Source organism: Equus caballus, unplaced genomic scaffold (genome assembly GCF_041296265.1).
Source record: "Equus caballus isolate H_3958 breed thoroughbred unplaced genomic scaffold, TB-T2T haplotype2-0000440, whole genome shotgun sequence".
Classification (NCBI taxonomy): domain Eukaryota; kingdom Metazoa; phylum Chordata; class Mammalia; order Perissodactyla; family Equidae; genus Equus; species Equus caballus.
The window spans coordinates 4,572,251-4,708,516 of NW_027222395.1; positions in this window are offsets into that span (position 1 = coordinate 4,572,251).

A 136,266-nucleotide genomic window follows, 5' to 3' on the forward strand; every position below is an offset into this window, starting at 1 on the left:
CCCAAGTGGTTCAGGCACAGCCGGCAGGTGATTTTACATGTCCGGCAATGGTTCCGGCGAGTCGAGCCGGTGGTTCCGGCATGTCCGGCAGGTGAATTCGGCATGTCCAGCAGGTGGTTCCAGCATGCCCGGCAGGTGATTCTGGAGTGTCCGGCATGTGGTTCTGGCACCTCTGAGAGGTGGTTCCGGCATGCCCGGCAGGTGATACCGGAGTCTTCGGCATTTGGTTCTGGCACCTCTGAGAGGTGGTTCCGGAATGCCTGGCCTGTGATTCCGGAGTGTCTGCCGAGTGGTTCTGGCGTAGCCGGCAGTTGATTTTGGCGTGTCCACTATGTGGTTCTGGGGAGTGGATCAGCTGGTTCCGGCTTACTCGGCAGGTGGTACCGGCGTGTCCAGAACATGGTTCTGGCAAGTCTGAGAGCTGGTTCTGGCATGTCCGGCAGATGATTCCGGAGTGTCCACCAAGTGGTTCTGGTATACCTGGCAGGTGATTTTGGCGTGTCAGGAAGGTGGTTCCGGCTAGTTGAGCAGGTGGATCAGGCGTGCTCGCCAGGGGGTTCAGGCAGGTCTGGCAGGTGGTTTCGGTCTGTTCGGGGTGTGTTTCCGGCATCTCAGGCACATGGTTCTGGCACGTCTGAGAGGTGGTTCCGGCCGGCCCGACAGGTGTTTCCGGAGTGTCCGCCAAGTGGTTCTGGCGAAGCCGGCAGGTGATTTTGCATGTCCGGCAATGGTTCCGGCGAGTCGAGCCGGTGGTTCCGGCATGTCCGGCAGGGGGTTCCGGCATGCCCGGCAGGTGATACAGGAGTCCGGCCTTTGGTTCTGGCACCTCTGAGAGGTGGTTCCGGCATGCCCGGCAGGTGGTTCCGGAGTGTCTGCCGAGTGGTTCTGGAGCCAGCCCGTCAGGTGATTCCGAAGAGTTCACCAAATGGTTGCGGCGTAGCTGGCAGTTGCTTTTGGCGTGTCAGGAAGGTGGTTCCGGCTAGTTGAGCAGGTGGATCAGGCGTGCTCGCCAGGGGGTTCAGGCGGGTCTGGCAGGTGGTTTCGGTCTGTTCGGGGAGTGGTTCCGGCATCTCAGGCACATGGTTCTGGCACGTCTGAGAGGTTGCTCCGGCCGGCCCGAGAGGTGTTTCCGGAGTGTCCGCCAAGTGGTTCTGGCGTAGGTGAAAGGCGACGTTGGCGTGACCGGTAGGTGGTTCCAGCCAGCCCTGCAGGTGATGCCGGAGTGTCTGCCGTGTGGTTCTGGCGTAGCCGGCAGGTGATTTTGGCGTGTCCAGCAGGTGGTTCCGGCGAGATCGGCAGGTGGTACCAGCATGTCCGGAACATGGTTCTGGCACGGCTGAGAGATGGTTCCGTCATGCCCGGCAGGTGAATCCGGAGTGTCCGGCATGTGGTTCTGGCACCTCTGAGATGTGGTTCCCACATGCCCGGCAGGTGATTCCGGAGTGGTCGGCATGTGGTTCTGGCACCTCTGAGAGGTGGTTCCGGCATGCCCGGCAGGTGGTTCCGGAGTGTCTGCCTAGTGGTTCTGGCGTAGTCGGCAGGTGATTCTGGCGTGTCCAGCAGGTGGTTCTGGGGAGTGGATCAGGTGGTTCCGGCATACTCGGCAGGTGGTACCGGCGTGTCCGGAACAGGGTTCTGGCAAGTCTGAGAGGCGGTTCCGGCATGCCCGACAGGTGATTCCGGAGTGTTCGCCAAGTGGTTCTGGCGTAGCCGGCAGGTCATTTTGCATGTCCGGCGGTGGTTCCGCGAGTCGAGCCGGTGGTTCCGGTGTGTCCGGCAGGTGGTTCTGGCGTGACCGGCACGAGGTTCTGGCACGTCTGAGAGTTGGTTCTGGCATGCCCGACAGGTTTTGGCGAGTCAAGCAGGTCGTTCTGGCGTGCTCGGCAGGTGCTTGCGGTTTCATTGGCATGTGGTTCCGGCATGTCTGAGAGGTGGTTCCGCCATGCCCGGCAGGTGATTCCGGAGTGTTCGCCAAGTGGTTCTGGCGTAGCCGGCAGGTGATTTTGCATGTCCGGCAATGGTTCCGGCGAGTCGAGCCGGTGGTTCCGGCATGTCCGGCAGGTGATTCCGGCATGTCCAGCAGGTGGTTCTGAGAAGTGGATCAGGTGGTTCCGGCAGGCACGGCAGGTGATTCCGGAGTGTCCGGCATGTGATTCTGTCACCTCTGAGAGGTTGTTCTGGCATTCCCGGCAGGTGATACCACAGTGTCCGTCATTTGGTTCTGGCACCTCTGACAGGTGGTTCCAGGATGCCTGGCATGTGATTCCGGAGTGTCTGCCGAGTGGTTCTGGCGTGTCCAGCAGGTGTTTCCGGACTTTCCGGCAGGTGGTTCTGGCGTGACCGGCACGGGGTTCTGGCACGTCTGAGAGTTGGTTCCGGCGTGCCCGACAGGTGATTCCGGAGTGTCCGCCACGTGGTTCTGGCGTAGCCGGCAGGTGATTTTGCATGTCCGGCAATGGTTCCGGCGAGTCGAGCCGGTGGTTCCGGCATGTCCGGCAGGTGGTTCCGGCATGACCGGCAGGTGATACCGGAGTGTTCGCCAAGTGGTTCTGGCGTATCCGGCAGGTGATTTTGCATGTCCGGCAATGGATCCGGCGAGTCGAGCCGGTGGTTCCGGAATGTCCGGCAGGTGGTTCCGGCATGTCCGGCAAGTGGTTCCGGCATGCACGGCAGGTGATACCGGAGTCTCCGGCATTTGGTTCTGGCACCTCTGAGAGGTGGTTCCGGAATGCCTGTCATGTGATTCCGGAGTGTCTGCCGAGTGGTTCTGGCGTAGCCGGCAGTTGATTTTGGCGTGTCCACTAGGTGGTTCTGGGGAGTGGATCAGCTGGTTCTGGCATACTCGGCAGGTGGTACCGGCGTGTCCAGAACTTGGTTCTGGCAAGTCTGAGAGGTGGTTCCGGCACGCCCGACAGGTGATTCCGGAGCATCCGCCAAGTGTTTCTGGCGTACCCGGCGGGTGATTTTCGCCTGTCCGACAGGTGTATCTTGCGAGTCGAGCAGGTGGCTGAGGCATTCTCAGCTGGTGCTTCCGGCATCTCTGGCACGTGGTTCTGGTGTGTCTGAGAGCTGGTTCTGGCATGTCCGGCAGATGATTCCGGAGTGTCCACCAAGTGGTTCTGGTATACCTGGAAGGTGATTTTGGCGTGTCAGGAAGGTGGTTCCGGCTAGTTGAGCAGGTGGATCAGGCGTGCTCGACAGGGGGTTCAGCCGGGTCTGGCAGGTGGTTTCGGTCTGTTCGGTGTGTGGTTCCGGCATCTCAGGCACATGGTTCTGGCACGTCTGAGAGGTGGTTCTGGCCGGCCCGACAGGTGTTTCCGGAGTGTCCTCCAAGTGGTTCTGGCGTAGGTGAAAGGTGATGTTGGCGTGACCGACAGGTGGTTCCAGCCAGACCGGCAGGTGATTCCGGAGTGTCTGCCGAGTGGTTCTGGCGTAGCCGGCAGGTGATTTTGGCGTGTCCAGCGGGTGGTTTTGGCGAGTCAAGCAGGTGGTTCTGTCGTGCTCGGCAGGTGCTTCCGGTGTCATTGGCATGCGGTTCCGGCATGTCTGAGAGGTGGTTCCGCCATGCCCGGCAGTTGATTCCGGAGTGTTCGCCAAGTGGTTCAGGCGTAGCCGACAGGTTCTTTTGCCTGTCCGGCACTGGTTCCGGCGAGTCGAGCCGGTGGTTCTGGCATGTCCAGCAGGTGGTTCCGGTATGCCCGGCAGGTGATTCCGGATTGTCCGGCATGTGGTTTTGGCACCTCTGAGAGGTGGTTCCGGCATGCCCGGCAGGTGATTCCGGAGTGTCCGTCATGTGGTTCTGGCACCTCTGAGAGGTGGTTCCGGCAAGCCCGGCAGTTGGTTACGGAGTGTCTGCCGAGTGGTTCTGGAGTAGCCGGCAGGTGATTCTGGCGTATCCAGCAGGTGGTTCTGTGGAGTGGATCAGGTGGTTCCGGCATACTCGGCACGTGGTACCGGCGTGTCCGGAACATGGTTCTGGCAAGTCTGAGAGGTGGTACCGGCATGCCCGACAGGTGATTCCGGAGTGTTCGCCAAGTGGTTCTGGCGAAGCCGGCAGGTCATTTTGCATGTCCGGCGGTGGTTCCGGCGAGTCGAGCCGGTGGTTGCGGCGTATCCAGCAGGTGTTTCCGGTCTGTCCGGCAGGTGATTCTGGCGTGACCGGCACGAGGTTCTGGCACGTCGGAGAGCTGGTTCCGGCATGCCCGACAGGTGATTCCTGAGTGTCCGACACGTGGTTCTGGCGTACCCGGCAGGTGATTTTGGCGTGTCTGGCAGGTGTTTCTGGCAAGTCGAGCATTTGGCTCAGGCATGCTCAGCAGGTGCTTCCGGCGTGTCTGGCACGTGGTTCTGGTGTGTCTGAGAGCTGGTTCTGGCATGTCCGGCAGATGATTCCGGAGTGTCCACCAAGTGGTTGTGGCATACCCGGCAGGTGATTTTAGCGTGTCATGTAGCTGGATCCGGCGAGTCGAGTAGGTGGTTCCGGCGTGCTCGGCAGGTGGTTCAGGCGGGTCTGGCAGGTGGTTTCGGTCTGTTCGGGGTGTGGTTCCGGCATCTCAGGCACATGGTTCTGGCACGTCTGATAGGTGGTTCCGGCTGGCCCGACAGGTGTTTCCATGGTGTCCGACAAGTGGTTCTGGCATAGCTGGCAGGTGATGTTGACGTGACCCGCAGGTGGTTCCAGCCAGCCAAGCAGGTGATTCCAAAGAGTTCACCAAATGTTTGTGGCGTAGCCGGCAGGTGATTTTGGCGTGTCCAGCATGTGGTTTTGGCGAGTCGAGCAGATGGTTCTGGCGTGCTTGGCAGGTGCTTCCGGTGTCATTGGCATGTGGTAACGGCATGTCTGAGAGGTGGTTCCGGCATGCCCGGCAGGTGGTTCCGGAGTGTCTGTCGAGTGGTTCTGGCGTAGTCGGCAGCTGATTCTGGCGTGTCCAGCAGGTGGTTCTGGGGAGTGGATCAGGTGGTTCCGGCATACTCGGCACGTGGTACCGGCGTGTCCGGAACATGGTTCTGGCAAGTCTGAGAGGCGGTTCCGGCATGCCCGACAGGTGATTCCGGAGTGCTCGCCAATGGTTGTGGCGTAGCCGGCAGGTCATTTTGCATATCCGGCGGTGGTTCCGGCGAGTCGAGCTGGTGGTTCCGGCGTGTCCGGCAGGTGCTTCTGGCATGACCGGCACGTCTGAGAGTTGGTTCCGGCATGCCCGACAGGTGATTCCGGAGTGTCCGCCACGTGGTTCTGGCGTACCCGGCAGGTGATTTTGGCGTGTCTGGCAGGTTTTTCTTGCAAGTCGAGCATTTGGCTCAGGCATGCTCACTAGGTGCTTCCGGCGTGTCTGGCACGTGGTTCTGGTGTGTCTGAGAGCTGGTTCTGGCATGTCCGGCAGATGATTCCGGAGTGTCCACCAAGTGGTTGTGGCATACCCGGCAGGTGATTTTAGCGTGTCAGGTAGGTGGTTCCAGCGAGTCGAGTAGGTGGTTCCGGCGTGCTCGGCAGGTGGTTCAGGCGGGTCTGGCAGGTGTTTTCGGTCTGTTCGGGGAGTGGTTCCGGCATCTCAGGCACATGGTTCTGGCACGTCTGATAAGTGGTTCTGGCCGGCCCGACAGGTGTTTCCATGGTGTCCGCCAAGTGGTTCTGGCATAGCTGGCAGGTGATGTTGGCGTGACCGGCAGGTGGTTCCAGCCAGCCTGGCATGTGATTCCGAAGAGTTCACCAAATGGTTGTGGCCTAGCCGGCAGGTGATTTTGGCGTGTCCAGCAGGTGGTTTTGGCGAGTCAAGCAGGTTGTTCTGGCGTGCTCGGCGGGTGCTTCAGGTGTCATTAGCATGTGGTTCCGGCATGTCTGAGAGGTGGTTCCGCCATGCCCGGCAGGTGATTCCGGAGTGTTCGCCAAGTGGTTCTGGCGTAGCCGGCAGGTGATTTTGCATGTCCGGCAATGGTTCCGGCGAGTCGAGCCGGTGGTTCCGGCATGTCCGGCAGGTGGTTCCGGCATGACCGGCAGGTGATACCGGAGTGTTCGCCAAGTGGTTCTGGCGTATCCGGCAGGTGATTTTGCATGTCCGGCAATGGATCCGGCGAGTCGAGCCGGTGGTTCCGGAATGTCCGGCAGGTGGTTCCGGCATGTCCGGCAAGTGGTTCCGGCATGCACGGCAGGTGATACCGGAGTCTCCGGCATTTGGTTCTGGCACCTCTGAGAGGTGGTTCCGGAATGCCTGTCATGTGATTCCGGAGTGTCTGCCGAGTGGTTCTGGCGTAGCCGGCAGTTGATTTTGGCGTGTCCACTAGGTGGTTCTGGGGAGTGGATCAGCTGGTTCTGGCATACTCGGCAGGTGGTACCGGCGTGTCCAGAACTTGGTTCTGGCAAGTCTGAGAGGTGGTTCCGGCACGCCCGACAGGTGATTCCGGAGCATCCGCCAAGTGTTTCTGGCGTACCCGGCGGGTGATTTTCGCCTGTCCGACAGGTGTATCTTGCGAGTCGAGCAGGTGGCTGAGGCATTCTCAGCTGGTGCTTCCGGCATCTCTGGCACGTGGTTCTGGTGTGTCTGAGAGCTGGTTCTGGCATGTCCGGCAGATGATTCCGGAGTGTCCACCAAGTGGTTCTGGTATACCTGGAAGGTGATTTTGGCGTGTCAGGAAGGTGGTTCCGGCTAGTTGAGCAGGTGGATCAGGCGTGCTCGACAGGGGGTTCAGCCGGGTCTGGCAGGTGGTTTCGGTCTGTTCGGTGTGTGGTTCCGGCATCTCAGGCACATGGTTCTGGCACGTCTGAGAGGTGGTTCTGGCCGGCCCGACAGGTGTTTCCGGAGTGTCCTCCAAGTGGTTCTGGCGTAGGTGAAAGGTGATGTTGGCGTGACCGACAGGTGGTTCCAGCCAGACCGGCAGGTGATTCCGGAGTGTCTGCCGAGTGGTTCTGGCGTAGCCGGCAGGTGATTTTGGCGTGTCCAGCGGGTGGTTTTGGCGAGTCAAGCAGGTGGTTCTGTCGTGCTCGGCAGGTGCTTCCGGTGTCATTGGCATGCGGTTCCGGCATGTCTGAGAGGTGGTTCCGCCATGCCCGGCAGTTGATTCCGGAGTGTTCGCCAAGTGGTTCAGGCGTAGCCGACAGGTTCTTTTGCCTGTCCGGCACTGGTTCCGGCGAGTCGAGCCGGTGGTTCTGGCATGTCCAGCAGGTGGTTCCGGTATGCCCGGCAGGTGATTCCGGATTGTCCGGCATGTGGTTTTGGCACCTCTGAGAGGTGGTTCCGGCATGCCCGGCAGGTGATTCCGGAGTGTCCGTCATGTGGTTCTGGCACCTCTGAGAGGTGGTTCCGGCAAGCCCGGCAGTTGGTTACGGAGTGTCTGCCGAGTGGTTCTGGAGTAGCCGGCAGGTGATTCTGGCGTATCCAGCAGGTGGTTCTGTGGAGTGGATCAGGTGGTTCCGGCATACTCGGCACGTGGTACCGGCGTGTCCGGAACATGGTTCTGGCAAGTCTGAGAGGTGGTACCGGCATGCCCGACAGGTGATTCCGGAGTGTTCGCCAAGTGGTTCTGGCGTAGCCGGCAGGTCATTTTGCATGTCCGGCGGTGGTTCCGGCGAGTCGAGCCGGTGGTTGCGGCGTATCCAGCAGGTGTTTCCGGTCTGTCCGGCAGGTGATTCTGGCGTGACCGGCACGAGGTTCTGGCACGTCGGAGAGCTGGTTCCGGCATGCCCGACAGGTGATTCCTGAGTGTCCGACACGTGGTTCTGGCGTACCCGGCAGGTGATTTTGGCGTGTCTGGCAGGTGTTTCTGGCAAGTCGAGCATTTGGCTCAGGCATGCTCAGCAGGTGCTTCCGGCGTGTCTGGCACGTGGTTCTGGTGTGTCTGAGAGCTGGTTCTGGCATGTCCGGCAGATGATTCCGGAGTGTCCACCAAGTGGTTGTGGCATACCCGGCAGGTGATTTTAGCGTGTCATGTAGCTGGATCCGGCGAGTCGAGTAGGTGGTTCCGGCGTGCTCGGCAGGTGGTTCAGGCGGGTCTGGCAGGTGGTTTCGGTCTGTTCGGGGAGTGGTTCCGGCATCTCAGGCACATGGTTCTGGCACGTCTGATAGGTGGTTCCGGCCGGCCCGACAGGTGTTTCCATGGTGTCCGACAAGTGGTTCTGGCATAGCTGGCAGGTGATGTTGACGTGACCCGCAGGTGGTTCCAGCCAGCCAAGCAGGTGATTCCAAAGAGTTCACCAAATGTTTGTGGCGTAGCCGTCAGGTGATTTTGGCGTGTCCAGCAGGTGGTTTTGGCGAGTCGAGCAGATGGTTCTGGCGTGCTCGGCAGGTGCTTCCGGTGTCATTGGCATGTGGTAACGGCATGTCTGAGAGGTGGTTCCGGCATGCCCGGCAGGTGGTTCCGGAGTGTCTGCCGAGTGGTTCTGGCGTAGTCGGCAGCTGATTCTGGCGTGTCCAGCAGGTGGTTCTGGGGAGTGGATCAGGTGGTTCCGGCATACACGGCAGGTGGTACCGGCGTGTCCAGAACATGGTTCTGGCAAGTCTGAGAGGCGGTTCCGGCATGCCCGACAGGTGATTCCGGAGTGTTCGCCAATGGTTCTGGCGTAGCCGGCAGGTCATTTTGCATATCCGGCGGTGGTTCCGGCGAGTCGAGCTGGTGGTTCCGGCGTGTCCGGCAGGTGCTTCTGGCATGACCGGCACGTCTGAGAGTTGGTTCCGGCATGCCCGACAGGTGATTCCGGAGTGTCCGCCACGTGGTTCTGGCGTACCCGGCAGGTGATTTTGGCGTGTCTGGCAGGTTTTTCTTGCAAGTCGAGCATGTGGCTCAGGCATGCTCACTAGGTGCTTCCGGCGTGTCTGGCACGTGGTTCTGGTGTGTCTGAGAGCTGGTTCTGGCATGTCCGGCAGATGATTCCGGAGTGTCCACCAAGTGGTTGTGGCATACCCGGCAGGTGATTTTAGCGTGTCAGGTAGGTGGTTCCGGCGAGTCGAGTAGGTGGTTCCGGCGTGCTCGGCAGGTGGTTCAGGCGGGTCTGGCAGGTGGTTTCGGTCTGTTCGGGGAGTGGTTCCGGCATCTCAGGCACATGGTTCTGGCACGTCTGATAAGTGGTTCTGGCCGGCCCGACAGGTGTTTCCATGGTGTCCGCCAAGTGGTTCTGGCATAGCTGGCAGGTGATGTTGGCGTGACCGGCAGGTGGTTCCAGCCAGCCTGGCATGTGATTCCGAAGAGTTCACCAAATGGTTGTGGCCTAGCCGGCAGGTGATTTTGGCGTGTCCAGCAGGTGGTTTTGGCGAGTCAAGCAGGTTGTTCTGGCGTGCTCGGCGGGTGCTTCAGGTGTCATTAGCATGTGGTTCCGGCATGTCTGAGAGGTGGTTCCGCCAAGCCCGGCAGATGATTCCGGAGTGTTCGCCAAGTGGTTCTGGCATAGCCGGCAGGTGATTTTGCATGTCCGGCAATGGTTCCGGCGAGTCGAGCTGCTGGTTACGGCATGTCCGGCAGGTGGTTCCGGCATGCCCGGCAGGTGATTCCGGAGTGTCCGGCATGTGATTCTGGCACCTCTGAGAGGTGGTTCCGGCATGCCCGGCAGGTGGTTCCGGCGTGTCTGCCGAGTCGTTCTGGCGTAGTCGGCAGGTGATTGTGGTGTGTCCAGCAGGTGGTTCTGAGGAGTGGATCAGGTGGTTCCGGCATACTCTGCAGGTGGTACCGGCGTGTCCGGAACATGGTTCTGGCAAGTCTGAGAGGTGGTTCCGGCATGCCCGACAGGTGATTCCGGAGTGTTCGCCAAGTGGTTCTGGCGTAGCCGGCAGGTCATTTTGAATGTCCGGCGGTGGTTCCGGCGAGTCGAGCCGGTGGTTCTGGCGTGTCCGGCAGGTGATTCTGGCGTGACTGGCACGAGGTTCTGGCACGTCTGAGAGTTGGTTCCGGCATGCCTGACAGGTGATTCCGGAGTGTCCGCCACGTGGTTCTGGTGTACCCGGCAGGTGATTTTGGCGTGTCTGGCAGGTGTTTCTTGCAAGTCGAGCATTTGGCTCAGGCATGCTCAGCAGGTGCTTCCGGCGTGTCTGGCACATGGTTCTGGTGTGTCTGAGAGCTGGTTCTGGCATGTCCGGCAGATGATTCCGGAGTGTCCACCAAGTGGTTGTGGCATACCGGGCAGGTGATTTTAGCGTGTCAGGTAGGTGGTTCCAGCGAGTCGAGTAGGTGTTTCCGGCGTGCTCGGCAGGTGGTTCAGGCGGGTCTGGCAGGTGGTTTCGGTCTGTTCGGGGTGTGGTTCCGGCGTCTCAGGCACATGGTTCTGGCACGTCTGATAGGTGGTTCAGGCCGGCCCGACAGGTGTTTCCATGGTGTCCGCCAAGTGGTTCTGGCATAGCTGGCAGGTGATGTTTGTGTGACCGGCACGTGATTCCAGAAAGCCAGGCAGGTGATTCCGAAGAGTTCACCAAATGGTTGTGGCCTAGCCGGCAGGTGATTTCGGCGTGTCCTGCAGGTGGTTTTGGCGAGTCAAGCAGGTCGTTCTGGCGTGCTCGGCAGGTGCTTGCGGTTTCATTGGCATGTGGTTCCGGCATGTCTGAGAGGTGGTTCCGCCATGCCCGGCAGGTGATTCCGGAGTGTTCGCCAAGTGGTTCTGGCGTAGCCGGCAGGTGATTTTGCATGTCCGGCAATGGTTCCGGCGAGTCGAGCCGGTGGTTCCGGCATGTCCGGCAGTTGATTCCGGCATGTCCAGCAGGTGGTTCTGAGAAGTGGATCAGGTGGTTCCGGCAGGCACGGCAGGTGATTCCGGAGTGTCCGGCATGTGATTCTGTCACCTCTGAGAGGTTGTTCTGGCATGCCCGGCAGGTGATACCACAGTGTCCGGCATTTGGTTCTGGCACCTCTGACAGGTGGTTCCAGGATGCCTGGCATGTGATTCCGGAGTGTCTGCCGAGTGGTTCTGGCGTGTCCAGCAGGTGTTTCCGGTCTTTCCGGCAGGTGGTTCTGGCGTGTCCGGCACGAGGTTCTGGCACGTCTGAGAGTTGGTTCCGGCATGCCCGACAGGTGATTCCGGAGTGTCCGCCACGTGGTTCCGGCGTACCCGGCAGGTGATTTTGGCGTGTCTGGCAGGTGTTTCTTGCAAGTCGAGCATGTGGCTCAGGCATGAATAGCAGGTGCTTCCGGCCTGTCCGGCACGTGGTTCTGGTGTGTCTGAGAGCTGGTTCTGGCATGTCCGGCAGATTATTCCGGAGTGTCCACCAAGTGGTTGTGGAATACCCGGCAGGTGATTTTAGCGTGTCAGGTAGGTGGTTCCGGCGAGTCGAGTTGGTGGTTCCGGCGTGCTCGGCAGGTGGTTCAGGCGGGTCTGGCAGGTGGTTTCGGTCTGTTCGGTGTGTGGTTCCGGCATCTAAGGCACATGGTTCCGGCACGTCTGATAGGTGGTTCCGGCCGGCCCGACAGGTGTTTCCATGGTGTCCGCCAAGTGGTTCTGGCATAGCAGGCAGGTGACGTTGGCGTGACCGGCAGGTGGTTCCAGCCAGCCCGGCAGGTGATTCCGAAGTTTTCACCAAATTGGTGTGGCGTAGCCGGAATCTGATTTTTGCATGTCCAGCAGGTGGTTTTGGCGAGTCGAGCAGGTGGTTCTGGCGTGCTCGGCAGGTGCTTCCGGTGTCATTGGCATGTGGTTCCGGCATGTCTGAGAGGTGGTTCCGCCATGCCCGGCAGGTGATTCCGGAGTGTTTGCCAAGTGGTTCTGGCGTAGCCGGCAGGTGATTTTGCATGTCCGGCAATGGTTCCGGGGAGTCGAGCCGGTGGTTCCGGCATGTCCGGCAGGTGGTTCCGGCATGCCCGGCAGGTGATTCCGCAGTCTCCGTCATTTGGTCCTGGCACCTCTGAGAGGTGGTTCAGGCATGCCCGACAGGTGATTCCGGAGTGTTCGCCAAGTGGTTCTGGCGTAGCCGGCAGGTCATTTTGCATGTCCAGCGGTGGTTCCGGCGGGTCGAGCCGGTGGTTCCGGCGTAGCCGGCAGTTGCTCTTGGCGTGTCCACTAGGTGGTTCTGGGGAGTGGATCAGCTGGTTCCGGCATACTCGGCAGGTGGTACCGGCGTGTCCAGAACATGGTTCTGGCAAGTCTGAGAGGTGGTTCCGGCACGCCCGACCGTGATTCCGGAGCGTCCGACAAGTGTTTCTGGCGTACCCGGCAGGTGATTTTGGCATGTCCGACAGGCGTTTCTTGCGAGTCGAGCAGGTGGCTCAGGCATGCTCAGCTGGTGCTTCCGGCGTCTCTGGCACGTGGTTCTGGTGTGTCTGAGAGCTGGTTCTGGCATGTCCGGCAGATGATTCCGGAGTGTCCACCAAGTGGTTCTGGTATACCTGGCAGGTGATTTTGGCGTGTCAGGAAGGTGGTTCCGGCTAGTTGAGCAGGTGGATCAGGCGTGCTCGCCAGGGGGTTCATGCGGGTCTGGCAGGTGGTTTCGGTCTGTTCGGGGAGTGGTTCCGGCATCTCAGGCACATGGTTCTGGCATGTCTGAGAGGTGGTTCCGGCCGGCCGGAGAGGTGTTTCCGGAGTGTCCGCCAAGTGGTTCTGGCGTAGGTGAAAGGCGACGTTGGCGTGACAGGTAGGTGGTTCCAGCCAGCCCGAAGGTGATTCCAGAGTGTCTGCGGTGTGGTTCTGGCGTAGCTGGCAGGTGATTTTGGCGTGTCCAGCAGGTGGTTCCGGCGAGATCGGCAGGTGGTACCAGCGTGTCCGGAACATGGTTCTGGCACGGCTGAGAGATGGTTCCGTCATGCCCGGCAGGTGAATCCGGAGTGTCCGGCTTGTGGTTCTGGCACCTCTGAGATGTGGTTCCCCCATGCCCGGCAGGTGATTCCGGAGTGTTCGGCATGTGGTTCTGGCACCTCTGAGAGGTGGTTCCAGCATGCCCGGCTGGTGGTTCCGGAGTGTCTGCCTAGTGGTTCTGGCGTAGTCGGCAGGTGATTCTGGCGTGTCCAGCAGGTGGTTCTGGGGAGTGGATCAGGTGGTTCCGGCATTCTCGGCAGGTGGTACCGGCGTGTCCGGAACATGGTTCTGGCAAGTCTGAGATGCGGTTCCGGCATGCCCGACAGGTGATTCCGGAGTGTTCGCCAAGTGGTTCTGGCGTAGCCGGCAGGTCATTTTGCATGTCCGGCGGTGGTTCCGCGAGTCGAGCCGGTGGTTCCTGTGTGTCCGGCAGGTGGTTCTGCCGTGACCGGCACGAGATTCTGGCACGTCTTAGAGTTGGTTCCGGCGTGCCCGACAGGTGATTCCGGAGTGTCCGCCACGTGGTTCTGGCATACCCGGCAGGTGATTTTGGCATGTCTGGCAGGTGTTTCTTGCACGTCGAGCATTTGGCTCAGGCATGCTCAGCAGGTGCTTCCGGCGTGTCTGGCAGGTGGTTCTGGTGTGTCTGAGAGCTGGTTCTGGCATGTCTGGCAGATGATTCCCGAGTGTCCACCAAGTGGTTGTGGCATACCCGGCTGGTGATTTTAGCGTGTCAGGTAGGTGGTTCCAGCGAGTCGAGTAGGTGGTTCCGGCGTGCTCGGCAGGTGGTTCAGGCGGGTCTGGCAGGTGGTTTCGGTCTGTTCGGGGAGTGGTTCCGGCATCTCAGGCACATGGTTCTGGCACGTCTGATAGGTGGTTCCGGCCGGCCCGACAGGTGTTTCCATGGTGTCCGCCAAGTGGTTCTGGCATAGCTGGCAGGTGATGTTGGCGTGACCGGCAGGTGGTTCCAGACAGCCCGGCAGGTGATTCCGAAGTGTTCACCAAATGCTTGTGGAGTAGCCGGAATCTGATTTTGGCATGTCCAGCAGGTGGTTTTGGCGAGTCGAGCAGGTGGTTCTGGCGTGCTCGGCAGGTGCTTCCGGTGTCATCGGCATGTGGTTCCGGCATGTCTGAGAGGTGGTTCCGCCATGCCCGGCAGGTGATTCCAGAGTGTTCGCCAAGTGGTTCTGACGTAGCCGGCAGGTGATTTTGCATGTCCGGCAATGGTTCTGGCGAGTCGAGCCGGTGGTTCCGGCATGTCCGGCAGGTGGTTCCGGCATGACCGGCAGGTGATACCGGAGTGTTCGCCAAGTGGTTCTGGCGTAGCCGGCAGGTCATTTTGCATGTCCGGCGGTGGTTCCGGCGAGTCGAGCCGGTGGTTGCGGCGTATCCAGCAGGTGTTTCCGGTCTGTCCGGCAGGTGATTCTATCGTGACCGGCACGAGGTTCTGGCACGTCGGAGATCTGGTTCCAGCATGCCCGACAGGTGATTCCAGAGTGTCCGCCACGTGGTTCTGGCGTACCCGGCAGGTGATTTTGGTGTGTCTGGCTGGTGTTTCTGGCAAGTCGAGCATGTGGCTCAGGCATGCTCAGCAGGTGCTTCCGGCGTGTCTGGCACGTGGTTCTGGTGTGTCTGAGAGCTGGTTCTGGCATGTCCGGCAGATGATTCCGGAGTGTCCACCAAGTGGTTGTGGCATACCCGGCAGGTGATTTTAGCGTGTCATGTAGCTGGATCCGGCGAGTCGAGTAGGTGGTTCCGGCGTGCTCGGTAGGTGGTTCAGGCGGGTCTGGCAGGTGGTTTCGGTCTGTTCGGGGTGTGTTTCTGGCATCTCAGGCACATGGTTCTGGCACGTCTGATAGGTGGTTCCGGCCGGCCCGACAGGTGTTTCCATGGTGTCTGCCAAGTGGTTCTGGCATAGCTGGCAGGTGATGTTGGCGTGACCCGCAGGTGGTTCCAGACAGCCCGGCAGGTGATACCGAAGAGTTCACCAAATGTTTGTGGCGTAGCCGGCAGGCGATTTTGGCGTGTCCAGCAGGTGGTTTTGGCGAGTCGAGCAGGTGGATCTGGCGGGCTCGGCAGGTGCTTCCGGTGTCATTGGCATGTGGTTCTGGCATGTCTGAGAGGTGGTTCCGCCATGCCCGGCAGGTGAATCCGGAGTGTTCGCCAAGTGGTTCTGGCGTAGCCGGCAGGTGATTTTGCATGTCCGGCAATGGTTCCGGCGAGTCGAGCCGGTGGTTCTGGAATGTCCGGCAGGTGGTTCCGGCATGTCCAGCACGTGGTTCCAGCATGCCGGGCAGGTGATTCCAGAGTGTCCGGCATGTGGTTCTGGCACCTCTGAGAGGTGGTTCCGGCATGCCCGGCAGGTGATACCGGAGTGTCCGGCAATTGGTTCAGGCACCTCTGAGAGGTGGTTCCGGAATGCCTGGCCTGTGATTCCGGAGTGTCTGCCGAGTGGTTCTGGCGTAGCCGGCAGTTGATTTTGGCGTGTCCACTAGGTGGTTCTGGGGAGTGGATCAGCTGGTTCCGGCATACTCGGCAGGTGGTACCGGCGTGTCCAGAACATGGTTCTGGCAAGTCTGACAGGTGGTTCCGGCACGCCCGACAGGTGATTCCGGAGCGTCCGCCAAGTGTTTCTGGCGTAACCGGGGGGTGATTTACGCCTGTCCGACAGGTGTATCTTGCGAGTTGAGCAGGTGGCTCAGGCATGCTCAGCTGGTTCTTCCGGCATCTCTGGCACGTGGTTCTGGTGTGTCTGAGAGCTGGTTCTGGCATCTCCGGAAGATGATTCCGGAGTGTTCCCCAAGTGGTTCTGGCATAGCCGGCAGGTGATTTTGCATGTCCGGCAATGGTTCCGGCGAGTCGAGCCGCTGGTTCCGGCATGTCCGGCAGGTGGTTCCGGCATGCCCGGCAGGTGATTCCGGAGTGTCCGGCATGTGGTTCTGGCACCTCTGAGAGGTGGTTCCGGCATGCCCGGCAGGTGGTTCCGGCGTGTCTGCCGAGTGGTTCTGGCGTAGTCGGCAGGTGATTGTGGCGTGTCCAGCAGGTGGTTCTGAGGAGTGGATCAGGTGGTTCCGGAATACTCTGCAGGTGGTACCAGAGTGTCCGGAACATGGTTCTGGCAAGTCTGAGAGGTGGTTCCGGCATGCCCGACAGGTGATTCCGGAGTGTCCGCCACGTGGTTCTGGCGTACCCGGCAGGTGATTTTGGCGTGTCTGGCAGGTGTTTCTTGCAAGTCGAGCATGTGGCTCAGGCATGCTCAGCAGGTGCTTCCAGCGTGTCTGGCACATGGTTCTGGTGTGTCTGAGAGCTGGTTCTGGCATGTCCGGCAGATGATTCCGGAGTGTCCACCAAGTGGTTGTGGCATACCCGGCAGGTGATTTTAGCGTGTCAGGTAGGTGTTTCCAGCGAGTCGAGTAGGTGGTTCCGGCGTGATCGGCAGGTGGTTCAGGCGGGTCTGGCAGGTGGTTTCGGTCTTTTCGGGGTGTGGTTCCGGCGTCTCAGGCACATGGTTCTGGCACGTCTGATAGGTGGTTCCGGCCGGTCCGACAGGTGTTTCCATGGTGTCCGCCAAGTGGTTCTGGCATAGCTGGCAGGTGATGTTTGTGTGACCGGCACGTGGTTCCAGAAAGCCCGGCAGGTGATTCCGAAGAGTTCACCAAATTGTTGTGGCCTAGCCGGCAGGTGATTTCGGCGTGTCCTGCAGGTGGTTTTGGCGAGTCAAGCAGGTCGTTCTGGCGTGCTCGGCAGGTGCTTGCGGTTTCATTGGCATGTGGTTCCGGCATGTCTGAGAGGTGGTTCCGTCATGCCCGGCAGGTGAATCCGGAGTGTCCGGCATGTGGTTCTGGCACCTCTGAGATGTGGTTCCCATATGCCCGGCAGGTGATTCCGCAGTGTTCGGCATGTGGTTCTGGCACCTCTGAGAGGTGGTTCCGGCATGCCCGGCAGGTGGTTCCGGAGTGTCTGCCTAGTGGTTCTGGCGTAGTCGGCAGGTGATTCTGGCGTGTCCAGCAGGTGGTTCTGGGGAGTGGATCAGGTGGTTCCGGCATTCTCGGCAGGTGGTACCGGCGTGTCCGGAACATGGTTCTGGCAAGTCTGAGAGGCGGTTCCGGCATGCCCGACAGGTGATTCCGGAGTGTTCGCCAAGTTGTTCTGGCGTAGCCGGCAGGTCATTTTGCATGTCCGGTGGTGGTTCCGCGAGTCGAGCCGGTGGTTCCGGTGTGTCCGGCAGGTGGTTCTGGCGTGACCGGCACGAGGTTCTGGCACGTCTGAGAGTTGGTTCCGGCATGCCCGACATGTTTTGGCGAGTCAAGCAGGTCGTTCTGGCGTGCTCGGCAGGTGCTTGCGGTTTCATTGGCATGTGGTTCCGGCATGTCTGAGAGGTGGTTCCGCCATGCCCGGCAGGTGATTCCGGAGTGTTCGCCAAGTGGTTCTGGCGTAGCCGGCAGGTGATTTTGCATGTCCGGCAATGGTTCCGGCGAGTCGAGCCGGTGGTTCCGGCATGTCCGGCAGGTGATTCCGGCATGTCCAGCAGGTGGTTCTGAGAAGTGGATCAGGTGGTTCCGGCAGGCACGGCAGGTGATTACGGAGTGTCTGGCATGTGTGTCTGTCACCTCTGAGAGTTTGTTCTGGCATGCCCGGCAGGTGATACCAGAGTGTCCGGCATTTGGTTCTGGCACCTCTGACAGGTGGTTCCGGGATGCCTGGCATGTGATTCTGGAGTGTCTGCCGAGTGGTTCTGGCGTGTCCAGCAGGTGTTTCCGGTCTTTCCGGCAGGTGGTTCTGCCGTGTCCGGCACGAGGTTCTGGCACGTCTCAGAGTTGGTTCCGGCATGCCCGACAGGTGATTCCGGAGTGTCAGCCACGTGGTTCTGGCGTAGGCGGCAGGTGATTTTGCATGTCCGGCAATGGTTCCGGCGAGTCGAGCCGCTGGTTCCGGCATGTCCGGCAGGTGGTTCCGGCATGCCCGGCAGGTGATTCCGGAGTGTCCGGCATGTGGTTCTGGCACCTCTGAGAGGTGGTTCCGGCATGCCCGGCAGGTGGTTCCGGCGTGTCTGCCGAGTGGTTCTGGCGTAGTCGGCTGGTGATTGTGGCGTGTCCAGCAGGTGGTTCTGAGGAGTGGATCAGGTGGTTCCGGCATACTCTGCAGGTGGTACCGGCGTGTCCGGAACATGGTTCTCGCAAGTCTGAGAGGCGGTTCCGGCATGCCCGACAGGTGATTCCGGAGTGTTCGCCAAGTGGTTCTGGCGTAGCCGGCAGGTCATTTTGCATGTCCGGCGGTGGTTCCGCGAGTCGAGCCGGTGGTTCCGGTGTGTCCGGCAGGTGGTTCTGGCGTGACTGGCACGAGGTTCTGGCACGTCTGAGAGTTGGTTCCGGCATGCCCAACAGGTGATTCCGGAGTGTCCGCCACGTGGTTCTGGCGTACCCGGCAGGTGATTTTGGCGTTTCTGGCAGGTGTTTCTTGCAAGTCGAGCATTTGGCTCAGGCATGCTCAGCAGGTGCTTCCGGCGTGTCTGGCAGGTGGTTCTGGTGTGTCTGAGAGCTGGTTCTGGCATGTCTGGCAGATGATTCCGGAGTGTCCACCAAGTGGTTGTGGCATACCCGGCAGGTGATTTTAGCGTGTCAGGTAGGTGGTTCCAGCGAGTCGAGTAGGTGGTTCCGGCGTGCTCGGCAGGTGGTTCAGGCGGGTCTGGCAGGTGGTTTCGGTCTGTTCGGGGAGTGGTTCCGGCATCTCAGGCACATGGTTCTGGCACGTCTGATAAGTGGTTCTGGCCGGCCCGACAGGTGTTTCCATGGTGTCCGCCAAGTGGTTCTGGCATAGCTGGCAGGTGATGTTGGCGTGACCGGCAGGTGGTTCCAGCCAGCCTGGCATGTGATTCCGAAGAGTTCACCAAATGGTTGTGGCCTAGCCGGCAGGTGTTTTTGGCGTGTCCAGCAGGTGGTTTTGGCGAGTCAAGCAGGTTGTTCTGGCGTGCTCGGCGGGTGCTTCAGGTGTCATTAGCATGTGGTTCCGGCATGTCTGAGAGGTGGTTCCGCCATGCCCGGCAGATGATTCCGGAGCGTCCGCCAAGTGTTTCTGGCGTACCCGGCGGGTGATTTTCGCCTGTCCGACAGGTGTATCTTGCGAGTCGAGCAGGTGGCTGAGGCATGCTCAGCTGGTGCTTCCGGCATCTCTGGCACGTGGTTCTGGTGTGTCTGAGAGCTGGTTCTGGCATGTCCGGCAGATGATTCCGGAGTGTCCACCAAGTGGTTCTGGTATACCTGGAAGGTGATTTTGGCGTGTCAGGAAGGTGGTTCCGGCTAGTTGAGCAGGTGGATCAGGCGTGCTCGACAGGGGGTTCAGCCGGGTCTGGCAGGTGGTTTCGGTCTGTTCGGGGAGTGGTTCCGGCATCTCAGGCACATGGTTCTGGCACGTCTGAGAGGTGGTTCTGGCCGGCCCGACAGGTGTTTCCGGAGTGTCCTCCAAGTGGTTCTGGCGTAGGTGAAAGGTGATGTTGGCGTGACCGACAGGTGGTTCCAGCCAGACCGGCAGGTGATTCCGGAGTGTCTGCCGAGTGGTTCTGGCGTAGCCGGCAGGTGATTTTGGCGTGTCCAGCGGGTGGTTTTGGCGAGTCAAGCAGGTGGTTCTGTCGTGCTCGGCAGGTGCTTCCGGTGTCATTGGCATGCGGTTCCGGCATGTCTGAGAGGTGGTTCCGCCATGCCCGGCAGTTGATTCCGGAGTGTTCGCCAAGTGGTTCAGGCGTAGCCGACAGGTTCTTTTGCCTGTCCGGCACTGGTTCCGGCGAGTCGAGCCGGTGGTTCTGGCATGTCCAGCAGGTGGTTCCGGTATGCCCGGCAGGTGATTCCGGATTGTCCGGCATGTGGTTTTGGCACCTCTGAGAGGTGGTTCCGGCATGCCCGGCAGGTGATTCCGGAGTGTCCGTCATGTGGTTCTGGCACCTCTGAGAGGTGGTTCCGGCAAGCCCGGCAGTTGGTTACGGAGTGTCTGCCGAGTGGTTCTGGAGTAGCCGGCAGGTGATTCTGGCGTATCCAGCAGGTGGTTCTGTGGAGTGGATCAGGTGGTTCCGGCATACTCGGCACGTGGTACCGGCGTGTCCGGAACATGGTTCTGGCAAGTCTGAGAGGTGGTACCGGCATGCCCGACAGGTGATTCCGGAGTGTTCGCCAAGTGGTTCTGGCGTAGCCGGCAGGTCATTTTGCATGTCCGGCGGTGGTTCCGGCGAGTCGAGCCGGTGGTTGCGGCGTATCCAGCAGGTGTTTCCGGTCTGTCCGGCAGGTGATTCTGGCGTGACCGGCACGAGGTTCTGGCACGTCGGAGAGCTGGTTCCGGCATGCCCGACAGGTGATTCCTGAGTGTCCGACACGTGGTTCTGGCGTACCCGGCAGGTGATTTTGGCGTGTCTGGCAGGTGTTTCTGGCAAGTCGAGCATTTGGCTCAGGCATGCTCAGCAGGTGCTTCCGGCGTGTCTGGCACGTGGTTCTGGTGTGTCTGAGAGCTGGTTCTGGCATGTCCGGCAGATGATTCCGGAGTGTCCACCAAGTGGTTGTGGCATACCCGGCAGGTGATTTTAGCGTGTCATGTAGCTGGATCCGGCGAGTCGAGTAGGTGGTTCCGGCGTGCTCGGCAGGTGGTTCAGGCGGGTCTGGCAGGTGGTTTCGGTCTGTTCGGGGAGTGGTTCCGGCATCTCAGGCACATGGTTCTGGCACGTCTGATAGGTGGTTCCGGCCGGCCCGACAGGTGTTTCCATGGTGTCCGACAAGTGGTTCTGGCATAGCTGGCAGGTGATGTTGACGTGACCCGCAGGTGGTTCCAGCCAGCCAAGCAGGTGATTCCAAAGAGTTCACCAAATGTTTGTGGCGTAGCCGTCAGGTGATTTTGGCGTGTCCAGCAGGTGGTTTTGGCGAGTCGAGCAGATGGTTCTGGCGTGCTCGGCAGGTGCTTCCGGTGTCATTGGCATGTGGTAACGGCATGTCTGAGAGGTGGTTCCGGCATGCCCGGCAGGTGGTTCCGGAGTGTCTGCCGAGTGGTTCTGGCGTAGTCGGCAGCTGATTCTGGCGTGTCCAGCAGGTGGTTCTGGGGAGTGGATCAGGTGGTTCCGGCATACTCGGCAGGTGGTACCGGCGTGTCCGGAACATGGTTCTGGCAAGTCTGAGAGGCGGTTCCGGCATGCCCGACAGGTGATTCCGGAGTGTTCGCCAATGGTTCTGGCGTAGCCGGCAGGTCATTTTGCATATCCGGCGGTGGTTCCGGCGAGTCGAGCTGGTGGTTCCGGCGTGTCCGGCAGGTGCTTCTGGCATGACCGGCACGTCTGAGAGTTGGTTCCGGCATGCCCGACAGGTGATTCCGGAGTGTCCGCCACGTGGTTCTGGCGTACCCGGCAGGTGATTTTGGCGTGTCTGGCAGGTTTTTCTTGCAAGTCGAGCATTTGGCTCAGGCATGCTCACTAGGTGCTTCCGGCGTGTCTGGCACGTGGTTCTGGTGTGTCTGAGAGCTGGTTCTGGCATGTCCAGCAGATGATTCCGGAGTGTCCACCAAGTGGTTGTGGCATACCCGGCAGGTGATTTTAGCGTGTCAGGTAGGTGGTTCCAGCGAGTCGAGTAGGTGGTTCCGGCGTGCTCGGCAGGTGGTTCAGGCGGGTCTGGCAGGTGGTTTCGGTCTGTTCGGGGAGTGGTTCCGGCATCTCAGGCACATGGTTCTGGCACGTCTGATAAGTGGTTCTGGCCGGCCCGACAGGTGTTTCCATGGTGTCCGCCAAGTGGTTCTGGCATAGCTGGCAGGTGATGTTGGCGTGACCGGCAGGTGGTTCCAGCCAGCCTGGCATGTGATTCCGAAGAGTTCACCAAATGGTTGTGGCCTAGCCGGCAGGTGATTTTGGCGTGTCCAGCAGGTGGTTTTGGCGAGTCAAGCAGGTTGTTCTGGCGTGCTCGGCGGGTGCTTCAGGTGTCATTAGCATGTGGTTCCGGCATGTCTGAGAGGTGGTTCCGCCATGCCCGGCAGATGATTCCGGAGTGTTCGCCAAGTGGTTCTGGCGTAGCCGGCAGGTGATTTTGCATGTCCGGCAATGGTTCCGGCGAGTCGAGCCGGTGGTTCCGGCATGTCCGGCAGGTGGTTCCGGCATGACCGGCAGGTGATACCGGAGTGTTCGCCAAGTGGTTCTGGCGTATCCGGCAGGTGATTTTGCATGTCCGGCAATGGATCCGGCGAGTCGAGCCGGTGGTTCCGGAATGTCCGGCAGGTGGTTCCGGCATGTCCGGCAAGTGGTTCCGGCATGCACGGCAGGTGATACCGGAGTCTCCGGCATTTGGTTCTGGCACCTCTTAGAGGTGGTTCCGGAATGCCTGTCATGTGATTCCGGAGTGTCTGCCGAGTGGTTCTGGCGTAGCCGGCAGTTGATTTTGGCGTGTCCACTAGGTGGTTCTGGGGAGTGGATCAGCTGGTTCTGGCATACTCGGCAGGTGGTACCGGCGTGTCCAGAACTTGGTTCTGGCAAGTCTGAGAGGTGGCTCCGGCACGCCCGACAGGTGATTCCGGAGCGTCCGCCAAGTGTTTCTGGCGTACCCGGCGGGTGATTTTCGCCTGTCCGACAGGTGTATCTTGCGAGTCGAGCAGGTGGCTGAGGCATGCTCAGCTGGTGCTTCCGGCATCTCTGGCACGTGGTTCTGGTGTGTCTGAGAGCTGGTTCTGGCATGTCCGGCAGATGATTCCGGAGTGTCCACCAAGTGGTTCTGGTATACCTGGAAGGTGATTTTGGCGTGTCAGGAAGGTGGTTCCGGCTAGTTGAGCAGGTGGATCAGGCGTGCTCGACAGGGGGTTCAGCCGGGTCTGGCAGGTGGTTTCGGTCTGTTCGGGGAGTGGTTCCGGCATCTCAGGCACATGGTTCTGGCACGTCTGAGAGGTGGTTCTGGCCGGCCCGACAGGTGTTTCCGGAGTGTCCTCCAAGTGGTTCTGGCGTAGGTGAAAGGTGATGTTGGCGTGACCGACAGGTGGTTCCAGCCAGACCGGCAGGTGATTCCGGAGTGTCTGCCGAGTGGTTCTGGCGTAGCCGGCAGGTGATTTTGGCGTGTCCAGCGGGTGGTTTTGGCGAGTCAAGCAGGTGGTTCTGTCGTGCTCGGCAGGTGCTTCCGGTGTCATTGGCATGTGGTTCCGGCATGTCTGAGAGGTGGTTCCGCCATGCCCGGCAGTTGATTCCGGAGTGTTCGCCAAGTGGTTCAGGCGTAGCCGACAGGTTCTTTTGCCTGTCCGGCACTGGTTCCGGCGAGTCGAGCCGGTGGTTCTGGCATGTCCAGCAGGTGGTTCCGGTATGCCCGGCAGGTGATTCCGGATTGTCCGGCATGTGGTTTTGGCACCTCTGAGAGGTGGTTCCGGCATGCCCGGCAGGTGATTCCGGAGTGTCCGTCATGTGGTTCTGGCACCTCTGAGAGGTGGTTCCGGCAAGCCCGGCAGTTGGTTACGGAGTGTCTGCCGAGTGGTTCTGGAGTAGCCGGCAGGTGATTCTGGCGTATCCAGCAGGTGGTTCTGTGGAGTGGATCAGGTGGTTCCGGCATACTCGGCACGTGGTACCGGCGTGTCCGGAACATGGTTCTGGCAAGTCTGAGAGGTGGTACCGGCATGCCCGACAGGTGATTCCGGAGTGTTCGCCAAGTGGTTCTGGCGTAGCCGGCAGGTCATTTTGCATGTCCGGCGGTGGTTCCGGCGAGTCGAGCCGGTGGTTGCGGCGTATCCAGCAGGTGTTTCCGGTCTGTCCGGCAGGTGATTCTGGCGTGACCGGCACGAGGTTCTGGCACGTCGGAGAGCTGGTTCCGGCATGCCCGACAGGTGATTCCTGAGTGTCCGACACGTGGTTCTGGCGTACCCGGCAGGTGATTTTGGCGTGTCTGGCAGGTGTTTCTGGCAAGTCGAGCATTTGGCTCAGGCATGCTCAGCAGGTGCTTCCGGCGTGTCTGGCACGTGGTTCTGGTGTGTCTGAGAGCTGGTTCTGGCATGTCCGGCAGATGATTCCGGAGTGTCCACCAAGTGGTTGTGGCATACCCGGCAGGTGATTTTAGCGTGTCATGTAGCTGGATCCGGCGAGTCGAGTAGGTGGTTCCGGCGTGCTCGGCAGGTGGTTCAGGCGGGTCTGGCAGGTGGTTTCGGTCTGTTCGGGGTGTGGTTCCGGCATCTCAGGCACATGGTTCTGGCACGTCTGATAGGTGGTTCCGGCCGGCCCGACAGGTGTTTCCATGGTGTCCGACAAGTGGTTCTGGCATAGCTGGCAGGTGATGTTGACGTGACCCGCAGGTGGTTCCAGCCAGCCAAGCAGGTGATTCCAAAGAGTTCACCAAATGTTTGTGGCGTAGCCGTCAGGTGATTTTGGCGTGTCCAGCAGGTGGTTTTGGCGAGTCGAGCAGATGGTTCTGGCGTGCTCGGCAGGTGCTTCCGGTGTCATTGGCATGTGGTAACGGCATGTCTGAGAGGTGGTTCCGGCATGCCCGGCAGGTGGTTCCGGAGTGTCTGCCGAGTGGTTCTGGCGTAGTCGGCAGCTGATTCTGGCGTGTCCAGCAGGTGGTTCTGGGGAGTGGATCAGGTGGTTCCGGCATACTCGGCAGGTGGTACCGGCGTGTCCGGAACATGGTTCTGGCAAGTCTGAGAGGCGGTTCCGGCATGCCCGACAGGTGATTCCGGAGTGTTCGCCAATGGTTCTGGCGTAGCCGGCAGGTCATTTTGCATATCCGGCGGTGGTTCCGGCGAGTCGAGCTGGTGGTTCCGGCGTGTCCGGCAGGTGCTTCTGGCATGACCGGCACGTCTGAGAGTTGGTTCCGGCATGCCCGACAGGTGATTCCGGAGTGTCCGCCACGTGGTTCTGGCGTACCCGGCAGGTGATTTTGGCGTGTCTGGCAGGTTTTTCTTGCAAGTCGAGCATTTGGCTCAGGCATGCTCACTAGGTGCTTCCGGCGTGTCTGGCACGTGGTTCTGGTGTGTCTGAGAGCTGGTTCTGGCATGTCCAGCAGATGATTCCGGAGTGTCCACCAAGTGGTTGTGGCATACCCGGCAGGTGATTTTAGCGTGTCAGGTAGGTGGTTCCAGCGAGTCGAGTAGGTGGTTCCGGCGTGCTCGGCAGGTGGTTCAGGCGGGTCTGGCAGGTGGTTTCGGTCTGTTCGGGGAGTGGTTCCGGCATCTCAGGCACATGGTTCTGGCACGTCTGATAAGTGGTTCTGGCCGGCCCGACAGGTGTTTCCATGGTGTCCGCCAAGTGGTTCTGGCATAGCTGGCAGGTGATGTTGGCGTGACCGGCAGGTGGTTCCAGCCAGCCTGGCATGTGATTCCGAAGAGTTCACCAAATGGTTGTGGCCTAGCCGGCAGGTGATTTTGGCGTGTCCAGCAGGTGGTTTTGGCGAGTCAAGCAGGTTGTTCTGGCGTGCTCGGCGGGTGCTTCAGGTGTCATTAGCATGTGGTTCCGGCATGTCTGAGAGGTGGTTCCGCCATGCCCGGCAGATGATTCCGGAGTGTTCGCCAAGTGGTTCTGGCGTAGCCGGCAGGTGATTTTGCATGTCCGGCAATGGTTCCGGCGAGTCGAGCCGGTGGTTCCGGCATGTCCGGCAGGTGGTTCCGGCATGACCGGCAGGTGATACCGGAGTGTTCGCCAAGTGGTTCTGGCGTATCCGGCAGGTGATTTTGCATGTCCGGCAATGGATCCGGCGAGTCGAGCCGGTGGTTCCGGAATGTCCGGCAGGTGGTTCCGGCATGTCCGGCAAGTGGTTCCGGCATGCACGGCAGGTGATACCGGAGTCTCCGGCATTTGGTTCTGGCACCTCTTAGAGGTGGTTCCGGAATGCCTGTCATGTGATTCCGGAGTGTCTGCCGAGTGGTTCTGGCGTAGCCGGCAGTTGATTTTGGCGTGTCCACTAGGTGGTTCTGGGGAGTGGATCAGCTGGTTCTGGCATACTCGGCAGGTGGTACCGGCGTGTCCAGAACTTGGTTCTGGCAAGTCTGAGAGGTGGTTCTGGCACGCCCGACAGGTGATTCTGGAGCGTCCGCCAAGTGTTTCTGGCGTACCCGGCGGGTGATTTTCGCCTGTCCGACAGGTGTATCTTGCGAGTCGAGCAGGTGGCTGAGGCATGCTCAGCTGGTGCTTCCGGCATCTCTGGCACGTGGTTCTGGTGTGTCTGAGAGCTGGTTCTGGCATGTCCGGCAGATGATTCCGGAGTGTCCACCAAGTGGTTCTGGTATACCTGGAAGGTGATTTTGGCGTGTCAGGAAGGTGGTTCCGGCTAGTTGAGCAGGTGGATCAGGCGTGCTCGACAGGGGGTTCAGCCGGGTCTGGCAGGTGGTTTCGGTCTGTTCGGGGAGTGGTTCCGGCATCTCAGGCACATGGTTCTGGCACGTCTGAGAGGTGGTTCTGGCCGGCCCGACAGGTGTTTCCGGAGTGTCCTCCAAGTGGTTCTGGCGTAGGTGAAAGGTGATGTTGGCGTGACCGACAGGTGGTTCCAGCCAGACCGGCAGGTGATTCCGGAGTGTCTGCCGAGTGGTTCTGGCGTAGCCGGCAGGTGATTTTGGCGTGTCCAGCGGGTGGTTTTGGCGAGTCAAGCAGGTGGTTCTGTCGTGCTCGGCAGGTGCTTCCGGTGTCATTGGCATGCGGTTCCGGCATGTCTGAGAGGTGGTTCCGCCATGCCCGGCAGTTGATTCCGGAGTGTTCGCCAAGTGGTTCAGGCGTAGCCGACAGGTTCTTTTGCCTGTCCGGCACTGGTTCCTGCGAGTCGAGCCGGTGGTTCTGGCATGTCCAGCAGGTGGTTCCGGTATGCCCGGCAGGTGATTCCGGATTGTCCGGCATGTGGTTTTGGCACCTCTGAGAGGTGGTTCCGGCATGCCCGGCAGGTGATTCCGGAGTGTCCGTCATGTGGTTCTGGCACCTCTGAGAGGTGGTTCCGGCAAGCCCGGCAGTTGGTTACGGAGTGTCTGCCGAGTGGTTCTGGAGTAGCCGGCAGGTGATTCTGGCGTATCCAGCAGGTGGTTCTGTGGAGTGGATCAGGTGGTTCCGGCATACTCGGCACGTGGTACCGGCGTGTCCGGAACATGGTTCTGGCAAGTCTGAGAGGTGGTACCGGCATGCCCGACAGGTGATTCCGGAGTGTTCGCCAAGTGGTTCTGGCGTAGCCGGCAGGTCATTTTGCATGTCCGGCGGTGGTTCCGGCGAGTCGAGCCGGTGGTTGCGGCGTATCCAGCAGGTGTTTCCGGTCTGTCCGGCAGGTGATTCTGGCGTGACCGGCACGAGGTTCTGGCACGTCGGAGAGCTGGTTCCGGCATGCCCGACAGGTGATTCCTGAGTGTCCGACACGTGGTTCTGGCGTACCCGGCAGGTGATTTTGGCGTGTCTGGCAGGTGTTTCTGGCAAGTCGAGCATTTGGCTCAGGCATGCTCAGCAGGTGCTTCCGGCGTGTCTGGCACGTGGTTCTGGTGTGTCTGAGAGCTGGTTCTGGCATGTCCGGCAGATGATTCCGGAGTGTCCACCAAGTGGTTGTGGCATACCCGGCAGGTGATTTTAGCGTGTCATGTAGCTGGATCCGGCGAGTCGAGTAGGTGGTTCCGGCGTGCTCGGCAGGTGGTTCAGGCGGGTCTGGCAGGTGGTTTCGGTCTGTTCGGGGAGTGGTTCCGGCATCTCAGGCACATGGTTCTGGCACGTCTGATAGGTGGTTCCGGCCGGCCCGACAGGTGTTTCCATGGTGTCCGACAAGTGGTTCTGGCATAGCTGGCAGGTGATGTTGACGTGACCCGCAGGTGGTTCCAGCCAGCCAAGCAGGTGATTCCAAAGAGTTCACCAAATGTTTGTGGCGTAGCCGTCAGGTGATTTTGGCGTGTCCAGCAGGTGGTTTTGGCGAGTCGAGCAGATGGTTCTGGCGTGCTCGGCAGGTGCTTCCGGTGTCATTGGCATGTGGTAACGGCATGTCTGAGAGGTGGTTCCGGCATGCCCGGCAGGTGGTTCCGGAGTGTCTGCCGAGTGGTTCTGGCGTAGTCGGCAGCTGATTCTGGCGTGTCCAGCAGGTGGTTCTGGGGAGTGGATCAGGTGGTTCCGGCATACTCGGCAGGTGGTACCGGCGTGTCCGGAACATGGTTCTGGCAAGTCTGAGAGGCGGTTCCGGCATGCCCGACAGGTGATTCCGGAGTGTTCGCCAATGGTTCTGGCGTAGCCGGCAGGTCATTTTGCATATCCGGCGGTGGTTCCGGCGAGTCGAGCTGGTGGTTCCGGCGTGTCCGGCAGGTGCTTCTGGCATGACCGGCACGTCTGAGAGTTGGTTCCGGCATGCCCGACAGGTGATTCCGGAGTGTCCGCCACGTGGTTCTGGCGTACCCGGCAGGTGATTTTGGCGTGTCTGGCAGGTTTTTCTTGCAAGTCGAGCATTTGGCTCAGGCATGCTCACTAGGTGCTTCCGGCGTGTCTGGCACGTGGTTCTGGTGTGTCTGAGAGCTGGTTCTGGCATGTCCAGCAGATGATTCCGGAGTGTCCACCAAGTGGTTGTGGCATACCCGGCAGGTGATTTTAGCGTGTCAGGTAGGTGGTTCCAGCGAGTCGAGTAGGTGGTTCCGGCGTGCTCGGCAGGTGGTTCAGGCGGGTCTGGCAGGTGGTTTCGGTCTGTTCGGGGAGTGGTTCCGGCATCTCAGGCACATGGTTCTGGCACGTCTGATAAGTGGTTCTGGCCGGCCCGACAGGTGTTTCCATGGTGTCCGCCAAGTGGTTCTGGCATAGCTGGCAGGTGATGTTGGCGTGACCGGCAGGTGGTTCCAGCCAGCCTGGCATGTGATTCCGAAGAGTTCACCAAATGGTTGTGGCCTAGCCGGCAGGTGATTTTGGCGTGTCCAGCAGGTGGTTTTGGCGAGTCAAGCAGGTTGTTCTGGCGTGCTCGGCGGGTGCTTCAGGTGTCATTAGCATGTGGTTCCGGCATGTCTGAGAGGTGGTTCCGCCATGCCCGGCAGATGATTCCGGAGTGTTCGCCAAGTGGTTCTGGCGTAGCCGGCAGGTGATTTTGCATGTCCGGCAATGGTTCCGGCGAGTCGAGCCGGTGGTTCCGGCATGTCCGGCAGGTGGTTCCGGCATGACCGGCAGGTGATACCGGAGTGTTCGCCAAGTGGTTCTGGCGTATCCGGCAGGTGATTTTGCATGTCCGGCAATGGATCCGGCGAGTCGAGCTGGTGGTTCCGGAATGTCCGGCAGGTGGTTCCGGCATGTCCGGCAAGTGGTTCCGGCATGCACGGCAGGTGATACCGGAGTCTCCGGCATTTGGTTCTGGCACCTCTTAGAGGTGGTTCCGGAATGCCTGTCATGTGATTCCGGAGTGTCTGCCGAGTGGTTCTGGCGTAGCCGGCAGTTGATTTTGGCGTGTCCACTAGGTGGTTCTGGGGAGTGAATCAGCTGGTTCTGGCATACTCGGCAGGTGGTACCGGCGTGTCCAGAACTTGGTTCTGGCAAGTCTGAGAGGTGGTTCTGGCACGCCCGACAGGTGATTCTGGAGCGTCCGCCAAGTGTTTCTGGCGTACCCGGCGGGTGATTTTCGCCTGTCCGACAGGTGTATCTTGCGAGTCGAGCAGGTGGCTGAGGCATGCTCAGCTGGTGCTTCCGGCATCTCTGGCACGTGGTTCTGGTGTGTCTGAGAGCTGGTTCTGGCATGTCCGGCAGATGATTCCGGAGTGTCCACCAAGTGGTTCTGGTATACCTGGAAGGTGATTTTGGCGTGTCAGGAAGGTGGTTCCGGCTAGTTGAGCAGGTGGATCAGGCGTGCTCGACAGGGGGTTCAGCCGGGTCTGGCAGGTGGTTTCGGTCTGTTCGGGGAGTGGTTCCGGCATCTCAGGCACATGGTTCTGGCACGTCTGAGAGGTGGTTCTGGCCGGCCCGACAGGTGTTTCCGGAGTGTCCTCCAAGTGGTTCTGGCGTAGGTGAAAGGTGATGTTGGCGTGACCGACAGGTGGTTCCAGCCAGACCGGCAGGTGATTCCGGAGTGTCTGCCGAGTGGTTCTGGCGTAGCCGGCAGGTGATTTTGGCGTGTCCAGCGGGTGGTTTTGGCGAGTCAAGCAGGTGGTTCTGTCGTGCTCGGCAGGTGCTTCCGGTGTCATTGGCATGCGGTTCCGGCATGTCTGAGAGGTGGTTCCGCCATGCCCGGCAGTTGATTCCGGAGTGTTCGCCAAGTGGTTCAGGCGTAGCCGACAGGTTCTTTTGCCTGTCCGGCACTGGTTCCGGCGAGTCGAGCCGGTGGTTCTGGCATGTCCAGCAGGTGGTTCCGGTATGCCCGGCAGGTGATTCCGGATTGTCCGGCATGTGGTTTTGGCACCTCTGAGAGGTGGTTCCGGCATGCCCGGCAGGTGATTCCGGAGTGTCCGTCATGTGGTTCTGGCACCTCTGAGAGGTGGTTCCGGCAAGCCCGGCAGTTGGTTACGGAGTGTCTGCCGAGTGGTTCTGGAGTAGCCGGCAGGTGATTCTGGCGTATCCAGCAGGTGGTTCTGTGGAGTGGATCAGGTGGTTCCGGCATACTCGGCACGTGGTACCGGCGTGTCCGGAACATGGTTCTGGCAAGTCTGAGAGGTGGTACCGGCATGCCCGACAGGTGATTCCGGAGTGTTCGCCAAGTGGTTCTGGCGTAGCCGGCAGGTCATTTTGCATGTCCGGCGGTGGTTCCGGCGAGTCGAGCCGGTGGTTGCGGCGTATCCAGCAGGTGTTTCCGGTCTGTCCGGCAGGTGATTCTGGCGTGACCGGCACGAGGTTCTGGCACGTCGGAGAGCTGGTTCCGGCATGCCCGACAGGTGATTCCTGAGTGTCCGACACGTGGTTCTGGCGTACCCGGCAGGTGATTTTGGCGTGTCTGGCAGGTGTTTCTGGCAAGTCGAGCATTTGGCTCAGGCATGCTCAGCAGGTGCTTCCGGCGTGTCTGGCACGTGGTTCTGGTGTGTCTGAGAGCTGGTTCTGGCATGTCCGGCAGATGATTCCGGAGTGTCCACCAAGTGGTTGTGGCATACCCGGCAGGTGATTTTAGCGTGTCATGTAGCTGGATCCGGCGAGTCGAGTAGGTGGTTCCGGCGTGCTCGGCAGGTGGTTCAGGCGGGTCTGGCAGGTGGTTTCGGTCTGTTCGGGGTGTGGTTCCGGCATCTCAGGCACATGGTTCTGGCACGTCTGATAGGTGGTTCCGGCCGGCCCGACAGGTGTTTCCATGGTGTCCGACAAGTGGTTCTGGCATAGCTGGCAGGTGATGTTGACGTGACCCGCAGGTGGTTCCAGCCAGCCAAGCAGGTGATTCCAAAGAGTTCACCAAATGTTTGTGGCGTAGCCGTCAGGTGATTTTGGCGTGTCCAGCAGGTGGTTTTGGCGAGTCGAGCAGATGGTTCTGGCGTGCTCGGCAGGTGCTTCCGGTGTCATTGGCATGTGGTAACGGCATGTCTGAGAGGTGGTTCCGGCATGCCCGGCAGGTGGTTCCGGAGTGTCTGCCGAGTGGTTCTGGCGTAGTCGGCAGCTGATTCTGGCGTGTCCAGCAGGTGGTTCTGGGGAGTGGATCAGGTGGTTCCGGCATACTCGGCAGGTGGTACCGGCGTGTCCGGAACATGGTTCTGGCAAGTCTGAGAGGCGGTTCCGGCATGCCCGACAGGTGATTCCGGAGTGTTCGCCAATGGTTCTGGCGTAGCCGGCAGGTCATTTTGCATATCCGGCGGTGGTTCCGGCGAGTCGAGCTGGTGGTTCCGGCGTGTCCGGCAGGTGCTTCTGGCATGACCGGCACGTCTGAGAGTTGGTTCCGGCATGCCCGACAGGTGATTCCGGAGTGTCCGCCACGTGGTTCTGGCGTACCCGGCAGGTGATTTTGGCGTGTCTGGCAGGTTTTTCTTGCAAGTCGAGCATTTGGCTCAGGCATGCTCAGCAGGTGCTTCCGGCGTGTCTGGCACGTGGTTCTGGTGTTTCTGAGAGCTGGTTCTGGCATGTCCGGCAGATGATTCCGGAGTGTCCACCAAGTGGTTGTGGCATACCCGGCAGGTGATTTTAGCGTGTCAGGTAGGTGGTTCCAGCGAGTCGAGTAGGTGTTTCCGGCGTGCTCGGCAGGTGGTTCAGGCGGGTCTGGCAGGTGGTTTCGGTCTGTTCGGGGAGTGGTTCCGGCATCTCAGGCACATGGTTCTGGCACGTCTGAGAGGAGGTTCTGGCCGGCCCGACAGGTGTTTCCATGGTGTCCGCCAAGTGGTTCTGGCATAGATGGCAGGTGATGTTGGCGTGACCGGCAGGTGGTTTAAGCCAGCCCGGCAGGTCATTCCGAAGAGTTCACCAAATGCTTGTGGCGTAGCCGGAAGGTGATTTTGGCGTGTCCAGCAGGTGGTTTTGGCGAGTCGAGCAGGTGGTTCTGGCGTGCTCGGCAGGTGCTTCCGGTGTCATCGGCATGTATTCCGGCATGTCTGAGAGGTGGTTCCGCCATGCCCGGCAGGTGATTCCGGAGTGTTCCCCAAGTGGTTCTGGCATAGCCGGCAGGTGATTTTGCATGTCCGGCAATGGTTCCGGCGAGTCGAGCCGCTGGTTCCGGCATGTCCGGCAGGTGGTTCCGGCATGCCCAGCAGGTGATTCCGGAGTGTCCGGCATGTGGTTCTGGCACCTCTGAGAGGTGGTTCCGGCATGCCCGGCAGGTGGTTCCGGCGTGTCTGCCGAGTGGTTCTGGCGTAGTCGGCAGGTGATTGTGGCGTGTCCAGCAGGTGGTTCTGAGGAGTGGATCAGGTGGTTCCGGCATACTCTGCAGGTGGTAACGGCGTGTCCGGAACATGGTTCTGGCAAATCTGAGAGGCGGTTCCGGCATGCCCGACAGGTGATTCCGGAGTGTTCGCCAAGTGGTTCTGGCGTAGCCGGCAGGTCATTTTGCATGTCCCGCGGTGGTTCCGCGAGTCGAGCCGGTGGTTCCGGTGTGTCCGGCATGTGGTTCTGGCGTGACCGGCACGAGGTTCTGGCACGTCTGAGAGTTGGTTCCGGCATGCCCGACAGGTGATTCCGGAGTGTCCGCCACGTGGTTCTGGCGTACCCGGCAGGTGATTTTGGCGTGTCTGGCAGGTGTTTCTTGCAAGTCGAGCATTTGGCTCAGGCATGCTCAACAGGTGCTTCCGGCGTGTCTGGCAGGTGGTTCTGGTGTGTCTGAGAGCTGGTTCTGGCATGTCTGGCAGATGATTCCGGAGTGTCCACCAAGTGGTTGTGGCATACCCGGCAGGTGATTTTAGCGTGTCAGGTAGGTGGTTCCAGCGAGTCGAGTAGGTGGTTCCGGCGTGCTCGGCAGGTGGTTCAGGCGGGTCTGGCAGGTGGTTTCGGTCTGTTCGGGGAGTGGTTCCGGCATCTCAGGCACATGGTTCTGGCACGTCTGATAAGTGGTTCTGGCCGGCCCGACAGGTGTTTCCATGGTGTCCGCCAAGTGGTTCTGGCATAGCTGGCAGGTGATGTTGGCGTGACCGGCAGGTGGTTCCAGCCAGCCTGGCATGTGATTCCGAAGAGTTCACCAAATGGTTGTGGCCTAGCCGGCAGGTGATTTTGGCGTGTCCAGCAGGTGGTTTTGGCGATTCAAGCAGGTTGTTCTGGCGTGCTCGGCGGGTGCTTCAGGTGTCATTAGCATGTGGTTCCGGCATGTCTGAGAGGTGGTTCCGCCATGCCCGGCAGATGATTCCGGAGTGTTCGCCAAGTGGTTCTGGCGTAGCCGGCAGGTGATTTTGCATGTCCGGCAATGGTTCCGGCGAGTCGAGCCGGTGGTTCCGGCATGTCCGGCAGGTGGTTCCGGCATGACCGGCAGTTGATACCGGAGTGTTCGCCAAGTGGTTCTGGCGTATCCGGCAGGTGATTTTGCATGTCCGGCAATGGATCCGGCGAGTCGAGCCGGTGGTTCCGGAATGTCCGGCAGGTGGTTCCGGCATGTCCGGCAAGTGGTTCCGGCATGCACGGCAGGTGATACCGGAGTCTCCGGCATTTGGTTCTGGCACCTCTGAGAGGTGGTTCCGGAATGCCTGTCATGTGATTCCGGAGTGTCTGCCGAGTGGTTCTGGCGTAGCCGGCAGTTGATTTTGGCGTGTCCACTAGGTGGTTCTGGGGAGTGGATCAGCTGGTTCTGGCATACTCGGCAGGTGGTACCGGCGTGTCCAGAACTTGGTTCTGGCAAGTCTGAGAGGTGGTTCCGGCACGCCCGACAGGTGATTCCGGAGCGTCCGCCAAGTGTTTCTGGCGTACCCGGCGGGTGATTTTCGCTTGTCCGACAGGTGTATCTTGCGAGTCAAGCAGGTGGCTGAGGCATGCTCAGCTGGTGCTTCCGGCGTCTCTGGCACGTGGTTCTGGTGTGTCTGAGAGCTGGTTCTGGCATGTCCGGCAGATGATTCCGGAGTGTCCACCAAGTGGTTCTGGTATACCTGGAAGGTGATTTTGGCGTGTCAGGAAGGTGGTTCCGGCTAGTTGAGCAGGTGGATCAGGCGTGCTCGACAGGGGGTTCAGGCGGGTCTGGCAGGTGGTTTCGGTCTGTTCGGGGAGTGGTTCCGGCATCTCAGGCACATGGTTCTGGCACGTCTGAGAGGTGGTTCTGGCCGGCCCGACAGGTGTTTCCGGAGTGTCCTCCAAGTGGTTCTGGCGTAGGTGAAAGGTGATGTTGGCGTGACCGACAGGTGGTTCCAGCCAGACCGGCAGGTGATTCCGGAGTGTCTGCCGAGTGGTTCTGGCGTAGCCGGCAGGTGATTTTGGCGTGTCCAGCGGGTGATTTTGGCGAGTCAAGCAGGTGGTTCTGTCGTGCTCGGCAGGTGCTTCCGGTGTCATTGGCATGCGGTTCCGGCATGTCTGAGAGGTGGTTCCGCCATGCCCGGCAGGTGATTCCGGAGTGTCCGGCATGTGGTTCTGGCACCTCTGAGAGGTGGTTCCGACATGCCCGGCAGGTGGTTCCGGAGTGTCCGCCGAGTGGTTCTGGCGTAGTCGGCAGGTGATTCTGGGGTGTCCAGCAGGTGGTTCTGGGGAGTGGATCAGGTGGTTCCGGCATACTCGGCAGGTGGTACCGGCGTGTCCGGAACATGGTTCTGGCAAGTCTGAGAGGTGGTTCCGGCATGCCCGACAGGTGATTCCGGAGTGTTCGCCAAGTGGTTCTGGCGTAGCCGGCAGGTCATTTTGCATGTCCGGCGGTGGTTCCGGCGAGTCGAGCCGGTGGTTCCGGCGTATCCAGCAGGTGTTTCCGGTCTGTCCGGCAGGTGGTTCTGGCGTGACCGGCACGAGGTTCTGGCACGTCTGAGAGGTGGTTCTGGCTTGCCCGACAGGTGATTATGGAGTGCCCGCCACGTGGTTCTGGCGTACCCGGCAGGTGATTTTGGCGTGTCTGGCAGGTGTTTCTAGCAAGTCGAGCATTTGGCTCAGGCATGCTCAGCAGGTGCTTCCGGCGTGTCTGGCACGTGGTTCTGGTGTGTCTGAGAGGTGGTTCTGGCATCTCCGGCAGATGATTCCGGAGTGTCCACCAAGTGGTTCTGTCAAACCCGGCAGGTGATTTTAGCGTGTCAGGTAGGTGGTTCAGGCGAGTCGAGTAGGTGGTTCCGGCGTGCTCGGCAGGTGGTTCAGGCGGGTCTGGCAGGTGGTTTCGGTCTGTTCGGGATGTGGTTCCGGCATCTCAGGCACATGGTTCTGGCACGTCTGATAGGTGGTTCCGGCCGGCCCGACAGGTGTTTCCATGGTGTCCGCCAAGTGGTTCTGGCGTAGCCGGCAGTTGATTTTGGCGTGTCCACTAGGTGGTTCTGGGGAGTGGATCAGCTGGTTCCGGCTTACTCGGCAGGTGGTACCGGCGTGTCCAGAACATGGTTCTGGCAAGTCTGAGAGGTGGTTCCGGCACGCCCGACAGGTGATTCCAGAGCGTCCGCCAAGTGTTTCTGGTGTACCCGGCAGGTGATTTTGGCATGTCCGACAGGTGTTTCTTGCGAGTCGAGCAGGTGGCTCAGGCATGCTCAGCTGGTGCTTCCGGCGTCTCTTGCACGTGGTTCTGGTGTGTCTGAGAGCTGGTTCTGGCTTGTCCGTCAGATGATTCCGGAGTGTCCACCAAGTGGTTCTGGTAGACCTGGCAGGTGATTTTGGCGTGTCAGGAAGGTGGTTCCGGCTAGTTGAGCAGGTGGATCAGGCGTGCTCGCCAGGGGGTTCAGGCGGGTCTGGCAGGTGGTTTCGGTCTGTTCGGGGAGTGGTTCCGGCATCTGAGGCACATGGTTCTGGCACGTCTGAGAGGTGATTCCGGCCGGCTCAACAGGTGTTTCCGGAGTGTCCGCCAAGTGGTTCTGGCGTAGCTGAAAGGTGATGTTGGCGTGACCGGCAGGTGGTTCCAGCCGGCCCGGCAGGTGATTCCGGAGTGTCTGCTGAGTGGTTCTGGCGTACCCGGCAGGTGATTTTGGCGTGTCCAGCAGGTGGTTCCGGCGAGCTAGGCAGGTGGTACCGGCGTGTCCGGAACAGGCTTCTGGCACGTCTGAGAGATGGTTCCGGCATGCCCGGCATGCGATTCCGGAGTGTCCTCCAAGTGGTTCTGGTATACCTGGCAGGTGATTTTGGCGTGTCAGGAAGATGGTTCCGGCTAGTTGAGCAGGTGGATCAGGCGTGCTCGCCAGGGGGTTCAGGCGGGTCTGGCAGGTGGTTTCGGTCTGTTCGGGGAGTGGTTCCGGCATCTCAGGCACATGGTTCTGGCACGTCTGAGAGGTGGTTCCGGCCGTCCCGACAGGTGTTTCCGCAGTGTCCGCCAAGTGGTACTGGCGTAGCTGAAAGGTGATGTTGGCGTGACCGGCAGGTGGTTCCAGCCAGGCCGGCATGTGATTCCGGAGTGTCTGCCGAGTGGTTCTGGCGTAGCCGGCAGGTGATTTTGGCGTGTCCAGCAGGTGGTTCCGGCGAGCTCGGCAGGTGGTACCGGCGTGTCCAGAACATGGTTCTGGCACGTCTGAGAGATGGTTCCGGCATGCCCGGCAGGTGATTCCGGAGTGTCTGGCATGTGGTTCTGGCACCTCTGAGAGGTGGTTCCGGGATGCCCGACAGGTGATTCCGGAGTGTCCGCCACGTGGTCCTGGCGTACCCGGCAGGTGATTTTGGCGTGTCTGGCAGGTGTTTCTTGCAAGTCGAGCATTTGGCTCAGGCATGCTCAGCAGGTGCTTCCGGCGTGTCTGGCACGTGGTTCTGGTGTTTCTGAGAGCTGGTTCTGGCATGTCCGGCAGATGATTCCGGAGTGTCCACCAAGTGGTTGTGGCATACCCGGCAGGTGATTTTAGCGTGTCAGGTAGGTGGTTCCAGCGATTCGAGTAGGTTGTTCCGGCGTGCTCGGCAGGTGGTTCAGGCGGGTCTGGCAGGTGGTTTCGGTCTGTTCGGGATGTGGTTCCGGCATCTCAGGCACATGGTTCTGGCACGTCTGATAGGTGGTTCCGGCCGGCCCGACAGGTGTTTCCATGGTGTCCGCCAAGTGGTTCTGGCATAGCTGGCAGGTGATGTTGGCGTGACCGGCAGGTGGTTCCAGCCAGCCCGGCAGGTGATTCCGGAGTGTTCGCCAAGTGGTTCTGGCGTAGCCGGCAGGTGATTTTGCATGTCCGGCAATGGTTCCGGCGAGTCGAGCCGGTGGTTCGGGCATGTCCGGCAGGTGGTTCCGGCATTCCCGGCAGGTGATTCCGAAGTGTCCGGCATGTGGTTCTGGCACCTCTGAGAGGTGGTTCCGGCATGCCCGGCAGGTGATACCGGAGTGTTCGCCAAGTGGTTCTGGCGTAGCCGGCAGGTGATTTTGCATGTCCGGCCATGGTTCCGGCGAGTCGAGCCGGTGGTTCCGGAATGTCCGGCAGGTGGTTCCGGCATGTCCGGCAGTTGGTTCCGACATGTCCAGCAGGTGGTTCCGGCATGCTCGGCCGGTGATGCCGGAGTGTCCGGCATGTGGTTCTGGCACCTCTGAGATGTGGTTCCGGCATGCCCGGCAGGTGATACCGGAGTGTCCGGCATTTGGTTCTGGCACCTCTGAGAGGTGGTTCCGGAATGCCTGGCATGTGATTCCGGAGTATCTGCCGAGTGCTTCTGGCGTAGCCGGCAGTTGATTTTGGCGTGTCCACTAGGTGGTTCTGGGGAGTGGATCAGCTGGTTCCGGCTTACTCGGCAGGTGGTACCGGCGTGTCCAGAACATGGTTCTGGCAAGTCTGAGAGGTGGTTCCGGCATGCCCGGCAGGTGATTCCAGAGTGTTCGCCAAGTGGTTCTGGCGTAGCCGGCAGGTGATTTTGCATGTCCGGCAATGGTTCCGGCGAGTCGAGCCGGTTGTTCCGAAATGTCCGGCAGGTGGTTCCGGCATGTCCGGCAGGTGGTTCCGGCATGTCCAGCACGTGGTTCCAGCATGCCCGGCAGGTGTTTCCGGAGTGTCCGGCATGTGGTTCTGGCAGCTCTGAGAGGTGGTTCCGGAATGCCTGGCCTGTGATTCCGGAGTGTCTGCCGAGTGGTTCTGGCGTAGCCGGCAGTTGATTTTGGCGTGTCCACTCGGTGGTTCTGGGGAGTGGATCAGCTGGTTCCGGCATGCCCGGCAGGGGATTCCGCAGTCCCCGTCATTTGGTCCTGGCACCTCTGAGAGGTGGTTCCGGCCGGCCAGAAAGGTGATTCCGGAGTGTTCGCCAAGTGGTTCTGGCGTAGCCGGCAGGTCATTTTGCATGTCCGGCGGTGGTTCCGGGGAGTCGAGCCGGTTGTTCCGGCGTAGCCGGCGGTTGCTCTTGGCGTGTCCACTAGGTGGTTCTGGGGAGTGGATCAGCTGGTTCCGGCATACTCGGCAGGTGGTACCGGCGTGTCCAGAACATTGTTCTGGCAAGTCTGAGAGGAGGTTCCGGCACGCCCGACAGGTGATTCCAGAGCATCCGCCAAGTGTTTCTGGCGTACTTGGCAGGTGATTTTGGCATGTCCCACAGGTGTTTCTTGCGAGTCGAGCACGTGGCTCAGGCATGCTCAGCTGCTGCTTCCGGCGTCTATGGCACGTGGTTCTGGTGTGTCTGAGAGCTGGTTCTGGCATGTCCGGCAGATGATTCCAGAGTGTCCACCAAGTGGTTCTGGTATACCTGGCAGGTGATTTTGGCGTGTCAGGAAGGTCGTTCCGGCTAGTTGAGCAGGTGGATCAGGCATGCTCTCCAGGGGGTTCAGGTGGGTCTGGCAGGTGGTTTCGGTCTGTTCGGGCAGTGGTTCTGGCATCTGAGGCACATGGTTCTGGCACATCTGAGAGGTGGTTCCGGCCGGCCCGACAGGTGTTTCCGGAGAGCCCGCCAAGTGGTTCTGGAGTAGCTGAAAGGTGATGTTGGCGTGACCAGCAGGTGGTTCCAGCCAGCCCCGCAGCTGATTCCGGAGTGTCTGCCGAGTGGTTCTGGCGTCGCCGGCAGGTGATTTTGGCATGTCCAGCAGGTGGCTCCGGCGAGCTCGGCAGGTGGTACCGGCGGTTCCGGAACATGGTTCTGGCACGTCTGAGAGATGGTTCAGCATGCCCGGCAGGTGATTCCGGAGTTTCCGGCATGTGGTTCTGGCACCCCTGAGAGGTGGTCCCTGCCGGCTCTACAGGTGTTTCCGGAGTGTCCGCCAAGTGGTTCTGGCGTAGCTGAAAGGTGATGTTGGCGTGACCGGCAGGTGGTTCCAGCCAGCCCGGCAGGTGATTCCGGAGTGTCTGCCGAGTGGTTCTGGCGTAGCCGGCAGGTGATTTTGGCATGTCCAGCAGGTGGTTCCGGCGAGCTCGGCAGGTGGTACCGGCGGTTCCGGAACATGGTTCTGGCACGTCTGAGAGATGGTTCAGCATGCCCGGCAGGTGATTCCGGAGTTTCCGGCATGTGGTTCTGGCACCCCTGAGAGGTGGTCCCTGCCGGCTCTACAGGTGTTTCCGGAGTGTCCGCCAAGTGGTTCTGGCGTAGCTGAAAGGTGATGTTGGCGTGACCGGCAGGTGGTTCCAGCCAGCCCGGCAGGTGATTCCGGAGTGTCTGCCGAGTGGTTCTGGCGTAGCTGGCAGGTGATTTTGGCGTGTCCAGCGGGTGGTTTTGGCGAGTCGAGCAGGTGGTTCTGGCGTGCTCGCCAGGTGCTTCCGGGGTCATTGGCATGTGGTTCCGGCATGTCTGAGAGGTGGTTCCGCCATGCCCGGCAGGTGATTCCGGAGAGTTCGCCAAGTGGTTCTGGTGTAGCCGGCAGGTGATTTTGCATGTCCAGCAATGGTTCCGGCGAGTCGAGCCGGTGGTTCCGGCATGTCCAGCAGGTGGCTCCGGCATGCCCGGCAGGTGATTCCGGACTGTCCGGCATGTGGTTCTGACACCTCTGAGAGGTAGTTCCGGCATGCCCGTCAGGTGATTCCGGAGTGTCCGGCGCAGGTTCTGGCACCTCTGAGAGGTGGTTCCGGAATGCCTGGCATGCGATTCCGGAGTATCTGCCGAGTGGTTCTGGCGTAGCCGGCAGTTGATTTTGGCGTGTCCACTAGGTGGTTCTGGGGAGTGGATCAGCTGGTTCCGGCTTACTCGGCAGGTGGTACCGGCGTGTCCAGAACATGGTTCTGGCAAGTCTGAGAGGTGGTTCCGGCACGCCCGACAGGTGATTCCAGAGCGTCCGCCAAGTGTTTCTGGCGTACCCGGCAGGTGATTTTGGCATGTCCGACAGGTGTTTCTTGCGAGTCGAGCAGGTGGCTCAGGCATGCTCAGCTGGTGCTTCCGGCGTCTCTGGCACGTGGTTCTGGTGTGTCTGAGAGCTGGTTCTGGCTTGTCCGTCAGATGATTCCGGAGTGTCCACCAAGTGGTTCTGGTAGACCTGGCAGGTGATTTTGGCGTGTCAGGAAGGTGGTTCCGGCTAGTTGAGCAGGTGGATCAGGCGTGCTCGCCAGGGGGTTCAGGCGGGTCTGGCAGGTGGTTTCGGTCTGTTCGGGGAGTGGTTCCGGCATCTGAGGCACATGGTTCTGGCACGTCTGAGAGGTGATTCCGGCCGGCTCAACAGGTGTTTCCGGAGTGTCCGCCAAGTGGTTCTGGCGTAGCTGAAAGGTGATGTTGGCGTGACCGGCAGGTGGTTCCAGCCAGGCCGGCATGTGATTCGGGAGTGTCTGCCGAGTGGTTCTGGCGTAGCCGGCAGGTGATTTTGGCGTGTCCAGCAGGTGGTTCCGGCGAGCTCGGCAGGTGGTACCGGCGTGTCCAGAACATGGTTCTGGCACGTCTGAGAGATGGTTCCGGCATGCCCGGCAGGTGATTCCGGAGTGTCTGGCATGTGGTTCTGGCACCTCTGAGAGGTGGTTCCGGGATGCCCGACAGGTGATTCCGGAGTGTCCGCCACGTGGTCCTGGCGTACCCGGCAGGTGATTTTGGCGTGTCTGGCAGGTGTTTCTTGCAAGTCGAGCATTTGGCTCAGGCATGCTCAGCAGGTGCTTCCGGCGTGTCTGGCACGTGGTTCTGGTGTTTCTGAGAGCTGGTTCTGGCATGTCCGGCAGATGATTCCGGAGTGTCCACCAAGTGGTTGTGGCATACCCGGCAGGTGATTTTAGCGTGTCAGGTAGGTGGTTCCAGCGATTCGAGTAGGTTGTTCCGGCGTGCTCGGCAGGTGGTTCAGTTGCGTCTTGCAGGTGGTTTCGGACTGTTCGGGGTGTGGTTCCAGCATCTCAGGCACATGGTTCTGGCACGTCTGATAGGTGGTTCCGGCCGGCCCGACAGGTGTTTCCATGGTATCCGCCAAGTGGTTCTGGCATAGCTGGCAGGTGATGTTGGCGTGACCGGCAGGTGGTTCCAGCCAGCCCGGCAGGTGATTCCGAAGAGTTCACCAAATGGTTGTGGCGTAGCCGGCAGGTGATTTTGGCGTGTCCAGCAGGTGGTTTGGCGAGTCGAGCATGTGGTTCTCGTGTGCTCGGCAGGTGCTTCCGGTGTCATTGGCATGTGGTTCCGGCATGTCTGAGAGGTGGTTCCGCCATGCCCGGCAGGTGATTAGGGAGTGTTCGCCAAGTGGTTCTGCCGTAGCAGGCAGGTGATTTTGCATGTCCGGCAATGTTTCCGTCGAGTCGAGCCGGTGGTTTGAGCATGTCCGGCAGGTGGTTCCGTCATGCCCGGCAGGTGATACCGGAGTCTCCGGCATTTGGTTCTGGCACCTCTGAGAGGTGGTTCCGGCATGCCCGGCAGGTTATTCCGGAGTGTCTGGCATGTGGTTCTGGCACCTCTGAGAGGTGGGTTCGGCATGCCCGGCAGGTGGTTCTGGAGGTTCTGCCAAGTGGTTCTGGCGTAGTCGGCAGGTGATTCTGGCGTGTCCAGCAGGTGGTTCTGGGGAGTGGATCAGGTGGTTCCAGCATACTCGGCAGGTGGTACCGTCGTGTCCGGAACATGGTTCTGGCAAGTCTGAGAGGCGGTTCCGGCATGCCCGACGGGTGATTCCGGAGTGTCCGGCATGTGGTTCTGGCACCTCTTAGAGGTGGTTCCGGCATGCCCGGCAGGTGATACCGGAGTGTTCGCCAAGTGGTTCTGGTGTAGCCGGCAGGTGATTTTGCATGTCCGGCAATGGTTCCGCCGAGTCGAGCCGTGGTTCCGGCATGTCCGGCAGTTGGTTCCGGCATGTCCAGCACGTGGTTCCAGCATGCCCGGCAGGTGATTCCGGAGTGTTCCCCAAGTGGTTCAGGCATAGCCGGCAGGTGATTTTGCATGTCCGGCAATGGTTCCGGCGAGTCGAGCCGGTGGTTCCGGCATGTCCGGCAGGTTGATCCGGCATATCCGGCAGGTGATTCCGGAGTTTCCGGCATGTGGCTCTGGCACCTCTGAGAGGTGGTTCCGGCATGCCCGGCAGGTGATACCGGAGTGTCCGACCTTTGGTTCTGGCACCTCTGAGAGGTGGTTCCTGAATGCCTGGCCTGTGATTCCGGAGTGTCTGCCGAGTGGTTCTGGCGTAGCCGGCAGTTGATCTTGGCGTGTCCACTAGGTGGTTCTGGGGAGTGGATCAGCTGGTTCCGGCATACTCGGCAGGTGGTACCGGCGGCTCCAGAACATGGTTCTGGCAAGTCTGAGAGGTGGTTCCGGCACGCCCGACAGGTGATTCCGGAGCGTCCGCCAAGTGTTTCTGGCGTACCCGGCAGGTGATTTTCGCCTGTCCTACAGGTGTAATTTGCGAGTCGAGCAGGTGGCTGAGGAATGCTCAGCTGGTGCTTCCGGCGTCTCTGGCATGTGGTTCTGGTGTGTCTGAGAGCTGGTTCTGGCATGTCCGGCAGATGATTCCGGAGTGTCCACCAAGTGGTTCTTGTATACCTGGCAGGTGATTTTGGCGTGTCAGGAAGTTGGTTCCGGCTAGTTGAGCAGGTGGATCACGCGTGCTCGCCAGGGGGTTCAGGCGGGTCTGGCAGGTGGTTTCGGTCTGTTCGGGGAGTGGTTCCGGCATCTCAGGCACATGGTTCTGGCACGTCTGAGAGGTGGTTCTGGCATGCCCGACAGGTGATTCCGGAGTGTTCGCCAAGTGGTTCTGGCGTAGCCGGCAGGTCATTTTGCATGTCCGGCGGTGGTTCTGGCGAGTCAAGCCGGTGGTTCCGGCGTGTCCGGCAGGTGTTTCCGGTCTGTCCGGCACGTGGTTCTGGCGTGTCCGGCACTAGGTTCTGGCACGTCTGAGAGTTGGTTCCGGCATGCCCGACAGGTGATTCCGGAGAGTCCGCCACGTGGTCCTGGCGTACCCGGCAGGTGATTTTGGCGTGTCTGACAGGTGTTTCTTGCAAGTCGAGCATGTGGCTCAGGCATGATCAGCAGGTTCTTCCTGCGTGTCCAGCACGTGGTTCTGGTGTGTCAGAGGGCTGGTTCAGGCATCTCTGGCAGATGATTCCGGAGTGTCCACCAAGTGGTTCTGGTAGACCTGGCAGGTGATTTTGGCGTGTCTGGAAGGTGGTTCCGGCTAGTTGAGCAGGTGGATCAGGCGTGCTCGCCAGTTGGTTCAGGCGGGTCTGGCAGGTTGTTTCGGTCTGTTCGGGGAGTGGATCCGGCATCTCAGGCTCATGGTTCTGGCACCTCTGAGAGGTGGTTCCGGCCGGCCCGACAGGTGTTTCCCTGGTGTCCGCCAAGTGGTTCTGGCATAGCTAGCAGGTGATGTTGGAGTGACCGGCAGGTGGTTCCAGCAAGCCCGGCAGGTGATTCCGAAGACTTCACCAAATGGTTGTGGCGTAGCCAGCAGGTGATTTTGGCATTTCCAGCAGGTGGTTTTGGCGAGTCAAGCAGGTATTTCTGGCGTGCTCGGCAGGTGCTTCCGGTGTCATTGGCAAGTGGTAACGGCATGCCTGAGAGGTGGTTCCGACATGCCCGGCAGGTGGTTCCGGAGTGTCTGCCGAGTGGTTCTGGCGTAGCCGGCAGCTGATTCTGGCGTGTCCAGGAGGTGGTTCTGGGGAGTGGATCAGGTGTTTCCGGCATACTCGGCAGGTGGTACCGGCGTGTCCGGAACATGGTTCTGGCAAGTTTGAGAGGCGGTTCCTGCATTCCCGACAGGTGATTCCGGAGTGTTCGCCAAGTGGTTCTGGCGTAGCCGGCAGGACATTTTGCATGTCCGGCGGTGGTTCCGGCGAGTCGAGCCGGTGGTTCCGGCGTGTCCGGCAGGTGCTTCTGGCATGACCGGCACGTCTGAGAGTTGGTTCCGGCATGCCCGACAGGTGATTCCGGAGTGTCCGCCACGTGGTTCTGGCGTACCCGGCAGGTGATTTTGGCAGGTCTGGCAGGTTTTTCTTGCAAGTCGAGCATTTGGCTCAGGCATGCTCAGCAGGTGCTTCCGGCGTGTCTGGCACGTGGTTCTGGTGTGTCTGAGAGCTGGTTCTGGCATGTCCGGCAGATGATTCCGGAGTGTCCACCAAGTGGTTGTGGCATACCCGGCAGGTGATTTTAGCGTGTCAGGTAGGTGGTTCCAGCGAGTCGAGTAGGTGGTTCCGGCGTGCTCGGCAGGTGGTTCAGGCGGGTCTGGCAGGTGGTTTCGGTCTGTTCGGTGTGTGGTTCCGGCATCTCAGGCACATGGTTCTGGCACGTCTGAGAGGTGGTTCCGGCCGGCCCGACAGGTGTTTCCATGGTGTCCGCCAAGTGGTTCTGGCATAGCTGGCAGGTGTTGTTGGCGTGACCGGCAGATGGCTCCAGCCAGCCTGGCATGTGATTCCGAAGAGTTCACCAAATGGTTGTGGCCTAGCCGGCAGGTGATTTTGGCGTGTCCACCAGTTGGTTTTGGCGAGTCAAGCAGGTTGTTCTGGCATGCTCGGCGGGTGCTTCAGGTGTCATTGGCATGTGGTTCCGGCATGTCTGAGAGGTGGTTCCGCCATGCCCGGCAGGTGATTCCAGAGTGTTCCCCAAGTGGTTCAGGCATAGCCGGCAGGTGATTTTACATGTCCGGCAATGGTTCCGGCGAGTCGAGCCGGTGGTTCCGGCATGTCCGGCATGTGAATTCGGCATGTCCAGCGGGTGGTTCCAGCATGCCCGGCAGGTGATTCCGCAGTGTCCGGCATGTGTTTCTGGCACCTCTGAGAGGTGGTCCGGCATGCCCGGCAGGTGATACCGGAGTCTTCGGCATTTGGTTCTGGCACCTCTGAGAGGTGGTTCCGGAATGCCTGGCCTGTGATTCCGGAGTGTCTGCCGAGTGGTTCTGGCGTAGCCGGCAGTTGATTTTGGCGTGTCCACTATGTGGTTCTGGGGAGTGGATCAGCTGGTTCCGGCTTACTCGGCAGGTGGTACCGGCGTGTCCAGAACATGGTTCTGGCAAGTCTGAGAGCTGGTTCTGGCATGTCCGGCAGATGATTCCGGAGTGTCCACCAAGTGGTTCTGGTATACCTGGCAGGTGATTTTGGCGTGTCAGGAAGGTGGTTCCGGCTAGTTGAGCAGGTGGATCAGGCGTGCTCGCCAGGGGGTTCAGGCAGGTCTGGCAGGTGGTTTCGGTCTTTTCGGGGTGTGTTTCCGGCATCTCAGGCACATGGTTCTGGCACGTCTGAGAGGTGGTTCCGGCCGGCCCGACAGGTGTTTCCGGAGTGTCCGCCAAGTGGTTCTGGTGAAGCCGGCAGGTGATTTTGCATGTCCGGCAATGGTTCCGGCGAGTCGAGAAGGTGGTTCCGGCATGTCCGGCAGGGGGTCCGGCATGCCCTGCAGGTGATACCGGAGTCCGGCATTTGGTTCTGGCACCTCTGAGAGGTGGTTCCGGCATGCCCGGCAGGTTGTTCCGGAGTGTCTGCCGAGTGGTTCTGGAGCCATCCCGTCAGGTGATTCCGAAGAGTTCACCAAATGGTTGCGGCGTAGCAGGCAGTTGCTTTTGGCGTGTCAGGAAGGTGGTTCCGGCTAGTTGAGTAGGTGGATCAGGCGTGCTCGCCAGGGGGTTCATGCGGGTCTGGCAGGTGGTTTCGGTCTGTTCGGGGAGTGGTTCCGGCATCTCAGGCACATGGTTCTGGCACGTCTGAGAGGTGGCTCCGGCCGGCCGGAGAAGTGTTTCCGGAGTGTCCGCCAAGTGGTTCTGGCGTAGGTGAAAGGCGATGTGGCGTGACCGGTAGGTGGTTCCAGCCAGCCCGGCAGGTGATTCCGGAGTGTCTGCCGTGTGGTTCTGGCGTAGCTGGCAGGTGATTTTGGCGTGTCCAGCAGGTGGTTCCGGCGAGATCGGCAGGTGGTACCAGCGTGTCCGGAACATGGTTCTGGCACGGCTGAGAGATGGTTCCGTCATGCCCGGCAGGTGAATCCGGAGTGTCCGGCATGTGGTTCTGGCATCTCTGAGATGTGGTTCCCCCATGCCCGGCAGGTGATTCCGGAGTGTGCGGCATGTGGTTCTGGCACCTCTGACAGGTGGTTCCGGCATGCCCGGCAGGTGGTTCCGGAGTGTCTGCCTAGTGGTTCTGGCGTAGTCGGCAGGTGATTCTGGCGTGTCCAGCAGGTGGTTCTGGGGAGTGGATCAGGTGGTTCCGGCATTCTCGGCAGGTGGTACCGGCGTGTCCGGAACATGGTTCTGGCAAGTCTGAGAGGCGGTTCTGGCATGCCCGACAGGTGATTCCGGAGTGTTCGCCATGTGGTTCTGGCATAGCCGGCAGGTCATTTTGCATGTCCGGCGGTGGTTCCGCGAGTCGAGCCGGTGGTTCCGGTGTGTCCGGCAGGTGGTTCTGGCGTGACCGGCACGAGGTTCTGGCACGTCTGAGAGTTGGTTCTGGCATGCCCGACAGGTTTTGGCGAGTCAAGCAGGTCGTTCTGGCGTGCTCGGCAGGTGCTTGCGGTTTCATTGGCATGTGGTTCCGGCATGTCTGAGAGGTGGTTCCGCCATGCCCGGCAGGTGATTCCGGAGTGTTCGCCAAGTGGTTCTGGCGTAGCCGGCAGGTGATTTTGCATGTCCGGCAATGGTTCCGGCGAGTCGAGCCGGTGGTTCCGGCATGTCCGGCAGGGTGGTTCCGGCATGTCCAGCAGGTGGTTCTGAGAAGTGGATCAGGTGGTTCCGGCAGGCACGGCAGGTGATTCCGGAGTGTCCGGCATGTGATTCTGTCACCTCTGAGAGGTTGTTCTGGCATGCCCGGCAGGTGATACCACAGTGTCCGGCATTTGGTTCTGGCACCTCTGACAGGTGGTTCCGGGATGCCTGGCATGTGATTCCGGAGTGTCTGCCGAGTGGTTCTGGCGTGTCCAGCAGGTGTTTCCGGTCTTTCCGGCAGGTGGTTCTGGCGTGTCCGGCACGAGGTTCTGGCACGTCTGAGAGTTGGTTCCGGCGTGCCCGACAGGTGATTCCGGAGTGTCCGCCACGTGGTTCTGGCGTACCCGGCAGGTGATTTTGGCGTGTCTGGCCGGTGTTTCTTGCAAGTCGAGCATGTGGCTCAGGCATGATCAGCAGGTGCTTCCGGCCTGTCCGGCACGTGGTTCTGGTGTGTCTGAGAGCTGGTTCTGGCATGTCCGGCAGATGATTCCGGAGTGTCCACCAAGTGGTTGTGGCATACCCGGCAGGTGATTTTAGCGTGTCAGGTAGGTGGTTCCGGCGAGTCGAGTTGGTGGTTCCGGCGTGTTCGGCAGGTGGTTCAGGCGGGTCTGGCAGGTGGTTTCGGTCTGTTCGGTGTGTGGTTCCGGCATCTCAGGCACATGGTTCTGGCACGTCTGATAGGTGGTTCCGGCCGGCCCGACAGGTGTTTCCATGGTGTCCGCCAAGTGGTTCTGGCACAGCAGGCAGGTGACGTTGGCGTGACCGGCAGGTTGTTCCAGCCAGCCCGGCAGGTGATTCCGAAGTTTTCACCAAATGGTTGTGGCGTAGCCGGAATCTGATTTTTGCATGTCCAGCATGTGGTTTTGGCGAGTCGAGCAGGTGGTTCTGGCCTGCCTGGTAGGTGCTTCCGGTGTCATTGGCATGTGGTTCTGGCATGTCTGAAGGTGGTTCCGCCATGCCCGGCAGGTGATTCCGGAGTGTTCGCCAAGTGGTTCTGGCGTAGCCGGCAGGTGATTTTGCATGGCCGGCAATGGTTCCGGCGAGTCGAGCCGGTGGTTCCGCCATGTCCGGCAGGTGGTTCTGGCATGCCCGGCAGGTGATTCCGCAGTCTCCGGCATTTGGTCCTGGCACCTCTGAGAGGTGGTTCAGGCATGCCCGACAGGTGATTCCCGACTGTTCGCCAAGTGGTTCTGGCGTTGCCGTCAGGTCATTTTGCATGTCCAGCGGTGGTTCCGGCGAGTCGAGCCGGTGGTTCCGGCGTAGCCGGCAGTTGCTCTTGGCGTGTCCACTAGGTGGTTCTGGGGAGTGGAGCAGCTGGTTCCGGCATACTCGGCAGGTGGTACCGGCGTGTCCAGAACATGGTTCTGGCAAGTCTGAGAGTTGGTTCCGGCACGCCCGACAGGTGATTCCGGAGCGTCCGCCAAGTGTTTCTGGCGTACCCGGCAGGTGATTTTGGCATGTCCGACAGGTGTTTCTTGCGAGTCGAGCAGGTGGCTCAGGCATGCTCAGCTGGTGCTTCCGGCGTCTCTGGCACGTGTTTCTGGTGTGTCTGAGAGCTGGTTCTGGCATGTGCGGCAGATGATTCCGGAGTGTCCACCAAGTGGTTCTGGTATACCTGGAAGGTGATTTTGGCGTGTCAGGATGGTGGTTCCGGCTAGTTGAGCAGGTGGATCAGGCGTGCTCGCCAGGGGGTTCAGGCGGGTCTGGCAGGTGGTTTCGGTCTGTTCGGGGAGTGGTTCCGGCATCTCAGGCACATGGTTCTGGCACGTCTGAGAGGTGGTTCCGGACAGCCGGAGAGGTGTTTCCGGAGTGTCCGCCAAGTGGTTCTGGCGTAGGTGAAAGGCGACGTTGGCGTGACCGGTAGGTGGTTCCAGCCAGCCCGGAGGTGATTCCAGAGTGTCTGCCGTGTGGTTCTGGCGTTGCTAGCAGGTGATTTTGGCGTGTCCAGCAGGTGGTTCCGGCGAGATCGGCAGGTGGTACCAGCGTGTCCGGAACATGGTTCTGGCACGGCTGAGAGATGGTTCCGTCATGCCCGGCAGGTGAATCCGGAGTGTCCGGCATGTGGTTCTGGCACCTCTGAGGTATGGTTCCCCCATGCCCGGCAGGTGATTCCGGAGTGTTCGGCATGTGGTTCTGGCACCTCTGAGAGGTGGTTCCGGCATGCCCGGCAGCTGGTTCCGGAGTGTCTGCCTAGTGGTTCTGGCATAGTCGGCAGGTGATTCTGGCGTGTCCAGCAGGTGGTTCTGGGGAGTGGATCAGTTGGTTCCGGCATTCTCGGCAGGTGGTACCGGCGTGTCCGGAACATGGTTCTGGCAAGTCTGAGAGGCGGTTCCGGCATGCCCGACAGGTGATTCCGAAGAGTTCACCAAATGGTTGTGGCCTAGCCGGCTGGTGATTTCGGCGTGTCCTGCAGGTGGTTTTGGCGAGTCAAGCAGGTCGTTCTGGCGTGCTCGGCAGGTGCTTGCGGTTTCATTGGCATTTGGTTCCGGCATGTCTGAGAGGTGGTTCCGCCATGCCCGGCAGGTGATTCCGGAGTGTTCGCCAAGTGGTTCTGGCGTAGCCGGCAGGTGATTTTGCATGTCCGGCAATGGTTCCGGCGAGTCGAGCCGGGGTTCTGGCATGTCCGGCAGGTGATTCCGGCATGTCCAGCAGGTGGTTCTGAGAAGTGGATCAGGTGGTTCCGGCAGGCACGGCAGGTGATTCCGGAGTGTCCGGCATGTGATTCTGTCACCTCTGAGAGGTTGTTCTGGCATGCCCGGCAGGTGATACCACAGTGTCCGGCATTTGGTTCTGGCACCTCTGACAGGTGGTTCCGGGATGCCTGGCATGTGATTCCGGAGTGTCTGCCGAGTGGTTCTGGCGTGTCCAGCAGGTGTTTCCGGTCTTTCCAGCAGGTGGTTCTGGCGTGTCCGGCATGAGGTTCTGGCACGTCTGAGAGTTGGTTCCGGCATGCCCGACAGGTGATTCCGGAGTGTCCGCCACGTGGTTCTGGCGTACCCGGCAGGTGATTTTGGCGTGTCTGGCAGGTGTTTCTTGCAAGTCGAGCATGTGGCTCAGGCATGATCAGCAGGTGCTTCCGGCCTGTCCGGCACGTGGTTCTGGTGTGTCTGAGAGCTGGTTCTGGCATGTCCGGCAGATGATTCCGGAGTGTCCACCAAGTGGTTGTGGCATACCCGGCAGGTGATTTTAGCGTGTCAGGTAGGTGGTTCCGGCGAGTCGAGTTGGTGGTTCCGGCGTGATCGGCAGGTGGTTCAGGCGGGTCTGGCAGGTGGTTTCGGTCTGTTCGGTGTGTGGTTCCGGCATCTCAGGCACATGGTTCTGGCACGTCTGATAGGTGGTTCCGGCCGGCCCGACAGGTGTTTCCATGGTGTCCGCCAAGTGGTTCTGGCATAGCAGGCAGGTTACGTTGGCGTGACCGGCAGGTGGTTCCAGCCAGCCCGGCAGGTGATTCCGAAGTTTTCACCAAATGGTTGTGGCGTAGCCTGAATCTGATTTTTGCATGTCCAGCAGGTGGTTTTGGCGAGTCGAGCAGGTGGTTGTGGTGTGCTCGGCAGGTGCTTCCGGTGTCATTGGCATGTGGTTCTCGCATGTCTGAGAGGTCGTTCCGCCATGCCCGGCAGGTGATTCCGGAGTGTTAGCCAAGTGGTTCTGGCGTAGCCGGCAGGTGATTTTGCATGGCCGGCAATGGTTCCGGCGAGTCGAGCCAGTGGTTCCGGCATGTCCGGCAGGTGGTTCCAGCATGCCCGGCAGGTGATTCCGCAGTCTCCGGCATTTGGTCCTGGCACCTCTGAGAGGTGGTTCAGGCATGCCCGACAGGTGATTCCGGAGTGTTCGCCAAGTGGTTCTGGCGTTGCCGGCAGGTCATTTTGCATGTCCAGCGGTGGTTCCGGCGAGTCGAGCCGGTGGTTCCGGCGTAGCCGGCAGTTGCTCTTGGCGTGTCCACTAGGTGGTTCTGGGGAGTGGATCAGCTGGTTCCGGCATACTCGGCAGGTGGTACCGGCGTGTCCAGAACATGGTTCTGGCAAGTCTGAGAGGTGGTTCCGGCACGCCCGACAGGTGATTCCGGAGCGTCCGCCAAGTGTTTCTGGCGTACCCGGCTGGTGATTTTGGCATGTCCGACAGGTGTTTCTTGCGAGTCGAGCAGGTGGCTCAGGCATGCTCAGCTGGTGCTTCCGGCGTCTCTGGCACGTGTTTCTGGTGTGTCTGAGAGCTGGTTCTGGCATGTGCGGCAGATGATTCCGGAGTGTCCACCAAGTGGTTCTGGTATACCTGGCAGGTGATTTTGGCGTGTCAGGAAGGTGGTTCCGGCTAGTTGAGCAGGTGGATCAGGCGTGCTCGCCAGGGGGTTCAGGCGGGTCTGGCAGGTGGTTTCGGTCTGTTCGGGGAGTGGTTCCGGCATCTCAGGCACATGGTTCTGGCACGTCTGAGAGGTGGTCCCGGCCAGCCGGAGAGGTGTTTCCGGAGTGTCCGCCAAGTGGTTCTGGCGTAGGTGAAAGGCGACATTGGCGTGACCGGTAGGTGGTTCCAGCCAGCCCGGAGGTGATTCCAGAGTGTCTGCCGTGTGGTTCTGGCGTAGCTGGCAGGTGATTTTGGCGTGTCCAGCAGGTGGTTCTGGCGAGATCGGCAGGTGGTACCAGCGTGTCCGGAACATGGTTCTGGCACGGCTGAGAGATGGTTCCGTCATGCCCGGCAGGTGAATCCGGAGTGTCCGGCATATGGTTCTGGCACCTCTGAGATATGGTTCCCCCATGCCCGGCAGGTGATTCCGGAGTGTTCGGCATGTGGTTCTGGCACCTCTGAGAGGTGGTTCCGGCATGCCCGGCAGGTGGTTCCGGAGTGTCTGCCTAGTGGTTCTGGCATAGTCGGCAGGTGATTCTGGCGTGTCCAGCAGGTGGTTCTGGGGAGTGGATCAGTTGGTTCCGGCATTCTCGGCAGGTGGTACCGGCGTGTCCGGAACATGGTTCTGGCAAGTCTGAGAGGCGGTTCCGGCATGCCCGACAGGTGATTCCGAAGAGTTCACCATATGGTTGTGGCCTAGCCGACTGGTGACTTCGGCGTGTCCTGCAGGTGGTTTTGGTGAGTCAAGCAGGTCGTTCTGGCGTGCTCGGCAGGTGCTTGCGGTTTCATTGGCATGTGGTTCCGGCATGTCTGAGAGGTGGTTCCGCCATGCCCGGCAGGTGATTCCGGAGTGCTCGGCATGTGGTTCTGGCACCTCTGAGAGGTGGTTCCAGCATGCCCGGCAGGTGGTTCCGGAGTGTCTGCCTAGTGGTTCTGGCGTAGTCGGCAGGTGATTCTGGCGTGTCCAGCAGGTGGTTCTGGGGAGTGGATCAGGTGGTTCCGGCATTCTCGGCAGGTGGTACCGGCGTGTCCGGACCATGGTTCTGGCAAGTCTGAGATGCGGTTCCGGCATGCCCGACAGGTGATTCCGGAGTGTTCGCCAAGTGGTTCTGGCGTAGCCGGCAGGTCATTTTGCATGTCCGGCGGTGGTTCCGCGAGTCGAGCCGGTGGTTCCGGTGTGTCCGGCAGGTGGTTCTGGCGTGACCGGCACGAGGTTCTGGCACGTCTGAGAGTTGGTTCCGGCGTGCCCGACAGGTGATTCCGGAGTGTCCGCCACGTGGTTCTGGCGTACCCGGCAGGTGATTTTGGCGTGTCTGGCAGGTGTTTCTTGCAAGTCGAGCATTTGGCTCAGGCATGCTCAGCAGGTGCTTCCGGCGTGTCTGGCAGGTGGTTCTGGTGTGTCTGAGAGCTGGTTCTGGCATGTCTGGCAGATGATTCCGGAGTGTCCACCAAGTGGTTGTGGCATACCCGGCAGGTGATTTTAGCGTGTCAGGTAGGTGGTTCCAGCGAGTCGAGTAGGTGGTTCCGGCGTGCTCGGCAGGTGGTTCAGGCGGGTCTGGCAGGTGGTTTCGGTCTGTTCGGGGAGTGGTTCCGGCATCTCAGGCACATGGTTCTGGCACGTCTGATAGGTGGTTCCGGCCGGCCCGACAGGTGTTTCCATGGTGTCCGCCAAGTGGTTCTGGCATAGCTGGCAGGTGATGTTGGCGTGACCGGCAGGTGGTTCCAGACAGCCCGGCAGGTGATTCCGAAGTGTTCACCAAATGCTTGTGGAGTAGCCAGAAGTTGATTTTGGCATGTCCAGCAGGTGGTTTTGGCGAGTCGAGCAGGTGGTTCTGGCGTGCTCGGCAGGTGCTTCCGGTGTCATCGGCATGTGGTTCCGGCATTTCTGAGAGGTGGTTCCGCCATGCCCGGCAGGTGATTCCGGAGTGTTCCCCAAGTGGTTCTGGCATAGCCGGCAGGTGATTTTGCATGTCCGGCAATGGTTCCGGCGAGTCGAGCCGCTGGTTCCGGCATGTCCGGCAGGTGGTTCCGGCATGCCCGGCAGGTGATTCCGGAGTGTCCGGCATGTGGTTCTGGCACCTCTGAGAGGTGGTTCCGGCATGCCCGGCTTGTGGTTCCGGCGTGTCTGCTGAGTGGTTCTGGCGTAGTCGGCAGGTGATTGTGGCATGTCCAGCAGGTGGTTCTGAGGAGTGGATGAGGTGGTTCCGGCATACTCTGCAGGTGGTACCGGCGTGTCCGGAACATGGTTCTGGCAAGTCTGAGAGGTGGTTCCGGCATGCCCGACAGGTGATTCCGGAGTGTTCGCCAAGTGGTTCTGGTGTAGCCGGCAGGTCATTTTGCATGTCCGGCGGTGGTTCCGGCGAGTCGAGCCGGTGGTTCTGGCGTGTCCGGCAGGTGGTTCTGGCGTGACCGGCACGAGGTTCTGGCACGTCTGAGAGTTGGTTCCGGCATGCCCGACAGGTGATTACGGAGTGACCGCCACGTGGTTCTGGCGTACCCGGCAGGTGATTTTGGCGTGTCTGGCAGGTGTTTCTTGCAAGTCGAGCATGTGGCTCAGGCATGCTCAGCAGGTGCTTCCGGCGTGTCTGGCAGGTGGTTCTGGTGTGTCTGAGAGCTGGTTCTGGCATGTCCGGCAGATGATTCCGGAGTGTCCACCAAGTGGTTGTGGCATACCCGGCAGGTGATTTTAGCGTGTCAGGTAGGTGGTTCCAGCGAGTCGAGTAGGTGGTTCCGGCGTGCTCGGCAGGTGGTTCAGGCGGGTCTGGCAGGTGGTTTCGGTCTGTTCGGGGTGTGGTTCCGGCGTCTCAGGCACATGGTTCTGGCACGTCTGATAGGTGGTTCCGGCCGGCCCGACAGGTGTTTCCATGGTGTCCGACAAGTGGTCTGGCATAGCTGGCAGGTGATGTTTGTGTGACCGGCACGTGGTTCCAGAAAGCCCGGCAGGTGATTCCGAAGAGTTCACCAAATTGTTGTGGCCTAGCCGGCAGGTGATTTCGGCGTGTCCTGCAGGTGGTTTTGGCGAGTCAAGCAGGTCGTTCTGGCGTGCTCGGCAGGTGCTTGCGGTTTCATTGGCATGTGGTTCCGGCATGTCTGAGAGGTGGTTCCGCCATGCCCGGCAGGTGATTCCGGAGTGTTCGCCAAGTGGTTCTGGCGTAGCCGGCAGGTGATTTTGCATTTCCGGCAATGGTTCCGGCGAGTCGAGCCGGGGTTCTGGCATGTCCGGGAGGTGATTCCGGCATGTCCAGCAGGTGGTTCTGAGAAGTGGATCAGGTGGTTCCGGCAGGCACGGCAGGTGATTCCGGAGTGTCCGGCATGTGATTCTGTCACCTCTGAGAGTTTGTTCTGGCATGCCCGGCAGGTGATACCACAGTGTCCGGCATTTGGTTCTGGCACCTCTGACAGGTGGTTCCGGGATGCCTGGCATGTGATTCCGGAGTGTCTGCCGAGTGGTTCTGGCGTGTCCAGCAGGTGTTTCCGGTCTTTCCGGCAGGTGGTTCTGGCGTGTCCGGCACGAGGTTCTGGCACGTCTGAGAGTTGGTTCCGGCATGCCCGACAGGTGATTCCGGAGTGTCCGCCACGTGGTTCTGGCGTACCCGGCAGGTGATTTTGGCGTGTCTGGCAGGTGTTTCTTGCAAGTCGAGCATGTGGCTCAGGCATGATCAGCAGGTGCTTCCGGCCTGTCCGGCACGTGGTTCTGGTGTGTCTGAGAGCTGGTTCTGGCATGTCCGGCAGATTATTCCGGAGTGTCCACCAAGTGGTTGTGGCATACCCGGCAGGTGATTTTAGCGTGTCAGGTAGGTGGTTCCGGAGAGTCGAGTTGGTGGTTCCGGCGTGCTCGGCAGGTGGTTCAGGCGGGTCTGGCAGGTGGTTTCTGTCTGTTCGGTGTGTGGTTCCGGCATCTCAGGCACATGGTTCTGGCACGTCTGATAGGTGGTTCCGGCCGGCCCGACAGGTGTTTCCATGGTGTCCGCCAAGTGGTTCTGGCATAGCAGGCAGGTGACGTTGGCGTGACCGGCAGGTGGTTCCAGCCAGCCCGGCAGGTGATTCCGAAGTTTCCACCAAATGGTTGTGGCGTAGCCGGAATCTGATTTTTGCATGTCCAGCAGGTGGTTTTGGCGAGTCGAGCAGGTGGTTCTGGCGTGCTTGGCAGGTGCTTCCGGTGTCATTGGCATGTGGTTCCGGCATGTCTGAGAGGTGGTTCCGCCATGCCCGGCAGGTGATTCCGGAGTGTTCGCCAAGTGGTTCTGGCGTAGCCGGCAGGTGATTTTGCATGGCCGGCAATGGTTCCGGCGAGTCGAGCCGGTGGTTCCGGCATGTCCGGCAGGTGGTTCCGGCATGCCCGGCAGGTGATTCCGCAGTCTCCGTCATTTGGTCCTGGCACCTCTGAGAAGTGGTTCAGGCATGCCCGACAGGTGATTCCGGAGTGTTCGCCAAGTGGTTCTGGCGTAGCCGGCAGGTCATTTTGCATGTCCAGCGGTGGTTCCGGCGAGTCGAGCCGGTGGTTCCGGCGTAGCCGGCAGTTGCTCTTGGCGTGTCCACTAGGTGGTTCTGGGGAGTGGATCAGCTGGTTCCAGCATACCCGGCAGGTGGTACCGGCGTGTCCAGAACATGGTTTTGGCAAGTCTGAGAGGTGGTTCCGGCACGCCCGACAGTGATTCCGGAGCGTCCGCCAAGTGTTTCTGGCGTACCCGGCAGGTGATTTTGGCATGTCCGACAGGTGTTTCTTGCGAGTCGAGCAGGTGGCTCAGGCATGCTCAGCTGGTGCTTCCGGCGTCTCTGGCACGTGGTTCTGCTGTGTCTGAGAGCTGGTTCTGGCATGTCCGGCAGATGATTCCGGAGTGTCCACCAAGTGGTTCTGGTATACCTGGCAGGTGATTTTGGCGTGTCAGGAAGGTGGTTCCGGCTAGTTGAGCAGGTGGATCAGGCGTGCTCGCCAGGGGTCCATGCGGGTCTGGCAGGTGGTTTCGGTCTGTTCGGGGAGTGGTTCCGGCATCTCAGGCACATGGTTCTGGCACGTCTGAGAGGTGGTTCCGGCCGGCCGGAGAGGTGTTTCCGGAGTGTCCGCCAAGTGGTTCTGGCGTAGGTGAAAGGCGACTTTGGCGTGACCGGTAGGTGGTTCCAGCCAGCCCGGAGGTGATTCCAGAGTGTCTGCGGTGTGGTTCTGGCGTAGCTGGCAGGTGATTTTGGCGTGTCCAGCAGGTGGTTCCGGCGAGATCGGCAGGTGGTACCAGCGTGTCCGGAACATGGTTCTGGCACGGCTGAGAGATGGTTCCGTCATGCCCGGCAGGTGAATCCGGAGCGTCCGGCATGTGGTTCTGGCACCTCTGAGATGTGGTTCCCCCATGCCCGGCAGGTGATTCCGGAGTGTTCGGCATGTGGTTCTGGCACCTCTGAGAGGTGGTTCCAGCATGCCCGGCAGGTGGTTCCGGAGTGTCTGCCTAGTGGTTCTGGCGTAGTCGGCAGCTGATTCTGGCGTGTCCAGCAGGTGGTTCTGGGGAGTGGATCAGGTGGTTACGGCATTCTCGGCAGGTGGTACCGGCGTGTCCGGAACATGGTTCCGGCAAGTCTGAGATGCGGTTCCGGCATGCCCGACAGGTGATTCCGGAGTGTTCGCCAAGTGGTTCTGGCGTAGCCGGCAGGTCATTTTGCATGTCCGGCGGTGGCTCCGCGAGTCGAGCCGGTGGTTCCGGTGTGTCCGGCAGGTGGTTCTGGCGTGACCGGCACGAGGTTCTGGCACGTCTGAGTGTTGGTTCCGGCGTGCCCGACAGGTGATTCCGGAGTGTCCGCCACGTGGTTCTGGCGTACCCGGCAGGTGATTTTGGCGTGTCTGGCAGGTGTTTCTTGCAAGTCGAGCATTTGGCTCAGGCATGCTCAGCAGGTGCTTCCGGCGGGTATGGCAGGTGGTTCTGGTGTGTCTGAGAGCTGGTTCTGGCATGTCTGGCAGATGATTCCGGAGTGTCCACCAAGTGGTTGTGGCATACCCGGCAGGTGATTTTAGCGTGTCAGGTAGGTGGTTCCAGCGAGTCGAGTAGGTGGTTCCGGCGTGCTTGGCAGGAGGTTCAGGCGGGTCTGGCAGGTGGTTTCGGTCTGTTCGGGGAGTGGTTCCGGCATTTCAGGCACATGGTTCTGGCACGTCTGATAGGTGGTTCCGGCCGGCCCGACAGGTGTTTCCATGGTGTCCGCCAAGTGGTTCTGGCATAGCTGGCAGGTGATGTTGGCGTGACCGGCAGGTGGTTCCAGACAGCCCGGCAGGTGATTCCGAAGTGTTCACCAAATGCTTGTGGAGTAGCCGGAAGTTGATTTTGGCATGTCCAGCAGGTTGTTTTGGCGAGTCGAGCAGGTGGTTCCGGCGTGCTCGGCAGTTGCTTCCGGTGTCATCGGCATGTGGTTCCGGCATGTCTGAGAGGTGGTTCCGCCATGCCCGGCAGGTGATTCCGGAGTGTTCCCCAAGTGGTTCTGGCATAGCCGGCAGGTGATTTTGCATGTCCGGCAATGGTTCCGGCGAGCCGAGCCGGTCGTTCCGGCATAGCCGGCAGTTGCTCTTGGCGTGTCCACTAGGTGGTTCTGGGGAGTGGATCAGCTGGTTCCGGCATACTCGGCAGGTGGTACCGGCGTGTCCAGAACATGGTTCTGGCAAGTCTGAGAGGTGGTTCCGGCACGCCCGACCGTGATTCCGGAGCATCCGCCAAGTGTTTCTGGCGTACCCGGCAGGTGATTTTGGCATGTCCGACAGGTGTTTCTTGCGAGTCGAGCAGGTGGCTCAGGCATGCTCAGCTGGTGCTTCCGGCGTCTCTGGCACGTGGTTCTGCTGTGTCTGAGAGCTGGTTCTGGCATGTCCGGCAGATGATTCCGGAGTGTCCACCAAGTGGTTCTGGTATACCTGGCAGGTGATTTTGGTGTGTCAGGAAGGTGGTTCCGGCTAGTTGAGCAGGTGGATCAGGCGTGCTCGCCAGGGGGTTCATGTGGGTCTGGCAGGTGGTTTCGGTCTGTTCGGGGAGTGGTTCCGGCATCTCAGGCACATGGTTCTGGCACGTCTGAGAGGTGGTTCCGGCCGGCCGGAGAGGTGTTTCCGGAGTGTCCGCCAAGTGGTTCTGTCGTAGGTGAAAGGCGACTTTGGCGTGACAGGTAGGTGGTTCCAGCCAGCCCGGAGGTGATTCCAGAGTGTCTGCGGTGTGATTCTGGCGTAGCTGGCAGGTGATTTTGGCGTGTCCAGCAGGTGGTTCCGGCGAGATCGGCAGGTGGTACCAGCGTGTCCGGAACATGGTTCTGGCACGGCTGAGAGATGGTTCCGTCATGCCCAGCAGGTGAATCCGGAGTGTCCGGCATGTGGTTCTGGCACCTCTGAGATGTGGTTCCCCCATGCCCGGCAGGTGATTCCGGAGTGTTCGGCATGTGGTTCTGGCACCTCTGAGAGGTGGTTCCAGCATGCCCGGCAGGTGGTTCCGGAGTGTCTGCCTAGTGGTTCTGGCGTAGTCGGCAGGTGATTCTGGCGTGTCCAGCCGGTGGTTCTGGGGAGTGGATCAGGTGGTTCCGGCATTCTCGGCAGGTGGTACCGGCGTGTCCGGAACATGGTTCTGGCAAGTCTGAGATGCGGTTCCGGCATGCCCGACAGGTGATTCCGGAGTGTTCGCCAAGTGGTTCTGGCGTAGCCGGCAGGTCATTTTGCATGTCCGGCGGTGGTTCCGCGAGTCGAGCCGGTGGTTCCGGTGTGTCCGGCAGGTGGTTCTGGCGTGACCGGCACGAGGTTCTGGCACGTCTGAGAGTTGGTTCCGGCGTGCCCGACAGGTGATTCCGGAGTGTCCGCCACGTGGTTCTGGCGTACCCGGCAGGTGATTTTGGCGTGTCTGGCAGGTGTTTCTTGCAAGTCGAGCATTTGGTTCAGGCATGCTCAGCAGGTGCTTCCGGCGTGTCTGGCAGGTGGTTCTGGTGTGTCTGAGAGCTGGTTCTGGCATGTCTGGCACATGATTCCAGAGTGTCCACCAAGTGGTTGTGGCATACCCGGCAGGTGATTTTAGCGTGTCAGGTAGGTGGTTCCAGCGAGTCGAGCAGGTGGTTCTGGCGTGCTCGGCAGGTGCTTCCGGTGTCATTGGCATGTGGTTCCGGCCTGTCTGAGAGGTGGTTCCGCCATGCCCGGCAGGTGATTCCGGAGTGTTCGCCAAGTGGTTCTGGCGTAGCCGGCAGGTGATTTTGCATGGCCGGCAATGGTTCCGGCGAGTCGAGCCGGTGGTTCCGGCATGTCCGGCAGGTGGTTCCGGCGAGTCGAGCCGGTGGTTCCGGCGTAGCCGGCAGTTGCTCTTGGCGTGTCCACTAGGTGGTTCTGGGGAGTGGATCAGCTGGTTCCGGCATACTCGGCAGGTGGTACCGGCGTGTCCAGAACATGGTTCTGGCAAGTCTGAGAGGTGGTTCCGGCACGCCCGACAGTGATTCCGGAGCGTCCGCCAAGTGTTTCTGGCGTACCCGGCAGGTGATTTTCGCCTGTCCGACAGGTGTATCTTGCGAGTCGAGCAGGTGGCTGAGGCATGCTCAGCTGGTGCTTCCGGCGTCTCTGGCACGTGGTTCTGGTGTGTCTGAGAGCTGGTTCTGGCATGTCCGGCAGATGATTCCGGAGTGTCCACCAAGTGGTTCTGGTATACCTGGCAGGTGATTTTGGCGTGTCAGGAAGGTGGTTCCGGCTAGTTGAGAAGGTGGATCAGGCGTGCTCGCCAGGGGGTTCATGCGGGTCTGGCAGGTGGTTTCGGTCTGTTCGGGGAGTGGTTCCGGCATCTCAGGCACATGGTTCTGGCACGTCTGAGAGGTGGTTCCGGCCGGCCGGAGAGGTGTTTCCGGAGTGTCCGCCAAGTGGTTCTGGCGTAGGTGAAAGGCGACTTTGGCGTGACCGGTAGGTGGTTCCAGCCAGCCCGGAGGTGATTCCAGAGTGTCTGCGGTGTGGTTCTGGCGTAGCTGGCAGGTGATTTTGGCGTGTCCAGCAGGTGGTTCCGGCGAGATCGGCAGGTGGTACCAGCGTGTCCGGAACATGGTTCTGGCACGGCTGAGAGATGGTTCCGTCATGCCCGGCAGGTGAATCCGGAGTGTCCGGCATGTGGTTCTGGCACCTCTGAGATGTGGTTCCCCCATGCCCGGCAGGTGATTCCGGAGTGTTCGGCATGTGGTTCTGGCACCTCTGAGAGGTGGTTCCAGCATGCCCGGCAGGTGGTTCCGGAGTGTCTGCCTAGTGGTTCTGGCGTAGTCGGCAGGTGATTCTGGCGTGTCCAGCAGGTGGTTCTGGGGAGTGGATCAGGTGGTTCCGGCATTCTCGGCAGGTGGTACCGGCGTGTCCGGAACATGGTTCTGGCAAGTCTGAGATGCGGTTCCGGCATGCCCGACAGGTGATTCCGAAGTGTTCGCCAAGTGGTTCTGGCGTAGCCGGCAGGTCATTTTGCATGTCCGGCGGTGGCTCCGCGAGTCGAGCCGGTGGTTCCGGTGTGTCCGGCAGGTGGTTCTGGCGTGACCGGCACGAGGTTCTGGCACGTCTGAGTGTTGGTTCCGGCGTGCCCGACAGGTGATTCCGGAGTGTCCGCCACGTGGTTCTGGCGTACCCGGCAGGTGATTTTGGCGTGTCTGGCAGGTGTTTCTTGCAAGTCGAGCATTTGGCTCAGGCATGCTCAGCAGGTGCTTCCGGCGGGTATGGCAGGTGGTTCTGGTGTGTCTGAGAGCTGGTTCTGGCATGTCTGGCAGATGATTCCGGAGTGTCCACCAAGTGGTTGTGGCATACCCGGCAGGTGATTTTAGCGTGTCAGGTAGGTGGTTCCAGCGAGTCGAGTAGGTGGTTCCGGCGTGCTTGGCAGGAGGTTCAGGCGGGTCTGGCAGGTGGTTTCGGTCTGTTCGGGGAGTGGTTCCGGCATTTCAGGCACATGGTTCTGGCACGTCTGATAGGTGGTTCCGGCCGGCCCGACAGGTGTTTCCATGGTGTCCGCCAAGTGGTTCTGGCATAGCTGGCAGGTGATGTTTGTGTGACCGGCACGTGGTTCCAGAAAGCCCGGCAGGTGATTCCGAAGAGTTCACCAAATGGTTGTGGCCTAGCCGGCAGGTGATTTTGGCGTGTCCTGCAGGTGGTTTTGGTGAGTCAAGCAGGTCGTTCTGGCGTGCTCGGCAGGTGCTTGCGGTTTCATTGGCATGTGGTTCCGGCATGTATGAGAGGTGGTTCCGCCATGCCCGGCAGGTGATTCCGGAGTGTTCGCCAAGTGGTTCTGGCACCTCTGAGAGGTGGTTCCGGCATGCCCGGCAGGTGGTTCCGGAGTGTTCGGCATGTGGTTCTGGCAACTCTGAGAGGTGGTTCCGGCATGCCCAGGAGGTGGTTCCGGAGTGTCTGCCTAGTGGTTCTGGCATCGTCGGCAGGTGATTCTGGCGTGTCCAGCAGGTGGTTCTGGGGAGTGGATCAGTTGGTTCCGGCATTCTCGGCAGGTGGTACCGGCGTGTCCGGAACATGGTTCTGGCAAGTCTGAGAGGCGGTTCCAGCATGCCCGACAGGTGATTCCGAAGAGTTCACCAAATGGTTGTGGCCTAGCCGGCTGGTGATTTCGGCGTGTCCTGCAGGTGGTTTTGGCGAGTCAAGCAGGTCGTTCTGGCGTGCTCGGCAGGTGCTTGCGGTTTCATTGGCATGTGGTTCCGGCATGTCTGAGAGGTGGTTACGCCATGCCCGGCAGGTGATTCCGGAGTGTTCGCCAAGTGGTTCTGGCGTTGCCGGCAGGTCATTTTGCATGTCCAGCGGTGGTTCCGGCGAGTCGAGCCGGTGGTTCCGGCGTAGCCGGCAGTTGCTCTTGGCGTGTCCACTAGGTGGTTCTGGGGAGTGGATCAGCTGGTTCCGGCATACTCGGCAGGTGGTACCGGCGTGTCCACAACATGGTTCTGGCAAGTCTGAGAGGTGGTTCCGGCACGCCCGACAGTGATTCCGGAGCGTCCGCCAAGTGTTTCTGGCGTACCCGGCAGGTGATTTTCGCCTGTCCGACAGGTGTATCTTGCGAGTCGAGCAGGTGGCTGAGGCATGCTCAGCTGGTGCTTCCGGCGTCTCTGGGACGTGGTTCTGGTGTGTCTGAGAGCTGGTTCTGGCATGTCCGGCAGATGATTCCGGAGTGCCACCAAGTGGTTGTGGCATACCCGGCAGGTGATTTTAGCATGTCAGGTAGGTGGTTCCAGCGAGTCGAGTAGGTGGTTCCGGCGTGCTCGGCAGGTGGTTCAGGCGGGTCTGGCAGGTGGTTTCGGTCTGTTCGGGGAGTGGTTCCGGCATCTCAGGCACATGGTTCTGGCACGTCTGATAGGTGGTTCCGGCCGGCCCGACAGGTGTTTCCATGGTGTCCGCCAAGTGGTTCTGGCATAGCTGGCAGGTGATGTTGGCGTGACCGGCAGGTGGTTCCAGACAGCCCGGCAGGTGATTCCGAAGTGTTCACCAAATGCTTGTGGAGTAGCCGGAATTTGATTTTGGCATGTCCAGCAGGTGGTTTTGGCGAGTCGAGCAGGTGGTTCTGGCGTGCTCGGCAGGTGCTTCCGGTGTCATCGGCATGTGGTTCCGGCATGTCTGAGAGGTGGTTCCGCCATGCCCGGCAGGTGATTCCGGAGTGTTCCCCAAGTGGTTCTGGCATAGCCGGCAGGTGATTTTGCATGTCCGGCAATGGTTCCGGCGAGTCGAGCCGGTGGTTCCGGCGTAGCCGGCAGTTGCTCTTGGCGTGTCCACTAGGTGGTTCTGGGGAGTGGATCAGCTGGTTCCGGCATACTCGGCAGGTGGTACCGGCGTGTCCAGAACATGGTTCTGGCAAGTCTGAGAGGTGTTTCCGGCACGCCCGACAGGTGATTCCGGAGCGTCCGCCAAGTGTTTCTGGCGTACCCGGCAGGTGATTTCGGCATGTCCGACAGGTGTTTCTTGCGAGTCGAGCAGGTGGCTCAGGCATGCTCAGCTGGTTCTTCCTGCGTCTCTGGCACGTGGTTCTGGTGTGTCTGAGAGCTGGTTCTGGCATGTCCGGCAGATGATTCCGGAGTGTCCACCAAGTGGTTCTGGTATACCTGGCAGGTGATTTTGGTGTGTCAGGAAGGTGGTTCTGGCTAGTTGAGCAGGTGGATCAGGCGTGCTCGCCAGGGGGTTCATGCGGGTCTGGCAGGTGGTTTCGGTCTGTTCGGGGAGTGGTTCCGGCATCTCAGGCACATGGTTCTGGCACGTCTGAGAGGTGGTTCCGGCCGGCCGGAGAGGTGTTTCCGGAGTGTCCGCCAAGTGGTTCTGGCGTAGGTGAAATGCGACTTTGGCGTGACCGGTAGGTGGTTCCAGCCAGCCCGGAGGTGATTCCAGAGTGTCTGCGGTGTGATTCTGGCGTAGCTGGCAGGTGATTTTGGCGTGTCCAGCAGGTGGTTCCAGCGAGATCGGCAGGTGGTACCAGCGTGTCCGGAACATGGTTCTGGCACGGCTGAGAGATGGTTCCGTCATGCCCGGCAGGTGAATCCGGAGTGTCCGGCATGTGGTTCTGGCACCTCTGAGATGTGGTTCCCCCATGCCCGGCAGGTGATTCCGGAGTGTTCGGCATGTGGTTCTGGCACCTCTGAGAGGTGGTTCCAGCATGCCCGGCAGGTGGTTCCGGAGTGTCTGCCTAGTGGTTCTGGCGTAGTCGGCAGGTGATTCTGGCGTGTCCAGCCGGTGGTTCTGGGGAGTGGATCAGGTGGTTCCGGCATTCTCGGCAGGTGGTACCGGCGTGTCCGGAACATGGTTCTGGCAAGTCTGAGATGCGGTTCCGGCATGCCCGACAGGTGATTCCGGAGTGTTCGCCAAGTGGTTCTGGCGTAGCCGGCAGGTCATTTTGCATGTCCGGCGGTGGTTCCGCGAGTCGAGCCGGTGGTTCCGGTGTGTCCGGCAGGTGGAACTGGCGTGACCGGCACGAGGTTCTGGCACGTCTGAGAGTTGGTTCCGGCGTGCCCGACAGGTGATTCCGGAGTGTCCGCCACGTGGTTCTGGCGTACCCGGCAGGTGATTTTGGCGTGTCTGGCAGGTGTTTCTTGCAAGTCGAGCATTTGGTTCAGGCATGCTCAGCAGGTGCTTCCGGCGTGTCTGGCAGGTGGTTCTGGTGTGTCTGAGAGCTGGTTCTGGCATGTCTGGCACATGATTCCGGAGTGTCCACCAAGTGGTTGTGGCATACCCGGCAGGTGATTTTAGCGTGTCAGGTAGGTGGTTCCAGCGAGTCGAGCAGGTGGTTCTGGCGTGCTCGGCAGGTGCTTCCGGTGTCATTGGCATGTGGTTCCGGCCTGTCTGAGAGGTGGTTCCGCCATGCCCGGCAGGTGATTCCGGAGTGTTCGCCAAGTGGTTCTGGCGTAGCCGGCAGGTGATTTTGCATGGCCGGCAATGGTTCCGGCGAGTCGAGCCGGTGGTTCCGGCATGTCCGGCAGGTGGTTCCGGCGAGTCGAGCCGGTGGTTCCGGCGTAGCCGGCAGTTGCTCTTGGCGTGTCCACTAGGTGGTTCTGGGGAGTGGATCAGCTGGTTCCGGCATACTCGGCAGGTGGTACCGGCGTGTCCAGAACATGGTTCTGGCAAGTCTGAGAGGTGGTTCCGGCACGCCCGACAGTGATTCCGGAGCGTCCACCAAGTGTTTCTGGCGTACCCGGCAGGTGATTTTCGCCTGTCCGACAGGTGTATCTTGCGAGTCGAGCAGGTGGCTGAGGCATGCTCAGCTGGTGCTTCCGGCGTCTCTGGCACGTGGTTCTGGTGTGTCTGAGAGCTGGTTCTGGCATGTCCGGCAGATGATTCCGGAGTGTCCACCAAGTGGTTCTGGTATACCTGGCAGGTGATTTTGGCGTGTCAGGAAGGTGGTTCCGGCTAGTTGAGCAGGTGGATCAGGCGTGCTCGCCAGGGGGTTCATGCGGGTCTGGCAGGTGGTTTCGGTCTGTTCGGGGAGTGGTTCCGGCATCTCAGGCACATGGTTCTGGCACGTCTGAGAGGTGGTTCCGGCCGGCCGGAGAGGTGTTTCCGGAGTGTCCGCCAAGTGGTTCTGGCGTAGGTGAAAGGCGACTTTGGCGTGACCGGTAGGTGGTTCCAGCCAGCCCGGAGGTGATTCCAGAGTGTCTGCGGTGTGGTTCTGGCGTAGCTGGCAGGTGATTTTGGCGTGTCCAGCAGGTGGTTCCGGCGAGATCGGCAGGTGGTACCAGCGTGTCCGGAACATGGTTCTGGCACGGCTGAGAGATGGTTCCGTCATGCCCGGCAGGTGAATCCGGAGTGTCCGGCATGTGGTTCTGGCACCTCTGAGATGTGGTTCCCCCATGCCCGGCAGGTGATTCCGGAGTGTTCGGCATGTGGTTCTGGCACCTCTGAGAGGTGGTTCCAGCATGCCCGGCAGGTGGTTCCGGAGTGTCTGCCTAGTGGTTCTGGCGTAGTCGGCAGGTGATTCTGGCGTGTCCAGCCGGTGGTTCTGGGGAGTGGATCAGGTGGTTCCGGCATTCTCGGCAGGTGGTACCGGCGTGTCCGGAACATGGTTCTGGCAAGTCTGAGATGCGGTTCCGGCATGCCCGACAGGTGATTCCGAAGTGTTCGCCAAGTGGTTCTGGCGTAGCCGGCAGGTCATTTTGCATGTCCGGCGGTGGCTCCGCGAGTCGAGCCGGTGGTTCCGGTGTGTCCGGCAGGTGGTTCTGGCGTGACCGGCACGAGGTTCTGGCACGTCTGAGTGTTGGTTCCGGCGTGCCCGACAGGTGATTCCGGAGTGTCCGCCACGTGGTTCTGGCGTACCCGGCAGGTGATTTTGGCGTGTCTGGCAGGTGTTTCTTGCAAGTCGAGCATTTGGCTCAGGCATGCTCAGCAGGTGCTTCCGGCGGGTATGGCAGGTGGTTCTGGTGTGTCTGAGAGCTGGTTCTGGCATGTCTGGCAGATGATTCCGGAGTGTCCACCAAGTGGTTGTGGCATACCCGGCAGGTGATTTTAGCGTGTCAGGTAGGTGGTTCCAGCGAGTCGAGTAGGTGGTTCCGGCGTGCTTGGCAGGAGGTTCAGGCGGGTCTGGCAGGTGGTTTCGGTCTGTTCGGGGAGTGGTTCCGGCATTTCAGGCACATGGTTCTGGCTCGTCTGATAGGTGGTTCCGGCCGGCCCGACAGGTGTTTCCATGGTGTCCGCCAAGTGGTTCTGGCATAGCTGGCAGGTGATGTTTGTGTGACCGGCACGTGGTTCCAGAAAGCCCGGCAGGTGATTCCGAAGAGTTCACCAAATGGTTGTGGCCTAGCCGGCAGGTGATTTTGGCGTGTCCTGCAGGTGGTTTTGGTGAGTCAAGCAGGTCGTTCTGGCGTGCTCGGCAGGTGCTTGCGGTTTCATTGGCATGTGGTTCCGGCATGTATGAGAGGTGGTTCCGCCATGCCCGGCAGGTGATTCCGGAGTGTTCGCCAAGTGGTTCTGGCACCTCTGAGAGGTGGTTCCGGCATGCCCGGCAGGTGGTTCCGGAGTGTTCGGCATGTGGTTCTGGCAACTCTGAGAGGTGGTTCCGGCATGCCCAGGAGGTGGTTCCGGAGTGTCTGCCTAGTGGTTCTGGCATCGTCGGCAGGTGATTCTGGCGTGTCCAGCAGGTGGTTCTGGGGAGTGGATCAGTTGGTTCCGGCATTCTCGGCAGGTGGTACCGGCGTGTCCGGAACATGGTTCTGGCAAGTCTGAGAGGCGGTTCCAGCATGCCCGACAGGTGATTCCGAAGAGTTCACCAAATGGTTGTGGCCTAGCCGGCTGGTGATTTCGGCGTGTCCTGCAGGTGGTTTTGGCGAGTCAAGCAGGTCGTTCTGGCGTGCTCGGCAGGTGCTTGCGGTTTCATTGGCATGTGGTTCCGGCATGTCTGAGAGGTGGTTACGCCATGCCCGGCAGGTGATTCCGGAGTGTTCGCCAAGTGGTTCTGGCGTAGCCGGCAGGTGATTTTGCATGTCCGGCAATGGTTCCGGCGAGTCGAGCCGGTGGTTCCGGCATGTCTGGCAGGTGATTCCGGCATGTCCAGCAGGTGGTTCTGAGAAGTGGATCAGGTGGTTCCGGCAGGCACGGCAGGTGATTCCGGAGTGTCCGGCATGTGATTCTGTCACCTCTGAGAGGTTGTTCTGGCATGCCCGGCAGGTGATACCACAGTGTCCGGCATTTGGTTCTGGCACCTCTGACAGGTGGTTCCGGGATGCCTGGCATGTGATTCCGGAGTGTCTGCCGAGTGGTTCTGGCGTGTCCAGCAGGTGTTTCCGGTCTTTCCGGCAGGTGGTTCTGGCGTGTCCGGCATGAGGTTCTGGCACGTCTGAGAGTTGGTTCCGGCATGCCCGACAGGTGATTCCGGAGTGTCCGCCACGTCGTTCTGGTGTACCCGGCAGGTGATTTTGGTGTGTCTGGCAGGTGTTTCTTGCAAGTCGAGCATGTGGCTCAGGCATGATCAGCAGGTGCTTCCGGCCTGTCCGGCACGTGGTTCTGGTGTGTCTGAGAGCTGGTTCTGGCATATCCGGCAGATTATTCCGGAGTGTCCACCAAGTGGTTGTGGCATACCCGGCAGGTGATTTTAGCGTGTCAGGTAGGTGGTTCCGGCGAGTCGAGTTGGTGGTTCCGGCGTGCTCGGCAGGTGGTTCAGGCGGGTCTGGCAGCTGGTTTCGGTCTGTTCGGTGTGTGGTTCCGGCATCTCAGGCACATGGTTCTGGCACGTCTGATAGGTGGTTCCGGCCGGCCCGACAGGTGTTTCCATGGTGTCCGCCAAGTGGTTCTGGCATAGCAGGCAGGTGACGTTGGCGTGACCGGCAGGTGGTTCCAGCCAGCCCGGCAGGTGATTCCGAAGTTTTCACCAAATGGTTGTGGCGTAGCCGGAATCTGATTTTTGCATGTCCAGCAGGTGGTTTTGGCGAGTCGAGCAGGTGGTTCTGGCGTGCTCGGCAGGTGCTTCCGGTGTCATTGGCATGTGGTTCTGGCATGTCTGAGAGGTGGTTCCGCCATGCCCGGCAGGTGATTCCGGAGTGTTAGCCAAGTGGTTCTGGCGTAGCCGGCAGGTGATTTTGCATGGCCGGCAATGGTTCCGGCGAGTCGAGCCAGTGGTTCCGGCATGTCCGGCAGGTGGTTCCGGCATGCCCGGCAGGTGATTCCGCAGTCTCCGGCATTTGGTCCTGGCACCTCTGAGAGGTGGTTCAGGCATGCCCGACAGGTGATTCGGGAGTGTTCGCCAAGTGGTTCTGGCGTTGCCGGCAGGTCATTTTGCATGTCCAGCGGTGGTTCCGGCGAGTCGAGCCGGTGGTTCCGGCGTAGCCGGCAGTTGCTCTTGGCGTGTCCACTAGGTGGTTCTGGGGAGTGGATCAGCTGGTTCCAGCATACTCGGCAGGTGGTACCGGCGTGTCCACAACATGGTTCTGGCAAGTCTGAGAGGTGGTTCCGGCACGCCCGACAGTGATTCCGGAGCGTCCGCCAAGTGTTTCTGGCGTACCCGGCAGGTGATTTTCGCCTGTCCGACAGGTGTATCTTGCGAGTCGAGCAGGTGGCTGAGGCATGCTCAGCTGGTGCTTCCGGCGTCTCTGGGACGTGGTTCTGGTGTGTCTGAGAGCTGGTTCTGGCATGTCCGGAAGATGATTCCGGAGTGCCACCAAGTGGTTGTGGCATACCCGGCAGGTGATTTTAGCATGTCAGGTAGGTGGTTCCAGCGAGTCGAGTAGGTGGTTCCGGCGTGCTCGGCAGGTGGTTCAGGCGGGTCTGGCAGGTGGTTTCGGTCTGTTCGGGGAGTGGTTCCGGCATCTCAGGCACATGGTTCTGGCACGTCTGATAGGTGGTTCCGGCCGGCCCGACAGGTGTTTCCATGGTGTCCGCCAAGTGGTTCTGGCATAGCTGGCAGGTGATGTTGGCGTGACCGGCAGGTGGTTCCAGACAGCCCGGCAGGTGATTCCGAAGTGTTCACCAAATGCTTGTGGAGTAGCCGGAATTTGATTTTGGCATGTCCAGCAGGTGGTTTTGGCGAGTCGAGCAGGTGGTTCTGGCGTGCTCGGCAGGTGCTTCCGGTGTCATCGGCATGTGGTTCCGGCATGTCTGAGAGGTGGTTCCGCCATGCCCGGCAGGTGATTCCGGAGTGTTCCCCAAGTGGTTCTGGCATAGCCGGCAGGTGATTTTGCATGTCCGGCAATGGTTCCGGCGAGTCGAGCCGGTGGTTCCGGCGTAGCCGGCAGTTGCTCTTGGCGTGTCCACTAGGTGGTTCTGGGGAGTGGATCAGCTGGTTCCGGCATACTCGGCAGGTGGTACCGGCGTGTCCAGAACATGGTTCTGGCAAGTCTGAGAGGTGTTTCCGGCACGCCCGACAGGTGATTCCGGAGCGTCCGCCAAGTGTTTCTGGCGTACCCGGCAGGTGATTTCGGCATGTCCGACAGGTGTTTCTTGCGAGTCGAGCAGGTGGCTCAGGCATGCTCAGCTGGTTCTTCCTGCGTCTCTGGCACGTGGTTCTGGTGTGTCTGAGAGCTGGTTCTGGCATGTCCGGCAGATGATTCCGGAGTGTCCACCAAGTGGTTCTGGTATACCTGGCAGGTGATTTTGGTGTGTCAGGAAGGTGGTTCCGGCTAGTTGAGCAGGTGGATCAGGCGTGCTCGCCAGGGGGTTCAGGCGGGTCTGGCAGGTGGTTTCGGTCTGTTCGGGGAGTGGTTCCGGCATCTCAGGCACATGGTTCTGGCACGTCTGAGAGGTGGTTCCGGCCGGCCGGAGAGGTGTTTCCGGAGTGTCCGCCAAGTGGTTCTGGCGTAGGTGAAATGCGACTTTGGCGTGACCGGTAGGTGGTTCCAGCCAGCCCGGAGGTGATTCCAGAGTGTCTGCGGTGTGATTCTGGCGTAGCTGGCAGGTGATTTTGGCGTGTCCAGCAGGTGGTTCCGGCGAGATCGGCAGGTGGTACCAGCGTGTCCGGAACATGGTTCTGGCACGGCTGAGAGATGGTTCCGTCATGCCCGGCAGGTGAATCCGGAGTGTCCGGCATGTGGTTCTGGCACCTCTGAGATGTGGTTCCCCCATGCCCGGCAGGTGATTCCGGAGTGTTCGGCATGTGGTTCTGGCACCTCTGAGAGGTGGTTCCAGCATGCCCGGCAGGTGGTTCCGGAGTGTCTGCCTAGTGGTTCTGGCGTAGTCGGCAGGTGATTCTGGCGTGTCCAGCCGGTGGTTCTGGGGAGTGGATCAGGTGGTTCCGGCATTCTCGGCAGGTGGTACCGGCGTGTCCGGAACATGGTTCTGGCAAGTCTGAGATGCGGTTCCGGCATGCCCGACAGGTGATTCCGGAGTGTTCGCCAAGTGGTTCTGGCGTAGCCGGCAGGTCATTTTGCATGTCCGGCGGTGGTTCCGCGAGTCGAGCCGGTGGTTCCGGTGTGTCCGGCAGGTGGAACTGGCGTGACCGGCACGAGGTTCTGGCACGTCTGAGAGTTGGTTCCGGCGTGCCCGACAGGTGATTCCGGAGTGTCCGCCACGTGGTTCTGGCGTACCCGGCAGGTGATTTTGGCGTGTCTGGCAGGTGTTTCTTGCAAGTCGAGCATTTGGTTCAGGCATGCTCAGCAGGTGCTTCCGGCGTGTCTGGCAGGTGGTTCTGGTGTGTCTGAGAGCTGGTTCTGGCATGTCTGGCACATGATTCCGGAGTGTCCACCAAGTGGTTGTGGCATACCCGGCAGGTGATTTTAGCGTGTCAGGTAGGTGGTTCCAGCGAGTCGAGCAGGTGGTTCTGGCGTGCTCGGCAGGTGCTTCCGGTGTCATTGGCATGTGGTTCCGGCCTGTCTGAGAGGTGGTTCCGCCATGCCCGGCAGGTGATTCCGGAGTGTTCGCCAAGTGGTTCTGGCGTAGCCGGCAGGTGATTTTGCATGGCCGGCAATGGTTCCGGCGAGTCGAGCCGGTGGTTCCGGCATGTCCGGCAGGTGGTTCCGGCGAGTCGAGCCGGTGGTTCCGGCGTAGCCGGCAGTTGCTCTTGGCGTGTCCACTAGGTGGTTCTGGGGAGTGGATCAGCTGGTTCCGGCATACTCGGCAGGTGGTACCGGCGTGTCCAGAACATGGTTCTGGCAAGTCTGAGAGGTGGTTCCGGCACGCCCGACAGTGATTCCGGAGCGTCCACCAAGTGTTTCTGGCGTACCCGGCAGGTGATTTTCGCCTGTCCGACAGGTGTATCTTGCGAGTCGAGCAGGTGGCTGAGGCATGCTCAGCTGGTGCTTCCGGCGTCTCTGGCACGTGGTTCTGGTGTGTCTGAGAGCTGGTTCTGGCATGTCCGGCAGATGATTCCGGAGTGTCCACCAAGTGGTTCTGGTATACCTGGCAGGTGATTTTGGCGTGTCAGGAAGGTGGTTCCGGCTAGTTGAGCAGGTGGATCAGGCGTGCTCGCCAGGGGGTTCATGCGGGTCTGGCAGGTGGTTTCGGTCTGTTCGGGGAGTGGTTCCGGCATCTCAGGCACATGGTTCTGGCACGTCTGAGAGGTGGTTCCGGCCGGCCGGAGAGGTGTTTCCGGAGTGTCCGCCAAGTGGTTCTGGCGTAGGTGAAAGGCGACTTTGGCGTGACCGGTAGGTGGTTCCAGCCAGCCCGGAGGTGATTCCAGAGTGTCTGCGGTGTGGTTCTGGCGTAGCTGGCAGGTGATTTTGGCGTGTCCAGCAGGTGGTTCCGGCGAGATCGGCAGGTGGTACCAGCGTGTCCGGAACATGGTTCTGGCACGGCTGAGAGATGGTTCCGTCATGCCCGGCAGGTGAATCCGGAGTGTCCGGCATGTGGTTCTGGCACCTCTGAGATGTGGTTCCCCCATGCCCGGCAGGTGATTCCGGAGTGTTCGGCATGTGGTTCTGGCACCTCTGAGAGGTGGTTCCAGCATGCCCGGCAGGTGGTTCCGGAGTGTCTGCCTAGTGGTTCTGGCGTAGTCGGCAGGTGATTCTGGCGTGTCCAGCAGGTGGTTCTGGGGAGTGGATCAGGTGGTTCCGGCATTCTCGGCAGGTGGTACCGGCGTGTCCGGAACATGGTTCTGGCAAGTCTGAGATGCGGTTCCGGCATGCCCGACAGGTGATTCCGAAGTGTTCGCCAAGTGGTTCTGGCGTAGCCGGCAGGTCATTTTGCATGTCCGGCGGTGGCTCCGCGAGTCGAGCCGGTGGTTCCGGTGTGTCCGGCAGGTGGTTCTGGCGTGACCGGCACGAGGTTCTGGCACGTCTGAGTGTTGGTTCCGGCGTGCCCGACAGGTGATTCCGGAGTGTCCGCCACGTGGTTCTGGCGTACCCGGCAGGTGATTTTGGCGTGTCTGGCAGGTGTTTCTTGCAAGTCGAGCATTTGGCTCAGGCATGCTCAGCAGGTGTTTCCGGCGGGTATGGCAGGTGGTTCTGGTGTGTCTGAGAGCTGGTTCTGGCATGTCTGGCAGATGATTCCGGAGTGTCCACCAAGTGGTTGTGGCATACCCGGCAGGTGATTTTAGCGTGTCAGGTAGGTGGTTCCAGCGAGTCGAGTAGGTGGTTCCGGCGTGCTTGGCAGGAGGTTCAGGCGGGTCTGGCAGGTGGTTTCGGTCTGTTCGGGGAGTGGTTCCGGCATTTCAGGCACATGGTTCTGGCACGTCTGATAGGTGGTTCCGGCCGGCCCGACAGGTGTTTCCATGGTGTCCGCCAAGTGGTTCTGGCATAGCTGGCAGGTGATGTTTGTGTGACCGGCACGTGGTTCCAGAAAGCCCGGCAGGTGATTCCGAAGAGTTCACCAAATGGTTGTGGCCTAGCCGGCAGGTGATTTTGGCGTGTCCTGCAGGTGGTTTTGGTGAGTCAAGCAGGTCGTTCTGGCGTGCTCGGCAGGTGCTTGCGGTTTCATTGGCATGTGGTTCCGGCATGTATGAGAGGTGGTTCCGCCATGCCCGGCAGGTGATTCCGGAGTGTTCGCCAAGTGGTTCTGGCACCTCTGAGAGGTGGTTCCGGCATGCCCGGCAGGTGGTTCCGGAGTGTTCGGCATGTGGTTCTGGCAACTCTGAGAGGTGGTTCCGGCATGCCCAGGAGGTGGTTCCGGAGTGTCTGCCTAGTGGTTCTGGCATCGTCGGCAGGTGATTCTGGCGTGTCCAGCAGGTGGTTCTGGGGAGTGGATCAGTTGGTTCCGGCATTCTCGGCAGGTGGTACCGGCGTGTCCGGAACATGGTTCTGGCAAGTCTGAGAGGCGGTTCCAGCATGCCCGACAGGTGATTCCGAAGAGTTCACCAAATGGTTGTGGCCTAGCCGGCTGGTGATTTCGGCGTGTCCTGCAGGTGGTTTTGGCGAGTCAAGCAGGTCGTTCTGGCGTGCTCGGCAGGTGCTTGCGGTTTCATTGGCATGTGGTTCCGGCATGTCTGAGAGGTGGTTACGCCATGCCCGGCAGGTGATTCCGGAGTGTTCGCCAAGTGGTTCTGGCGTAGCCAGCAAGTCATTTTGCATGTCCGGCGGTGGTTCCGGCAAGTCGAGCCGGTGGTTCCGGCGTGTCCAGCAGGTGTTTCCGGGCTGTCCGGCAGGTGGTTCTGGCGTGTCCGGCACGAGGTTCTGGCACGTCTGAGAGTTGGTTCCGGCATGCCCCAATGGTGATTCCCGAGTGTCTGGCATGTGGTTCTGGCACCTCTGAGAGGTGGTTCCGGCATTCACGGCAGGTGATACCGGAGTCTCCGGCATTTGGTTCGGGCACCTCTGAGAGGTGGTTCCTGAATGCCTGGCCTGTGATTCCGGAGTGTCTGCCGAGTGGTTCTGGCGTAGCCGGCAGTTGATTTTGGCGTGTCCACTAGGTGGTTCTGGAGAGTGGATCAGCTGGTTCCGGCATACTCGGAAGGTGGTACCGGCGTGTCCAGAACATGGTTCTGGCATGTCTGAGAGGAGGTTCCGGCATGCCCGACAGGTGATTCCGGAGCGTCCGCCAAGTGTTTCTGGCGTTCCCGGCAGGTGATTTTGGCATGTCCGACAGGTGTATCTTGCGAGTCGAGCAGGTGGTTCTGGCGTGCTCGGCAGGTGCTTCTGGTGTCATTGGCATGTGGTTCCGGCATGTCTGAGAGGTGGTTCCGGCATGCCAGGCAGGTGGTTCCGGAGAGTCTGCCGAGTGGTTCTGGAGCCAGCCCGGCAGGTGATTCCGAAGATTTCACCAAATGGTTGTGGGGTAGCCGGCAGGTGATTTTGGTGTGTCCAGCGGGTGGTTTTGGCGAGTTGAGCAGGTGGTTCTGTCGTGCTCAGCAGGTGCTTCCGGTGTCATTGGCATGTGGTTCTGGCATGTCTGAGAGGTGGTTCCGCCATGCCCGGCAGGTTATTCCGGAGTGTTCGCCAAGTGGTTCTGGCGTAGCTGGCAGGTGATTTTGGCATGTCCAGGAGCTGGTTCCGGCGAGCTCGGCAGGTGGTACCAGCGTGTCCGGAACTTGGTTCTGGCACGTCTGAGAGATGGTTCCGGCATGCCCGGCAGGTGATTCCGGAGTGTCCGGCATGTGGATATGGCACCTCTGAGAGGTGGTTCCGGCATGCCCGGCAGGTGATTCCGGAGTGTCCGGCATGTGGTTCTGGCAAGTCTGAGAGGCGGTTCCGGCATGCCCGACAGGTGATTCCGGAGTGTTCGCCAAGTGGCTCTGGCGTAGCCGGCAGGTCATTTTGCGTGTCCGGCGGTGGTTCCGGCGAGTCGAACCGGTGGTTCCGGCGTGTCCGGCAGGTGGTTCTGGCGTGACCGGCACGAGGTTCTGGCACGTCTGAGAGTTGGTTCCGGCATGCCCGACAGGTGATTCCGGAGTGTCCGCCACGTGGTTCTGGCGTAGCTGAAAGGTGATGTTGGCATGACGGGCAGGTGGTTCCAGCCAGCCCGGCAGGTGATTCCGGAGTGTCCGCCACGTGGTTCTGGCATACCCGGCAGGTGATTTTGGCGTGTCTGGCAGATGTTTCTTGCAAGTCGAGCATTTGGCTCAGGCATGCTCAGCAGGTGCTTCCGGCGTGTCTGGCACGTGGTTCTGGTGTGTCTGAGAGCTGGTTCTGGCATGTCCGGCAGATGATTCCGTAGTGTCCACCAAGTGGTTGTGGCATACCCGGCAGGTGATTTTAGCGTGTCAGGTAGGTGGTTCCGGTGAGTCGAGTTGGCGGTTCCGGCGTGCTCGGCAGGTGGTTCAGGCGGGTCTGGCAGGAGGTTTCGGTCTGTTCGGGGTTTGGTTCCGGCATCTCAGGCACATGGTTCTGGCACGTCTGAGAGTTGGTTCCGGCATGCCCGACAGGTGATTCCGGAGTGTCCGCCACGTGGTTCTTGCGTACCCGGCAGGTGATTTTGGCGTGTCCACTAGGTGGTTCTGGGGAGTGGATCAGCTGGTTCCGGCATACTCGGCAGGTGGTACCGGCGTGTCCAGAACATGGTTCTGGCAAGTCTGAGAGGTTGTTCCGGCACGCCCGACAGGTGATTCCGGAGCGTCCGCCAAGTGTTTCTGTCGTGCCCGGTAGGTGATTTACTCCTGTCCGACAGGTGTATCTTGCGAGTCGAGCAGGTGGCTCAGGCATGCTCAGCTGGTGCTTCCGGCGTCTCTGGCACATGGTTCTGATGTGTCTCAGAGCTGGTTCTGGCATCTCCGGCAGATGATTCCGGAGTGTCCACCAAGTGGTTCTTGTATACCTGGCAGGTGATTTTGGCGTGTCAGGAAGTTGGTTCCGGCTAGTTGAGCAGGTGGATCAGGCGTGCTCACCAGGGGGTTCAGGCGGGTCTGGCAGGTGGTTTTGGTCTGTTCGGGGAGTGGTTCCGGCATCTCAGGCTCATGGTTCTGGCACGTCTGAGAGGTGGTTCCGGCCGGCCCGACAGGTGTTTCCATGGTGTCCGCCAAGTGGTTCTGGCATAGCTGGCAGGTGATGTTGGCGTGACCGGCAGGTGGTTCCAGCAAGCCCGGCAGGTGACTCCGAAGTGTTCACCAAATGGTTGTGGCGTAGCCGGCAGGTGATTTTGGCGTGTCCAGCAGGTGGTTTTGGCGAGTCAAGTAGGTGGTTCTCGCGTGCTCTGCAGGTGCTTCCGGTGTCATTGGCATGTGGTTCCGGCATGTCTGAGAGGTGGTTCCGGCATGCCCGGTAGGTGGTTCCGAAGTGTCTGCCGAGTGGTTCTGGAGCCAGCCCGGCAGGTGATTCCTAAGAGTTCACCAAATGGTTGTGACGTAGCCGGCAGGTTATTTTGGCGTGTCAGGAAGGTGGTTCCGGCTAGTTGAGCAGGTGGATCAGGCGTGCTCGCCAGGGGGTTCAGGCGGGTCTGGCAGGTGGTTTCGGTCTGTTCGGGGAGTGGTTCCGGCATCTCAGGCACATGGTTCTGGCACGTCTGTGAGGTGGTTACGGCCTGCCGGAGAGGTGTTTCCGGAGTGTCCGCCATTTGGTTCTGGCGTAGCTGAGAGGTGATGTTGGCGTGACCGGCAGGTGGTTCCAGCCTGCCCGGAAGGTGATTCCGAAGTGTTCACCAAATGGTTGTGGCGTAGCCGGCAGGTGATTTTGGCGTGTCCAGCAGGTGGTTTTGGCGAGTCGAGCAGGTGGTTCTGGCGTGCTCGGCAGGTGCTTCCGGTGTCATTGGCATGTGGTTCCGGAATGTCTGAGAGGTGGTTCCGCCATGCCCGGCAGGTGATTCCAGAGTGTCCGACACGTGGTTCTGGCGTACCCGGCAGGTGATTTTGGCATGTCTGGCAGGTGTTTCTGGCAAGTCGAGCATTTGGCTCAGGCATGCTCAGCAGGTGCTTCCGGCGTGCCTGGGGATATGGCGTGCTCGCCAGGGGGTTCAGGCGGGTCTGGCAGGTGGTTTTGGTCTGTTCGGGGAGTGGTTCCGGCATCTCAGGCACATGGTTCTGGCACGTCTGAGAGGTGGTTCCGGCCGGCCCGACAGGTGTTTCCATGGTGTCCGCCAAGTGGTTCTGGCATAGCTGGCAGGTGATGTTGGCATGAGCAGCAGGTGGTTCCAGCAAGCCCGGCAGGTGATTCCGAAGAGTTCACCAAATGGTTGTGGCATAGCCGGCAGGTGATTTTGGCGTTTCCAGAAGGTGGTTTTGGCGAGTCGAGCAGGTGGTTCTGGCGTGCTCGGCCGGTGCTTCCGGTGTCATTGGCATGTGGTAACGGCATGTCTGAGAGGTGGTTCCGGCATGCCCGGCAGGTGGTTCCGAAGAGTTCACCAAATGGTTGCGGCGTAGCAGGCAGTTGATTTTGGCGTGTCAGGAAGGTGGTTCCGGCTAGTTGAGCACGTTAATCAGGCGTGCTCGCCAGGGGGTTCATGCAGGTCTGGCAGGTGGTTTCGGTCTGTTCGGGGAGTGGTTCCGGCATCTCAGGCACATGGTTCTGGCACGTCTGAGAGGTGGTTCCGGCCGGCCGGAGAGGTGTTTCCGGAGAGTCCGCCAAGTGGTTCTGGCGTAGGTGAAAGGCGACATTGGCGTGACCGGTAGGTGGATCCAGCCAGCCCGGCAGGTGATTCCGGAGTGTCTGCCGTGTGGTTCTGGCGTAGCTGGCAGGTGATTTTGGCGTGTCCAGCAGGTGGTTCCGGCGAGATCGGCAGGTGGTACCAGCGTGTCCGGAACATGGTTCTGGCACGGCTGAGAGATGGTTCCGTCATGCCCGGCAGGTGAATCCGGAGTGTCCGGCATGTGGTTCTGGCACCTCTGAGATGTGGTTCCCCCATGCCCGGCAGGTGATTCCGGAGTGTTCGGCATGTGGTTCTGGCACCTCTGAGAGGTGGTTCCGGCATGCCCGGCAGGTGGTTCCGGAGTGTCTGCCGAGTGGTTCTGGCGTAGTCGGCAGCTGATTCTGGCGTGTCCAGCAGGTGGTTCTGGGGAGTGGATCAGGTGGTTCCGGCATTCTCGGCAGGTGGTACCGGCGTGTCCGGAACATGGTTCTGGCAAGTCTGAGAGGCGGTTCCGGCATGCCTGACAGGTGATTCCGGAGTGTTCGCCAAGTGGTTCTGGCGTAGCCGGCAGGTCATTCCGCGAGTCAAGCCGGTGGTTCCGGTGTGTCCGGCAGGTGGTTCTGGCGTGACCGGCACGAGGTTCTGGCACGTCTGAGAGTTGGTTCCGGCATGCCCGACAGGTGATTCCGGAGTGTCCGCCACGTGGTTCTGGCGTACCCGGCAGGTGATTTTGGCGTGTCTGGCAGCTGTTTCTTGCAAGTCGAGCATTTGGCTCAGGCATGCTCAGCAGGTGCTTCCGGCGTGTCTGGCACGTGGTTCTGGTGTGTCTGAGAGCTGGTTCTGGCATGTCTGGCAGATGATTCCGGAGTGTCCACCAAGTGGTTGTGGCATACCCGGCAGGTGATTTTAGCGTGTCAGGTAGGTGGTTCCAGCGAGTCGAGTAGGTGGTTCCGGCGTGCTCGGCAGGTGGTTCAGGCGGGTCTGGCAGGTGGTTTCGGTCTGTTCGGGGAGTGGTTCCGGCATCTCAGGCACATGGTTCTGGCACGTCTGATAGGTGGTTCCGGCCGGCCCGACAGGTGTTTCCATGGTGTCCGCCACGTGGTTCTGGCATAGCTGGCAGGTGATGTTGGCGTGACCGGCAGGTGGTTCCAGCCAGCCTTGCATGTGATTCCGAAGAGTTCACCAAATGGTTGTGGCCTAGCCGGCAGGTGATTTTGGCGTGTCCAGCAGGTGGTTTTGGCGAGTCAAGCAGGTTGTTCTGGCGTGCTCGGCGGGTGCTTCAGGTGTCATTAGCATGTGGTTCCGGCATGTCTGAGAGGTGGTTCCGCCATGCCCGGCAGATGATTCCGGAGTGTTCGCCAAGTGGTTCTGGCGTAGCCGGCAGGTGATTTTGCATGTCCGGCAATGGTTCCGGCGAGTCGAGCCGGTGGTTCCGGCATGTCCGGCAGGTGGTTCCGGCATGACCGGCAGGTGATACCGGAGTGTTCGCCAAGTGGTTCTGGCGTAGCCGGCAGGTGATTTTGCATGTCCGGCAATGGATCCGGCGAGTCGAGCCGGTGGTTCCGGAATGTCCGGCAGGTGGTTCCGGCATGTCCGGCAGGTGGTTCTGGCATGTCCAGCACGTGGTTCCAGCATGCCCGGCAGGTGATTCCGGAGTGTCCGGCATGTGGTTCTGGAACCTCTGAGAGGTGGTTCCGGCATGCCCGGCAGGTGATACCGGAGTCTCCGGCATTTGGTTCTGGCACCTCTGAGAGGTGGTTCCGGAATGCCTGTCATGTGATTCCGGAGTGTCTGCCGAGTGGTTCTGGCGTAGCCGGCAGTTGATTTTGGCGTGTCCACTAGGTGGTTCTGGGGAGTGGATCAGCTGGTTCTGGCATACTCGGCAGGTGGTACCGGCGTGTCCAGAACTTGGTTCTGGCAAGTCTGAGAGGTGGTTCCGGCACGCCCGACAGGTGATTCCGGAGCGTCCGCCAAGTGTTTCTGGCGTACCCGGCGGGTGATTTTCGCCTGTCCGACAGGTGTATCTTGCGAGTCAAGCAGGTGGCTGAGGCATGCTCAGCTGGTGCTTCCGGCGTCTCTGGCACGTGGTTCTGGTGTGTCTGAGAGCTGGTTCTGGCATGTCCGGCAGATGATTCCGGAGTGTCCACCAAGTGGTTCTGGTATACCTGGAAGGTGATTTTGGCGTGTCAGGAAGGTGGTTCCGGCTAGTTGAGCAGGTGGATCAGGCGTGCTCGACAGGGGGTTCAGGCGGGTCTGGCAGGTGGTTTCGGTCTGTTCGGGGAGTGGTTCCGGCATCTCAGGCACATGGTTCTGGCACGTCTGAGAGGTGGTTCTGGCCGGCCCGACAGGTGTTTCCGGAGTGTCATCCAAGTGGTTCTGGCGTAGGTGAAAGGTGATGTTGGCGTGACCGACAGGTGGTTCCAGCCAGACCGGCAGGTGATTCCGGAGTGTCTGCCGAGTGGTTCTGGCGTAGCCGGCAGGTGATTTTGGCGTGTCCAGCAGGTGGTTTTGGCGAGTCGAGCAGGTGGTTCTGGCGTGCTCGGCAGGTGCTTCCTGTGTCATCGGCATGTGGCTCCGGCATGTCTGAGAGGTGGTTCCGCCATGCCCGGCAGGTGATTCCGGAGTGTTCCCCAAGTGGTTCTGGCATAGCCGGCAGGTGATTTTGCATGTCCGGCAATGGTTCCGGCGAGTCGAGCCGGTGGTTCCGGCATGTCCAGCAGGTGGTTCCGGCATGCCCGGCAGGTGATTCCGGAGTGTCCGGCATGTGGTTCTGGCACCTCTGAGAGGTGGTTCCGGCATGCCCGGCAGGTGATACAGGAGTGTCCGGCATTTGGTTCTGGCACCTCTGAGAGGTGGTTCCGGAATGCCTGGCATGTGATTCCCGAGTGACTGCCGAGTGGTTCTGGCGTAGCCGGCAGGTGATTTTGGCGTGTCCAGCAGGTGGTTCCCCCGAGCTCGGCAGGTGGTTCCGGCATGTCCGGAACATGGTTCTGGCAAATCTGAGAGATGGTTCCGGCATGCCCGGCAGGTGATTCCGGAGTGTCTGCTGAATGGTTCTGGGGTAGCCGGCAGGTGATTTTGGCGTGTCCAGCATGTGGTTTCGGCGAGCTCGGCAGGTGGTACCGGCGTGTCCGGAACATGGTTCTGGCACGTCTGACAGATGGTTCCGGCATGCCCGGCAGGTGATTCCGGAGTGTCCGGCATGTGGTTCTGGCACCTCTGAGAGGTGGTTCCGGCATGCCCGGCAGGTGGTTCCGGAGTGTCTGCCGAGTGGTTCTGGTGTAGCCGGCAGGTGATTCTGGGGTGTCCAGCAGGTGGTTCTGGGGAGTGGATCAGGTGGTTCCGGCATACTCGGCAGGTGGTACCGGTGTGTCCGGAACATGGTTCTGGCAAGTCTGAGAGGTGGTTCCGGCATGCCCCGCAGCTGATTCCGGAGTGTCCAGCATGTGGTTCTGGCACCTCTGAGAGGTGGTTCCGGCATGCCCGGGAGGTGATACCGGAGTTGCCGGCATGTGGTTCTGGCACCTCTGAGAGGTGGTTCCGGCATGCCCGTCAGGTGATTCCGGAGTGTTCGCCAACTGGTTCTGGCGTAGCCGGCAGGTCATATTGCATGTCCGGCGGTGGTTCCGGCGAGTCGAGCCGGTGGTTCCGGCGTAGCCGGCAGTTGATTTTGGCGTGTCCACTAGGTGGTTCTGGGGAGTGGATCAGCTGGTTCCGGCATACTCGGCAGGTGGTCCCGGCGTGTCCAGAACATGGTTCTGGCAAGTCTGAGAGGTGGTTCCGGCACGCCCAACAGGTGATTCCGGAGCGTCCGCCAAGTGTTTCTGGCGTACCCGGCAGGTGATTTGGCATGTCCGACAGGTGTTTCTTGTAAGTCGAGCAGGTGGCTCAGGCATGCTCAGCTGGTGCTTCCGGCGTCTCTGGCACGTGGTTCTGGTGTGTCTGAGAGCTGGTTCTGGCATGTCCGGCAGATGATTCCGGAGTGTCCACCAAGTGGTTGTGGCGTACCCAGCAGGTGATTTTAGCGTGTCAGGTAGGTGGTTCCAGCGAGTCAAGTAGGTGGTTCCGGCGTGCTCGGCAGGTGGTTCAGGCGGGTCTGGCAGGTGGTTTCGGTCTGTTCGGGGAGTGGTTCCGGCATCTCAGGCACGTGGTTCTGGCACGTCTGATAGGTGGTTCCGGCCGGCCCGACAGGTGTTTCCATGGTGTCCGCCAAGTGGTTCTGGCATAGCTGGCAGGTGATGTTTGCGGGACCGGCAGGTGGTTCCAGCCAGCCTGGCATGTGATTCCGAAGATTTCACCAAATGGTTGTGGCCTAGCCGGCAGGTGATTTTGGCGTGTCCAGCAGGTGGTTTTGGCGAGTCGAGCAGGTGGTTCTGGCGTGCTCGGCAGGTGCTTCCGGTGTCATTGGCATGTGGTTTTGGCATGTCTGAGAGGTGGTTCTGACATGCCCGGCATGTGGTTCCGGAGTGTCTGACGAGTGGTTCTGGAGCCAGCCCAGCAGGTGATTCCGAAGAGTTCACCAAATGGTTGTGGCGTAGCCGGCAGGTGATTTTGGCGTGTCAGGAAGTTGGTTCCGGCTAGTTGAGCAGGTGGATCAGGCATGCTCGCCAGGGTGTTCAGGCGGGTCTGGCAGGTGGTTTCGGTCTGTTCGGGGAGTGGTTCCGGCATCTCAGGCACATGGTTCTGGCACGTCTGAGACGTGGTTCTGGCCGGCGGGAGAGGTGTTTCCGGAGTGTCCGCCAAGTGGTTCTGGCGTAGCTGAAAGGTGATGTTGGCATGACGGGCAGGTGGTTCCAGCCAGCCCGGCAGGTGATTCCGGAGTGTCCGCCACGTGGTTCTGGCATACCCGGCAGGTGATTTTGGCGTGTCTGGCAGATGTTTCTTGCAAGTCGAGCATTTGGCTCAGGCATGCTCAGCAGGTGCTTCCGGCGTGTCTGGCACGTGGTTCTGGTGTGTCTGAGAGCTGGTTCTGGCATGTCCGGCAGATGATTCCGGAGTGTCCACCAAGTGGTTGTGGCATACCCGGCAGGTGATTTTAGCGTGTCAGGTAGGTGGTTCCGGTGAGTCGAGTAGGCGGTTCCGGCGTGCTCGGCAGGTGGTTCAGGCGGGTCTGGCAGGAGGTTTCGGTCTGTTCGGGGTTTGGTTCCGGCATCTCAGGCACATGGTTCTGGCACGTCTGAGAGTTGGTTCCGGCATGCCCGACAGGTGATTCCGGAGTGTCCGCCACGTGGTTCTTGCGTACCCGGCAGGTGATTTTGGCGTGTCCACTAGGTGGTTCTGGGGAGTGGATCAGCTGGTTCCGGCATACTCGGCAGGTGGTACCGGCGTGTCCAGAACATGGTTCTGGCAAGTCTGAGAGGTTGTTCCGGCACGCCCGACAGGTGATTCCGGAGCGTCCGCCAAGTGTTTCTGTCGTGCCCGGTAGGTGATTTACTCCTGTCCGACAGGTGTATCTTGCGAGTCGAGCAGGTGGCTCAGGCATGCTCAGCTGGTGCTTCCGGCGTCTCTGGCACATGGTTCTGATGTGTCTCAGAGCTGGTTCTGGCATCTCCGGCAGATGATTCCGGAGTGTCCACCAAGTGGTTCTTGTATACCTGGCAGGTGATTTTGGCGTGTCAGGAAGTTGGTTCCGGCTAGTTGAGCAGGTGGATCAGGCGTGCTCACCAGGGGGTTCAGGCGGGTCTGGCAGGTGGTTTTGGTCTGTTCGGGGAGTGGTTCCGGCATCTCAGGCTCATGGTTCTGGCACGTCTGAGAGGTGGTTCCGGCCGGCCCGACAGGTGTTTCCATGGTGTCCGCCAAGTGGTTCTGGCATAGCTGGCAGGTGATGTTGGCGTGACCGGCAGGTGGTTCCAGCAAGCCCGGCAGGTGACTCCGAAGTGTTCACCAAATGGTTGTGGCGTAGCCGGCAGGTGATTTTGGCGTGTCCAGCAGGTGGTTTTGGCGAGTCGAGTAGGTGGTTCTCGCGTGCTCTGCAGGTGCTTCCGGTGTCATTGGCATGTGGTTCCGGCATGTCTGAGAGGTGGTTCCGGCATGCCCGGTAGGTGGTTCCGAAGTGTCTGCCGAGTGGTTCTGGAGCCAGCCCGGCAGGTGATTCCTAAGAGTTCACCAAATGGTTGTGACGTAGCCGGCAGGTTATTTTGGCGTGTCAGGAAGGTGGTTCCGGCTAGTTGAGCAGGTGGATCAGGCGTGCTCGCCAGGGGGTTCAGGCGGGTCTGGCAGGTGGTTTCGGTCTGTTCGGGGAGTGGTTCCGGCATCTCAGGCACATGGTTCTGGCACGTCTGTGAGGTGGTTACGGCCTGCCGGAGAGGTGTTTCCGGAGTGTCCGCGATTTGCTTCTGGCGTAGCTGAGAGGTGATGTTGGCGTGACCGGCAGGTGGTTCCAGCCTGCCCGGAAGGTGATTCCGAAGTGTTCACCAAATGGTTGTGGCGTAGCCGGCAGGTGATTTTGGCGTGTCCAGCAGGTGGTTTTGGCGAGTCGAGCAGGTGGTTCTGGCGTGCTCGGCAGGTGCTTCCGGTGTCATTGGCATGTGGTTCCGGAATGTCTGAGAGGTGGTTCCGCCATGCCCGGCAGGTGATTCCAGAGTGTCCGACACGTGGTTCTGGCGTACCCGGCAGGTGATTTTGGCATGTCTGGCAGGTGTTTCTGGCAAGTCGAGCATTTGGCTCAGGCATGCTCAGCAGGTGCTTCCGGCGTGCCTGGGGATATGGCGTGCTCGCCAGGGGGTTCAGGCGGGTCTGGCAGGTGGTTTTGGTCTGTTCGGGGAGTGGTTCCGGCATCTCAGGCACATGGTTCTGGCACGTCTGAGAGGTGGTTCCGGCCGGCCCGACAGGTGTTTCCATGGTGTCCGCCAAGTGGTTCTGGCATAGCTGGCAGGTGATGTTGGCATGAGCAGCAGGTGGTTCCAGCAAGCCCGGCAGGTGATTCCGAAGATTTCACCAAATGGTTGTGGCATAGCCGGCAGGTGATTTTGGCGTTTCCAGAAGGTGGTTTTGGCGAGTCGAGCAGGTGGTTCTGGCGTGCTCGGCCGGTGCTTCCGGTGTCATTGGCATGTGGTAACGGCATGTCTGAGAGGTGGTTCCGGCATGCCCGGCAGGTGGTTCCGAAGAGTTCACCAAATGGTTGCGGCGTAGCAGGCAGTTGATTTTGGCGTGTCAGGAAGGTGGTTCCGGCTAGTTGAGCACGTTAATCAGGCGTGCTCGCCAGGGGGTTCATGCAGGTCTGGCAGGTGGTTTCGGTCTGTTCGGGGAGTGGTTCCGGCATCTCAGGCACATGGTTCTGGCACGTCTGAGAGGTGGTTCCGGCCGGCCGGAGAGGTGTTTCCGGAGAGTCCACCAAGTGGTTCTGGCGTAGGTGAAAGGCGACATTGGCGAGACCGGTAGGTGGATCCAGCCAGCCCGGCAGGTGATTCCGGAGTGTCTGCCGTGTGGTTCTGGCGTAGCTGGCAGGTGATTTTGGCGTGTCCAGCAGGTGGTTCCGGCGAGATCGGCAGGTGGTACCAGCGTGTCCGGAACATGGTTCTGGCACGGCTGAGAGATGGTTCCGTCATGCCCGGCAGGTGAATCCGGAGTGTCCGGCATGTGGTTCTGGCACCTCTGAGATGTGGTTCCCCCATGCCCGGCAGGTGATTCCGGAGTGTTCGGCATGTGGTTCTGGCACCTCTGTGAGGTGGTTCCAGCATGCCCGGCAGGTGGTTCCGGAGTGTCTGCCTAGTGGTTCTGGCGTAGTCGGCAGGTGATTCTGGCGTGTCCAGCAGGTGGTTCTGGGGAGTGGATCAGGTGGTTCCGGCATTCTCGGCAGGTGGTACCGGCGTGTCCGGAACATGGTTCTGGCAAGTCTGAGAGGTGGTTCCGGCATGCCTGACAGGTGATTCCGGAGTGTTCGCCAAGTGGTTCTGGCGTAGCCGGCAGGTCATTCCGCGAGTCAAGCCGGTGGTTCCGGTGTGTCCGGCAGGTGGTTCTGGCGTGACCGGCACGAGGTTCTGGCACGTCTGAGAGTTGGTTCCGGCATGCCCGACAGGTGATTCCGGAGTGTCCGCCACGTGGTTCTGGCGTACCCGGCAGGTGATTTTGGCGTGTCTGGCAGCTGTTTCTTGCAAGTCGAGCATTTGGCTCAGGCATGCTCAGCAGGTGCTTCCGGCGTGTCTGGCACGTGGTTCTGGTGTGTCTGAGAGCTGGTTCTGGCATGTCTGGCAGATGATTCCGGAGTGTCCACCAAGTGGTTGTGGCATACCCGGCAGGTGATTTTAGCGTGTCAGGTAGGTGGTTCCAGCGAGTCAAGTAGGTGGTTCCGGCGTGCTCGGCAGGTGGTTCAGGCGGGTCTGGCAGGTGGTTTCGGTCTGTTCGGGGAGTGGTTCCGGCATCTCAGGCACATGGTTCTGGCACGTCTGATAGGTGGTTCCGGCCGGCCCGACAGGTGTTTCCATGGTGTCCGCCACGTGGTTCTGGCATAGCTGGCAGGTGATGTTGGCGTGACCGGCAGGTGGTTCCAGCCAGCCTTGCATGTGATTCCGAAGAGTTCACCAAATGGTTGTGGCCTAGCCGGCAGGTGATTTTGGCGTGTCCAGCAGGTGGTTTTGGCGAGTCAAGCAGGTTGTTCTGGCGTGCTCGGCGGGTGCTTCAGGTGTCATTAGCATGTGGTTCCGGCATGTCTGAGAGGTGGTTCCGCCATGCCCGGCAGGTGATTCCGGAGTGTTCGCCAAGTGGTTCTGGCGTAGCCGGCAGGTGATTTTGCATGTCCGGCAATGGTTCCGGCGAGTCGAGCCGGTGGTTCCGGCATGTCCGGCACGTGGTTCCGGCATGACCGGCAGGTGATACCGGAGTGTTCGCCAAGTGGTTCTGGCGTAGCCGGCAGGTGATTTTGCATGTCCGGCAATGGATCCGGCGAGTCGAGCCGGTGGTTCCGGAATGTCCGGCAGGTGGTTCCGGCATGTCCGGCAGGTGGTTCTGGCATGTCCAGCACGTGGTTCCAGCATGCCCGGCAGGTGATTCCGGAGTGTCCGGCATGTGGTTCTGGAACCTCTGAGAGGTGGTTCCGGCATGCCCGGCAGGTGATACCGGAGTCTCCGGCATTTGGTTCTGGCACCTCTGAGAGGTGGTTCCGGAATGCCTGTCATGTGATTCCGGAGTGTCTGCCGAGTGGTTCTGGCGTAGCCGGCAGTTGATTTTGGCGTGTCCACTAGGTGGTTCTGGGGAGTGGATCAGCTGGTTCTGGCATACTCGGCAGGTGGTACCGGCGTGTCCAGAACTTGGTTCTGGCAAGTCTGAGAGGTGGTTCCGGCACGCCCGACAGGTGATTCCGGAGCGTCCGCCAAGTGTTTCTGGCGTACCCGGCGGGTGATTTTCGCCTGTCCGACAGGTGTATCTTGCGAGTCAAGCAGGTGGCTGAGGCATGCTCAGCTGGTGCTTCCGGCGTCTCTGGCACGTGGTTCTGGTGTGTCTGAGAGCTGGTTCTGGCATGTCCGGCAGATGATTCCGGAGTGTCCACCAAGTGGTTCTGGTATACCTGGAAGGTGATTTTGGCGTGTCAGGAAGGTGGTTCCGGCTAGTTGAGCAGGTGGATCTGGCGTGCTCGACAGGGGGTTCAGGCGGGTCTGGCAGGTGGTTTCGGTCTGTTCGGGGAGTGGTTCCGGCATCTCAGGCACATGGTTCTGGCACGTCTGAGAGGTGGTTCTGGCCGGCCCGACAGGTGTTTCCGGAGTGTCATCCAAGTGGTTCTGGCGTAGGTGAAAGGTGATGTTGGCGTGACCGACAGGTGGTTCCAGCCAGACCGGCAGGTGATTCCGGAGTGTCTGCCGAGTGGTTCTGGCGTAGCCGGCAGGTGATTTTGGCGTGTCCAGCAGGTGGTTTTGGCGAGTCGAGCAGGTGGTTCTGTCGTGCTCGGCAGGTGCTTCCTGTGTCATCGGCATGTGGCTCCGGCATGTCTGAGAGGTGGTTCCGCCATGCCCGGCAGGTGATTCCGGAGTGTTCCCCAAGTGGTTCTGGCATAGCCGGCAGGTGATTTTGCATGTCCGGCAATGGTTCCGGCGAGTCGAGCAGCTGGTTCCGGCATGTCCGGCAGGTGGTTCCGGCATGCCCGGCAGGTGATTTCGGAGTGTCCGGCATGTGGTTCTGGCACCTCTGAGAGGTGGTTCCGGCATGCCCGGCAGGTGGTTCCGGCGTGTCTGCCGAGTGGTTCTGGCGTAGTCGGCAGGTGATTGTGGCGTGTCCAGCAGGTGGTTCTGAGGAGTGGATCAGGTGGTTCCGGCATACTCTGCAGGTGGTACCGGCGTGTCCGGAACATGGTTCTGGCACGTCTGAGAGGTGGTTCCGGCCGGCCCGACAGGTGTTTCCATGGTGTCCGCCAAGTGGTTCTGGCATAGCTGGCAGGTGATGTTGGCGTGACCAGCAGGTGGTTCCAGCAAGCCCGGCAGGTGATTCCGAAGAGTTCACCAAATGGTTGTGGCGTAGCCGGCAGGTGATTTTGGCGTGTCCAGCAGGTGGTTTTTGCGAGTCGAGCAGGTGGTTCTGGCGTGCTCGGCAGGTGCTTCCGGTGTCATTGGCATGTGGTAACGGCATGTCTGAGAGGTGGTTCCGGCATGCCCGGCAGGTGGTTCCGAAGAGTTCACCAAATGGTTGCGGCGTAGCAGGCAGTTGCTTCTGGCGTGTCAGGAAGGTGGTTCCGGCTAGTTGAGCAGGTGGATCAGGCGTGCTTGCCAGGGTGTTCATGCGGGTCTGGCAGGTGGTTTCGGTCTCTTCGGGGAGTGGTTCCGGCATCTCAGGCACATGGTTCTGGCACGTCTGAGAGGTGGTTCCGGCCGGCCGGAGAGGTGTTTCCGGAGTGTCCGCCAAGTGGTTCTGGCGTAGGTGAAAGGCGACGTTGGCGTGACCGGTAGGTGGTTCAAGCCAGCCCGGCAGGTGATTCCGGAGTGTCTGCCGTGTGGTTCTGGCGTAGCTGGCAGGTGATTTTGGCGTGTCCAGCAGGTGGTTCCGGCGAGATCGGCAGGTGGTACCAGCGTGTCCGGAACATGGTTCTGGCACGGCTGAGAGATGGTTCCGTCATGCCCGGCAGGTGAATCCGGAGTGTCCGGCATGTGGTTCTGGCACCTCTGAGATGTGGTTCCCCCATGCCCGGCAGGTGATTCCGGAGTGTTCGGCATGTGGTTCTGGCACCTCTGAGAGTTGGTTCCAGAATGCCCGGCAGGTGGTCCCGGAGTGTCTGCCTAGTGGTTCTGGCGTAGTCGGCAGGTGATTCTGGCGTGTCCAGCAGGTGGTTCTGGGGAGTGGATCAGGTGGTTCCGGCATTCTCGGCAGGTGGTACCGGCGTGTCCGGAACATGGTTCTGGCAAGTCTGAGAGGCGGTTCCGCCATGCCCGACAGGTGATTCCGGAGTGTTCGCCAAGTGGTTCTGGCGTAGCCGGCAGGTCATTTTGCATGTCCGGCGGTGGTTCCGCGAGTCGAGCCGGTGGTTCCGGCGTGTCCGGCAGGTGTTTCTGGCGTGACCGGCACGAGGTTTTGGCACGTCTGAGAGTTGGTTCCGGCGTGCCCGACAGGTGATTCCGGAGTGTCCGCCACGTGGTTCTGGCGTACCCGGCAGGTGATTTTGGCGTGTCTGGCAGGTGTTTCTTGCAAGTCGAGCATTTGGCTCAGGCATGCTCAGCAGGTGCTTCCGGCGTGTCTGGCAGGTGGTTCTGGTGTGTCTGAGAGCTGGTTCTGGCATGTCTGGAAGATGATTCCGGAGTGTCCACCAAGTGGTTGTGGCATACCCGGCAGGTGATTTTAGCGTGTCAGGTAGGTGGTTCCAGCGAGTCGAGTAGGTGGTTCCGGCGTGCTCGGCAGGTGGTTCAGGCGGGTCTGGCAGGTGGTTTCGGTCTGTTCGGGGAGTGGTTCCGGCATCTCAGGCACATGGTTCTGGCACGTCTGATAGGTGGTTCCGGCCGGCCCGACAGGTGTTTCCATGGTGTCCGCCACGTGGTTCTGGCATAGCTGGCAGGTGATGTTGTCGTGACCGGCAGGTGGTTCCAGCCAGCCTGGCATGTGATTCCGAAGAGTTCACCAAATGGTTGTGGCCTAGCCGGCAGGTGATTTTGGCGTGTCCACCAGGTGGTTTTGGCGAGTCAAGCAGGTTGTTCTGGCATGCTCGGCGGGTGCTTCAGGTGTCATTAGCATGTGGTTCCGGCATGTCTGAGAGGTGGTTCCGCCATGCCCGGCAGGTGATTCCGGAGTGTTCGCCAAGTGGTTCTGGCGTAGCCGGCAGGTGATTTTGCATGTCCGGCAATGGTTCCGGCGAGTCGAGCCGGTGGTTCCGGCATGTCCGTCAGGTGGTTCCGGCATGACCGGCAGGTGATACCGGAGTGTTCGCCAAGTGGTTCTGGAGTATCCGGCAGGTGATTCTGCATGTCAGGCAATGGATCCGGCGAGTCGAGGCGGTGGTTCCGGAATGTCCGGCAGGTGGTTCCGGCATGTCCGGCAGGTGGTTCCGGCATGTCCAGCACGTGGTTCCAGCATGCCCGGCAGGTGATTCCGGATTGTCCGGCATGCGGTTTTGGCACCTCTGAGAGGTGGTTCCAGCATGCCCGGCAGGTGATTCCGGAGTGTCCGGCATGTGGTTCTGGCACCTCTGAGAGGTGGTTCCGGCAAGCCCGGCAGTTGGTTACTGAGTGTCTGCCGAGTGGTTCTGGAGTTGCCGGCAGGTGATTCTGGCGTATCCAGCAGGTGGTTCTGTGGAGTGGATCAGGTGGTTCCGGCATACTCGGCAGGTGGTACCGGCGTGTCCGGAACATGGTTCTGGCAAGTCTGAGAGGTGGTACCGGCATGCCCGACAGGTGATTCCGGAGTGTTCGCCAAGTGGTTCTGGCGTAGCCGGCAGGTCATTTTGCATGTCCGGCGGTGGTTCCGGCGAGTCGAGCCGGTGGTTGCGGCGTATCCAGCAGGTGTTTCCGGTCTGTCCGGCAGGTGATTCTGGCGTGACCGGCACGAGGTTCTGGCACGTCGGAGAGCTGGTTCCGGCATGCCCGACAGGTGATTCCGGAGTGTCCGCCACGTGGTTCTGGCGTACCCGGCAGGTGAATTTGGCGTGTCTGGCAGGTGTTTCTGGCAAGTCGAGCATTTGGCTCAGGCATGCTCAGCAGGTGCTTCCGGCGTGTCTGGCACGTGGTTCTGGTGTGTCTGAGAGCTGGTTCTGGCATGTCCGGCAGATGATTCCGGAGTGTCCACCAAGTGGTTGTGGCATACCCGGCAGGTGATTTCAGCGTGTCATGTAGCTGGATCCGGCGAGTCGAGTAGGTGGTTCCGGCGTGCTCGGCAGGTGGTTCAGGCGGGTCTGGCAGGTGGTTTCGGTCTGTTCGGGGAGTGGTTCCGGCATCTCAGGCACATGGTTCTGGCACGTCTGATAGGTGGTTCCGGCCGGCCCGACAGGTGTTTCCATGGTGTCCGCCAAGTGGTTCTGGCATAGCTGGCAGGTGATGTTGGCGTGACCCGCAGGTGGTTCCAGCCAGCCAAGCAGGTGATTCCAAAGAGTTCACCAAATCTTTGTGGCGTAGCCGGCAGTTGATTTTGGCGTGTCCAGCAGGTGGTTTTGGCGAGTCGAGCAGGTGGATCTGGCGGGCTCGGCAGGTGCTTCCGGTGTCATTGGCATGTGGTTCTGGCATGTCTGAGAGGTGGTTCCTCCATGCCCGGCAGGTGATTCCGGAGTGTTCGCCAAGTGGTTCTGGCGTAGCTGGCAGGTGATTTTGCATGTCCGGCAATGGTTCCGGCGAGGCGAGCCGGTGGTTCTGGAATGTCCTGCAGGTGGTTCCGGCATGTCCGGCAGGTGGTTCCGGCATGTCCAGCACGTGGTTCCAGCATGCCTGGCAGGTGATTCCGGAGTGTCCGGCATGTGGTTCTGACACCTCTGAGAGGTGGTTCCGGCATGCCCGGCAGGTGATACCGGAGTGTCCGGCATTTGGTTCTGGCACCTCTGAGAGGTGGTTCCGGAATGCGTGGCCTGTGATTCCGGAGTGTCTGCCGAGTGGTTCTGGCGTAGCCGGCAGTTGATTTTGGCGTGTCCACTAGGTGGTTCTGGGGAGTGGATCAGCTGGTTCCGGCATACTCGGCAGGTGGTACCGGCGTGTCCAGAACATGGTTCTGGCAAGTCTGAGAGGTGGTTCCGGCACGCCCGACAGGTGATTCCGGAGCGTCCGCCAAGTGTTTCTGGCGTACCCGGCGGGTGATTTACGCCTGTCCGACAGGTGTATCTTGCGAGTCGAGCAGGTGGCTGAGGCATGCTCAGCTGGTGCTTCCGGCGTCTCTGGCACGTGGTTCTGGTGTGTCTGAGAGCTGGTTCTGGCATCTCCGGCAGATGATTCCGGAGTGTCCAACAAGCGGTTCTTGTATACCTGGCAGGTGATTTTGGCGTGTCAGGAAGGTGGTTCCGGCTAGTTGAGCAGGTGGATAAGGCGTGCTCGCCAGGGGGTTCAGGCGGGTCTGGCAGGTGGTTTTGGTCTGTTCGGGGAGTGGTTCCGGCATCTCAGGCTCATGGTTCTGGCACGTCTGAGAGGTGGTTCCGGCCGGCCCGACAGGTGTTTCCATGGTGTCCGCCAAGTGGTTCTGGCATAGCTGGCAGGTGATGTTGGCGTGACCAGCAGGTGGTTCCAGCAAGCCCGGCAGGTGATTCCGAAGAGTTCACCAAATGGTTGTGGCGTAGCCGGCAGGTGATTTTGGGGTGTCCAGCAGGTGGTTTTGGCGAGTCGAGCAGGTGGTTCTGGCGTGCTCGGCAGGTGCTTCCAGTGTCATTGGCATGTGGTAACGGCATGTCTGAGAGGTGGTTCCGGCATGCCCGGCAGGTGGTTCAGAAGAGTTCACCAAATGGTTGCGGCGTAGCAGGCAGTTGCTTTTGGCGTGTCAGGAAGGTGGTTCCGGCTAGTTGAGCAGGTGGATCAGGCGTGCTCGCCAGGGGGTTCATGCGGGTCTGGCAGGTGGTTTCAGTCTGTTGGGGGAGTGGTTCCGGCATCTCAGGCACATGGTTCTGGCACGTCTGAGAGGTGGTTCCGGCCGGCCAGAGAGGTGTTTCCGGAGTGTCCGCCAAGGGGTTCTGGCGTAGGTGAAAGGCGACGTTGGCGTGACCGGTAGGTGGTTCCAGCCAGCCCGGCAGGTGATTCCGGAGTGTCTGCCGTGTGGTTCTGGCGTAGCTGGCAGGTGATTTTGGCGTGTCCAGCAGGTGGTTCCGGCGAGATCGGCAGGTGGTACCAGCGTGTCCGGAACATGGTTCTGGCACGGCTGAGAGATGGTTCCGTCATGCCCGGCAGGTGAATCCGGAGTGTCCGGCATGTGGTTCTGGCACCTCTGAGATGTGGTTCCCCCATGCCCGGCAGGTGATTCCGGAGTGTCCGGCATGTGGTTCTGGCACCTCTGAGAGGTGGTTCCGGCAAGCCCGGCAGTTGGTTACGGAGTGTCTGCCGAGTGGTTCTGGAGTAGCCGGCAGGTGATTCTGGCGTATCCAGCAGGTGGTTCTGTGGAGTGGATCAGGTGGTTCCGGCATACTCGGCAGGTGGTACCGGCGTGTCCGGAACATGGTTCTGGCAAGTCTGAGAGGTGGTACCGGCATGCCCGACAGGTTATTCCGGAGTGTTCGCCAAGTGGTTCTGGCGTAGCCGGCAGGTCATTTTGCATGTCCGGCGGTGGTTCCGGCGAGTCGAGCCGGTGGTTGCGGCGTATCCAGCAGGTGTTTCCGGTCTGTCCGGCAGGTGATTCTGGTGTGACCGGCACGAGGTTCTGGCACGTCGGAGAGCTGGCTCCGGCATGCCCGACAGGTGATTCCAGAGTGTCCGACATGTGGTTCTGGCGTACCCGGCAGGTGATTTTGGCGTGTCTGGCAGGTGTTTCTGGCAAGTCGAGCATTTGGCTCAGGCATGCTCAGCAGGTGCTTCCGGCGTGTCTGGCACGTGGTTCTGGTGTGTCTGAAAGCTGGTTCCGCCATGCCCGGCAGGTGATTCCGGAGTGTTCGCCAAGTGGTTCTGGCGTAGCCGGCAGGTGATTTTGCATGTCCGGCAATGGTTCCGGCGAGTCGAGCCGGTGGTTCTGGAATGTCCGGCAGGTGGTTCCGGCATGTCCGGCAGGTGGTTCCGGCATGTCCAGCACATGGTTCCAGCATGCCTGGCAGGTGATTCCGGAGTGTCCGGCATGTGGTTCTTGCACCTCTGAGAGGTGGTTCCGTCATGCCCGGCAGGTGATACCGGAGTGTCCGGCATTTGGTTCTGGCACCTCTGAGAGGTGGTTCCGGAATGCGTGGCCTGTGATTCCGGAGTGTCTGCCGAGTGGTTCTGGCATAGTCGGCAGGTGATTCTGTCGTGTCCAGCAGGTGGTTCTGCGGAGTGGATCAGGTGGTTCCGGCATTCTCGGCAGGTGGTACCGGCGTGTCCGGAACAGGGTTCTGGCAAGTCTGAGAGGCGGTTCCGGCATGCCCGACAGGTGATTCCGGAGTGTTCGCCAAGTGGTTCTGGCGTAGCCGGCAGGTCATTTTGCATGTCCGGCGGTGGTTCCGCGAGTCGAGCCGGTGGTTCCGGTGTGTCCGGCAGGTGGTTCTGGCGTGACCGGCACGAGGTTCTGGCACGTCTGAGAGTTGGTTCCGGCATGCCCGACAGGTTTTGGCGAGTCAAGCAGGTCGTTCTGGCGTGCTCGGCAGGTGCTTGCGGTTTCATTGGCATGTGGTTCCGGCATGTCTGAGAGGTGGTTCCGCCATGCCCGGCAGGTGATTCCGGAGTGTTCGCCAAGTGGTTCTGGCGTAGCCGGCAGGTGATTTTGCATGTCCGGCAATGGTTCCGGCGAGTCGAGCCGGTGGTTCCGGCATGTCCGGCAGGTGATTCCGGCATGTCCAGCAGGTGGTTCTGAGAAGTGGATCAGGTGGTTCCGGCAGGCACGGCAGGTGATTCCGGAGTGTCCGGCATGTGATTCTGTCACCTCTGAGAGGTTGTTCTGGCATGCCCGGCAGGTGATACCACAGTGTCTGGCATTTGGTTCTGGCACCTCTGACAGGTGGTTCCGGGATGCCTGGCATGTGATTCCGGAGTGTCTGCCGAGTGGTTCTGGCGTGTCCAGCAGGTGTTTCCGGTCTTTCCGGCAGGTGGTTCTGGCGTGTCCGGCACGAGGTTCTGGCACGTCTGAGAGTTGATTCCGGCATGCCCGACAGGTGATTCCGGAGTGTCCGCCACGTGGTTCTGGCGTACCCGGCAGGTGATTTTGGCGCGTCTGGCAGGTGTTTCTTGCAAGTCGAGCATGTGGCTCAGGCATGATCAGCAGGTGCTTCCGGCCTGTCCGGCACGTGGTTCTGGTGTGTCTGAGAGCTGGTTCTGGCATGTCCGGCAGATGATTCCGGAGTGTCCACCAAGTGGTTGTGGCATACCCGGCAGGTGATTTTAGCGTGTCAGGTAGGTGGTTCCGGCGAGTCGAGTTGGTGGTTCCGGCGTGCTCGGCAGGTGGTTCAGGCGGGTCTGGCAGGTGGTTTCTGTCTGTTCGGTGTGTGGTTCCGGCATCTCAGGCACATGGTTCTGGCACGTCTGATAGGTGGTTCCGGCCGGCCCGACAGGTGTTTCCATGGTGTCCGCCAAGTGGTTCTGGCATAGCAGGCAGGTGACGTTGGCGTGACCGGCAGGTGGTTCCAGCCAGCCCGGCAGGTTTATTCCGAAGTTTTCACCAAATGGGTGTGGCGTAGCCGGAATCTGATTTTTGCATGTCCAGCAGGTGGTTTTGGCGAGTCGAGCAGGTGGTTCTGGCGTGCTCGGCAGGTGCTTCCGGTGTCATTGGCATGTAGTTACGGCATGTCTGAGAGCTGGTTCCGCCATGCCCGGCAGGTGATTCCGGAGTGTTCGCCAAGTGGTTCTGGCATAGCCGGCAGGTGATTTTGCATGGCCGGCAATGGTTCCGGCGATTCGAGCCGGTGGTTCCGGCATGTCCGGCAGGTGGTTCCGGCATGCCCGGCAGGTGATTCCGCAGTCTCCGGCATTTGGTCCTGGCACCTCTGAGAGGTGGTTCAGGCATGCCCGACAGGTGATTCCGGAGTGTTCGCCAAGTGGTTCTGGCGTAGCCGGCAGGTCATTTTGCATGTCCAGCGGTGGTTCCGGCGAGTCGAGCCGGTGGTTCCGGCGTAGCCGGCAGTTGATCTTGGCGTGTCCACTAGGTGGTTCTGGGGAGTGGATCAGCTGGTTCCGGCATACTCAGCAGGTGGTTCCGGCATGTCCAGAACTTGGTTCTGGCAAGTCTGAGAGGTGGTTCCGGCACGCCCAACAGGTGATTCCGGAGCGTCCGCCAAGTGTTTCTGGCGTACCCGGCGGGTGATTTACGCCTGTCCAACAGGTGTATCTTGCGAGTCGAGCAGGTGGCTCAGGCATGCTCAGCTGGTGCTTCCGGCGTCTCTGGCAAGTGGTTCTGGTGTGTCTGAGAGCTGGTTCTGGCATCTCCGGCAGATGATTCCGGAGTGTCCACCAAGCAGTTCTTGTATACCTGGCAGGTGATTTTGGCGTGTCAGGAAATTGGTTCCGGCTAGTTGAGCAGGTGGATCAGGCGTGCTCGCCAGGGGGTTCAGGCGGGTCTGGCAGGTTGTTTTGGTCTGTTCGGGGAGTGGTTCCGGCATCTCAGGCTCATGGTTCTGGCACGTCTGAGAGGTGGTTCCGGCCGGCCCGACATGTGTTTCCATGGTGTCCGCCAAGTGGTTCTGGCATAGCTGGCAGGTGATGTTGGCGTGACCAGCAGGTGGTTCCAGCAAGCCCGGCATGTGATTCCGAAGAGTTCACCAAATGGTTGTGGCGTAGCCGGCAGGTGATTTTGGCGTGTCCAGCAGGTGGTTTTGGCGAGTCGAGCAGGTGGTTCTGGCGTGCTCGGCAGGTGCTTCCGGTGTCATTGGCAAGTGGTAACGGCATGCCTGAGAGGAGGTTCCGGCAGGCCCGGCAGGTGGTTCAGGAGTGTCTGCCGAGTGGTTCTGGCGTAGTCGGCAGCTGATTCTGGCGTGTCCAGCAGGTGGTTCTGGGGAGTGGATCAGGTGGTTCCGGCATACTCGGCAGGTGGTACCGGCGTGTCCAGAACATGGTTCTGGCAAGTCTGAGAGGCGGTTCCTGCATTCCCGACAGGTGATTCCGGAGTGTTCGCCAAGTGGTTCTGGCGTAGCCAGCAGGTCATTTTGGCGTGTCAGGTAAGTGGTTCCAGCGAGTCGAGCAGGTGGACCCGGCGTGCTCGGAGGTGGTTCATGCGGGTCTGGCAGGTGGTTTCTGTCTGTTCGGGGTGTGGTTCCAGCATCTCAGGCACATGGTTCGGGCACGTCTCACAGGTGGTTCCGGCCGGCCCGACAGGTGTTTCCGGAGTGTCCGCCAAGTGGTTCTGGCGTAGCTGGCAGGTGATGTTGGCGTGACCGGCAGGTGATTCCAGCAAGCCCGTCAGGTGAATCCGAAGTGTTCACCAAGTGGTTGTGGCGTAGCCGGCATGTGATTTTGGCGTGTCCGAAAGGTGGTTCTGGCAAGTCGAGCAGGTGGTTCCGGCGTGCTCGGCAGGTGCTTCCAGTGTCATTGGCACGTGGTTCCGGCATGTCTAAGAGGTGGTTCCGGCATGCCCAGCAGGTGATTCCGGTGTGTTCGCCAAGTGTTTCTGGCATAGCCGGCAGGAGAGTTTGCATGTCTGGCGGTAGTTCCGGCAAGTCGAGCCGGTGGTTCCGGCGTGTCCGGCAGGTAGTTCCGGCGAGCTCGGCAGGTGCTTGCGGTCTCTCCGGCACGTGGTTTCGCACGTCTGAGAGATGGTTCCGGCATGCCCAGCAGGTGATTCCGGAGTCTCCGGCATGTGGTTCTGGCACCTCTGAGAGGTGGTTCCTGGATGTCCAGCAGGTGGTTCCGGCGAGCTCGGCAGGTGGTACCGGCGTGTCCGGAACATGGTTCTGGCAAGTCTGAGATGTGGTTCCGGCCTGTCCGACAGGTCATTCCGGAGTGTCCGCCAAGTGATTCTGGCGTACCCGGCAGGTGATTTTGGCGTGTCTGGCAGGTGTTTCTGGCGAGTCGAGATGGGGATTAGGCATTCCCAGCAGGTGCTTCCGGCGTGTCCGGCACGTGGTTCTGCTGTGTCTGAGAGCTGGTTCTGGCATGTGCGGCAGATGATTCTGGAGTGTCCAGCAAGTGGTTCTGGCATAGCCGGCTGGTGATTTTGGCGTTTCAGGTAGGTGGTTCCGGCGAGTCGAGCACTTGGATCCGGCATGCTCGGCAAGTGGTTCAGGCGGGTTCAGGTGTTCCGGCAGGTGGTTCTGGGGAGTGGATCAGGTGGTTCCGGCATACTCGGCAGGTGGTACCGGCGTGTCCGGAACATGGTTCTGGCAAGTCTGAGAGGCGGTTCCTGCATTCCCGACAGGTGATTCCGGAGTGTTCGCCAAGTGGTTCTGGCGTAGCCGGCACGACATTTTGCATGTCCGGCGGTGGTTCCGGCGAGTCGAGCCGGTGGCTCCGGCGTGTCCGGCTGGTGCTTCTGGCATGACCGGCACGTCTGAGAGTTGGTTCCGGCATGCCTGACAGGTGATTCCGGAGTGTCCGCCACGTGGTTCTGGCGTACCCGGCAGGTGATTTTGGCGGGTCTGGCAGGTTTTTCTTGCAAGTCGAGCATTTGGCTCAGGCATGCTCAGCAGGTGCTTCTGGCGTGTCTGGCACGTGGTTCTGGTGTGTCTGAGAGCTGGTTCTGGCATGTCCGGCAGATGATTCCGGAGTGTCCACCAAGTGGTTGTGGCATACCCGGCAGGTGATTTTAGCGTGTCAGGTAGGTGGTTCCAGCGAGTCGAGTAGGTGGTTCCGGCGTGCTCGGCAGGTGGTTCAGGCGGGTCTGGCAGGTGGTTTCGGTCTGTTCGGGGTGTGGTTCCGGCATCTCAGGCACATGGTTCTGGCACGTCTGAGAGGTGGTTCCGGCCGGCCCGACAGGTGTTTCCATGGTGTCCGCCAAGTGGTTCTGGCATAGCTGGCAGGTGATGTTGGCGTGACCGGCAGGTGGTTCCAGACAGCCCAGCAGGTGATTCCGAAGAGTTCACCAAATGCTTGTGGCGTAGCCGGAGGGTGATTTTGGCGTGTCCAGCAGGTGGTTTTGGCGAGTCGAGCAGGTGGTTCTGGCGTGCTCGGCAGGTGCTTCCGGTGTCATTGGCATATGGTTCCGGCATGTCTGAGAGGTGGTTCCGCCATGCCCGGCAGGTGATTCCAGAGTGTTCCCCAAGTGGTTCAGGCACAGCCGGCAGGTGATTTTACATGTCCGGCAATGGTTCCGGCGAGTCGAGCCGGTGGTTCCGGCATGTCCGGCAGGTGAATTCGGCATGTCCAGCAGGTGGTTCCAGCATGCCCGGCAGGTGATTCTGGAGTGTCCGGCATGTGGTTCTGGCACCTCTGAGAGCTGGTTCCGGCATGCCCGGCAGGTGATACCGGAGTCTTCGGCATTTGGTTCTGGCACCTCTGAGAGGTGGTTCCGGAATGCCTGGCCTGTGATTCCGGAGTGTCTGCCGAGTGGTTCTGGCGTAGCCGGCAGTTGATTTTGGCGTGTCCACTATGTGGTTCTGGGGAGTGGATCAGCTGGTTCCGGCTTACTCGGCAGGTGGTACCGGCGTGTCCAGAACATGGTTCTGGCAAGTCTGAGAGCTGGTTCTGGCATGTCCGGCAGATGATTCCGGAGTGTCCACCAAGTGGTTCTGGTATACCTGGCAGGTGATTTTGGCGTGTCAGGAAGGTGGTTCCGGCTAGTTGAGCAGGTGGATCAGGCGTGCTCGCAAGGGGGTTCAGGCAGGTCTGGCAGGTGGTTTCGGTCTGTTCGGGGTGTGTTTCCGGCATCTCAGGCACATGGTTCTGGCACGTCTGAGAGGTGGTTCCGGCCGGCCCGACAGGTGTTTCCGGAGTGTCCGCCTAGTGGTTCTGGCGAAGCCGGCAGCTGATTTTGCATGTCCGGCAATGGTTCCGGCGAGTCGAGCCGGTGGTTCCGGCATGTCCGGCAGGGGGTTCCGGCATGCCCGGCAGGTGATACAGGAGTCCGGCCTTTGGTTCTGGCACCTCTGAGAGGTGGTTCCGGCATGCCCGGCAGGTGGTTCCGGAGTGTCTGCCGAGTGGTTCTGGAGCCAGCCCGTCAGGTGATTCCGAAGAGTTCACCAAATGGTTGCGGCGTAGCTGGCAGTTGCTTTTGGCGTGTCAGGAAGGTGGTTCCGGCTAGTTGAGCAGGTGGATCAGGCGTGCTCGCCAGGGGGTTCATGCGGGTGTGGCAGGTGGTTTCGGTCTGTTCGGGGAGTGGTTCCGGCATCTCAGGCACATGGTTCTGGCACGTCTGAGAGGTTGCTCCGGCCGGCCCGAGAGGTGTTTCCGGAGTGTCCGCCAAGTGGTTCTGGCGTAGGTGAAAGGCGACGTTGGCGTGACCAGTAGGTGGTTCCAGCCAGCCCTGCAGGTGATGCCGGAGTGTCTGCCGTGTGGTTCTGGCGTAGCCGGCACGTGATTTTGGCGTGTCCAGCAGGTGGTTCCGGCGAGATCGGCAGGTGGTACCAGCATGTCCGGAACATGGTTCTGGCACGGCTGAGAGATGGTTCCGTCATGCCCGGCAGGTGAATCCGGAGTGTCCGGCATGTGGTTCTGGCACCTCTGAGAGGTGGTTCCGGCATGCCCGGCATGTGGTTCCGGAGTGTCTGCCTAGTGGTTCTGGCGTAGTCGGCAGGTGATTCTGGCGTGTCCAGCAGGTGGTTCTGGGGAGTGGATCAGGTGGTTCCGGCATACTCGGCAGGTGGTACCGGCGTGTCCGGAACAGGGTTCTGGTAAGTCTGAGAGGCGGTTCCGGCATGCCCGACAGGTGATTCCGGAGTGTTCGCCAAGTGGTTCTGGCGTAGCCGGCAGGTCATTTTGCATGTCCGGCGGTGGTTCCGCGAGTCGAGCCGGTGGTTCCGGTGTGTCCGGCAGGTGGTTCTGGCGTGACCGGCACGAGGTTCTGGCACGTCTGAGAGTTGGTTCTGGCATGCCCGACAGGTTTTGGCGAGTCAAGCAGGTCGTTCTGGGGTGCTCGGCAGGTGCTTGCGGTTTCATTGGCATGTGGTTCCGGCATGTCTGAGAGGTGGTTCCGCCATGCCCGGCAGGTGATTCCGGAGTGTTCGCCAAGTGGTTCTGGCGTAGCCGGCAGGTGATTTTGCATGTCCGGCAATGGTTCCGGCGAGTCGAGCCGGTGGTTCCGGCATGTCCGGCAGGTGATTCCGGCATGTCCAGCAGGTGGTTCTGAGAAGTGGATCAGGTGGTTCCGGCAGGCACGGCAGGTGATTCCGGAGTGTCCGGCATGTGATTCTGTCACCTCTGAGAGGTTGTTCTGGCATTCCCGGCAGGTGATACCACAGTGTCCGTCATTTGGTTCTGGCACCTCTGACAGGTGGTTCCGGGATGCCTGGCATGTGATTCCGGAGTGTCTGCCGAGTGGTTCTGGCGTGTCCAGCAGGTGTTTCCGGACTTTCCGGCAGGTGGTTCTGGCGTGACCGGCACGGGGTTCTGGCACGTCTGAGAGTTGGTTCCGGCGTGCCCGACAGGGGATTCCGGAGTGTCCGCCACGTGGTTCTGGCGTACCCGGCAGGTGATTTTGGCGTGTCTGGCAGGTGTTTCTTGCAAGTCGAGCATTTGGCTCAGGCATGCTCAGCAGGTGCTTCCGGCGTGTCTGGCCGGTGGTTCTGGTGTGTCTGAGAGCTGGTTCTGGCATGTCTGGCAGATGATTCCGGATTGTCCACCAAGTGGTTGTGGCATACCCGGCAGGTGATTTTAGCGTGTCAGGTAGGTGGTTCCAGCGAGTCGAGTAGGTGGTTCCGGCGTGCTCGGCAGGTGGTTCAGGCGGGTCTGGCAGGTGGTTTCGGTCTGTTCGGGGAGTGGTTCCGGCATCTCAGGCACATGGTTCTGGCACGTCTGATAGGTGGTTCCGGCCGGCCCGACAGGTGTTTCCATGGTGTCCGCCAAGTGGTTCTGGCATAGCTGGCAGGTGATGTTGGCGTGACCGCCAGGTGGTTCCAGACAGCCCGGCAGGTGATTCCGAAGTGTTCACCAAATGCTTGTGGAGTAGCCGGAAGTTGATTTTGGCATGTCCAGCAGGTGGTTTTGGCGAGTCGAGCAGGTGGTTCTGGCGTGCTCGGCAGGTGCTTCCGGTGTCATCGGCATGTGGTTCCGGCATGTCTGAGAGGTGGTTCCGCCATGCCCGGCAGGTGATTCCGGAGTGTTCCCCAAGTGGTTCTGGCATAGCCGGCAGGTGATTTTGCATGTCCGGCAATGGTTCCGGCGAGTCGAGCCGCTGGTTCCGGCATGTCCGGCAGGTGGTTCCGGCATGCCCGGCAGGTGATTCCGGAGTGTCCGGCATGTGGTTCTGGCACCTCTGAGAGGTGGTTCCGGCATGCCCGGCAGGTGGTTCCGGAGTGTCTGCCGAGTGGTTCTGGCGTAGTCGGCAGGTGATTGTGGCGTGTCCAGCAGGTGGTTCTGAGGAGTGGATCAGGTGGTTCCGGCATACTCTGCAGGTGGTACCGGCGTGTCCAGAACTTGGTTCTGGCAAGTCTGAGAGGTGGTTCCGGCGCGCCCGACAGGTGATCCCGGAGCGTCCGCCAAGTGTTTCTGGCGTACCCGGCGGGTGATTTACGCCTGTCCGACAGGTGTATCTTGCGAGTCGAGCAGGTGGCTCAGGCATGCTCAGCTGGAGCTTCCGGCGTCTCTGGCACGTGGTTCTGGTGTGTCTGAGAGCTGGTTCTGGCATCTCCGGCAGATGATTCCGGAGTGTCCACCAAGCGGTTCTTGTATACCTGGCAGGTGATTTTGGCGTGTCAGGAAGTTGGTTCCGGCTAGTTGAGCAGGTGGATCAGGCGTGCTCGCCAGGGGGTTCAGGCGGGTCTGGCAGGTTGTTTTGGTCTGTTCGGGGAGTGGTTCCGGCATCTCAGGCTCATGGTTCTGGCACGTCTGAGAGGTGGTTCCGGCCGGCCCGACATGTGTTTCCATGGTGTCCGCCAAGTGGTTCTGGCATAGCTGGCAGGTGATGTTGGCGTGACCAGCAGGTGGTTCCAGCAAGCCCGGCATGTGATTCCGAAGAGTTCACCAAATGGTTGTGGCGTAGCCGGCAGGTGATTTTGGCGTGTCCAGCAGGTGGTTTTGGCGAGTCGAGCAGGTGGTTCTGGCGTGCTCGGCAGGTGCTTCCGGTGTCATTGGCAAGTGGTAACGGAATGCCTGAGAGGTGGTTCCGGCAGGCCCGGCAGGTGGTTCCGGAGTGTCTGCCGAGTGGTTCTGGCGTAGTCGGCAGCTGATTCAGGCGTGTCCAGCAGGTGGTTCTGGGTAGTGGATAAGGTGGTTCCGGCATACTCGGCAGGTGGTACCGGCGTGTCCGGAACATGGTTCTGGCAAGTCTGAGAGGCGGTTCCTGCATTCCCGACAGGTGATTCCGGAGTGTTCGCCAAGTGGTTCTGGCGTAGCCGGCAGGTCATTTTGGCGTGTCAGGTAAGTGGTTCCAGCGAGTCGAGCAGGTGGACCCGGCGTGCTCGGCAGGTGGTTCATGCGGGTCTGGCAGGTGGTTTCTGTCTGTTCGGGGTGTGGTTCCAGCATCTCAGGCACATGGTTCGGGCACGTCTGACAGGTGGTTCCGGCCGGCCCGACAGGTGTTTCCGGAGTGTCCGCCAAGTGGTTCTGGCGTAGCTGGCAGGTGATGTTGGCGTGACCGGCAGGTGATTCCAGCAAGCCCGTCAGGTGAATCCGAAGTGTTCACCAAGTGGTTGTGGCGTAGCCGGCATGTGATTTTGACGTGTCCGAAAGGTGGTTCTGGCAAGTCGAGCAGGTGGTTCCGGCGTGCTCGGCAGGTGCTTCCAGTGTCATTGGCACGTGGTTCCGGCATGTCTAAGAGGTGGTTCCGGCATGCCCAGCAGGTGATTCCGGAGTGTTCGCCAAGTGTTTCTGGCATAGCCGGCAGGAGAGTTTGCATGTCTGGCGGTAGTTCCGGCAAGTCGAGCCGGTGGTTCCGGCGTGTCCGGCAGGTGGTTCCGGCGAGCTCGGCCGGTGCTTGCGGTCTCTCCGGCACGTGGTTGTCGCACGTCTGAGAGATGGTTCCGGCATGCCCGGCAGGTTATTCCGGAGTCTCCGGCATGTGGTTCTGGCACCTCTGAGAGGTGGTTCCTGGATGTCCAGCAGGTGGTTCCGGCGAGCTCGGCAGGTGGTACCGGCGTGTCCGGAACATGGTTCTGGCAAGTCTGAGATGTGGTTCCGGCCTGTCCGACAGGTCATTCCGGAGTGTCCGCCAAGTGATTCTGGCGTACCCGGCAGGTGATTTTGGCGTGTCTGGCAGGTGTTTCTGGCGAGTCGAGATGGGGATTAGGCATTCCCAGCAGGTGCTTCCGGCGTGTCCGGCACGTGGTTCTGCTGTGTCTGAGAGCTGGTTCTGGCATGTGCGGCAGATGATTCTGGAGTGTCCAGCAAGTGGTTCTGGCATAGCCGGCTGGTGATTTTGGCGTTTCAGGTAGGTGGTTCCGGCGAGTCGAGCACTTGGATCCGGCATGCTCGGCAAGTGGTTCAGGCGGGTCTGGCAGGTGTTTTCGGTCTGTTGTGTGGGGTTCCGGCATCTCAGGCACATGGTTCTGGCACGTCTGAGAGGTGGTTCCGGCCGGCCCGACAGGTGTTTCCGGAGTGTCCGCCAAGTGGTTCTGGCGTAGCTGGCAGTTGATGTTGGCGTGACCGGCAGGTGGTTCCAGCAAGCCTGGCAGGTGATTCCGAAGTGTTCACCAACTGGTTCTGGCGTAGCTGGCAGGTGATTTTGGCATGTCCGACAGGTGGTTCCGGTCTGTCCAGCAGGTGGTTCTGGGGTGTCTGGCACGAGGTTCTGGCACGTCTGGGAGGTTGTGTCGGCATGCACTTCACGTGATTCCGGCTTGTCCGCCAAGTGGTTCTGGTGTAGCGGAAAGGTGATTTGGGCTTGTCCGGCACGTGGGACCGGTGAGTCAAGGAGGTGGTTCTGGCGAGTGTTTCCTGTGTTTCCGGTCTGTCCAGAGATGGTTACGACCTGTCCGGCACGTGCTTCTGGCACTTCTGAGAGGTTGTGCTGCCATGCCCGGCAGGTGATTTTGGAGTGTCCGCCAAGTGGTTCTGGCGTAGCCGGCAGGTGATTTTGGCGTGTCCGGCAGGTGGTTCTGGGGAGTGGATCAGGTGGTTCCGGCATACTCGGCAGGTGGTACCGGCGTGTCCGGAACATGGTTCTGGCAACTCTGAGAGGCGGTTCCTGCATTCCCGACAGGTGATTCCGGAGTGTTCGCCAAGTGGTTCTGGCGTAGCCGGCACGACATTTTGCATGTCCGGCGGTGGTTCCGGCGAGTCGAGCCGGTGGTTCCGGCGTGTCCGGCAGGTGCTTCTGGCATGACCGGCACGTCTGAGAGTTGGTTCCGGCATGCCCGACAGGTGATTCCGGAGTGTCCGCCACGTGGTTCTGGCGTACCCGGCAGGTGATTTTGGCGGGTCTGGCAGGTTTTTCTTGCAAGTCGAGCATTTGGCTCAGGCATGCTCAGCAGGTGCTTCCGGCGTGTCTGGCACGTGGTTCTGGTGTGTCTGACAGCTGGTTCTGGCATGTCCGGCAGATGATTCCGGAGTGTCCACCAAGTGGTTGTGGCATACCCGGCAGGTGATTTTAGCGTGTCAGGTAGGTGGTTCCAGCGAGTCGAGTAGGTGGTTCCGGCGTGATCGGCAGGTGGTTCAGGCGGGTCTGGCAGGTGGTTTCGGTCTGTTCGGGGTGTGGTTCCGGCATCTCAGGCACATGGTTCTGGCACGTCTGAGAGGTGGTTCCGGCCGGCCCGACAGGTGTTTCCATGGTGTCCGCCAAGTGGTTCTGGCATAGCTGGCAGGTGATGTTGGCGTGACCGGCAGGTGGTTCCAGACAGCCCGGCAGGTGATTCCGAAGAGTTCACCAAATGCTTGTGGCGTAGCCGGAAGGTGATTTTGGCGTGTCCAGCAGGTGGTTTTGGCGAGTCGAGCAGGTGGTTCTGGCGTGCTCTGCAGGTGCTTCCGGTGTCATTGGCATGTGGTTCCGGCATGTCTGAGAGGTGGTTCCACCATGCCCGGCAGGTGATTCCAGAGTGTTCCCCAAGTGGTTCAGGCACAGCCGGCAGGTGATTTTACATGTCCGGCAATGGTTCCGGCGAGTCGAGCCGGTGGTTCCGGCATGTCCGGCAGGTGAATTCGGCATGTCCAGCAGGTGGTTCCAGCATGCCCGGCAGGTGATTCTGGAGTGTCCGGCATGTGGTTCTGGCACCTCTGAGAGGTGGTTCCGGCATGCCCGGCAGGTGATACCGGAGTGTCCGGCATTTGGTTCTGGCACCTCTGAGAGGTGGTTCCGGAATGCCTGGCCTGTGATTCCGGAGTGTCTGCCGAGTGGTTCTGGCGTAGCCGGCAGTTGATTTTGGCGTGTCCACTATGTGGTTCTGGGGAGTGGATAAGCTGGTTCCGGCTTACTCGGCAGGTGGTACCGGCGTGTCCAGAACATGGTTCTGGCAAGTCTGAGAGCTGGTTCTGGCATGTCCGGCAGATGATTCCGGAGTGTCCACCAAGTGGTTCTGGTATACCTGGCAGGTGATTTTGGCGTGTCAGGAAGGTGGTTCCGGCTAGTTGAGCAGGTGGATCAGGCGTGCTCGCCAGGGGGTTCAGGCAGGTCTGGCAGGTGGTTTCGGTCTGTTCGGGGTGTGTTTCCGGCATCTCAGGCACATGGTTCTGGCACGTCTGAGAGGTGGTTCCGGCCTGCCCGACAGGTGGTTCCGGAGTGTCTGCCTAGTGGTTCTGGCGTAGTCGGCAGGTGATTCTGGCGTGTCCAGCAGGTGGTTCTGGGGAGTGGATCAGGTGGTTCCGGCATTCTCGGCAGGTGGTACCGGCGTGTCCGGAACAGGGTTCTGGCAAGTCTGAGAGGCGGTTCCGGCATGCCCGACAGGTGATTCCGGAGTGTTCGCCAAGTGGTTCTGGCGTAGCCGGCAGGTCATTTTGCATGTCCGGCGGTGGTTCCGCGAGTCGAGCCGGTGGTTCCGGTGTGTCCGGCAGGTGGTTCTGGCGTGACCGGCACGAGGTTCTGGCACGTCTGAGAGTTGGTTCCGGCATGCCCGACAGGTTTTGGCGAGTCAAGCAGGTCGTTCTGGCGTGCTCGGCAGGTGCTTGCGGTTTCATTGGCATGTGGTTCCGGCATGTCTGAGAGGTGGTTCCGCCATGCCCGGCAGGTGATTTCGGAGTGTTCGCCAAGTGGTTCTGGCGTAGCCGGCAGGTGATTTTGCATGTCCGGCAATGGTTCCGGCGAGTCGAGCCGGTGGTTCCGGCATGTCCGGCAGGTGATTCCGGCATGTCCAGCAGGTGGTTCTGAGAAGTGGATCAGGTGGTTCCGGCAGGCACGGCAGGTGATTCCGGAGTGTCCGGCATGTGATTCTGTCACCTCTGAGAGGTTGTTCTGGCATGCCCGGCAGGTGATACCACAGTGTCCGGCATTTGGTTCTGGCACCTCTGACAGGTGGTTCCAGGATGCCTGGCATGTGATTCCGGAGTGTCTGCCGAGTGGTTCTGGCGTGTCCAGCAGGTGTTTCCGGACTTTCCGCCACGTGGTTCTGGCGTACCCGGCAGGTGATTTTGGCGTGTCTGGCAGGTGTTTCTTGCAAGTCGAGCATTTGGCTCAGGCATGCTCAGCAGGTGCTTCCGGCGTGTCTGGCAGGTGGTTCTGGTGTGTCTGAGAGCTGGTTCTGGCATGTCTGGCAGATGATTCCGGAGTGTCCACCAAGTGGTTGTGGCATACCCGGCAGGTGATTTTAGCGTGTCAGGTAGGTGGTTCCAGCGAGTCGAGTAGGTGGTTCCGGCGTGCTCGGCAGGTGGTTCAGGCGGGTCTGGCAGGTGGTTTCGGTCTGTTCGGGGAGTGGTTCCGGCATCTCAGGCACATGGTTCTGGCACGTCTGATAGGTGGTTCCGGCCGGCCCGGCAGGTGTTTCCATGGTGTCCGCCAAGTGGTTCTGGCATAGCTGGCAGGTGATGTTGGCGTGACCGGCAGGTGGTTCCAGACAGCCTGGCAGGTGATTCCGAAGTGTTCACCAAATGCTTGTGGAGTAGCCGGAAGTTGATTTTGGCATGTCCAGCAGGTGGTTTTGGCGCGTCGAGCAGGTGGTTCTGGCATGCTCGGCAGGTGCTTCCGGTGTCATCGGCATGTGGTTCCGGCATGTCTGAGAGGTGGTTCCGCCATGCCCGGCAGGTGATTCCGGAGTGTTCCCCAAGTGGTTCTGGCATAGCCGGCAGGTGATTTTGCATGTCCGGCAATGGTTCCGGCGAGTCGAGCCGCTGGTTCCGGCATGTCCGGCAGGTGGTTCCGGCATGCCCGGCAGGTGATTCCGCAGTCTCCGTCATTTGGTCCTGGCACCTCTGAGAGGTGGTTCAGGCATGCCCGACAGGTGATTCCGGAGTGTTCGCCAAGTGGTTCTGGCGTAGCCGGCAGGTCATTTTGCATGTCCAGCGGTGGTTCCGGCGGGTCGAGCCGGTGGTTCCGGCGTAGCCGGCAGTTGCTAATGGCGTGTCCACTAGGTGGTTCTGGGGAGTGGATCAGCTGGTTCCGGCATACTCGGCAGGTGGTACCGTCGTGTCCAGAACATGGTTCTGGCAAGTCTGAGAGGTGGTTCCGGCACGCCCGACCGTGATTCCGGAGCGTCCGACAAGTGTTTCTGGCGTACCCGGCAGGTGATTTTGGCATGTCCGACAGGTGTTTCTTGCGAGTCGAGCAGGTGGCTCAGGCATGCTCAGCTGGTGCTTCCGGCGTCTCTGGCACGTGGTTCTGGTGTGTCTGAGAGCTGGTTCTGGCATGTCCGGCAGATGATTCCGGAGTGTCCACCAAGTGGTTCTGGTATACCTGGCAGGTGATTTTGGCGTGTCAGGAAGGTGGTTCCGGCTAGTTGAGCAGGTGGATCAGGCGTGCTCGCCAGGGGGTTCATGCGGGTCTGGCAGGTGGTTTCGGTCTGTTCGGGGAGTGGTTCCGGCATCTCAGGCACATGGTTCTGGCATGTCTGAGAGGTGGTTCCGGCCGACCGGAGAGGTGTTTCCGGAGTGTCCGCCAAGTGGTTCTGGCGTAGGTGAAAGGCGACGTTGGCGTGACAGGTAGGTGGTTCCAGCCAGCCCGAAGGTGATTCCAGAGTGTCTGCGGTGTGGTTCTGGCGTAGCTGGCAGGTGATTTTGGCGTGTCCAGCAGGTGGTTCCGGCGAGATCGGCAGGTGGTACCAGCGTGTCCGGAACATGGTTCTGGCACGGCTGAGAGATGGTTCCGTCATGCCCGGCAGGTGAATCCGGAGTGTCCGGCTTGTGGTTCTGGCACCTCTGAGATGTGGTTCCCCCATGCCCGGCAGGTGATTCCGGAGTGTTCGGCATGTGGTTCTGGCACCTCTGAGAGGTGGTTCCAGCATGCCCGGCTGGTGGTTCCGGAGTGTCTGCCTAGTGGTTCTGGCGTAGTCGGCAGGTGATTCTGGCGTGTCCAGCAGGTGGTTCTGGGGAGTGGATCAGGTGGTTCCGGCATTCTCGGCAGGTGGTACCGGCGTGTCCGGAACATGGTTCTGGCAAGTCTGAGATGCGGTTCCGGCATGCCCGACAGGTGATTCCGGAGTGTTCGCCAAGTGGTTCTGGCGTAGCCGGCAGGTCATTTTGCATGTCCGGCGGTGGTTCCGCGAGTCGAGCCGGTGGTTCCTGTGTGTCCGGCAGGTGGTTCTGCCGTGACCGGCACGAGGTTCTGGCACGTCTTAGAGTTGGTTCCGGCGTGCCCGACAGGTGATTCCGGAGTGTCCGCCACGTGGTTCTGGCATACCCGGCAGGTGATTTTGGCATGTCTGGCAGGTGTTTCTTGCACGTCGAGCATTTGGCTCAGGCATGCTCAGCAGGTGCTTCCGGCGTGTCTGGCAGGTGGTTCTGGTGTGTCTGAGAGCTGGTTCTGGCATGTCTGGCAGATGATTCCCGAGTGTCCACCAAGTGGTTGTGGCATACCCGGCAGGTGATTTTAGCGTGTCAGGTAGGTGGTTCCAGCGAGTCGAGTAGGTGGTTCCGGCGTGCTCGGCAGGTGGTTCAGGCGGGTCTGGCAGGTGGTTTCGGTCTGTTCGGGGAGTGGTTCCGGCATCTCAGGCACATGGTTCTGGCACGTCTGATAGGTGGTTCCGGCCGGCCCGACAGGTGTTTCCATGGTGTCCGCCAAGTGGTTCTGGCATAGCTGGCAGGTGATGTTGGCGTGACCGGCAGGTGGTTCCAGACAGCCCGGCAGGTGATTCCGAAGTGTTCACCAAATGCTTGTGGAGTAGCCGGAATCTGATTTTGGCATGTCCAGCAGGTGGTTTTGGCGAGTCGAGCAGGTGGTTCTGGCGTGCTCGGCAGGTGCTTCCGGTGTCATCGGCATGTGGTTCCGGCATGTCTGAGAGGTGGTTCCGCCATGCCCGGCAGGTGATTCCGGAGTGTTCGCCAAGTGGTTCTGACGTAGCCGGCAGGTGATTTTGCATGTCCGGCAATGGTTCTGGCGAGTCGAGCCGGTGGTTCCGGCATGTCCGGCAGGTGGTTCCGGCATGACCGGCAGGTGATACCGGAGTGTTCGCCAAGTGGTTCTGGCGTAGCCGGCAGGTCATTTTGCATGTCCGGCGGTGGTTCCGGCGAGTCGAGCCGGTGGTTGCGGCGTATCCAGCAGGTGTTTCCGGTCTGTCCGGCAGGTGATTCTGGCGTGACCGGCACGAGGTTCTGGCACGTCGGAGATCTGGTTCCAGCATGCCCGACAGGTGATTCCAGAGTGTCCGCCACGTGGTTCTGGCGTACCCGGCAGGTGATTTTGGTGTGTCTGGCTGGTGTTTCTGGCAAGTCGAGCATGTGGCTCAGGCATGCTCAGCAGGTGCTTCCGGCGTGTCTGGCACGTGGTTCTGGTGTGTCTGAGAGCTGGTTCTGGCATGTCCGGCAGATGATTCCGGAGTGTCCACCAAGTGGTTGTGGCATACCCGGCAGGTGATTTTAGCGTGTCATGTAGCTGGATCCGGCGAGTCGAGTAGGTGGTTCCGGCGTGCTCGGTAGGTGGTTCAGGCGGGTCTGGCAGGTGGTTTCGGTCTGTTCGGGGTGTGGTTCTGGCATCTCAGGCACATGGTTCTGGCACGTCTGATAGGTGGTTCCGGCCGGCCCGACAGGTGTTTCCATGGTGTCTGCCAAGTGGTTCTGGCATAGCTGGCAGGTGATGTTGGCGTGACCCGCAGGTGGTTCCAGACAGCCCGGCAGGTGATTCCGAAGAGTTCACCAAATGTTTGTGGCGTAGCCGGCAGGTGATTTTGGCGTGTCCAGCAGGTGGTTTTGGCGAGTCGAGCAGGTGGATCTGGCGGGCTCGGCAGGTGCTTCCGGTGTCATTGGCATGTGGTTCTGGCATGTCTGAGAGGTGGTTCCGCCATGCCCGGCAGGTGAATCCGGAGTGTTCGCCAAGTGGTTCTGGCGTAGCCGGCAGGTGATTTTGCATGTCCGGCAATGGTTCCGGCGAGTCGAGCCGGTGGTTCTGGAATGTCCGGCAGGTGGTTCCGGCATGTCCAGCACGTGGTTCCAGCATGCCTGGCAGGTGATTCCGGAGTGTCCGGCATGTGGTTCTGGCACCTCTGAGAGGTGGTTCCGGCATGCCCGGCAGGTGATACCGGAGTGTCCGGCATTTGGTTCTGGCACCTCTGAGAGGTGGTTCCGGAATGCGTGGCCTGTGATTCCGGAGTGTCTGCCGAGTGGTTCTGGCGTAGCCGGCAGTTGATTTTGGCGTGTCCACTAGGTGGTTCTGGGGAGTGGATCAGCTGGTTCCGGCATACTCGGCAGGTGGTACCGGCGTGTCCAGAACATGGTTCTGGCAAGTCTGAGAGGTGGTTCCGGCACGCCCGACAGGTGATTCCGGAGCGTCCGCCAAGTGTTTCTGGCGTAACCGGGGGGTGATTTACGCCTGTCCGACAGGTGTATCTTGCGAGTCGAGCAGGTGGCTCAGGCATGCTCAGCTGGTTCTTCCGGCATCTCTGGCACGTGGTTCTGGTGTGTCTGAGAGCTGGTTCTGGCATCTCCGGAAGATGATTCCGGAGTGTTCCCCAAGTGGTTCTGGCATAGCCGGCAGGTGATTTTGCATGTCCGGCAATGGTTCCGGCGAGTCGAGCCGCTGGTTCCGGCATGTCCGGCAGGTGGTTCCGGCATGCCCGGCAGGTGATTCTGGAGTGTCCGGCATGTGGTTCTGGCACCTCTGAGAGGTGGTTCCGGCATGCCCGGCAGGTGGTTCCGGCGTGTCTGCCGAGTGGTTCTGGCGTAGTCGGCAGGTGATTGTGGCGTGTCCAGCAGGTGGTTCTGAGGAGTGGATCAGGTGGTTCCGGCATACTCTGCAGGTGGTACCAGAGTGTCCGGAACATGGTTCTGGCAAGTCTGAGAGGTGGTTCCGGCATGCCCGACAGGTGATTCCGGAGTGTCCGCCACGTGGTTCTGGCGTACCCGGCAGGTGATTTTGGCGTGTCTGGCAGGTGTTTCTTGCAAGTCGAGCATGTGGCTCAGGCATGCTCAGCAGGTGCTTCCAGCGTGTCTGGCACATGGTTCTGGTGTGTCTGAGAGCTGGTTCTGGCATGTCCGGCAGATGATTCCGGAGTGTCCACCAAGTGGTTGTGGCATACCCGGCAGGTGATTTTAGCGTGTCAGGTAGGTGTTTCCAGCGAGTCGAGTAGGTGGTTCCGGCGTGATCGGCAGGTGGTTCAGGCGGGTCTGGCAGGTGGTTTCGGTCTTTTCGGGGTGTGGTTCCGGCGTCTCAGGCACATGGTTCTGGCACGTCTGATAGGTGGTTCCGGCCGGTCCGACAGGTGTTTCCATGGTGTCCGCCAAGTGGTTCTGGCATAGCTGGCAGGTGATGTTTGTGTGACCGGCACGTGGTTCCAGAAAGCCCGGCAGGTGATTCCGAAGAGTTCACCAAATGGTTGTGGCCTAGCCGGCAGGTGATTTCGGCGTGTCCTGCAGGTGGTTTTGGCGAGTCAAGCAGGTCGTTCTGGCGTGCTCGGCAGGTGCTTGCGGTTTCATTGGCATGTGGTTCCGGCATGTCTGAGAGGTGGTTCCGTCATGCCCGGCAGGTGAATCCGGAGTGTCCGGCATGTGGTTCTGGCACCTCTGAGATGTGGTTCCCCCATGCCCGGCAGGTGATTCCGGAGTGTTCGGCATGTGGTTCTGGCACGTCTGAGAGTTGGTTCCGGCATGCCCGACATGTTTTGGCGAGTCAAGCAGGTCGTTCTGGCGTGCTCGGCAGGTGCTTGCGGTTTCATTGGCATGTGGTTCCGGCATGTCTGAGAGGTGGTTCCGCCATGCCCGGCAGGTGATTCCGGAGTGTTCGCCAAGTGGTTGTGGCGTAGCCGGCAGGTGATTTTGCATGTCCGGCAATGGTTCCGGCGAGTCGAGCCAGTGGTTCCGGCATGTCCGGCAGGTGATTCCGGCATGTCCAGCAGGTGGTTCTGAGAAGTGGATCAGGTGGTTCCGGCAGGCACGGCAGGTGATTACGGAGTGTCTGGCATGTGTGTCTGTCACCTCTGAGAGTTTGTTCTGGCATGCCCGGCAGGTGATACCAGAGTGTCCGGCATTTGGTTCTGGCACCTCTGACAGGTGGTTCCGGGATGCCTGGCATGTGATTCTGGAGTGTCTGCCGAGTGGTTCTGGCGTGTCCAGCAGGTGTTTCCGGTCTTTCCGGCAGGTGGTTCTGCCGTGTCCGGCACGAGGTTCTGGCACGTCTCAGAGTTGGTTCCGGCATGCCCGACAGGTGATTCCGGAGTGTCCGCCACGTGGTTCTGGCGTAGGCGGCAGGTGATTTTGCATGTCCGGCAATGGTTCCGGCGAGTCGAGCCGCTGGTTCCGGCATGTCCGGCAGGTGGTTCCGGCATGCCCGCCAGGTGATTCCGGAGTGTCCGGCATGTGGTTCTGGCACCTCTGAGAGGTGGTTCCGGCATGCCCGGCAGGTGGTTCCGGCGTGTCTGCCGAGTGGTTCTGGCGTAGTCGGCTGGTGATTGTGGCGTGTCCAGCAGGTGGTTCTGAGGAGTGGATCAGGTGGTTCCGGCATACTCTGCAGGTGGTACCGGCGTGTCCGGAACATGGTTCTGGCAAGTCTGAGAGGCGGTTCCGGCATGCCCGACAGGTGATTCCGGAATGTTCGCCAAGTGGTTCTGGCGTAGCCGGCAGGTCATTTTGCATGTCCGGCGGTGGTTCCGCGAGTCGAGCCGGTGGTTCCGGTGTGTCCGGCAGGTGGTTCTGGCGTGACTGGCACGAGGTTCTGGCACGTCTGAGAGTTGGTTCCGGCATGCCCGACAGGTGATTCCGGAGTGTCCGCCACGTGGTTCTGGCGTACCCGGCAGGTCATTTTGCATATCCGGCGGTGGTTCCGGCGAGTCGATCTGGTGGTTCCGGCGTGTCCGGCAGGTGCTTCTGGCATGACCGGCACGTCTGAGAGTTGGTTCCGGCATGCCCGACAGGTGATTCCGGAGTGTCCGCCACGTGGTTCTGGCGTACCCGGCAGGTGATTTTGGCGTGTCTGGCAGGTTTTTCTTGCAAGTCGAGCATTTGGCTCAGGCATGCTCACTAGGTGCTTCCGGCGTGTCTGGCACGTGGTTCTGGTGTGTCTGAGAGCTGGTTCTGGCATGTCCGGCAGATGATTCCGGAGTGTCCACCAAGTGGTTGTGGCATACCTGGCAGGTGATTTTAGCGTGTCAGGTAGGTGGTTCCAGCGAGTCGAGTAGGTGGTTCCGGCGTGCTCGGCAGGTGATTCCGGAGTGTCCGGCATGTGATTCTGTCACCTCTGAGAGGTTGCTCTGGCATGCCCGGCAGGTGATACCACAGTGTCCGGCATTTGGTTCTGGCACCTCTGACAGGTGGTTCCGGGATGCCTGGCATGTGATTCTGGAGTGTCTGCCGAGAGGTTCTGGCGTGTCCAGCAGGTGTTTCCGGTCTTTCCGGCAGGTGGTTCTGGCGTGTCCGGCACGAGGTTCTGGCACGTCTGAGAGTTGGTTCCGGCATGCCCGACAGGTGATTCCCGAGTGTCCGCCACGTCGTTCTGGCGTACCCGGCAGGTGATTTTGGCGTGTCTGGCAGGTGTTTCTTGCAAGTCGAGCATGTGGCTCAGGCATGATCAGCAGGTGCTTCCGGCCTGTCCGGCACGTGGTTCTGGTGTGTCTGAGAGCTGGTTCAGGCATGTCCGGCAGATTATTCCGGAGTGTCCACCAAGTGGTTGTGGCATACCCGGCAGGTGATTTTAGCGTGTCAGGTAGGTGGTTCCGGCGAGTCGAGTTGGTGGTTCCGGCGTGCTCGGCAGGTGATTCCGGAGTGTCCGGCATGTGATTCTGTCACCTCTGAGAGTTTGTTCTGGCATGCCCGGCAGGTGATACCACAGTGTCCGACATTTGGTTCTGGCACCTCTGACAGGTGGTTCCGGGATGCCTGGCATGTGATTCCGGAGTGTCTGCCGAGTGGTTCTGGCGTGTCCAGCAGGTGTTTCCGGTCTTTCCGGCAGGTGGTTCTGGCGTGTCCGGCACGAGGTTCTGGCACGTCTGAGAGTTGGTTCTGGCATGCCCGACAGGTGATTCCGGAGTGTCCGCCACGTGGTTCTGGCGTACCCGGCAGGTGATTTTGGCGTGTCTGGCTGGTGTTTCTTGCAAGTCGAGCATGTGGCTCAGGCATGATCAGCAGGTGCTTCCGGCCTGTCCGGCACGTGGTTCTGGTGTGTCTGAGAGCTGGTTCTGGCATGTCCGGCAGATTATTCCGGAGTGTCCACCAAGTGGTTGTGGCATACCTGGCAGGTGATTTTAGCGTGTCAGGTAGGTGGTTCCGGCGAGTCGAGTAGGTGGTTCCGGCGTGCTCGGCAGGTGGTTCAGGCGGGTCTGGCAGGTGGTTTCGGTCTGTTCGGTGTGTGGTTCCGGCATCTCAGGCACATGGTTCTGGCACGTCTGATAGGTGGTTCCGGCCGGCCCGACAGGTGTTTCCATGGTGTCCGCCAAGTGGTTCTGGCATAGCAGGCAGGTGACGTTGGCGTGACCGGCAGGTGGTTCCAGCCAGCCCGGCAGGTGATTCCGAAGTTTTCACCAAATGGTTTGGCGTAGCCGGAATCTGATTTTTGCATGTCCAGCAGGTGGTTTTGGCGAGTCGAGCAGGTGGTTCTGGCGTGCTCGGCAGGTGCTTCCGGTGTCATTGGCATGTGGTTCCGGCATGTCTGAGAGGTGGTTCCGCCATGCCCGGCAGGTGATTCCGGAGTGTTCGCCAAGTGGTTCTGGCGTAGCCGGCAGGTGATTTTGCATGGCCGGCAATGGTTCCGGCGAGTCGAGCCGGTGGTTCCGGCATGTCCGGCAGGTGGTTCCGGCATGCCCGGCAGGTGATTCCGCAGTCTCCGGCATTTGGTCCTGGCACCTCTGAGAGGTGGTTCCGGCATGCCCGACAGGTGATTCCGGAGTGTTCGCCAAGTGGTTCTGGCGTAGCCGGCAGGTCATTTTGCATGTCCAGCGGTGGTTCCGGCGAGTCGAGCCGGTGGTTCCGGCGTAGCCGGCAGTTGCTCTTGGCGTGTCCACTAGGTGGTTCTGGGGAGTGGATCAGCTGGTTCCGGCATACTCGGCTGGTGGTACCGGCGTGTCCAGAACATGGTTCTGGCAAGTCTGAGAGGTGGTTCCGGCACGCCCGACCGTGATTCCGGAGCGTCCGCCAAGTGTTTCTGGCGTACCCGGCAGGTGATTTTGGCATGTCCGACAGGTGTTTCTTGCGAGTCGAGCAGGTGGCTCAGGCATGCTCAGCTGGTGCTTCCGGCGTCTCTGGCACGTGGTTCTGGTGTGTCTGAGAGCTGGTTCTGGCATGTCCGGCAGATGATTCCGGAGTGTCCACCAAGTGGTTCTGGTATACCTGGCAGGTGATTTTGGCGTGTCAGGAAGGTGGTTCCGGCTAGTTGAGCAGGTGGATCAGGCGTGCTCGCCAGGGGGTTCATGCGGGTCTGGCAGGTGGTTTCGGTCTGTTCGGGGAGTGGTTCCGGCATCTCAGGCACATGGTTCTGGCACGTCTGAGAGGTGGTTCCGGCCGGCCGGAGAGGTGTTTCCAGAGTGTCCGCCAAGTGGTTCTGGCGTAGGTGAAAGGCGACGTTGGCGTGACCGGTAGGTGGTTCCAGCCAGCCCGAAGGTGATTCCACAGTGTCTGCGGTGTGGTTCTGGCGTACCTGGCAGGTGATTTTGGCGTGTCCAGCAGGTGGTTCCGGCGAGATCGGCAGGTGGTACCAGCGTGTCCGGAACATGGTTGTGGCACGGCTGAGAGATGGTTCCGTCATGCCCGGCAGGTGAATCCGGAGTGTCCGGCATGTGGTTCTGGCACCTCTGAGATGTGGTTCCCCCATGCCCGGTAGGTGATTCCGGAGTGTTTGGCATGTGGTTCTGGCACCTCTGAGAGGTGGTTCCAGCATGCCCGGCAGGTGGTTCCGGAGTGTCTGCCTAGTGGTTCTGGCGTAGTCGGCAGGTGATTCTGGCGTGTCCAGCAGGTGGTTCTGGGGAGTGGATCAGGTGGTTCCGGCATTCTCGGCAGGTGGTACTGGCGTGTCCGGAACATGGTTCTGGCAAATCTGAGATGCGGTTCCGGCATGCCCGACAGGTGATTCCGGAGTGTTCGCCAAGTGGTTCTGTCGTAGCCGGCAGGTCATTTTGCATGTCCGGCGGTGGTTCCGCGAGTCGAGCAGGTGGTTCCGGTGTGTCCGGCAGGTGGTTTTGGCGTGACCGGCACGAGGTTCTGGCACGTCTGAGAGTTGGTTCCGGCGTGCCCGACAGGTGATTCCGGAGTGTCCGCCACGTGGTTCTGGCATACCCGGCAGGTGATTTTGGCGTGTCTGGCAGGTGTTTCTTGCAAGTCGAGCATTTGGCTCAGGCATGCTCAGCAGGTGCTTCCGGCGTGTCTGGCAGGTGGTTCTGGTGTGTCTGAGAGCTGGTTCTGGCATGTCTGCCAGATGATTCCGGAGTGTCCACCAAGTGGTTGTGGCATACCCGGCAGGTGATTTTAGCGTGTCAGGTAGGTGGTTCCAGCGAGTCGAGTAGGTGGTTCCGGCGTGCTCGGCAGGTGGTTCAGGCGGGTCTGGCAAGTGGTTTCGGTCTGTTCGGGGAGTGGTTCCGGCATCTCAGGCACATGGTTCTGGCACGTCTGATAGGTGGTTCCGGCCGGCCCGACAGGTGTTTCCATGGTGTCCGCCAAGTGGTTCTGGCATAGCTGGCAGGTGATGTTGGCGTGACCGGCAGGTGGTTCCAGACAGCCGGCAGGTGATTCCGAAGTTTTCACCAAATGCTTGTGGAGTAGCCGGAAGTTGATTTTGGCATGTCCAGCAGGTGGTTTTGGCGAGTCGAGCAGGTGGTTCTGGCGTGCTCGGCAGGTGCTTCCGGTGTCATCGGCATGTGGTTCCGGCATGTCTGAGAGGTGGTTCCGCCATGCCCGGCAGGTGATTCCGGAGTGTTCCCCAAGTGGTTCTGGCATAGCCGGCAGGTGATTTTGCATGTCCGGCAATGGTTCCGGCGAGTCGAGCCGCTGGTTCCGGCATCTCCGGCAGGTGGTTCCGGCATGCCCGTCAGGTGATTCCGGAGTGTTCGCCAAGTGGTTCTGGCGTAGCCGGCAGGTCATTTTGCATGTCCAGCGGTGGTTCCGGCGAGTCGAGCCGGTGGTTCTGGCGTAGCCAGCAGTTGCTCTTGGCGTGTCCACTAGGTGGTTCTGGGGAGTGGATCAGCTGGTTCCGGCATACTCGGCAGGTGGTACCGGCGTGTCCGGCAGGTGGTTCCGGCATGCCCGACAGGTGATTCCGGAGTGTTCGCCAAGTGGTTCTGGCGTAGCCGGCAGGTCATTTTGCATGTCCGGCGGTGGTTCCGCGAGTCGAGCCGGTGGTTCCGGTGTGTCCGGCAGGTGGTTCTGGCGTGACCGGCACGAGGTTCTGGCACGTCTGAGAGTTGGTTCCGGCATGCCCGACAGGTGATTCCGGAGTGTCCGCCACGTGGTTCTGGTGTACCTGGCAGGTGATTTTGGCGTGTCTGGCAGGTGTTTCTTGCAAGTCGAGCATTTGGCTCAGGCATGCTCAGCAGGTGCTTCCGGCGTGTCTGGCAGGTGGTTCTGGTGTGTCTGAGAGCTGGTTCTGGCATGTCTGGCAGATGATTCCGGAGTGTCCACCCAGTGGTTGTGGCATACCCGGCAGGTGATTTTAGCGTGTCAGGTAGGTGGTTCCAGCGAGTCGAGTAGGTGGTTCCGGCGTGCTCGGCAGGTGGTTCAGGCGGGTCTGGCAGGTGGTTTCGGTCTGTTCGGGGAGTGGTTCCGGCATCTCAGGCACATGGTTCTGGCACGTCTGATAGGTGGTTCCGGCCGGCCCGACAGGTGTTTCCATGGTGTCCGCCAAGTGGTTCTGGCATAGCTGGCAGGTGATGTTGGCGTGACCGGCAGGTGGTTCCAGCCAGCCTGGCATGTGATTCCGAAGAGTTCACCAAATGGTTGTGGCCTAGCCGGCAGGTGATTTTGGCGTGTCCAGCAGGTGGTTTTGGCGAGTCAAGCAGGTTGTTCTGGCGTGCTCGGCGGGTGCTTCAGGTGTCATTGGCATGTGGTTCCGGCATGTCTGAGAGGTGGTTCCGCCATGCCCGGCAGGTGATTCCTGAGTGTTCGCCAAGTGGTTCTGGCGTAGCCGGCAGGTGATTTTGCATGTCCGGCAATGGTTCCGGCGAGTCGAGCCGGTGGTTCCGGCATGTCCGGCAGGTGATTCCGGCATGACCGACAGGTGATACCGGAGTGTTCGCCAAGTGGTTCTGGCGTAGCCGGCAGGTGATTTTGCATGTCCGGCAATGGATCCGGCGAGTCGAGCCGGTGGTTCCGGAATGTCCGGCAGGTGGTTCCGGCATGACCGGCAGGTGGTTCCGGCATGTCCAGCACGTGGTTCCAGCATGCCCGGCAGGTGATTCCGGAGTGTCCGGCATGTGGTTCTGGAACCTCTGTGAGGTGGTTCCGGCATGCACGGCAGGTGATACCGGAGTCTCCGGCATTTGGTTCTGGCACCTCTGAGAGGTGGTTCCGGAATGCCTGTCATGTGATTCCGGAGTGTCTGCCGAGTGGTTCTGGCGTAGCCGGCAGTTGATTTTGGCGTGTCCACTAGGTGGTTCTGGGGAGTGGATCAGCTGGTTCTGGCATACTCGGCAGGTGGTACCGGCGTGTCCAGAACTTGGTTCTGGCAAGTCTGAGAGGTGGTTCCGGCACGCCCGACAGGTGATTCCGGAGCGTCCGACAAGTGTTTCTGGCGTACCCGGCGGGTGATTTTCGCCTGTCCGACAGGTGTATCTTGCGAGTCAAGCAGGTGGCTGAGGCATGCTCAGCTGGTGCTTCCGGCGTCTCTGGCACGTGGTTCTGGTGTGTCTGAGAGCTGGTTCTGGCATGTCCGGCAGATGATTCCGGAGTGTCCACCAAGTGGTTCTGGTATACCTGGCAGGTGATTTTGGCGTGTCAGGAAGGTGGTTCCGGCTAGTTGAGCAGGTGGATCAGGCGTGCTCGACAGGGGGTTCAGCAGGGTCTGGCAGGTGGTTTCGGTCTGTTCGGGGAGTGGTTCCGGCATCTCAGGCACATGGTTCTGGCACGTCTGAGAGGTGGTTCTGGCCGGCCCGACAGGTGTTTCCGGAGTGTCCTCCAAGTGGTTCTGGCGTAGGTGAAAGGTGATGTTGGCGTGACCGACAGGTGGTTCCAGCCAGACCGGCAGGTGATTCCGGAGTGTCTGCCGAGTGGTTCTGGCGTAGCCAGCAGGTGATTTTGGCGTGTCCAGCGGGTGGTTTTGGCGAGTCAAGCAGGTGGTTCTGTCGTGCTCGGCAGGTGCTTCCGGTGTCATTGGCATGCGGTTCCGGCATGTCTGAGAGGTGGTTCTGCCATGCCCGGCAGGTGATTCCGGAGTGTTCGCCAAGTGGTTCTGGCGTAGCCGGCAGGTGATTTTGCCTGTCCGGCACTGGTTCCGGCGAGTCGAGCCGGTGGTTCTGGCATGTCCAGCAGGTGGTTCCGGTATGCCCGGCAGGTGATTCCGGATTGTCCGGCATGTGGTTTTGGCACCTCTGAGAGGTGGTTCCGGCATGCCCGGCAGGTGATTCCGGAGTGTCCGGCATGTGGTTCTGGCACCTCTGAGATGTGGTTCCGGCAAGCCCGGCAGTTGGTTACGGAGTGTCTGCCGAGTGGTTCTGGAGTAGCCGGCAGGTGATTCTGGCGTATCCAGCAGGTGGTTCTGTGGAGTGGATCAGGTGGTTCCGGCATACTCGGCAGGAGGTACCGGCGTGTCCGGAACATGGTTCTGGCAAGTCTGAGAGGTGGTATCGGAATGCCCGACAGGTGATTCCGGAGTGTTCGCCGAGTGGTTCTGGCGTAGCCGGCAGGTCATTTTGCATGTCCGGCGGTGGTTCCGGCGAGTCGAGCCGGTGGTTGCGGCGTATCCAGCAGGTGTTTCCGGTCTGTCCGGCAGGTGATTCTGGCGTGACCGGCACGAGGTTCTGGCACGTCGGAGAGCTGGTTCCGGCATGCCCGACAGGTGATTCCAGAGTGTCCGCCACGTGGTTCTGGCGTACCCGGCAGGTGATTTTGGCGTGTCTGGCAGGTGTTTCTGGAAAGTCGAGCATTTGGCTCAGGCATGCTCAGCAGGTGCTTCCGGCGTGTCTGGCACGTGGTTCTGGTGTGTCTGAGATCTGGTTCTGGCATGTCCGGCAGATGATTCCGGAGTGTCCACCAAGTGGTTGTGGCATACCTGGCAGGTGATTTTAGCGTGTCAGGTAGGTGGTTCCAGCGAGTCGAGTAGGTGGTTCCGGCGTGCTCGGCAGGTGATTCCGGAGTGTCCGGCATGTGATTCTGTCACCTCTGAGAGTTTGTTCTGGCATGCCCGGCAGGTGATACCACAGTGTCCGGCATTTGGTTCTGGCACCTCTGACAGGTGGTTCCGGGATGCCTGGCATGTGATTCCGGAGTGTCTGCCGAGTGGTTCTGGCGTGTCCAGCAGGTGTTTCCGGTCTTTCCGGCAGGTGGTTCTGGCGTGTCCGGCACGAGGTTCTGGCACGTCTGAGAGTTTGTTCTGGCATGCCCGACAGGTGATTCCGGAGTGTCCGCCACGTGGTTCTGGCGTACCCGGCAGGTGATTTTGGCGTGTCTGGCTGGTGTTTCTTGCAAGTCGAGCATGTGGCTCAGGCATGATCAGCAGGTGCTTCCGGCCTGTCCGGCACGTGGTTCTGGTGTGTCTGAGAGCTGGTTCTGGCATGTCCGGCAGATTATTCCGGAGTGTCCACCAAGTGGTTGTGGCATACCTGGCAGGTGATTTTAGCGTGTCAGGTAGGTGGTTCCGGCGAGTCGAGTAGGTGGTTCCGGCGTGCTCGGCAGGTGGTTCAGGCGGGTCTGGCAGGTGGTTTCGGTCTGTTCGGTGTGTGGTTCCGGCATCTCAGGCACATGGTTCTGGCACGTCTGATAGGTGGTTCCGGCCGGCCCGACAGGTGTTTCCATGGTGTCCGCCAAGTGGTTCTGGCATAGCAGGCAGGTGACGTTGGCGTGACCGGCAGGTGGTTCCAGCCAGCCCGGCAGGTGATTCCGAAGTTTTCACCAAATGGTTGTGGCGTAGCCGGAATCTGATTTTTGCATGTCCAGCAGGTGGTTTTGGCGAGTCGAGCAGGTGGTTCTGGCGTGCTCGGCAGGTGCTTCCGGTGTCATTGGCATGTGGTTCCGGCATGTCTGAGAGGTGGTTCCGCCATGCCCGGCAGGTGATTCCGGAGTGTTCGCCAAGTGGTTCTGGCGTAGCCGGCAGGTGATTTTGCATGGCCGGCAATGGTTCCGGCGAGTCGAGCCGGTGGTTCCGGCATGTCCGGCAGGTGGTTCCGGCATGCCCGGCAGGTGATTCCGCAGTCTCCGGCATTTGGTCCTGGCACCTCTGAGAGGTGGTTCCGGCATGCCCGACAGGTGATTCCGGAGTGTTCGCCAAGTGGTTCTGGCGTAGCCGGCAGGTCATTTTGCATGTCCAGCGGTGGTTCCGGCGAGTCGAGCCGGTGGTTCCGGCGTAGCCGGCAGTTGCTCTTGGCGTGTCCACTAGGTGGTTCTGGGGAGTGGATCAGCTGGTTCCGGCATACTCGGCAGGTGGTACCGGCGTGTCCAGAACATGGTTCTGGCAAGTCTGAGAGGTGGTTCCGGCACGCCCGACCGTGATTCCGGAGCGTCCGACAAGTGTTTCTGGCGTACCCGGCAGGTGATTTTGGCATGTCCGACAGGTGTTTCTTGCGAGTCGAGCAGGTGGCTCAGGCATGCTCAGCTGGTGCTTCCGGCGTCTCTGGCACGTGGTTCTGGTGTGTCTGAGAGCTGGTTCTGGCATGTCCGGCAGATGATTCCGGAGTGTCCACCAAGTGGTTCTGGTATACCTGGCAGGTGATTTTGGCGTGTCAGGAAGGTGGTTCCGGCTAGTTGAGCAGGTGGATCAGGCGTGCTCGCCAGGGGGTTCATGCGGGTCTGGCAGGTGGTTTCGGTCTGTTCGGGGAGTGGTTCCGGCATCTCAGGCACATGGTTCTGGCACGTCTGAGAGGTGGTTCCGGCCGGCCGGAGAGGTGTTTCCAGAGTGTCCGCCAAGTGGTTCTGGCGTAGGTGAAAGGCGACGTTGGCGTGACCGGTAGGTGGTTCCAGCCAGCCCGAAGGTGATTCCACAGTGTCTGCGGTGTGGTTCTGGCGTAGCTGGCAGGTGATTTTGGCGTGTCCAGCAGGTGGTTCCGGCGAGATCGGCAGGTGGTACCAGCGTGTCCGGAACATGGTTCTGGCACGGCTGAGAGATGGTTCCGTCATGCCCGGCAGGTGAATCCGGAGTGTCCGGCATGTGGTTCTGGCACCTCTGAGATGTGGTTCCCCCATGCCCGGCAGGTGATTCCGGAGTGTTCGGCATGTGGTTCTGGCACCTCTGAGAGGTGGTTCCAGCATGCCCGGCAGGTGGTTCCGGAGTGTCTGCCTAGTGTTTCTGGCGTAGTCGGCAGGTGATTCTGGCGTGTCCAGCAGGTGGTTCTGGGGAGTGGATCAGGTGGTTCCGGCATTCTCGGCAGGTGGTTCCGGCGTGTCCGGAACATGGTTCTGGCAAGTCTGAGATGCGGTTCCGGCATGCCCGACTGGTGATTCCGGAGTGTTCGCCAAGTGGTTCTGGCGTAGCCGGCAGGTCATTTTGCATGTCCAGCGGTGGTTCCGGCGAGTCGAGCCGGTGGTTCTGGCGTAGCCAGCAGTTGCTCTTGGCGTGTCCACTAGGTGGTTCTGGGGAGTGGATCAGCTGGTTCCGGCATACTCGGCAGGTGGTACCGGCGTGTCCGGCAGGTGGTTCAGGCATGCCCGACAGGTGATTCCGGAGTGTTCGCCAAGTGGTTCTGGCGTAGCCGGCAGGTCATTTTGCATGTCCGGCGGTGGTTCCGCGAGTCGAGCCGGTGGTTCCGGTGTGTCCGGCAGGTGGTTCTGGCGTGACCGGCACGAGGTTCTGGCACGTCTGAGAGTTGGTTCCGGCATGCCCGACAGGTGATTCCGGAGTGTCCGCCACGTGGTTCTGGCGTACCTGGCAGGTGATTTTGGCGTGTCTGGCAGGTGTTTCTTGCAAGTCGAGCATTTGGCTCAGGCATGCTCAGCTGGTGCTTCCGGCGTGTCTGGCAGGTGGTTCTGGTGTGTCTGAGAGCTGGTTCTGGCATGTCTGGCAGATGATTCCGGAGTGTCCACCCAGTGGTTGTGGCATACCCGGCAGGTGATTTTAGCGTGTCAGGTAGGTGGTTCCAGCGAGTCGAGTAGGTGGTTCCGGCGTGCTCGGCAGGTGGTTCAGGCGGGTCTGGCAGGTGGTTTCGGTCTGTTCGGGGAGTGGTTCCGGCATCTCAGGCACATGGTTCTGGCACGTCTGATAGGTGGTTCCGGCCGGCCCGACAGGTGTTTCCATGGTGTCCGCCAAGTGGTTCTGGCATAGCTGGCAGGTGATGTTGGCGTGACCGGCAGGTGGTTCCAGCCAGCCTGGCATGTGATTCCGAAGAGTTCACCAAATGGTTGTGGCCTAGCCGGCAGGTGATTTTGGCGTGTCCAGCAGGTGGTTTTGGCGAGTCAAGCAGGTTGTTCTGGCGTGCTCGGCGGGTGCTTCAGGTGTCATTGGCATGTGGTTCCGGCATGTCTGAGAGGTGGTTCCGCCATGCCCGGCAGGTGATTCCGGAGTGTTCGCCAAGTGGTTCTGGCGTAGCCGGCAGGTGATTTTGCATGTCCGGCAATGGTTCCGGCGAGTCGAGCCGGTGGTTCCGGCATGTCCGGCAGGTGATTCCGGCATGACCGACAGGTGATACCGGAGTGTTCGCCAAGTGGTTCTGGCGTAGCCGGCAGGTGATTTTGCATGTCCGGCAATGGATCCGGCGAGTCGAGCCGGTGGTTCCGGAATGTCCGGCAGGTGGTTCCGGCATGACCGGCAGGTGGTTCCGGCATGTCCAGCACGTGGTTCCAGCATGCCCGGCAGGTGATTCCGGAGTGTCCGGCATGTGGTTCTGGAACCTCTGTGAGGTGGTTCCGGCATGCACGGCAGGTGATACCGGAGTCTCCGGCATTTGGTTCTGGCACCTCTGAGAGGTGGTTCCGGAATGCCTGTCATGTGATTCCGGAGTGCCTGCCGAGTGGTTCTGGCGTAGCCGGCAGTTGATTTTGGCGTGTCCACTAGGTGGTTCTGGGGAGTGGATCAGCTGGTTCTGGCATACTCGGCAGGTGGTACCGGCGTGTCCAGAACTTGGTTCTGGCAAGTCTGAGAGGTGGTTCCGGCACGCCCGACAGGTGATTCCGGAGCGTCCGCCAAGTGTTTCTGGCGTACCCGGCGGGTGATTTTCGCCTGTCCGACAGGTGTATCTTGCGAGTCAAGCAGGTGGCTGAGGCATGCTCAGCTGGTGCTTCCGGCGTCTCTGGCACGTGGTTCTGGTGTGTCTGAGAGCTGGTTCTGGCATGTCCGGCAGATGATTCCGGAGTGTCCACCAAGTGGTTCTGGTATACCTGGAAGGTGATTTTGGCGTGTCAGGAAGGTGGTTCCGGCTAGTTGAGCAGGTGGATCAGGCGTGCTCGACAGGGGGTTCAGGCGGGTCTGGCAGGTGGTTTCGGTCTGTTCGGGGAGTGGTTCCGGCATCTCAGGCACATGGTTCTGGCACGTCTGAGAGGTGGTTCTGGCCGGCCCGACAGGTGTTTCCGGAGTGTCCTCCAAGTGGTTCTGGCGTAGGTGAAAGGTGATGTTGGCGTGACCGACAGGTGGTTCCAGCCAGACCGGCAGGTGATTCCGGAGTGTCTGCCGAGTGGTTCTGGCGTAGCCAGCAGGTGATTTTGGCGTGTCCAGCGGGTGGTTTTGGCGAGTCAAGCAGGTGGTTCTTTGGTGCTCGGCAGGTGCTTCCGGTGTCATTGGCATGCGGTTCCGGCATGTCTGAGAGGTGGTTCCGCCATGCCCGGCAGGTGATTCCGGAGTGTTCGCCAAGTGGTTCTGGCGTAGCCGGCAGGTGATTTTGCCTGTCCGGCACTGGTTCCGGCGAGTCGAGCCGGTGGTTCTGGCATGTCCAGCAGGTGGTTCCGGTATGCCCGGCAGGTGATTCCGGATTGTCCGGCATGTGGTTTTGGCACCTCTGAGAGGTGGTTCCGGCATGCCCGGCAGGTGATTCCGGAGTGTCCGGCATGTGGTTCTGGCACCTCTGAGATGTGGTTCCGGCAAGCCCGGCAGTTGGTTACGGAGTGTCTGCCGAGTGGTTCTGGAGTAGCCGGCAGGTGATTCTGGCGTATCCAGCAGGTGGTTCTGTGGAGTGGATCAGGTGGTTCCGGCATACTCGGCAGGAGGTACCGGCGTGTCCGGAACATGGTTCTGGCAAGTCTGAGAGGTGGTACCGGAATGCCCGACAGGTGATTCCGGAGTGTTCGCCGAGTGGTTCTGGCGTAGCCGGCAGGTCATTTTGCATGTCCGGCGGTGGTTCCGGCGAGTCGAGCCGGTGGTTGCGGCGTATCCAGCAGGTGTTTCCGGTCTGTCCGGCAGGTGATTCTGGCGTGACCGGCACGAGGTTCTGGCACGTCGGAGAGCTGGTTCCGGCATGCCCGACAGGTGACTCCAGAGTGTCCGCCACGTGGTTCTGGCGTACCCGGCAGGTGATTTTGGCGTGTCTGGCAGGTGTTTCTGGAAAGTCGAGCATTTGGCTCAGGCATGCTCAGCAGGTGCTTCCAGCGTGTCTGGCAGGTGGTTCTGGTGTGTCTGAGAGCTGGTTCTGGCATGTCCGGCAGATGATTCCGGAGTGTCCACCAAGTGGTTGTGGCATACCTGGCAGGTGATTTTAGCGTGTCAGGTAGGTGGTTCCAGCGAGTCGAGTAGGTGGTTCCGGCGTGCTCGGCAGGTGATTCCGGAGTGTCCGGCATGTGATTCTGTCACCTCTGAGAGTTTGTTCTGGCATGCCCGGCAGGTGATACCACAGTGTCCGGCATTTGGTTCTGGCACCTCTGACAGGTGGTTCCGGGATGCCTGGCATGTGATTCCGGAGTGTCTGCCGAGTGGTTCTGGCGTGTCCAGCAGGTGTTTCCGGTCTTTCCGGCAGGTGGTTCTGGCGTGTCCGGCACGAGGTTCTGGCACGTCTGAGAGTTGGTTCTGGCATGCCCGACAGGTGATTCAGGAGTGTCCGCCACGTGGTTCTGGCGTACCCGGCAGGTGATTTTGGCGTGTCTGGCTGGTGTTTCTTGCAAGTCGAGCATGTGGCTCAGGCATGATCAGCAGGTGCTTCCGGCCTGTCCGGCACGTGGTTCTGGTGTGTCTGAGAGCTGGTTCTGGCATGTCCGGCAGATGATTCCGGAGTGTCCACCAAGTGGTTGTGGCATACCTGGCAGGTGATTTTAGCGTGTCAGGTAGGTGGTTCCAGCGAGTCGAGTAGGTGGTTCCGGCGTGCTCGGCAGGTGGTTCAGGCGGGTCTGGCAGGTGGTTTCGGTCTGTTCGGTGTGTGGTTCCGGCATCTCAGGCACATGGTTCTGGCACGTCTGATAGGTGGTTCCGGCCGGCCCGACAGGTGTTTCCATGGTGTCCGCCAAGTGGTTCTGGCATAGCAGGCAGGTGACGTTGGCGTGACCGGCAGGTGGTTCCAGCCAGCCCGGCAGGTGATTCCGAAGTTTTCACCAAATGGTTGTGGCGTAGCCGGAATCTGATTTTTGCATGTCCAGCAGGTGGTTTTGGCGAGTCGAGCAGGTGGTTCTGGCGTGCTCGGCAGGTGCTTCCGGTGTCATTGGCATGTGGTTCCGGCATGTCTGAGAGGTGGTTCCGCCATGCCCGGCAGGTGATTCCGGAGTGTTCGCCAAGTGGTTCTGGCGTAGCCGGCAGGTGATTTTGCATGGCCGGCAATGGTTCCGGCGAGTCGAGCCGGTGGTTCCGGCATGTCCGGCAGGTGGTTCCGGCATGCCCGGCAGGTGATTCCGCAGTCTCCGGCATTTGGTCCTGGCACCTCTGAGAGGTGGTTCCGGCATGCCCGACAGGTGATTCCGGAGTGTTCGCCAAGTGGTTCTGGCGTAGCCGGCAGGTCATTTTGCATGTCCAGCGGTGGTTCCGGCGAGTCGAGCCGGTGGTTCCAGCGTAGCCGGCAGTTGCTCTTGGCGTGTCCACTAGGTGGTTCTGGGGAGTGGATCAGCTGGTTCCGGCATACTCGGCAGGTGGTACCGGCGTGTCCAGAACATGGTTCTGGCAAGTCTGAGAGGTGGTTCCGGCACGCCCGACCGTGATTCCGGAGCGTCCGCCAAGTGTTTCTGGCGTACCCGGCAGGTGATTTTGGCATGTCCGACAGGTGTTTCTTGCGAGTCGAGCAGGTGGCTCAGGCATGCTCAGCTGGTGCTTCCGGCGTCTCTGGCACGTGGTTCTGGTGTGTCTGAGAGCTGGTTCTGGCATGTCCGGCAGATGATTCCGGAGTGTCCACCAAGTGGTTCTGGTATACCTGGCAGGTGATTTTGGCGTGTCAGGAAGGTGGTTCCGGCTAGTTGAGCAGGTGGATCAGGCGTGCTCGCCAGGGGGTTCATGCGGGTCTGGCAGGTGGTTTCGGTCTGTTCGGGGAGTGGTTCCGGCATCTCAGGCACATGGTTCTGGCACGTCTGAGAGGTGGTTCCGGCCGGCCGGAGAGGTGTTTCCAGAGTGTCCGCCAAGTGGTTCTGGCGTAGGTGAAAGGCGACGTTGGCGTGACCGGTAGGTGGTTCCAGCCAGCCCGAAGGTGATTCCACAGTGTCTGCGGTGTGGTTCTGGCGTAGCTGGCAGGTGATTTTGGCGTGTCCAGCAGGTGGTTCCGGCGAGATCGGCAGGTGGTACCAGCGTGTCCGGAACATGGTTCTGGCACGGCTGAGAGATGGTTCCGTCATGCCCGGCAGGTGAATCCGGAGTGTCCGGCATGTGGTTCTGGCACCTCTGAGATGTGGTTCCCCCATGCCCGGCAGGTGATTCCGGAGTGTTCGGCATGTGGTTCTGGCACCTCTGAGAGGTGGTTCCAGCATGCCCGGCAGGTGGTTCCGGAGTGTCTGCCTAGTGGTTCTGGCGTAGTCGGCAGGTGATTCTGGCGTGTCCAGCAGGTGGTTCTGGGGAGTGGATCAGGTGGTTCCGGCATTCTCGGCAGGTGGTTCCGGCGTGTCCGGAACATGGTTCTGGCAAGTCTCAGATGCGGTTCCGGCATGCCCGACAGGTGATTCCGGAGTGTTCGCCAAGTGGTTCTGGCGTAGCCGGCAAGTCATTTTGCATGTCCAGCGGTGGTTCCGGCGAGTCGAGCCGGTGGTTCTGGCGTAGCCAGCAGTTGCTCTTGGCGTGTCCACTAGGTGGTTCTGGGGAGTGGATCAGCTGGTTCCGGCATACTCGGCAGGTGGTACCGGCGTGTCCGGCAGGTGGTTCCGGCATGCCCGACAGGTGATTCCGGAGTGTTCGCCAAGTGGTTCTGGCGTAGCCGGCAGGTCATTTTGCATGTCCGGCGGTGGTTCCGCGAGTCGAGCCGGTGGTTCCGGTGTGTCCGGCAGGTGGTTCTGGCGTGACCGGCACGAGGTTCTGGCACGTCTGAGAGTTGGTTCCGGCATGCCCGACAGGTGATTCCGGAGTGTCCGCCACGTGGTTCTGGCGTACCTGGCAGGTGATTTTGGCGTGTCTGGCAGGTGTTTCTTGCAAGTCGAGCATTTGGCTCAGGCATGCTCAGCTGGTGCTTCCGGCGTGTCTGGCAGGTGGTTCTGGTGTGTCTGAGAGCTGGTTCTGGCATGTCTGGCAGATGATTCCGGAGTGTCCACCCAGTGGTTGTGGCATACCCGGCAGGTGATTTTAGCGTGTCAGGTAGGTGGTTCCAGCGAGTCGAGTAGGTGGTTCCGGCGTGCTCGGCAGGTGGTTCAGGCGGGTCTGGCAGGTGGTTTCGGTCTGTTCGGGGAGTGGTTCCGGCATCTCAGGCACATGGTTCTGGCACGTCTGATAGGTGGTTCCGGCCGGCCCGACAGGTGTTTCCATGGTGTCCGCCAAGTGGTTCTGGCATAGCTGGCAGGTGATGTTGGCGTGACCGGCAGGTGGTTCCAGCCAGCCTGGCATGTGATTCCGAAGAGTTCACCAAATGGTTGTGGCCTAGCCGGCAGGTGATTTTGGCGTGTCCAGCAGGTGGTTTTGGCGAGTCAAGCAGGTTGTTCTGGCGTGCTCGGCGGGTGCTTCAGGTGTCATTGGCATGTGGTTCCGGCATGTCTGAGAGGTGGTTCCGCCATGCCCGGCAGGTGATTCCGGAGTGTTCGCCAAGTGGTTCTGGCGTAGCCGGCAGGTGATTTTGCATGTCCGGCAATGGTTCCGGCGAGTCGAGCCGGTGGTTCCGGCATGTCCGGCAGGTGATTCCGGCATGACCGACAGGTGATACCGGAGTGTTCGCCAAGTGGTTCTGGCGTAGCCGGCAGGTGATTTTGCATGTCCGGCAATGGATCCGGCGAGTCGAGCCGGTGGTTCCGGAATGTCCGGCAGGTGGTTCCGGAATGACCGGCAGGTGGTTCCGGCATGTCCAGCACGTGGTTCCAGCATGCCCGGCAGGTGATTCCGGAGTGTCCGGCATGTGGTTCTGGAACCTCTGTGAGGTGGTTCCGGCATGCACGGCAGGTGATACCGGAGTCTCCGGCATTTGGTTCTGGCACCTCTGAGAGGTGGTTCCGGAATGCCTGTCATGTGATTCCGGAGTGCCTGCCGAGTGGTTCTGGCGTAGCCGGCAGTTGATTTTGGCGTGTCCACTAGGTGGTTCTGGGGAGTGGATCAGCTGGTTCTGGCATACTCGGCAGGTGGTACCGGCGTGTCCAGAACTTGGTTCTGGCAAGTCTGAGAGGTGGTTCCGGCACGCCCGACAGGTGATTCCGGAGCGTCCGCCAAGTGTTTCTGGCGTACCCGGCGGGTGATTTTCGCCTGTCCGACAGGTGTATCTTGCGAGTCAAGCAGGTGGCTGAGGCATGCTCAGCTGGTGCTTCCGGCGTCTCTGGCACGTGGTTCTGGTGTGTCTGAGAGCTGGTTCTGGCATGTCCGGCAGATGATTCCGGAGTGTCCACCAAGTGGTTCTGGTATACCTGGAAGGTGATTTTGGCGTGTCAGGAAGGTGGTTCCGGCTAGTTGAGCAGGTGGATCAGGCGTGCTCGACAGGGGGTTCAGGCGGGTCTGGCAGGTGGTTTCGGTCTGTTCGGGGAGTGGTTCCGGCATCTCAGGCACATGGTTCTGGCACGTCTGAGAGGTGGTTCTGGCCGGCCCGACAGGTGTTTCCGGAGTGTCCTCCAAGTGGTTCTGGCGTAGGTGAAAGGTGATGTTGGCGTGACCGACAGGTGGTTCCAGCCAGACCGGCAGGTGATTCCGGAGTGTCTGCCGAGTGGTTCTGGCGTAGCCAGCAGGTGATTTTGGCGTGTCCAGCGGGTGGTTTTGGCGAGTCAAGCAGGTGGTTCTTTGGTGCTCGGCAGGTGCTTCCGGTGTCATTGGCATGCGGTTCCGGCATGTCTGAGAGGTGGTTCCGCCATGCCCGGCAGGTGATTCCGGAGTGTTCGCCAAGTGGTTCTGGCGTAGCCGGCAGGTGATTTTGCCTGTCCGGCACTGGTTCCGGCGAGTCGAGCCGGTGGTTCTGGCATGTCCAGCAGGTGGTTCCGGTATGCCCGGCAGGTGATTCCGGATTGTCCGGCATGTGGTTTTGGCACCTCTGAGAGGTGGTTCCGGCATGCCCGGCAGGTGATTCCGGAGTGTCCGGCATGTGGTTCTGGCACCTCTGAGATGTGGTTCCGGCAAGCCCGGCAGTTGGTTACGGAGTGTCTGCCGAGTGGTTCTGGAGTAGCCGGCAGGTGATTCTGGCGTATCCAGCAGGTGGTTCTGTGGAGTGGATCAGGTGGTTCCGGCATACTCGGCAGGAGGTACCGGCGTGTCCGGAACATGGTTCTGGCAAGTCTGAGAGGTGGTACCGGAATGCCCGACAGGTGATTCCGGAGTGTTCGCCGAGTGGTTCTGGCGTAGCCGGCAGGTCATTTTGCATGTCCGGCGGTGGTTCCGGCGAGTCGAGCCGGTGGTTGCGGCGTATCCAGCAGGTGTTTCCGGTCTGTCCGGCAGGTGATTCTGGCGTGACCGGCACGAGGTTCTGGCACGTCGGAGAGCTGGTTCCGGCATGCCCGACAGGTGACTCCAGAGTGTCCGCCACGTGGTTCTGGCGTACCCGGCAGGTGATTTTGGCGTGTCTGGCAGGTGTTTCTGGAAAGTCGAGCATTTGGCTCAGGCATGCTCAGCAGGTGCTTCCAGCGTGTCTGGCAGGTGGTTCTGGTGTGTCTGAGAGCTGGTTCTGGCATGTCCGGCAGATGATTCCGGAGTGTCCACCAAGTGGTTGTGGCATACCTGGCAGGTGATTTTAGCGTGTCAGGTAGGTGGTTCCAGCGAGTCGAGTAGGTGGTTCCGGCGTGCTCGGCAGGTGATTCCGGAGTGTCCGGCATGTGATTCTGTCACCTCTGAGAGTTTGTTCTGGCATGCCCGGCAGGTGATACCACAGTGTCCGGCATTTGGTTCTGGCACCTCTGACAGGTGGTTCCGGGATGCCTGGCATGTGATTCCGGAGTGTCTGCCGAGTGGTTCTGGCGTGTCCAGCAGGTGTTTCCGGTCTTTCCGGCAGGTGGTTCTGGCGTGTCCGGCACGAGGTTCTGGCACGTCTGAGAGTTGGTTCTGGCATGCCCGACAGGTGATTCCGGAGTGTCCGCCACGTGGTTCTGGCGTACCCGGCAGGTGATTTTGGCGTGTCTGGCTGGTGTTTCTTGCAAGTCGAGCATGTGGCTCAGGCATGATCAGCAGGTGCTTCCGGCCTGTCCGGCACGTGGTTCTGGTGTGTCTGAGAGCTGGTTCTGGCATGTCCGGCAGATTATTCCGGAGTGTCCACCAAGTGGTTGTGGCATACCTGGCAGGTGATTTTAGCGTGTCAGGTAGGTGGTTCCGGCGAGTCGAGTAGGTGGTTCCGGCGTGCTCGGCAGGTGGTTCAGGCGGGTCTGGCAGGTGGTTTCGGTCTGTTCGGTGTGTGGTTCCGGCATCTCAGGCACATGGTTCTGGCACGTCTGATAGGTGGTTCCGGCCGGCCCGACAGGTGTTTCCATGGTGTCCGCCAAGTGGTTCTGGCATAGCAGGCAGGTGACGTTGGCGTGACCGGCAGGTGGTTCCAGCCAGCCCGGCAGGTGATTCCGAAGTTTTCACCAAATGGTTGTGGCGTAGCCGGAATCTGATTTTTGCATGTCCAGCAGGTGGTTTTGGCGAGTCGAGCAGGTGGTTCTGGCGTGCTCAGCAGGTGCTTCCGGTGTCATTGGCATGTGGTTCCGGCATGTCTGAGAGGTGGTTCCGCCATGCCCGGCAGGTGATTCCGGAGTGTTCGCCAAGTGGTTCTGGCGTAGCCGGCAGGTGATTTTGCATGGCCGGCAATGGTTCCGGCGAGTCGAGCCGGTGGTTCCGGCATGTCCGGCAGGTGGTTCCGGCATGCCCGGCAGGTGATTCCGCAGTCTCCGGCATTTGGTCCTGGCACCTCTGAGAGGTGGTTCCGGCATGCCCGACAGGTGATTCCGGAGTGTTCGCCAAGTGGTTCTGGCGTAGCCGGCAGGTCATTTTGCATGTCCAGCGGTGGTTCCGGCGAGTCGAGCCGGTGGTTCCGGCGTAGCCGGCAGTTGCTCTTGGCGTGTCCACTAGGTGGTTCTGGGGAGTGGATCAGCTGGTTCCGGCATACTCGGCAGGTGGTACCGGCGTGTCCAGAACATGGTTCTGGCAAGTCTGAGAGGTGGTTCCGGCACGCCCGACCGTGATTCCGGAGCGTCCGACAAGTGTTTCTGGCGTACCCGGCAGGTGATTTTGGCATGTCCGACAGGTGTTTCTTGCGAGTCGAGCAGGTGGCTCAGGCATGCTCAGCTGGTGCTTCCGGCGTCTCTGGCACGTGGTTCTGGTGTGTCTGAGAGCTGGTTCTGGCATGTCCGGCAGATGATTCCGGAGTGTCCACCAAGTGGTTCTGGTATACCTGGCAGGTGATTTTGGCGTGTCAGGAAGGTGGTTCCGGCTAGTTGAGCAGGTGGATCAGGCGTGCTCGCCAGGGGGTTCATGCTGGTCTGGCAGGTGGTTTCGGTCTGTTCGGGGAGTGGTTCCGGCATCTCAGGCACATGGTTCTGGCACGTCTGAGAGGTGGTTCCGGCCGGCCGGAGAGGTGTTTCCAGAGTGTCCGCCAAGTGGTTCTGGCATAGGTGAAAGGCGACGTTGGCGTGACCGGTAGGTGGTTCCAGCCAGCCCGAAGGTGATTCCACAGTGTCTGCGGTGTGGTTCTGGCGTAGCTGGCAGGTGATTTTGGCGTGTCCAGCAGGTGGTTCCGGCGAGATCGGCAGGTGGTACCAGCGTGTCCGGAACATGGTTCTGGCACGGCTGAGAGATGGTTCCGTCATGCCCGGCAGGTGAATCCGGAGTGTCCGGCATGTGGTTCTGGCACCTCTGAGATGTGGTTCCCCCATGCCCGGCAGGTGATTCCGGAGTGTTTGGCATGTGGTTCTGGCACCTCTGAGAGGTGGTTCCAGCATGCCCGGCAGGTGGTTCCGGAGTGTCTGCCTAGTGGTTCTGGCGTAGTCGGCAGGTGATTCTGGCGTGTCCAGCAGGTGGTTCTGGGGAGTGGATCAGGTGGTTCCGGCATTCTCGGCAGGTGGTACCGGCGTGTCCGGAACATGGTTCTGGCAAGTCTGAGATGCGGTTCCGGCATGCCCGACAGGAGATTCCGGAGTGTTCGCCAAGTGGTTCTGGCGTAGCCGGCAGGTCATTTTGCATGTCTGGCGGTGGTTCCGCGAGTCGAGCTGGTGGTTCCGGTGTGTCCGGCAGGTGGTTCTGGCGTGACCGGCACGAGGTTCTGGCACGTCTGAGAGTTGGTTCCGGCGTGCCCGACAGGTGATTCCGGAGTGTCCGCCACGTGGTTCTGGCATACCCGGCAGGTGATTTTGGCGTGTCTGGCAGGTGTTTCTTGCAAGTCGAGCATTTCGCTCAGGCATGCTCAGCAGGTGCTTCCGGCGTGTCTGGCAGGTGGTTCTGGTGTGTCTGAGAGCTGGTTCTGGCATGTCTGCCAGATGATTCCGGAGTGTCCACGCAGTGGTTGTGGCATACCCGGCAGGTGATTTTAGCGTGTCAGGTAGGTGGTTCCAGCGAGTCGAGTAGGTGGTTCCGGCGTGCTCGGCAGGTGGTTCAGGCGGGTCTGGCAGGTGGTTTCGGTCTGTTCGGGGAGTGGTTCCGGCATCTCAGGCACATGGTTCTGGCACGTCTGATAGGTGGTTCCGGCCGGCCCGACAGGTGTTTCCATGGTGTCCGCCAAGTGGTTCTGGCATAGCTGGCAGGTGATGTTGGCGTGACCGGCAGGTGGTTCCAGACAGCCCGGCAGGTGATTCCGAAGTTTTCACCAAATGCTTGTGGAGTAGCCGGAAGTTGATTTTGGCATGTCCAGCAGGTGGTTTTGGCGAGTCGAGCAGGTGGTTCTGGCGTGCTTGGCAGGTGCTTCCGGTGTCATCGGCATGTGGTTCCGGCATGTCTGAGAGGTGGTTCCGCCATGCCCGGCAGGTGATTCCGGAGTGTTCCCCAAGTGGTTCTGGCATAGCCGGCAGGTGATTTTGCATGTCCGGCAATGGTTCCGGCGAGTCGAGCCGCTGGTTCCGGCATCTCCGGCAGGTGGTTCCGGCATGCCCGGCAGGTGATTCCGGAGTGTTCGCCAAGTGGTTCTGGCGTAGCCGGCAGGTCATTTTGCATGTCCAGCAGTGGTTCCGGCGAGTCGAGCCGGTGGTTCCGGCGTAGCCAGCAGTTGCTCTTGGCGTGTCCACTAGGTGGTTCTGGGGAGTGGATCAGCTGGTTCCGGCATACTCGGCAGGTGGTACCGGCGTGTCCGGCAGGTGGTTCCGGCATGCCCGACAGGTGATTCCAGAGTGTTCGCCAAGTGGTTCTGGCGTAGCCGGCAGGTCATTTTGCATGTCCGGCGGTGGTTCCGCGAGTCGAGCCGGTGGTTCCGGTGTGTCCGGCAGGTGGTTCTGGCGTGACCGGCACGAGGTTCTGGCACGTCTGAGAGTTGGTTCCGGCATGCCCGACAGGTGATTCCGGAGTGTCCGCCACGTGGTTCTGGCGTACCTGGCAGGTGATTTTGGCGTGTCTGGCAGGTGTTTCTTGCAAGTCGAGCATTTGGCTCAGGCATGCTCAGCAGGTGCTTCCGGCGTGTCTGGCATGTGGTTCCG